The sequence below is a fragment of the Carassius auratus genome, chromosome 43 (genome assembly GCF_003368295.1).
Source record: "Carassius auratus strain Wakin chromosome 43, ASM336829v1, whole genome shotgun sequence".
In the NCBI taxonomy this organism is placed as follows: Eukaryota; Metazoa; Chordata; class Actinopteri; order Cypriniformes; family Cyprinidae; genus Carassius; species Carassius auratus.
Window position 1 is genome coordinate 3,079,088 of NC_039285.1, and position 144,179 is coordinate 3,223,266.

Here is a 144,179-nt window from a genome sequence, read left to right on the forward strand (position 1 = left end):
AGCTGTCTTCCAGGCCCTGGTTAATGACGTGTTGAGAGACATGGTGAATCGCTTTGTCTTCGTGTATCTTGATGATATCTTGATATTCTCCCCATCTCTGCAGGTACACACTCAGCATGTTCGCCAGGTGTTACAACGGCTGCTGGAGAACCAGCTCTATGTTAAGGCGGAGAAGTGCGTCTTCCATGCCCAGTCGGTTCCGTTCCTGGGGTTCGTTGTTTCTGCGGGGGAGATCAAAGCCGACCCCTGTAAGGTAAGGGCCGTTGCCGAGTGGCCAGCTCCTGACTCTCGTAAAGCTCTGCAGCGGTTCCTGGGGTTTGCCAACTTCTATCGGCGGTTCATCCGGAACTTTGGTCAGATTGCTGCACCTTTAACGGCACTCACCTCTCCCAAGGTACCGTTCAAGTGGAATACTGGGGCACAGGAGGCCTTTGATAGATTAAAGTCCCGTTTTATCTCTGCTCCTGTCTTGTCTATTCCAGACCCTGAACGGCAATTCATTGTTGAGGTGGATGCCTCCGATGTCGGAGTGGGCGCGGTCCTATCTCAGCGGTCGCACGAGGATGGAAAGGTGCATCCCTGCGCCTTCTTCTCCCACCGCCTGAGTCCCCCAGAACGGAATTACGACATAGGTAATCGGGAGTTGTTGGCGGTCAGGCTGGCTTTGGGGGAGTGGCGTCACTGGTTGGAGGGCGCGGCTCAGCCCTTCCTGGTCTGGACGGATCACAAGAACCTCGAGTATGTCCGTTCGGCCAGGAGGCTGACCTCTCGACAGGCTCGCTGGGCCCTCTTCTTTGGCCGGTTCAATTTCTCACTGTCTTACAGGCCCGGGTCAAAGAATGTTAAGCCCGATGCTCTTTCTCGTCTCTTCGAGGCTCCTGGGGGAGGGGAGTCAGCAGACACTATCTTGCCCAAAGGGGTGGTGGTGGCATCCCTCTCTTGGGACATCGAGAGACGAGTAGAGGAGGCCCTACTTAAGGGGCCTGTGCCGAAGGGGTGCCCAGCGGGTAATCTGTTTGTTCCCACCAAGTTGCGCTCTGAAGTCATCCAGTGGGGTCACTCATCCAGGCTAGTCTGTCATCCAGGAGTCCGGAGGTCGCTGGCTGCCATCCGTCAGCGATTCTGGTGGCCATCCATGGCCAAGGATGTCAGGCAGTTCGTGGCTGCCTGCTCGGTGTGCGCTCAGAACAAGACTTCCAACGCGCCTCCCGTTGGTCTGCTCCACCCATTGCCCATCCCTTCCCGCCCCTGGTCACATTTGGCCCTTGATTTTGTCACTGGCCTTCCGGAATCCAAGGGTAACACCGTCATTCTTACGGTGGTGGACCGTTTCTCTAAGGCGGCCCATTTCATTCCCCTTCCCAAGCTCCCCTCAGCCAAAGAGACTGCTCAGGTGATGGTTGATCATGTATTCCGGATTCATGGTCTTCCGGTCAACGTGGTCTCTGATAGGGGTCCCCAGTTTGTCTCTCGGTTTTGGAGGGAATTCTGTCGGCAGATCGGGGCCTCTACGAGTCTGTCTTCAGGATTCCATCCCCAGACCAACGGGCAGTCCGAGCGGGCAAACCAGGATTTGGAACGTTCTCTTCGCTGCCTGGCATCCCACAATCCCGGCTCCTGGTGTCAACAGCTGTCCTGGGTAGAATACGCCCATAACTCCCTTCCTGTTTCTGCCACAGGTATGTCCCCATTCCAGTGTTCTGTCGGTTATCAACCTCCCTTGTTTCCCACACAGGAACCCGAGGCTGCGGTCCCGTCTGCTTTGGCCTTTGTCCGACGGTGTCGCCGCACCTGGAAGAGGGCCAAGGCGGCCTTGGCCCAGGCTAATAGGCGGACTAAAGCAGCGGCCGACCGTCACCGAACTCCTGCTCCCCGCTATGTGTGTGGTCAAAGGGTATGGCTCTCTACCAAGGACCTGCCTCTCAAGGTAGCCTCACGCAAGTTGGCACCCAGGTTCATTGGCCCATACCGGATCACGAAGGTCCTGAGTCCGGCGGCGGTGCAGCTCAAGCTCCCTACCACGCTTGGTCGGGTGCACCCTGTTTTCAATGTTTCCAGGGTTAAACCTGTGTTCTATTCCCCTCTTGTTCCATCTGCCCCAACCCCCCCTCCCCCCCGTCTAGTGGATGGCTCCCCGGTCTATACGGTGCGGAGGTTGCTAGATGTCCGACGTAGGGGTCGGGGCTTTCAATATCTTGTGGACTGGGAGGGCTATGGCCCAGAGGAGAGGAGCTGGGTTCCGGCCCGGGACATCTTGGATCGGACACTTGTCGAGGACTTCTACCGGCGACGAGGTGAGCCCCTTCCTGCGGCGCCTGGTGGCGTCCGTCGGAGGGGGGGTACTGTCATGTCCACTGTCTGATCACCCCGTTCTTGTGTGTGTGTGTGTGTGTGTGTGTGTGTGTGTGTGTGTGTTTCTGTATATGTCTGCATTTCGTGCGCACATGGTGTTTTTGTTTTGGTTTTGATCGCTCGTCTTGCACCTATCTTTGGCGTTCCTCCCTCCCCCTCATTATCACAGTTTCCGTTTCTAATGGTTTGACCTCGCTCACCTGAATTCAATGTCTGTTCATCTCTTGCTCTATTTATTCCCGTCTGTCGCGCCTATCGGTGCCAGATCGTTGTTCGGCAACAATCCCCGTGTATCCACTTTGTCTGATCCTGTCAAGCCGTGTTCTGTCGTGCCTCTGTTTGCTGCTATTGGTTTGTTTTGTTTTTCTTTTTCCCCCCTCCCTCATTTCCTAGACCGGGCACCGGCATTTCCCAGAAGAGTTTTTGCACGGTCGCTGGCTCGCTCGTGGCTTCCTCCCCTCTCCGCTATCATCGCGGCCGCGCCGTTGAGCGCCCCCTGCCGGGTGTTTTTGCAAGGACATTTGAAGTCTCTTTTTCTGTTGGACATTTTTCCTAATTTCCCGGCCTGTTTTTGTTCATTGGAGGAAGTTTTTTCTTTTGAGGTTTTTGAATAAATTGGTCCTGCACCGTAACCTGCATCTGTGTCCAGTTGTGTTCCTGACACTCACTTTCAGTGCATGAAAAAAAAAATGCAGGATACTCTTCAGAATTTCACCACATATGAAAGAAACTCCTATAGGTTTAAAACACCATGAGGGTAAACAATAAAAGAGGTTGAATTTTTGGATGAACTATTACTTTAAAGTGGTTATGCACAAGATCCCCATCAGATCTTTTCACCTTAATCTATTGAGCAGATGGCAGGGAGACTCTCAGGGCCCTATTTTGCACCCGCGCAAAGCGCGCTTTTCCCTCCACAGAAGCACGTCGCTAAACTAGTGAATGAACTTGCGCTCCCTGGGCGGTTCAGCGCTCGGAGGCGTGTTCCGGCGCAAACAATCCCTGGTGCTATTTTGCTGTTCCATTAATCAATTGCGCCACTGACCAGAAAAAACCTAGTCTAAAGTCAGTGGCGCGTTGCGCGTTGTTCATTATGCTATTTTAAGGGCGCATGCTTGACCATAATGTATAGCGTGCACAACGCGCATACACTTTGCTCATGTAATCTACACAGATGCAACAGTTATTTTTGCAAATCATAAATTGTTACACTAAAAAAATATTAACACATGAGATGACGGAAATCATTGTGAAATCTTGCTTACAAATTATTCAGGCTAATTGTAGTAATTAAGGATCAGACCTGTTTGCCCGATAGTGGCAAGACATATATGTATATAAGGACATCTGACAAATTTGTTTGTCCGTCAAGAACCAGGAAAAAAAAAATCGATGAAACAATTGTGGCTATTTCCTCCCACGCCTGTTTAACCGACGCTATTTTGGGTGGGTTTCTCCCATCCCCATACAACACAACTTCTCTGTCTTTCACTGCTCTTACAAGAACATCAGTCTCCTCGGCTGTGAACCGCTCCTGGCGTGCGCCTGGTAAATACGCCATAATAATAGCAATCCATAATGGAACTTGCGCACCTGCTTTTAAAGGGAATGTTGGATGACGCTCCGATTGGTTTATTTCACGTTACGCCCAAACCACACCTATGAATAATGAAGCTACTTCAGACCAACCCATTTTAGATTTGCGCCGGGCGCAAGAGCCATTTATCCCGCCGGGAAAATAGCAACAGCGCCGAGACCCGCCCACAAAGTTACTTGCGCTTCGCGCTTTGACACTTGCGTTTCAGATCGTTAAAATAGGGCCCTCAGTGATGAAAGCTGTCAGTATGAGGTTAGGTTTACCTCCAGCTCTGCTGGACTCACTGCATTGTCTTTTGAACTTCTAGTCAAGGGCCTTTAAGCACTGATGGGTTACATTTCCTATGAGCCACAATCAATACTTGTTAAGCAACACTTTCATTTCTTAATTAAATGAGGAGAGAGATATTAATTTTGAAGCATAAGGAGCCTTATGTTGTCTGACATTTTATAGTGATTACCCTATTCCATGTATGCTAGCAGTAAGGTAATTAGACTTCTGTCAGCACAAGATGTTTTTTCTGAGCCAAACCAATACAGCCTTTGAGCAACTACGCCGTTAAACACTTCTGCGTTTCCATGATGGCCCGTTGACACTCTTTCTCGGTTATTTTAGCACTTCTGTTGCTGGTATACTCTTTTGTGGATTTTCACAAAATTTCCACCATCATATGGCATGTGAAAGCACTTTACTTTCTGTATCGACTGTGTTATTCAAGGGAATGTATAGGAGTCAAAGGACACTGATGCGATTTTAAAAAAAAAAATGCCTCATGCCGCTGTGTTTACCTGGTAACCTTGGCGAATGAATAGATGTGTGCAATGCAGATTTGATTGACAGCTCCTACCTACCCAGGCTCGTCTGACCCCTGCAAATGCGCTCCACTATCCTGGTCTTCCTGTATCTTATTTACAATCTAGCCTGGCCTCTAATGAAAGCTTGGCCATGCACTATTCATGGTCCACTCTAAAAGACCCTACTGCACTCTGAATGGCTCAGAGAAATAGAGAGAGAGGCAGATCAGCTCACCATCAGGGTATGATACCTTTTGGCTTTGGGTATCAAACTGGCCACCACTCTCAGGTCAGAGCATGGCCCTAAATCTACGGTTAAGCTTTGCTTGTATAAAGTATTCAGCATGAGGTACTTTTACAGAGCACTCAAAAGACAATAAGCACGGAGGAACATCCGCAGTTTCAATAACAGCAAGGCCATAATGTTATAATGCCATAAAGTCTAAATGCTTCCTTCCTTTTATCTTTTCACAGTTTCTCTTAAGCTTTAATTACAGAGTAATAAAGTGATTAAACCGCCACATCACAAACAACAGAAGTGTCAGGCTTCAAAATATCTTTGTCTCGAGCAGGTGGTGTGCAAATATTGTGTGTCAAAATAAAATAAAAAGAAAAACGCTTGTTATGGCCTTGTAATGACATGGCCAGGAAAAATGCAGGTTTAAAGCCCCATAGACCAGTGGGTTGAATTATATTCCAAAAAGGCAATATATATATATATATATATATATAGGACCATATCCCAGATGCCCTATTTTGATACAAATAACTGCATGCAAGCACTGCCCTCAGAGCTCTTTGTGTTTTACATCACAGGCAGTGTTGAGCACAAGCACTGGGGTACAAAAACAAATTATAGCCCAGTCAAATGGCAACAGGATTGAGCTCAGCCAGCGTCAGAGAAAATACAGTACAACTGGCTCCATGTCAATGTCCGACCTACTCGTATACCACTCTCTGGAGGAACGTATGAATACAGGCAAAGAAAATTAACCATTACGATCTTACAGAATTATTATACATGTATAATAATATTAAAATAGTACTATTATACGTGTGTGTTTATACACATATACTAATATTATAGGGGTAGTCCAGTTGTCAAAAATTACAGTGCAGTCATTGTTTATTCATCCTCGTGTCGTTCCATACCTGTATGCATTTCTTTCTTCTGCAGAACACAAAAGAAACATGGTGCGAAGATGTTGGCAATCAAACAGTTTCAGGTCCTATTTTGATGTCTGTTGTATTTTTTGTCCATACAGAGAAAGTCAATGGGAACCGAAACGGTTTGATTGCCAACAAGCTTCAACATATCTTCTTTTATGTTCAATAGAAACAAGAAAGACAGTTTTAAACAACATGAGGGTGAGTGAATCATGACAGAATTAAAAAAAAAATTGTGGTATCGCTTTACAATTATTATACATGTACTGTATAATAATAGGAGGAATATTAAGAATATTCCATGTTCAATGTAAATTAAGCTCAACTGACAGCAACTGTGGCATAACACCACAAATATTAATCTCAAAATCTGGCTCACAGTGAGGCACTTCACCAAAATACTCATTTTCAGTACTATAGGCAAAAGATGTAAACAATTAATGTGTGATTTTATTGTACAAAAACAAACAAACAAATAAACAACTTTTTTTACTTTACAGCTTAAATAATGAACAAGGTTTAAGGAACATTCCTGCTTTTAAATCTTCAATAAATTGCCCTATTTTCCAATAAATATTCCCTATTTCCATTTTTTGTAGCAATCACCATTATGCCACAAATGCTGTCCACTGAGAAGAATTTATATTAACCTGGAGTATTTCTTTAATACATTTTAATACCAATTTTTTCATCTCAAATTACATTGTATGTTTTCATATATATATATATATATATATATATATACAAATTGTATGAATCATTTATTTGGAAAGCACTGTAGCTTTATTTCTCACTGCCATAAAGGGATAGAGCTGTGCTGTATGGATTTTCTGTAGAGTTCAATTGAGTGAGAAGTTGTTTGGCTTGCAGTATTGACTTTCCCTAAACGCAGGCTAGTCAGGTGCTTCTGCTCATCTCCAAGTATGCCGTCATAAAAAGACCACAGTGCAATAGTGATCTATGGTTGCAGGTCTACGACATTAAGCAAGCAAAAATCCCTCAAGGTAAATTTTTCATTAATAGACAACCGGTCTGTCATGTCTTAAGATTGCTCTGATATTGTTCATGGTAAGGATAGTAATCAATAATTTTAATAAAGCGCTTGAGATTGCCAAGATTCAGATGACGGGGCCATACATGATACATAAAGTTATTAGGGTGGCGACACTGTAGCATTTTGATAATAGAGAAGGATGAACTGACCAAACTAATCTGTGCATGTCAGGAAATGTGTTCATCCCTCAAGCTCAAAATCAATATTAAAAATGCATTCATGCTTTGAAATCATAAAAAGAATATGATAAGCATTTCACTTTCAGTCTGTATCCAGCTGGAAAAAATATGTATAATGCAAGCAGACATAAATAGAATAATTATACAATTATTGAAATATACAAATAAAAAAGTATACATTTAATAAAAAAAATAAAAATTTAAATCAAATGTTTTACAATTATTAAAGCATTTTTTTGCTTAAAAAACTGTTAAAACTATTAAGATTCCTGTCAAATATAAATTATTAATTGGTGTGGCAATTTTCATGTTTTTTAATTTTGTAAAAAAAAAAATTATGTGCATGCATGTCATTTGCCAGTGTGTATGCAATGACAATATATATGGTCTATCATAAAAAAGACTGTAACTATACTGCATATTTAAAAACCATATAGCATTAAGAAATCAACTATAAAAATGGCAAATTCTTTATATGTTCCAGATGCTGGATGCAGACATGAAGGTCACAGAAACTGCTCAGGCGCCAAGGGAAGGAAAGAAATATAATTATAAGCCTTTTTGCAACGATTAACTTTTAGACAGAACCATAGCCTTTGTGGAGTTGAAAATACCAAAAAAAGCAATTTCATCTAGCTCTTGCAGACCACATGCTCCAGCAGAACAACAAAGCCAGATGCAAACAAAAATTCCTCCTACACAGTTAAGTGAAAAATAAGAGGGTGTGACATATTACATGACCGCAGTCTGCTAATAACAAACACAATATGCCACCGTGCTCCCGTTGCTCCCTTACGTTTGTCAGACACTGAGTAACTATGTATCAAATAACATATCAATAAATCTCTTTAAGGTGTGAGGTGGAAGCTATTTGCTTTCCCATCGATAGCTGATTTTACCAGAGGATAACCATTTTTTTTTTACATTTTTTTCTCTCTCAGTGGCCTGGCCTGATATTAAGTCGATATCTGCTGTCAGAGCTTATTTTGGCAACAGAGCCAAGACAGATTATGAATCGGGAGAACAATAACAAGCCTTATGCAATGTTTTATGTAATTTATCTGATGCATGGGCTAAAACAATATATAAAAAAAGGTCTTACTGTATTAATAAAAACAGTAATGATATATAAATAGACCTATATGCAAAAACGTACACGGTCCGTGCTCATGAGAATGTGTGAGACCGTTCACATCACCAATCAGCCAAGATAAAGATCTCCCTCTCAGCAGCATGAAAGAGGAAGTGAAAAGCACTGGAGAGAAAAATCAATGAGAAACCACTCATTGAGGAGGCCACATGTGTGTCACTGTCAATAGGAGTTAATAGGCCTGGGCCCATCTCAGCAGACTGGACCGGCTCAGGCTCACTGCGTCCCCCCTCCATCACCTCACAGTGACAACTTAATACATACTGATAGACTGACTGCTTAATGCAACACCAGCCTTAGCATCTAATAAACAGGCTTGTTTAATAGGCCAGCATTAAGAGAGAATGAACAAAAGACGTTGCATTTTAGATTAAGGGCAACCTCTTGAAAGTGTAAAAGGTGTAAACAAAAGGGTAATTTGATACAGGGGGCTTCTGCACTATGCACATATATGAAAACAAAATTCTGATCAGATCAGAACATGTTGCTTATTGCAGGCTTGCTTGATCAATTTGAATAAGACGTCACAGCCAAGAGTAGGTTGACCTCCAAAGCAACACTGAGCAAGTAGATCTCTGAGCTGCTATTACGAAATCTAAATTTAATGATGTTTTTCCAAACAGAAGATAAATGGTAAAAAATGAGCTTGTTAATTGGGGTCTGCAGGTCACATTGTTTGGTCCAGTTACACACTCTCCCCCTCATTAACACCCATTAAGACCTCATTTAAGGGGATATAATTTTATAATTGATTCTGGTTTAATTAATTTGTAATTAAAGAGGACCTCAGGAGAAGTTGTGCAAATTTTATGGCCCTTTGAAAAATTACATGTAGGGAAAATGAAAGTCCCTGAGTTGTAATATGAATGCATAATTATGCATTGATGGAAAATATGAAATAGGAAGTGTGGAGCAGAAAATAACATCAAATATCTATAAGTACTTTTATTTAAAAAAAAAATATAAACCTAAAACACATGGGTAACAAGTAACATGCATCAAACATTGAACAATATTGTTATAGCATTTCTTGATTTTGGTTAATGTTACCTTATGTGTGTGTGTGTATATATATGGATTTTATTAATAACATTGTGTTATTATGAAAAGTGATTATGAAATCAATAGATAATAATTTATTTACAAATTAACATTAAACAAAATAGTTAACCCCCCAAAAAAAGAGAAAAAGAAAAAGAAAAAAACATTTATCCTCAGGTCATCAAAGATGTAGATGAGATGATTTATTTCATCACCTGCAATAGATCCTCTACAGTGAATGGTTGCCACCATTAAAATCAAATGAATAGTCCAAACAGCTGATAAAAACATCACAATAACCTAGTAAAGTAAAAGGCTGCATGCAATAAAAAAAAATTAAAAATAAACATCATTGATAATCATTTAGACATTTTAACTTCAAACCACTGCTTCTTGCTAAAATAAAATATGCACAAATCAAGCACTGTTTACATAGAAAAACTCTCTAAAACAGCTCAATTATGTCATTGGAATTTGATGTGAGAGGACAACAGGGGATGAACATTTTCTACTGGAGGAAGTGTTATTACGGACTCGAATTTTGGTTAGATGTGACAGTTTACAGTTAAACGCCTTAATGATGGATTTGTTTCTTACGAACAAGCAGCTTTTTGCTTCTCAAGGCATTTATTGTTTGACTGGAGATGTGTGATTTACTTGTGGATTATTGTCATGTTTTTTATCAGACTCTCATTCTGACGGCACCCATTCACTGAAGAGGATCCATTGGTGAGCAAGTGATATAATGTTAAATTTCTCAATAATTGTTCGGTTGAAGAAACAAACTGATCTATTTTTTGAAAGAACTATTCCTTCTATAATAAATGCTGAGAAAGATTGCTGTTCATTAATAGTAAATGATACCAGTTGCATTAACTAAACGTGAACAAATGGAACCTTATTGTAAAGTGTTACAAGTATATGCAGAGCCATCAAAAAGCCAAGTACCGTCTGAACACTTCAGTGAAGGACCTCACTTCCAATGAAGCACAACAAAGCAATTTCTGCAGATGAAAAATCCAACAACAGAAAAAGACATCATATAATGTTAATTATGAACACTTATCCATACAAAAGAACATTCCTTTCCCTTCAGTATGAGTACAGAATGAAAAAAGCTGGTTTAAATCACCAACCGGAAAGCAAGTGTGAACAACACAAGCCAAACATCTGTCGCACTCTCCTTGCTTCAGGTCAGAAACATAAAGAGGAAAGGAGATCTATAGATTTTTAATGGAACACAGAAATGTATAAATAGAGAATGGTAAGTGTGAAGTCCTGGCTCCAATTGACATTTCAATAAGTAGAACACAGCGTTACCGATCCATTCCCAACTTTCCTGAAACAATTATGGAGATGGTACCTTCAGGCCAAGTGTGCTCGGCCTCCCTGGAGCCCCAGTGGCTGAAACGGTAATTGACTAAATTGTAGAACACATTGGAGCCATTTACTGTACAAATGTGCTGAAAATGAATCGTTTAAAAAGAAATGAGGGTGACTCTCAAATTAGCAGGGAAAATGATTGAGATGTGGCTCAGGGAATTAGGAAACATGATTTAGAGGTCTGTAAGAGCCTGTGTGTGTGTGTGTGTGTGTGAGAGAGAGAGAGAGAGAGCGAAGTTAGAGTGGGCCGTTTTGCACACCACACGGGTCTGACTCGTATTTAAACACTTCAGCAGCACACCCACACCCACACACACACACACACACCTGACCTGTGCTTAAGCAATACACCATCATGATAATCATCTAGTCAGCTTACACATGACTGATGCATTCAGAAATGTATTCCAATAGCCTAATCAACTGCTGTCAATGCTGCATTTGAGCCCCGTCTCACAATACTGAATCTTCCTGCATAAAACAGTAATGCATTTGACCTCAATCATAACTGCCAATCACATGACACCTTGTCACGTCTTGCTAATACTTAATTTGTGTGGATAATTTTCACTGAATAGGGAGAGATTGCTAGTGACTAAAAACATTTGAGCAAGGTTTTTTCACCAACTCATGCTCATATTCAGCAACGACAACAAAGGGCAGAGTCACAGATCAAAGGACACAGCCCAAGATTGGTTTCAATGTCAACTGCTGTGAGGTGTTACAAAGTGATCTTAGATACACATTACAGAGTGTACCCATTTCCTAAGAACAATTCCAATAAAGTACACAGTGCGGTAAAGGCGCTGACAGATTTGATTGATTGTCCTGCAGCCACTGTTGATTTTTGCTTGTGTCTTTTTTTTCCGGCTCCCAGCGTTTTTTTTATTTTTATTTCTTAATCATCCCTCACAGTTCTCTGCCAATTAACTGTAGATTTGTGCTCCTTGGTGGCCTGTAGATCTATGTGTAATGATGTGTTTATGATGAGCACTCTGGCATTTCGGACTGCTAGCCAGATGAAACTACATTGTCTCATTATGGTTATCCCTAGGTGGTTCACGGTAAACATAAATGCACATTAATACACATCTAACTAACACATAGTTTCATTCATAGCTATACATATCTAAAACATAAACACAAAGCAGGGATTGATCTGAAAGAGACAGTGTTGCTTTACCTAGCAGTGCCGAGCAGGCCCAGCTTCAGATATGAGATAATGGATCAAGAGATATTCCATGTGGTATTTGGGTAGGGGGTTACATTAACACTACGCTTGCTGAGGAAATTTGTGTTACACGGTATTTGGATGTTATGTCTGAGGCTGAAACTATTGAGGAAGCTACTTTGAAACTTTTGCTTGTCAAGGAATGAGCTAATCATAATAAAATTTTTGAATGAAAAAGTAGTTAGCTGTGCTAAAAGCTACAAATATCAAGCTAACTATATTGGACTTGTTTAAGGGGCTTGGTATACATACTATACAAGAATAGAATGTACAATTTAGAGACAAATTATTATGAATTAGAGATAGATTTTCCTCCATTAAACAGGTAAATGTGTACTATAACAAAAATCCATGTTTTTTTTTAATACATCATCAGTACCACATTGTTAATAATAAATGTAAAAATAAAAAAAGGAAAGGAAACCATGTAACACTGCCATAATTACAGAAGAATTTCTAGAAAATGTGTAGCCAATATGGTGGTGGTGTGTGTGTGTGGGGGGGGGGGGATACTAATATTGTGTTGGACAACGAGGGGCATTCGAGGCATAAAGGTTGAGAACCACTGTTCTAAACAATCCAAAATTTTCAATGCTAAGTATGAGAGAAAACTATCGGCAAACTGATTAATATATAAGCGTTTTTAATTATCCAATGACATAATTCAAAATATTGAGCCAAATTGTATCATTTAAAGAAAAATTCTCAATTAGCATATTAATCTTGAACAGGTAAAGCTATGCAGAACACACACACACACACACACACTCACACACACACAAACCGAGTTTACATAAACAAGTTGAAAACAGTAGTAAGTACATGGGCTTGAAACACTGAATAACTTTTAATTAGTTCAATTAAATGAAGCATCTGAATGAACCGAATTAGTAGAATGAATTAGATTATCCATCATTACATAGAAAGAGAAAAAGGACCATTTAGGGGTGTTTGATTATTCGTTCCGCTGCAACATTAAAAACAGCGATGTACTATGAAAATCATTTGCTACTTTTATTGCTTAGTCCCCAACACTGGTACATAACGTGTCACTCCAGCGTTTAAAATGTTGACCAATTTAAGTCCATCAGTGATGGAGTCGCTCCTGGCTATTTACAGCAATGTTCACGTAATCTTTCTTTAATGGAAAATTTGCTGCTTATCGATCTACACTTTGCAATGCCTGCCAGCCAAACTCCAATTATGACAGCTGTCAAAAGCATTCAAGGGCTCTCCATACACCTGATGTGAAGTCACGGCACACTGTTGACTTACCACCAAGAGTCTTGATCTGTTTTTTTGATGTGCTACTATTAAACTAGTACATATTGGCTTTATCAGAAATCCACCTAGAGTAAAATTTGTGAAGAAAACAAAGTGTGTGTTTGTATGTGTTTCTGCCTTAACTCCAGGCCAGAGCTGTGGTTCGCTGGCCGTGGCTATTAGGTTCTGTGATTTGGTATTCCGATCGTGCTCTCTTTACAGCCCATTTCCTCTCCACACAATAACATAAAAGACCATTTTGGTTCAATATCAAAGACTCCAACCGAATAATCACAAGGGTGAAACTGTAACTATTTTACAGGTACCTCTGGGATATCCCCACACAACAGGGGTGTCAAAATCAGTGCAGAGAAAGTTTCTGCAGGGCAAAGCCTGTTTTGGCATTTGTTCCAACATCTGCCTATAATTGCTTAATTATCCCAATCATTTACTAGCTCTGACATTACCATTTCACCAAATGCTAAATCAAAGCCGAAAGTTGCCCTGTTCTATGCTGCCATGGTGTTAAAACGGATCATGAAACATGCATAGATGATAATGTACATGGATACTTAACAAATTGAGCCAATTAAGGTGGAAGAATAGGTTTGAATGAGAGCAGGGGAGACAGTGCCCCGAAGGAACCCGCTCTGACACCTCTGATATACTGCCGTGACTTTCCCTATTCGGTCATGCAAGCCCCAGGTTATATTTCAGTAGACAAAAGAAATTGCCCTCAGTCTAATGGCTTGGTTAAAATCAACTTAAAAGCAAGCAGCATGTCTTTAAATACAACAGAGAACTTCTTCAGGCCACTCACATGCTCTAAAGGAAAAGACTAAAAAGTTTTCTACAGTACTAATGTGGTTTATTGATGAATGCATGTGATAGATAGAACAATGGAAGGATGGACAGCCAGACGAACGGCCAGACGAACGGCCAGACGGATGGATAGACAGACGGATGGATGGATATACAGACAGACAGACAGACAGACAGAATGATTGAACGACTGATAGACGGACCGATAAATAGATAAATAGATAAATAGATAGATCGATCGATGGATAGATGGATGGACAGACATAGATAGAATGACAAATCTATGAACATATACACAGACAGACAGATAGTCAGATAGATGATAGAAAGAAAGACAGACAGAAAGACAGATGACAGAAAGATGTACAGACAGACGGGCAGGCAGACAGACAGATAGATCATAACTATTGTAAAGACAAGAAAGTGCACAGGTGATACTCATACTGGATATGCAAGAACATAGCTCTGGAAAGGGCCTTGATGCAGAAACAAAAAGTCACTGGAGACCTGAGAAGAAATGAATGATTTGCTTGGGTTGAGAAACAACACCCTCTAAAAATCCAAATCTGTGAAATCACCAGATCCCTTACTCTCCTTCCCCCCCAAAAAAGACATATTGGAGCCCTACGGTTGTGATTTCCTTCTTGCTATAGATGCATAAATAAACATAGAAATAAATACACAGAGGACACAAGCTGTGAGTGGCTGGCCAAGTGGGGCAGCTGTTATTAAAAGGGCTATTTATCACTGTCACCCTGCTCAGGTTTCATCCCTATCTGCCCGCCAGCGTTGTCACTAGGCCGCACAGGAACAATGAGGCTCATCCAAGCAGCCCCAGCCCCACTGTTTGCACCCACTCATACAAACATATACATAGACTCTCTTGACTATACATTCACATGACAAAATTAGGCTTCAATGTAAAATGCAGGCTTCACATGGCTAGTGCGTTGATATGAAATGAACATATGCAATCTATAGCTGCCGTAACACTGCAAACACATTTCAGATCCCCTCCCTTACACAACAGCACTTTTTATTTCATGCTCTAATGACTTATCGATTATGGCAACAATTACCCACTAATCTCTGCAGGTTGTGTTAAGTGAATTCCTCCTTTGTTGGACAATAACTAAACAGGGCTGCTGTATAAACCTCGTTGCCTGAGGGTTCAGGTCTGCATGCTTCCAATCACATCATTACATTTACATATAAGTGATAAATTAGCAGCCGCAAGACTCCAGTCATCAGTTACTTTATCCCTCAAGAAGGACCATGATAGACACAGGTAGCTGCAACTTTCACATTTTTGTTTTTTGAGGAATGTGAAACCAGAGGCATCATATCCCTGGAAACTCTGGGTACACATGCTATTTTTAATTTTTATACATAAAAGAAAAAAAAAAACATGCAACACAAGATCATCTGTATCGTACTGAAAACATTATCACAAATTACTCAGGATCAATAGTTAAACAATTTGAATAAATTGTTTAATAAATAGAATCAAATAAAGGATAAAAATCAAAACATTACTGCACAATGCATTAAAAAAAATATCTCTCTGTTCAAGTTATAATGTCCTGTATAGTCACAGTCATCTGCATCACCTTCATTCTTGAAGCTGCTGGACTGTGTAAAGCTTAATCAAGTGCTTGCTTAACCAACTCAATCCTCCTTAATTCTTATTAATTTAGCATAATAGCAATCCTCTCATCTGGAATTAGCGACAGCCCAGCAGAAACCCTTTGGTCTCTGTGGAGCAGCAAACAGTCCAGCCAGCACATTCATATCCAATTCGATATGTATGTACATACATGTGTGTAGATGAAAATGGTTAAAATTCATAACCCTTGCATAAGACCCCCATCAAGTCTGCTTTATACCTGTATTACATTTTCCTCTTCAATCAGCAGCTTTTGGGTTGAGTGTACGACTCGGACTTCCCATGAGAAGCAGAAAGCCATTACAGAGAGCCAGGGCTCATTTGCAGAAAGATTGGAGATCTAACATCACATCTGAGAAAAAAAAGAAAAAAAAAGAAAGAAAAGAGAATGAGTATCAAAGTGGATATCAGGAATGATTTATTTCACTTTCTTTCCTCCAGGTTTTTTTTTTTTTTTGTAAAGGATTGGTCTTTGCTGGTTGCTCTCTGAAAAGGTGTATTTAAAGTGGATGGCTATTTCATTGAATGCAACTATAAGATATGTTTTGGCTAAACAACAGATTTCTGCTTTAACTAGAAGAATGCATGCATACGGATGCATAAAACACAGAAACTCACACACATACACATTTCTTCAGAGGAATAAAAGTCACAACCTCAGTCTTGACCTTTGGTAGATTCCATTGACCTCCAAACAGAGAGAACATGCCCTTGCAACAACAGATTTGTGAACTTTACAGACTTTCAATAAACATTCAAGAGGTGAATCAGTGTTCACCTTCATGTTGTGTTCCAGATGTTTTTGCCTGGAGAAGTAACCCCCCCCCCCCAAATATGCTAGTTAATGCTATCACATTGGACTAAATCTTAATTGCTTTGTCTTGCACAGAGTATAACATCTTCCCAAAAATGTTGTGATAATTTTTGGCGATTTATCCCTCACCCATTTATACTTGTGGTGTTCTGTTAAAAAAATGAGGAGCCTACAAAAAACTGCATATAAATGTCTCTTTATGCTATATTAGTACCAAATATCTGATTCAATATTTTTATCAATTTGCTTTCTTTCAGTTAGTAAAGGCTTTGTATTTGATTGTACTTCACTGATCTGTGCCTCAGTTTTTGAATGAAAACTGCTAAAATGATGACCAAATAATGCTTATTTTCACTCAAAAACTGAGGTACATTAGCTCAAATCAATGAGCTCTACGACCAGTCGGTTCCAAAACCTGTTCTAATTGAAAGAAAACAAGATGACACGATTTTAAAAGGATGTTTTTTTTGACCAGCATCACCAAATAAGGTGAAGGAATTTCATCACAACAAAAGGGTCAAATGAGTTTAACCTAAATCAAAAACAGAGAAGAGATAGTGGAAGTGGAGTAAACCACAGACACAAGTTTTACAACATTCATGCTTATTTTAAACAAGTCGTATCACCTCAGGTTAGCGTATAAATTCAATAAAATCTACAACAGAATCTGAATGCAGAATCAAAAACAAAGCATTAGTTTAGAATATTGTAATAATGCTTTTCTGAAGAACAGATATAATGTAGCCTGTGGCAACAAGGGCATCGCTGCACACTAGCAGGGGGTAAAAGACAAACTTGGGGCGGGGGGATGGGGCCGTCTGGTTTTTAATGACCCAAAACTTTAAATAATGCATAATATATAATAAAATAGAGAGTTCATTTAACTCTCACAACAATTCATGGAGACTCCATTAGTATCCATTATTCTTAATGTCAACACTGTAAACAGTAAATATGAGCGAGGCATCTTCCAAGCTCCAAGGGAGAAGCAAAAGCGAAGTTGTAATCAGCTCGAAGGAGAACCAAAAACAATGCATTAAGCTAAATGTTCGAAAATATCAAAACAGAAAACATGAATGCAGACAACGCCTTAGAGATACATTTGCAGGGATGTGTCAGTCAGATGATGAGCCATTAGCATAAAGCACGTATTAACACGCATTCATAAATAACATCATCTGCACTGTGCACTTCAAATGAACAACTTTTTTAATGAACTTCTGCATTAATTAATGTTGCATTTATTTATTTAAAAATGAACTAAAGAGCGCTACAGAGACGGCCTTGAGGAATTTTTCAATGTGAATCATGAATCGCTTGACTTAGCGGTTAGTGCCTCGCATGACTGACAGCCACTGGAGCCACCTGCAGCCTGTAGCTGTAGAAATACTGATTGGCACAATGGGCATGCTGCCTTTCAGCTGGCCTTTTCAAGATACAAAATGCAGAGAGTAAAAAAAGTAGGAGAAAGGAAAACAAAATAGAAATATAGCGCCACTTGTCATCCCTTCCAATCTGCTTAGTAATGAGAAGGCTTTCCCCTCTGGGTAAAAAGATCTGCTTTAATAGATTTTTAATAGCTTTTCCCCTCTCTATAAGAACCACTCTAAGCACCCAATAGCATGTGAAAAAAAAACATAAAGTAATTCCAGCCTCAGTGGTGTGAGGTCAGCAATTATAATACACAGAAATCATAAAGGCTTTAACAATTGGACTAAATCCATTTTAATTTTTCTGTCTGATAATGCTATGCTACCATGATGCAATAAGGGAAATCTCTATTAAAATATACTTAGTATTACAGGGCATTAGGGAAGACCAGGAATGGTTGTAGCACGGGGTCAGTTGTGACAACAACAAAACGTGTAAAGTACAGCGAGGAAATCACCATCATCATACTGTAGGTAACTACCTCCTGAACTGGCAGTTGAATATAAAATATAAAAAGGATTTACATGTTTGTTTGTGTTTTAGGTAACATTTCTAATTTAATCAGGTTAATGCATGTAAAATGACATAATGGCATCACCTGAATCAGATTATGTTGTTTAATGTTGCTCTGTGCCTCAAAGACTAAATTCTGCCTTACCAGACCCGCCTGAGCCCATAGTATCAAAGTATACAGTTGCAGTTGCTGTGTAAATGCATTTAAGTCACCTCTGACTACAGTCTGTGTAAAAACACCTAATGCCACTTTAGAAGTGCTTCTGTGCCAGCTTTGCAGCGTTTTTTTTTTTTTTTATTGTTAGCCCATGTTTTTTTTTTTTTTTTTACAATTATTATTTATAATTTGAGGAGTTCAATAGTTGTGCAGTTTAAAATGGAATGTTTAGAATGGAATAGGGTGTGGGAGAAGGAAAGGGACTTCACATGTAGAAATGTAAACTGTCCATGTTTCATGACACCGTTACAACTCAGTTTGTGAAAAAGCACTCTTTGTAATTTACATAGTTTAGATATGAGTTCAAGATTTCAAAATTTTACTTTAAGGCAGATAAACTCTTGAAAGTTTAGATAACTGGTACAAACAAATATGCCTATTGAGATGCAGACATTAAAAAAAGAATAATAAATAAAATATTCCAACTATATATTGTAGGATACTATATATTGTAGTTAACCAACAGAACAATGTTTTTTTGTGTGTTCAGTTATTTCAAACCAAGCAATAAGTAAGTAATAAATATAAGTAAATAAATTATAAATATATTTTGTATATTTATCTACAAGACACATGGTAGTTTCATTAAATGAAATTACACTCTTAGTGATCCTATTCTATATAAAAAAAATCTCTTTCCACACTAAAATGAATTTAATCAGAATTTAGGACTGCAGCCAGTATTGTAATATCATGAGACATGAATGCAATTAATACACTGGCAGATTTGTGACATTCCTGAAGATGTCCTCGTGAGCTATAATTGCTTACCTTGGTTTGTCACCATCATTTAATGACTTTGACAAAAGAAGCTCAATTCCAAACCTGTTTGTCTCAGCACCTCTGTTGACATGAAGATCATGGCGTACCTGAAACAGACGACACAAACTGCAATACAGCCGACATCCCCCTGCTGATAGAGCACCCTGCGAGGCAGAAGAGCCTGTTGGTCTGAGAGCTCAATAATAACCTTCACAGAATTAGCTGCAGGGGTTATTCATACAATAATTGTTTCTGCCAAACCCATACATCTCCATGTCAACCAAAAATTAATGTGATTTTTTTTCTCACTAAATAATAGATTATGCACTATGTAGCTCTGAATTTTGCCCTCTCATATCACAATCAAATCCAGCTTTCACATTTTCATTAGTTACCTAAGATGTAAATAGTGTTTGTATTTAAAGATTTCAACTTGGTCTACTTTATTAGCATGTAATTTAACTTGTTAATACACGAGCTTAATCCTTTGTTGATTAGTACCTTATATTCAAGAGAGGGTAATTTAAACCTCCAATTACAAACACGAGTCTTGATTGCACGGCCCTTAAAACAAGACACTGATCTCTTAACATGGCACTGTTCAATTTTCCGTTACTTTACAGTAGGCAATTTGCTGCTCCGTTATCCTAGACCGTTGACCAATGTGAAGTGATAAGCACCTGCTCAGACTAATGTCGTCTCCTGTGGCTTGGCACCACACTTGCAGGCCTGACCAAAAACAGGAACACCCAATCATGGGCTTGTGTTTCTCAAAGCTCACGTAAGCCCGTCAAAACCACAAAGGCCTGGACTGTCACCACTCTGTGATACTCTACTCCTCCTCCAGGTCTGCTACAGTATCAGTGATGAGGAAAAGGTCAAAGAGTCAATTGGGATTTAAGACATGCTTCCCTGAGCATTCTCCATGCAGCATTTCAACACTCACGCCAACTCACATGAAAAGGAAGAGCCAGCCATTCAGGCTAATAGCGCCGATCAGATTTCGCAGGGTGTCTAAATGATTTCCTTTAAGGCCAATTAGCCCCCTCACCAATTATGTAATATAGGGCCTAACTGCCTGAATATATATTGGGAGTAAGGGGCAGGTATGTGATAAAATCAATGAAACAGTGATATGTAATTTGTTTTCAAATTGGATATAATTTCTTCATAAGGATTATTGGCAATTAATTATAGGCTAAAAGGTTTCTGCACGTTTTCGAATGTAAATGTAAGACTTTTGAGACGTTTAAGGCCTTTAAAGACCTAGAGAAGTGTTTTTTTGCACCACTTCAGACATCCAAAAGATTTTCAATACATTTCACTTTAACTAAAGTATGGAAATAACTTTAACTGTACCTTCTGATCACATTGTATAAAGTGATGTTCTTCCACAGTTGAAAAGACTTTCTAGTGCATATGTCTAAAGATTCTTAAATCAAGATACACTTAGAAGCAAAATGACATAAGTCTTGTTTTCTGAAATACTGATAAAAATAACGTTTATGATTAAAACAAGAACAAATATCGACCAGTGTCGGAAAATAAGTTTTCTTTTTCTTGTTTTAAGTGTAAACTCAGTTTTGTTCAACTTCATACCGTATCTTCATTTTGCATCTCAATGAAATGCATAATGGATGCAACTAATATTTATTTTGGAAAGAGAGAGAGAGAGAGAGAGAGAGACTTTACTTACTGCTCTGATTTAAGACCTTTTTAAGGCCTTATTTTTTAAGACCCACTGAAATCCTATTATATACATGAAATGGCAATATAATGCATAATAGACTTACTTCATAATAGATATAGTCATTAGACAATGGCTCAGTTGAATCAAAATCAACTGAGAAAAAAAAAATCCCTTGGAATTACAGTTTGCAAGACAAAGGGCAAGAGGTCCATTGATTTGCATGTAATACATTAAATTATTACGTTGGTACTACTACCAGAAAATCGAGACCTCTGATAAATGTGCTCAGCAGAAAGCTTTGAGAAGTCTATTGGATCAATATGGTAGTTTGTCAAAGCCAATCTCAGAGGTAATGTGACGAAGCATCCTGCAGAAGAGAGCCAGAGTCAGCAGAGTACATTATCAGAAATCAAAGCATCTGAGAATGACAGGGGGAGGGGGGTTAGGCTGGGTCCTGAGCGAAGGCCACGCTTCCTCTATTGTAATTAAAAACCATTTTATCAGACCTGTCCTCCAAACAATCCCTCTTGCTTCATATTGACAATATGCCAGGCAGGGCGTGAGCTCTAATTTGACTTTAAATAAATGAGCTGAAGGTATTTAAAAATCTGCATTAGCTTTAGGGAAGAAAACAAGTGGCAAAACAAGGAGTTGCAGAGCCTGTAAGCTTCACAATAATGCCTAATGATTATGTAACGCCATAATAATCTGCATACCACGTGTTCATTTAATCAAGCAATTAAAAATATAAAAATAAAGATGTGGTAATGTCAAATTTCAAAATATACTTATAGCAAGTGGATGAGTGACACAATAACCAATCTGATAAATAATAAAAGACATATAACAAGACATATAATAAGGTCGACGCCTTTAGCTTTTTTTTGTTTTATTTTCTTTCGTTTATCTAGTTGGCTATTTATGTAGTTATACTTATTGGGGAAGTCATGGCTTAGTGGTTAGAGAGTTTCACTCCTAACCCTAAGGTTGTGGGTTTGAGTCTCAGGCCAGAAATACCATGACTGAGGTGCCCTTGAACCCCCAGCTGCTCCCCGGGTGCCGTAGCATAACTGGCTGCCCACTGCTATGGCTGTGTGTTCACAGTGTGTGTGTGTTCACTGTTGTGTGTGTGCACTTTGGATGGGTTAAATGCAGAGCATGAATTCTGAGTATGGGTCACCATATTTGGCTGTATGTCATGTCACTTTATTTCCCAATTTCTTTTGTTAAATGCTATTGTTAAATAATGTTAACTAAAAATAATTTATTTTTTAATCAATTTGTAGTTATCAATCTGATATTTTATATAAAATATACAAATAAAATATAAAAGTTATACTGAAAAGAAAACTTCAAAGTAAAAGATAAATTTAAAGATAATTAATCTGTGCGAAAGTGCATTTGTGTATTCTAAGTCACACCTGACCATGAACATAACATTTAAGAGAAAATCGCTAGTAAAGCTAACCAGCCATCATGCTAGGTTAACTTGCAAACTCACCTGATTTATACTATGTTTAAATCAAATGCCAAATTAATGTTTTGATTTAGATTTCACGCCTTATTTAGTGAGTTTTTAGAGAATTTCACATTTTCATTCTCTTAAACTCATTCTTTTCTAACATTCTATCTTCCTGCACCTTGTGTGAATGTGTGAGTGTGTGTGCTTATGTGTTAGATTTATTAGTTTATTTATAGACATAGATTAGTTTGTCTTAGATATATCTAATAAAGCCTTATTCATATTGAAAAGAGAAGTATCTTGTGTTTTGTGCTTACAAGTTAATGTCTTAAACTGCCGATCTTGTTACTGTGCTAATTAATAGTGTTTTTACTATACTTTGGATATTAATATCCAGTGCAGAGTTGATGTTATATGACTCGTTCAATTAATCGCTCGCCATCTCAGTGATCAGTCGTGAAACTGTGATTGTGTTCAAATTCCCTTTAAAATCTTAAATCATTCCCTTTGAGTCAAATTTACCTGTTTCCCTTGCAAAAGATATAAATAAAATGTATGTTTTATGCCTTCATTGGATAAGAAGAAACATTTAAATACACAACACAGAATTTCTGGCTACTTAAAGAAAACAATTTATGAATTGAGTTGTTTCATGCATTCAAAAATTAGACATGCTAAAACACAGAATTTGGTAACAATAAAAAAAAAAAAAAAAAAAAAACATTTCATAAGGCCCTAAACATGTAATTTTTGTTAAACTTGTAATAAATTGATGCGGAAGCGCGCTCTGAGTGAGGTGACATCTCAGTACTTCAAAGGCAGCAGGACGAGGCACTTTACTCCCAAAGGAGCTAGGGAACAGGGACACTTTTAGGAAGGGACTGTGGATTCTGCGTAGAATCTCTGTTATTGCTGAGTAACCCTAAAGTCAGGTGATCTAGACTCTAGTATCTAAAGACATTTCAGGAGCAACTAATGGCGCGTCACTTCATTATTTCATCACAAGAAAAAAAAAAAAATTAAGCAACGTAATTCATTAGCAAAGAACATCAAACCCAACCAAACTGCAGCTGTGCAACATTTAATCAGCGGGTAAATGATGCTGTAAATGTCTGTGATGTGAATCACAAAAATCCGAATCAAGTCCCGCACTCGAAAGAACAGTTTGGTTGTCAGTAAAACTTACCGGAGTGGTTTTCATACCCATTTGAAAAATGTTTACAATACTACTCCAGCGCTTTTACGGAATTACGATTAATGGGTTTGTTTTCTGCAGAAATATAAGAGGAGTTAAATTCAACCTTCACTGGTATGATTAATATCTTCTTTGGGAATAAACAACCAAGCACTTTTTTGTTCCCATTTGCCCTAGATCCTCTAATACTGTATGTACAGTAACGCTACTATAGTTGCTGCTGCTTAGAATCAGCGTGCATTGTAATGTACAGATAAATATCTATTTAAAAACTATCAAAAAATGTATCAATATATTTATGCATTATACAGTGTACAGATTAAGCAACATTCCTCTGTTGCAGTCTCTAGCTATGAAGAGCTAAATGTCACAAATGGCACATGTAACTTAACTGTAATTATCCTGTTTGCATTGTTAGTCTTTCTAGAGAGAAATATTGTACAACATTTTAGATCACTATAACTATGTGACCTGGACAAGGTAATAACAGACAAATCCACTCACACAGATTCATACTGTACATGCGTGTATCTCCTTTTAATGCTAGCCACATTACAGCCATAATTGAAGTCTATATAAATGTTTGGTGACAGCAATTATAACTGAATGTGTAAATGCTTTTGTATGATAGTCTCTAAGTATGTTGATTAATCTGGGGTTGATCTGTAAGTTTTATGAGATGATAACTGTTTGCTTTAGGGTGCAGTAATCTCCTTTTATACCTGAGATGTGGTTTGGTTTTGTATTGTAATGCCCAAGACCTCCTCAATGTCCTTGACAAGGTCCTTATAAAAGCAAACAATAGCAGACATTCAGTCAGTACATGTCTGACTACAGATCCTAACCTCTAGCCACTGAACAGTGAATGAGAATGCCTCTATCAAATTAAGTAACAGTGTGTTGAATGTAGTAATTCAGCAAGTGTCAATGAAACTCCAATTCAGTATCCAACATCTACAGTGTCCTACATTTGAATGACTTCAGCTGCAGATAATTTAGCCAGAGATAAAGCCTTGACGCTTCTAAATGAATACCTTGTGCACTGTATAAGATGTTATGACACAGAACTGAAGATTTATCAAAAAATGTGCACAAGATCATGTGTGTCCTCACCTGAATTTGCCCAAAAGCTCAAATTCACTACTCTTTGCCCCAAGTCTCAGCAAAACTTTGGTATAATGCTGGTAATAATAAACTTTAGTTAAAATACTAACAACAATTTATTTAAAATAGCACATTTAGACAAAACTGCAAAAACAGTTCTGTGCAAACTGAAAGTTTAACCCTTTTTTCCACTGCACCTGTATGGCCCAGTCTATCCATCACTTGCCAACGGTAATATGCAGGCAATTGTTGTACAACTTAATATGAAATTAGACAACCTTGAACATAATGACAGATGAAGTTTTGCAGAGCCTTTTGGAGCAAGTGGTGGAATAGTGAACTGGATGCAACTTCTCTACCAATTGACTGATATAATGTGGATATATTTTTGTTAATTATTTGATGGTCATAGTTCATTCTTTGTCTTTGTGAAGTGACCCTGAGTGTTCGAAAGGAGCTAAAAACATTATAATAAGTAATATGGTGAAACCATTCAGAATCAATGTGATTAATGTCCTACACTTAAAAAAAAAAAAGGTACTAGGGGTATTAATATGTATTAATATGCAATTTTCAAAAGTAGCATTTAGGGGTAGATAAAGGTACTTTTGTATGTGAATGTGAAACATCTGAATAGTATTTTTTTCTATGACTAATGTGAAGTGAAGAACATACCATTAGCTGGTATTTTAAGAGTAGGTTAAGGAAAAACAACATCCGCATACCATACAATTGTTTGTTCCTTGCATATTTGGAGCTGATATTTCCTGATGAATGATTGACAGGTTGCGAGCAAAGGTCAGCAGCGCTCCCTGGAGATCCTCCGAGATTGTTCTGTTAACGACACGCAGAAACAAACGAGCTTACTAATGATCCCCAAGAACCATCATCAGAGAAAAACAAAAAAACAATCACCTTGTTTGGCTGTGGGGCTGTAAGGAGCTTAATGAGAACTCTCAGCCTTAAAGAATGTGCTATTCTTCAGGGAGAAATGAGGACGGAAAGCAGGGCTTCAATGGGAAAGGTATAGGATTTATGTGATGAATGCCTTTTAATTCCACTTGGCAGTATTTTGTGCCCTGACACATTTCGGGTTGAGGTATTCTCTACATAATGTCTAATCAGCTCTTGGGAGTGTGTTCAAGGTCTAGATATATCTCTAATGGAAACGGGGACAGAGGAAGGGAAAACAGAACTGGAGAAAGATAAGGGTAATGCGTCTGCCTGCTTCTTGTGGGAACTCACAGCATGCCAAGGCGTCTTCGATCTCTGCTGTCATGGAGGGCGAACACAGTGCCTGGTCTTGCCTGAAACACGTAAAAAATATATTGAAACACTTGCTCCGCAATCAAAGAAGTCCAGCTGTATTATTGCAAAACAAGCAAACATTTTACCTTGACATCATATACTAAAGAAAGATTGGTCTGAAGAAGTCGAGCGATTGGTCACTGAGGTTTGCTGAGGAGAAAACAAACACACTTAAAGTTAAGCAACAAACTGCATGTAAAACTGTTGCTAAAAATTTGATCAGTACATCTAAATTATAAATTGACCTCTCGGGGACAGACAGTCATGCTAGAAACCAACAGAAGGGTTTCAAAAGCCACGGAGAAACAGGCATTAGTCTCATACTCATAAAAGGCACAGGGGACACAGAGACCTGCATTATAAGGTCATAATACCACTGCAGAAAACAGAAAGGTTTACTTTAGGTAAAAACCCAACAACCCTCACAGACATGGCAGATAAAAGACATGTCTTGAAGAAGAACACCACAAGACTGGATTAGTTAAGAGTGGCAAGACTCACAGGACTCGAAGCGGGCATGAGCCATGTTCTCAGTGACAAATATGAAGCGGAGGGTAAAACCTTTGCACAGTGTGCGAGGCATGAGTAATTCTCTTCTTTGGAACTCTATTTTCAGCTGTCAGACACACTATCCTCAAACAACAATAACAAACTTTTCCTGCAAGGTTTTAATTGTGTTTCTAATATTCTAAGCCTAACTGATGGGCAAAGCCAGAGCTGGGTGATAAGCACATATAAACTAAATGAATGTTTGATAAAATAATACAAGTCGCAGATTAACAAGCGTAAACTCCGGTTTGCCACTAATAAAGGAAGTCTATTGTTTAGTGGCTGGCATCAGGTTGATGAGGTGCTCAGGCATGCATACACATGCATAATGAATATGGTATGCATTATTTATGGGCTGATTATTTAGGCTCATCTATTAAAATGATAATGAATTCAGCTTCCTCTAAACACCAGTCAGGTCGGAAGCGTAATTACAGTGTTTAGTTGTATTTAACCAAAATAAAACAACAAAGCTTAGCTAGATCAATCTTTATGGATGCCTTGATTTATCGGGATAATATTCAGCAGAGGACTTTTATTGCTCTCTGGTCCGGTCTCAGGGAACACATTCAGGATAATGGCAATCTTGAGCTTTAAAGAGCTTAAGGAATCCCAAACAGTTTAGAGAATAAAATTTAAAGTGAAGGTTGAACCAACCTTCTTTTGTTTTCTACTGTGGAACACGAAACTATATAATTATAGCGATGTCCATGCTGTTATTGTCTATGCATTGAAAGTGAATGATGACTATGAATGGTGAAAATTTTCAAGACAAGACTTTCAGTGAATATTGACGTCAGTTTCAGTCTGTGCCTCACTTCTTATGCCTTTAGAACACTTAAAATAAGTTGGACAGACTACTTTTATAGTGATTTCATGATATTTATTTTACATCCCTTGGTCCCCATCTACTTTATTACATTGATTTTATTTACACTTTTAAATTCATTAAAAGTAATAGTAAAGACTTTTATATTGTAACAATAAAATTATATTTCAAATAAATGCAGTTCTTTTGAAAACTCTATTTATCAAAGACGTTTCCCAAAAAGGTTATGCAGCACAACTGTTAATAACACTGATAATCAGCATATCAGAATTATTTTTGAAGGATTATGCGACCCTGATCCTTCACAGGAATCAATTTGTAACAGAAAACTGTCAATTTAAATTGTAATATTTCAAAATATTACTGTTTTACTGTATTTTTTTATTACATAACAATCTTCTTTCAAAAATATATTTTTTAAATCTTACCTATCTCAAACCTTAGGTCGATTTAGAATGCCATGAGTGAGAAAAAATTAGTGAATTTACATTAAGGCGGTTAATGAAGTATTCTAAAGTTTTGAATATGTTTGAACACCATATTTCAAATCCAGTATATAATAACCATGTCTTCTTAATGCTGAAAGAGAAAGTGGATATTTTAATTGAATTTACAGATTCTTACAGCTTTGGTCTTTACTCTAGCATTGCATATGGAAGACTTCACTTCTCTGACTGGAGGAGGAACCTCCAATTTACTGGTGCGACAGTCCAGCATCCCCCTCGTCACCATGGGCATCAGCTGGGTCATGGCCAACTGGTTACTGTAGCCTAGGTCAGGATCAATAGCCCATACCTACAGTAAATACAAACCAGTGCACACAGATATAAGTCAGCAGATACATCACATACATCAAAATAACTATTCACTTATTTTCAGCCAACAAGTAGACAATAACAGAAATTTTAAAACAAATAGAAAGATGGATATTTCAAAACTGTATTCACACAAAAAAAAAACAGAGCTCAACAGACATAGGGTGTGTGTATGACAGAGAGAGAGAGAGAGAGAGAGAGAGAGAGTAACATAATGCATCTAAAGCCCAACTGGAGACTCTCTTCACATCTCTATGGTTAATGGCATCATTATAAGGATATTAAGGGGTCAGACCCAGTCGTGGCCTTATGCTTAAACAGGGCTAATTTTGCCTGATAATAATCTAATAGCTATGCCCTCTCTTCAAAAAGTGGCAAATAAATCACCAGTGAAGGAGTTGTTAATAACTAAGTGGCAGTTGGCTGACTCTCCTGTCGTCCCTATTTGTCAACCTAAACGCTGCTGCCAGGGAATGCAAATGGTGTTCCGGCTGCTGAAATCACTTTATGATCACAGTATCACAGTATACGTTCACATGCTGAAATACAGTGAACCGAATCATCTATTTACACTGGATTTAATCTGCAAACACTGATTCATTTCAGTATATAAAACTATTAAAAATCAGAACAAAGGATTATTTATGTAAAATGCTTGTTTTATTCTGTTGTTTTTACTCTCCCTCAAGCCAGATGTAGAGAGTTTGTTTCTTCATCGGATCAGATGTGGGGAAATTTAACTGTGAATGGGTGATGAAATGAGAGAATCAGTATAATGTTAACATTATACCTTCACTTCTTGCCAAAATTTGAGTCTATAATTCATTATAATGTTTCTTCCAGTGAAATCCCTCCGTATTTTAGCCAGAAGCAACAGTTAACTATTTTCTTGATTTATTTATTATTAAAATATGCAGCTTTTGCTAAAGTCGTGTGGATTACTTATTGATTATTGTTTTGTTTTTAGCAGCTGTTTGGACTCTCATTCTGATGGCACCCATTACCTCCAAAGGATCCATTGGTGAGCAAGTGAAACAAACTTATCTATATCTTGGATGGCCTGAAGGAAAGTACATTTTCAGCAAATTTACATTGTTGGGTGAACTATTCTTTCATTCAAAATTTGACTTTCCCAAAAAATGTAAAGCTCTTTTAAAAACTAAGCAACCAAAAAATAAATTCCTTTAAGAAATAAGCTCTTATAAATGGCAAAGCAAAGACCTTTAAAATAGGACTCCAGGCTTACAGAAGACATCAGTATAGAGAGCTGAATTCACCCAGCATTGCCTTCCGTCCATAGTTAATACCTCTGCTTGTTGGATAGGTGGGACCATTTAGCCAGTCCGTAGAATCAGCCAAGCCTGCTTCATTGTCAACCTTAACAAAGGCGCTTGATATATACGCCCAGATTGTACCTGTCTTTGATAGCTCCTTCACTTTCATTAAAAACTGCAATCTTGCAGCTGAGCCTCCCTTCTCACACAATGTGAAGCAAGCCTGCAAGGACAAACACATGCGACCCACCTCTCCCCCACACATACAAAAAATACTGCTTTTAGCAACAAGTTTGAATGTAAATTGATGTTTAAATAGAGACAGGTTAGCACTAGTTTGGCAGATCTGTCTGCCTCTGTGCAAGGAGAGATGGGACAGTAATGTTTGGATTTTTCCGTCTGAATTCTTTTTGTTGGTTTTAATTGTGTGTGCAGTTTATTCTCTGTAAGACACGCTGAATAAAATTCATCCTGTGCCTCTGTGAATTCACAATATAGAGAATCCTGGTGCTATTCAAACTGAATAATTTATGGATTACTTTCATTTGCAGGAGTAAAATCCATATCAGGAGACTATAGGAGATTCAAGTGTGACATTTTCTATGGAAGAGAACATTTCAGCTCAATGCGTAATTTATATATAAAAAAGCTGCCGTTCTCTGACTTCCAAAGTCAATCATCTATTTTAAAATCACAGCATGCCAACTGAGTCAATGATTAAAACAGCAGCATGTGACCTTCATTTGAAAATATATCAGTTCTATACTATTTCGCAATTTCAGAAGCATAAATAGCATAATGTGCATATGGAGCTGTAAAAATCAACCACTGACTCAATGGGGGCTCTTGCTTTCACTGTGTTAAGTAAATGACATTTCAAGAGCATACACACATGATTACAACACAAACAAAAACATTAGCTCACACCAAAAGGGCTGTCCGTCCCCACAAAGGGCCCTGAAACATTAAGAACAACTGAGAGGAGGTCTTCTATTCGCAGTAGTGACAGATATAGTGAATGTGTTCTGCCACCCTCTAGTGGCAGTGGGAATCACTCAAAGAACAATGTGACAAGACACATTTCTATCTTAAGCCTGCCAGCAGGGATCATTGATAAAAATCACAGTACTCTATTTAATTATGCATCATGTTGCCTAGTTATATAATCACTTCTTTGCTCACTTATCATTTGCACTATGTACAACATTTCCACAGGGGATATTCACATTCCACAACTTAATAAACAGACCTAAATTTAGAAGCACGTTTTGAAAAATAACTAAATCAATATCTAACACAGCAAGCTCAGTGAGGTCAAATCCATACCGTTTTTTCTACATTAGACTCATGTTTATTTTAATGCATCCCCTCCATTTTTCCCTGCAGAGATTTTTCAGTTGTCATGTCCTTTGGCAGAGATGTAAAGCAAACCATGCATGGTCTGAAACACAATGAATGCTAGTTAACCTCCTACTGTTAGGGGTGACTCTGCAACTGTAACATTTTTTTATTTAGGTAACTTTAAAAATTAGCTTCATGAGGTCTTAATTAACTGTTTTCAACCTTATTACATTAGCTAATGCTGTCAAAGAGATTAGAAATAAAATACTCTTTAGTTTAGATAACTGCACATATTCATTTATAAAGTACATAGTCTCTTAAATCTACTCAGTGTACTGTCTTAATGTAGTTTTTGCAGAAATTGAAAAAATAATGGGAAAATCTCACAAATAACCAAGCCAAAAAGAACATCAACAGTAATGTGCAGGTGAAAACACTATAGTGTTCAATCTGTCTTGACAGTGACCAAGAACCCCAACGTCTGAGGAAACGACACTCCAGCCTGACCTCCTGTCTGACACCACTACATATCAAGGGGTGTTGTAAGGTCAGAGGGTAAGGCCTTAAAAGGGGAATTAGTTTATTGACACAATAAGACCTGACAGTTTATTAGATAGCCTTTTGACACATTGACCCCTGGTCATTCTATCATCTGTACAGCTCTTAAGGGTAACCAATAGGAGTGTCCTATTACATCTCAATAAGAGTCCAGAACCAGTAGATTGAACTCTTACACTGCCTATATTCTAAGGTGAGAACAGTGTTACGGACTGTGACAGAAGAGTGCCACATGTCAGAACCCATCTCATTCTCAACAACTTCCTAACATGGCAGGTTCTGTTTGCATAGAGCTGTAAAACAGATCGCTGACATTTAAAGGTCAGTTTGTTTCTTAGAGAGCTTGTTTGATAAAAGATATATAGAGCTGAGTGCTTCCATTGTTCCTGGAGCTTCAAATGTACATTAGCCGCATTTCCACTGTCGGGCCAGTGCGAGCCTGCATTAAAATGACAGATACATGCAAAATCAGCTTCATAGAATGCCCTAAATAAAACTAATATCTCAAATTTAACGCCATAAAGCAATTTGCAACCAGTGTCTGGGGCTGATAAAAAAAAAAAAAACATTAAAAAATATATATTTATAACATAGCACATATAATACATAGTGTCAATACTCTTGATGAGGCAGTAACTGAAGTGTGTCTTAATTTGACATGCCTTACAAAAGCACAGAAGGTGCATGTGTATGGGGGTGGTGGTTGGTGTTGATTGACAGCTCATTGCCAAGGCATCACAGTAGTCTAATAGCTTTAACTGAAGGCAATGGTAACTGCACCTGTCCCCAATAACAACTGACACATGCTGGCAGATAAATACCCATGCAAGCCAATCGATCAGTAGATCAATCGGGGTCTGTTTGCGATCAATACAGCCCTTGTTTCTGTAACTAGAAAACACCATAATGTCTTTGACACTTAATTATGTTGTTAATTGCAATGTTTGACTTTCTGTGAGTGCCTCTTAAAACCTGTTGGTTAGTAAGAGAAAGAATTTCACCTTAAGGACCTCTCAAAGCAGAGAAGAAAGGACAGAGCACTTACGGATTGCACATAAGTGCATAGTTTGTGCTTACAACTGCAGTGAGATGTATAGAAAACAGTTTCTTACTAAGCACAATATAAAAGTGAATAGAATCTTTTTGGTGGGAAACTATTTAAAAAAAGGCCTTTTTTTTACTTAAGCGCATTTAACAACTCAATAGGTCCAGTTTTACAACCTTGAGAAGTGCAGGTTATGCTCTAGAAGATGTAAGGATTAATCCATTTTTGATCTTTTATAAAGTCTTTATCCTTTTCAAGTACATTTATAACGGTAAAAAAAAACTGACACAACTAAGGAAGTCTTAAAACGAGGAGATACTATGTTGTTGATATTCAAGTCATGAAACAGTCATCATCATATTCAAGTACCAGAGGAGCCAGGGTCAATCGCTGCGCAGTGATTTCACCCCCGACACAAGCCATAAAGCACACAATGGTGCGGCAAAAAGTGTAAGGAAACGGCCTTCGTTCCCCAAGAAAGAGCAGGCGCGCTCTGAGAATTTGCCAATGCACTTCACACAAACAGCGGGGAGGGAAGGAAAGCGAGAGGGAATCATTTTTGCCATTCTTTATTTGGACTTAAACTGCGAGCTGTACTGTGAGAGAGGATTCAGGCCTTGCTTGGCTTCCACATAAAGATGAGCTATTTGAAAATAGATAAATAAAGCAGACGTCTCTTGTGTGCTTTGATTGCTGTATGATCTCTACATTAGGAAGAGCGACATTGCAGTCACGAGCATAGTCAAAAGCATACAGTGCCTCCTAAGAGGGATATGGGGCTTTTTAAAAAAAGCTTTCCTTAAAGGGATAGTTCATCAGAAAACAAATATTCTTCCATCTTCTTTTGTTTTTGTTTTTCGTGCAACAAATTCAGTTTTTTTGGACCCCATTAAATAGATTTTTTCTTTTTCTTTTATGAACAAAAACAGAATATTATTATTCTTTTTTTTTATTTATACTTTTGTGTTTTGTGCATTGTTTTTTCTTTTCTTTTCTTTTTTTTGTTATCCCTCTGATATACTTTTCCTATAAATCCGATATTAGAAAAACCAAAAATCCTAAACAAATATGAAGTGATGATACTATACGTAAATCACCGTTTTTAATAGATAGACAATTTGAATAAATATGGGGCTTTCCTTAAAGATATAGTTCACCTGTCTGCCATCCTTAACTCTCTGTTCTAAAAGTAAATTAGATATTTAGAAAAATGCCTAAAGTGTTATTGTTATTTGTCCATACAATAAAAGTCAGTCGGGTCCATTGTTGTTTTGGACACCATTAGCTTTCATTATATGGACAGAGATAGGTGAAACATTGTCTGAAAATAAAGCCTGGTTATAATATGGACATATTTGCGGATTGCTTCCCAAATGCAACATTAACCAAAGGGGAATACAGAAGGTGCTGTTGCATTCAAAATCTAATAAAATAAACGTGGTACAACACATAATCCCACATGCATTGAATAAAATAAGTAGGAGACAATCTGTCTATCTGTTGATGCTATTAGTATAATGCTCCCTTGTGTCTAATGACCCGTGTGCTAGCAGAACGTGCATGTTTGTAATGTGTAAAGTGTAGCGTGTACGAGTCCACCCAGCCGTTGAATAGAGTGAGATCTACATGTCTTTAACCCATCTTTTTTGAATAGCTGTAAGGCTTGCCCTAGGCTGAAACACCCCTCGGGTGTGGGCCTCCCAAACACACTGCAAAGAATCACACAGTCTTTCTTTAAACTGCCTCTAGGTCTGTTTTCACACTTATCTGCGGCTGTTCCTCTATAGGAACACATGGGTTATTCTTTCTCCTGCATTAGAAAAGGCTCTTTATGCAATCAATAATTAAACGTACACACAGTAAACAGGGTAAATAGAGGGGGAGCTGAACATAGGCCTGGGCTTGACAGAGGGAAATTAAAGGATGCATTCTAGTGAAAGACAGCTCCCTAGAGAGGTAAAACATCATTTCAACTTCTATGACTTATAACTAAAGCCAAGCGTAAAACTTAAGTGAAGCCACCGAGCGCTGATAATTGCACTCTGATAATTACAAAATCATTGTAATATTTTTCTCAAAGGATAACAGCCTCTAAGTGCACATTTAAAAAAAAAATGCAAATACATGCCATACATACTAATTTATTGTACTTAAAGAACAAAAGGCAAAATTTAACCCATTATTACCCACTGCAACATTAGACTGATATATGCGTTCTAGAGTATTTCAGCATTTGTCGCTGAATTTATTAGCTTAGAGTAATAAAGATAATGTAACATCAAGCAGATAAATAAAACATATAACACGCAAATATGCAACCGCAAATCATTCAGCAAAATTCAGGCACAAAGGGTGCTGCAGAATGGCAAGACTGCCACTAAAAGAGTTATAACAGATCTGTAGAAAATGACTGACACACTGAAATAACCTCTGTGCTCTTTATTCGGTTAGCAAAGCTTGCCATTGATTAAAAAGGTTGAAGAGGTAGAATAAAGGCGCGGACTGGCTTCCATATGGCCCAGAAGCCCTTAGGGTGCAGGCCAGCTCATCAGGCCCCAGTTCCCTTTCCTCTCACTGGCACCCCAGCTGGTGAAGAGCCCCCCATTTAAAGCTCCTTCACTGCCATCACCATAATGGAGCTTGGCTGGGCCTCAACCGCTTACCTCTGTAATTAACAGCACCAATGCCACCACAATTACAGCCCCAGATTCCTCTCTCGGCCTCAGTGTGAATTAGGGACTGAGCTAATAGCTTGGAGGTAGGACACACGGCCTCCTATTGCCCCCGGGATAGAACCCTACAATAAAAGGCTGCAATAAAAGAAGCAAGGTCTGATTTTGCACACAGCCGTGTTGATTATAACCTTGTAATTAGCTTACATGAGGCTCACGGTGTAATGGCAAAACACAGTATTTAAATCAAGGGCCAGATTGTAAGAATATGATCCAGGAGAGGGTTATGAACACGATTACAGGCGGATAAAACCGATGTGTTTTTAAAGCACACGACAGACTGTTGAATACATCGCATTTAAATTAGAATACAAATGACTCATAATTAATTTCCCATGAATTTGAGTCATAAGCACTCTCTAGACAAATCATGGTGATTGAATCAAAGTTTGGCCTTGGTCAGTAATGACAGGCTTGTCACTGATACAAGGGTGCATTTTGTACAGAACGTGAAGATAAAAACCAGGTAAAGGCGGAAATTAAAATTAACAGGGCTTGTGACTGAAGTGTTGCTGCATTTGCAAAATAAAAGAAACGGCACATTTTATTTCGCATTTAAAAACAAGCCACTTGAAATTTCTGAATTGCTACTGTTGCTCAACAGGCACTTACTAATGCAGACTGTGCATTTGAATGGTGAAACTGCGATTAGGACAAATCAGAACAAATTCTCAACAGATTTATTATTTTTGTTTCATAAGCAAAATCTCTGTCATGTCTTATGCTTTTACAAAATGTTTAATAATATCAACTTAATATTTGGGGTTTTATTAAACAATATGGTATTTTCCACACTGAAAGAAACTTAAACGTAAAATAAGATCCAATATAATGAATGTAGATTATCCTGATAATATAATTAAATTAAACATAATAAAAAAATATATATATTAATTTATTTTCTCAACAACAAAAAAACTGCATAGGTTATTTAAAGTAAATTTATTTAAAACTAAAACAATTGTACCTTTATTTGAGACTGAGACATTCTCCACTCCTGTTGTACCCATGGGTGGCATTTTAGGTGGCAAAAGTCACAATAGGCCATTCCCAGTCCACACACTTCACTATCTTGAAGAGCCATTGCTGGACTTCCATGTGTTCTTTCATTAGCCTGGTCAGAGCTTCATGAAGCTGGAAGACACATGAATTACCTCTAATATTCCATTCTTTTTCTACATCATCAATGTAAGTTTCACATGAGGTATTTAAACAGATGACTGGCACACAGACCTGCTCCAGGGTGTATATATCCCACTTTCCTGGAGGCATGTCGACCCCTGCACTACTGCAGATCCTTCTTCCTCCGGATTTAGTGCTGCACCAAAGGCTCTGTGCCCAAAAGTGAAACTTCGAGCTCATCTGGATCTGCCACAGCCAGGTCATTGATGTGGGTGACACCGCCGATCATGTATGCCTGTTTCCCCTGGATCAAATTCTTGATGCACTGTAGTGTTCTAGGGCTGTACTTCAGGATTGAAGCTAGACACATGTTTCGGGTCTAAAAGAGGACCATAATGCACTGTTGTGAGTTAATGGTCAATCTGATGAGCACAAAAGCTGCAGAATTAATTCTGTATGTTTCATAATAACACAATAAGCTCTAATAAAGAGTATGCATAACAGAAATGTATTTATTATGTATAACCCCCCAAAAAGGTGTGTTTTTGTGTACATAAATAACTGTCCTTTCCACTCCAGCTCTAATGTCTTGTACCCTCCCTTTGTCTATGGGTGTAATTTATGAACGTGAACAAACACATTGGGCCCATTACGTGCAGCCAGTGGGGTCATGACCTCTCCTGTACTCCTACACGTTAAATTGATAAAGGAGAGTCAGGGGAGGGCCATACTGTGTGCTTAGTGATGGGCTCTGTGGGGAAAGCACTAATTACTCCACATCTGTATGTTTGATCCAAACAGAATTGTCCCTTCTGTCATTGGCATGCCATGCTGGCAGCAATGGCTAACAGAGATTTATCCTACTGACACGTCTGGCAGAGTTTACACAGAGAGAGGAATCGAAAAGGAAGAGGCTGCGCATGCCACTCATCCAGGCAGTTAGGCCTACAATAATATAAGAAACAAATTTGCATAGTGTCAAAAAAAAAATCCTTTCAAGACTAGTTTACTTTTGTGTTGTATTTTTCTATTCATGACTTGAACTTTCCACTTGCTCTTTAGGGTTTTAAGGTAACTTTTTTTTTTTTAAGAATCTTTTAAAATAAGTTTGAATTGAATTGACCATCTAACCTTGCATAAATGATGACAAGAGAAAACAAGCACGGCTTGCACCACTTACATTAAAATACTTTATGTAATAAAGTGTTAAAATAATGTGTGCTCTTAAAATTTTGTAAACAAATCCCCCTAACTTCAGACCGATCAGGAGTTCTCATAAATAATAAGTAAATATTACAAATAGTAAATATTTTAAAGAATAAATATTTTAATTAATTATTTAGATTTGTATCATACATTTATATAAAAGCCAATTATTTAATAATAATGGAAACATTTTGCAATTTTAATATCATGAGTAATATTTGTCTGATAAAATATAAGGCTTACATGAAAAAATATATATAATTATTATAATAAATATATAGCAGTATTAGAATCATAGTTTGGGGTCCCTGATATCAAAAAGTCTATATATTGACAATGTTTATGTTTAGTTTTGAACAATATATATATATATATATATATATATATATATATATATATATATATATATATATATATATATATATATATATATATATATATATTATCTTCTCTGCATTTCTCCTCTCCCCTAGCCTTCTTTCTAATCTAACTGTTTAATAATCCTGCATTGTTTATTATGAATATTGTTGCTCTGTGACTAATTGCTTTTGTTATTCTATTGTAAGTGGCTTTGGATAGAAGCTTCTGCTAAATGAGTCAATGTAAAAGTGTACATCCTTTTGCTGAAACCTAATCATTTATGGAAGATCATTAGCAGAGAGTAGTAAATGCAAAGGTCACCTCTGTCGCCCTCTACAGGTGAGAAATAAATCTAATTCTTCAATGAAAATTGTTAACAAATTCATGTGCATCACCAGAAGTTGAGGGGAGAAAAAAAGGTTTGCATATCAACATCTAGGTGTGTGTGTATGTGTGTGTCACCATACTAAAAAAACACTCCAGTGCTTCTGGCATGAGGATGTGTAGTACTGGAGAACATCCTCACCCAGGCGGAGACACATAGATGACTTCGATGTTCTCATCTATATGTAACACATACAATACAGCGCTTGCTTTCATGTGTCTGCTGCCAATCCAATTTGATCATGTGATGATTAAAAACCTCACCTCTGATGTCACACAGTCGGCCCATCTGGGTATTCTGGAGTACATCAAATCCCCTGAGACTGAGGGGATGTTGGGAATATCCTACTGAACAAAACAAAATGATTTGTAATGAGATTTTAAATATTTTAACAACAAATTAATGACTATTTTAAGTCAAGACACTAAGAATCCTCAAAAAGACTACTATAAACTAATCTCTATAATGAAATGATTACATGCATGAAAAGAAAAAGAGTAAGGCAATAAAAACAATAGGGTTCAACTTCTTAATTATCTGAGCTCACACAGGCCTCTCCTCAGACACCCCAGTGCAAAAATCACACTCCATCTGCTGGTGATTATAATTCATACACATCTTCATCTCCAATAGCCAGCACAGGCCTCAATGACAAGTTTTTAGTACCTAAATAAAGTTTCTGCGTTTTCATCAGATGCACCCAAATACATGTATTTTTTTCCCTTTAAATATTACTGTATGTGACCAGAAGCCATCATAACAGAAAAGAATTACCCACTGATGATACTGTATGTGATGATAGTCCTTTTGGCGGAGGTGATGTGTTTCCAGTTGGCTGCCAGACTCTGTGAATCAAAGACAGCAGAGAATAAAAGAGAATAAGAGTGATCGGTGACAGACAGTACCCAGCAGCACATGGATTTATCACGTTGTCGGCCCACCGATGCCAGCAAAAAGGGAGGAAATTATGCTCGTCTTTCTCCCTGGGTCTCATGGAGATAAACCAAGCATAAATCACATTAATTAAATCAGCTAAGTGCATAGTTAGAAACATCTTCCCTCTATTAATTCAATTAGCAGGCTACATGAAGCTTTCTGCCAGGGGAAGATTAAGGCTTAATTAAAAGGATGTGAGTGTTTAAAGGGTGGAAACATACACAAGCTTGTGTCTCCTCTCACAGTGAGTGACGGTGAGGATAAATGAACATGTGGGCACTAATTAAGAGACATGCTTGTTTCATAAAGATATTACAGGAATGACAGAACAGATGAAACATCTGTTCTGAAAAATAGAAACTTAATCTAAACGTGAGATTGTGCTATCACAATCACTCTTTGCATAAGCACCTATGCAATGGAAGTTCAATTCTTTTCACATTATTTTATACAACATTTCATGAGTGAAACCACTGTACTTTCTTATGCCATGGATTCATGATCATTCAAAAGATATGACCAATGAAAGATTGAGACATTTTTGAAAAGCTGCTTGAGCAAAGAAACAATATTGCCAGTTACTTGTCTGTTTTTGCCCCGCCAGTGACAAAAGTTTCAAGAAAAGCCACAGCAGAACCATTGCATGAATCAGTTAAATGATTACTAATTCATAAAGACAGCTGCAAATGAATCAGCAATTCTGAACAGTTAATTTGAATGAATGGTTCTTTGACTTACAAGTATGAACAGTTTTTTTTTTCCTGAAACAATTGTTTCTTTCCTGAATGAACAAAGATTGGTTGAACAAATAATTTAATGACTCACTAATCAAGAAAATCCCTGTGTCCAAGAATCCCTACTTTCCTACTAGACAGTAGATGAAAAACAAAAAGAAAACTGACAGCCTGGAATGCATACAATGAGACAAACAACGAAAAATGAAACAGTTATAGAAATGTTCTTGGAATGTTGCTCAACCAATCAAATTTGAAGACCAGATAAAGACCAGTTAGATAAATGTGTATTTTATTCACCTCTGCCCTGATGCAGTGGTTTTTTAGTTGGCAGAGAGAGACGTTAGGCCTGCAGATTCCTCTTCACATGGCCTAGTTTTTTCATGTTTCAGTAAAGACATAATTTGCGCCGCCCATTTGTGCCGGAGTTGGAGCAGGTAGGCGGTATAAGCAGAGCAATGCCTCCAGCAGGTCTGGATGCACACAGCTGCCGTCTGATGTCCCTCAATGCCTCTCGATGCCATACCTCATCCCTGTTCTCCAGCACTGAGAGCAGCTTCTCCACATGGGTGCCCAGGACCCTGCCGTCTCTCCAGTTGAGCTCCCCACTCTGCACACACACAGCCAGCCTCTCCCCACACACCCACGCCTGTGGCACCGCAAAGTCCTATAGCATCCACTGCAGCTGGTCCAGAGCCTCCACCACTGCACCCCAATACAGACAAGTATTGCTTTTTAAACCTAGAGTAGTCAGGATCGCCCAGGTCAATCTGACCATCGACTACCGTGAAAGGATATTTGCTGATAGCAGCTGGCACTGGAATACTCTAAGAAGAGAAAAATGCATATTATAATTAAGGCAAATGTAATGGGACCAAAAGTGTAGCACTTTAAGTGTAGGTACTAACCCTGAACCTACCCCTAAACCTAACCCTACCCCATGTAGTTACCTTGTGTTACCAGAACTTTCTTAGATAAATACACTGTAAGTACACTATAAGTACATGTTAGTACACGTACTGTACAATAAAGTGCAGCCAGTGTTTAATTACCAACATTCTTCAAAATATCTTTTTTGTGTTCCACAGAAGACAAGAAATTCATACAGATTTGAAACGACGTGCAAATGATGACCAAATTCAAATTTTTGGGTCCCTTTTAAACTATCCCTTTAAAAAATTATTATGGCTCATATTGTTATGTCACCCCCCCCCCCCCCCCCCCCATTTTGTCCTTGAAAGCTGCTTTAGTAACCTAAATAAACAAACAGTAAAATCTGCTAAAAGCGAACAGGAAACTAGTGTAGATGCTTGTATTTTTGGCAACAAGTCATAAATACAAAAGGTGACAGAAGGTGACTATTTCAAATCATTCCCTATATCTGCCCTGAAGCTATTCCTGACACATTTAACATTATGTCGGGGTAAAAGGTCACTATATAGAGCAGTGCACTTTACACAGAAAAATACAGTTTATTTTCAGCTTGTTCTAAAGCTCTCATGACCAGATTGCATATTTAGTATGTGTTCACATTATAAAATAAAACGTATTAGAAACAAGACAGAGCGTCCAAATCATTTAAAATGTTACCTCAGAAAGCTGAAGCCTTTTCTAACTCATCTATCATCAGATAAGAAGTATATACTACAATCAAAGACTGTATAATATACGTAACCGATATATTAAAAGGATAAGAAAAAATAAATATAAATACAGTATATGTAATATTTCTCTAGTTATTTGATTGACATTTTGTAACAGAAGTGAACATTTCTGGCTACATTAATGATATTAATACAAATATATCTGAGACTTAAAATATCACAGACAACATAAAATTATCTGCTGAAAATAAAATGCAATACTCTTATCTACTTGTTTTTTCGGTTGCACTTTATTTTACAGTACGTATACTAACATGTTCTTATAGTGTACTTACAGTGTATTTATCTAAGAAAGTTCTGGTAACACAAGGTAACTACATGGGGTAGGGTTAGGTTTAGGGGTAGGTTCAGGGTTAGTACCTAGTTATTGTAATTACTATAATAAGTACATAGTATGTACATGAGGAACAGGACTGTAAAATAAAGTGCTACCGTTTTTTCCACAGTAATTCAGTTTACTCTTCCTATGTACATGTTGGTATCGAATACAAAACAAATATTGTATCTATTTATAGATACAATAGACTTTTTAACTTTATATGTAGGCTGCAAGTGTGTAATGACATTGAGGAAACAGACTGGCCCGTCTAACTTTGGCCACTGTCCTCTCTCTGGAGCACATGGACAGCTTTGGGCTGGTTTGCAAGGAAGATAGAGGTCAGCTGCTGAGGATGGCAATATTAAGCAGTACATCTGTTTTAACAGTGAAAATAAAAATAAATCTTTCTTGAGCACCAAATTAGCATATTCTAATGATTTCTGAAGGATCATGTTACTTAATGAAGACTTGATTAAGGACTACTGAAAATTGCCAGTACAGAAATAAATGATTAAAATCTATTAAAATAGAAGACAGTTCTTTAAAATTGTTAGAAGAATGTTACTGTTTTTACTTTATTTTTGATCAAATAAATTCAGCCTTGGTCAACATAGTAGACTTTAAGAAACATTAAAAAGTTTTACAAACTCAAAACTCTTGAACAGTAGTGTATATAATGAACAAAGAAATACTGTATTAGTTTTTAGAAGACGTTTATACCTGCATTCATGTCTCTACATTCGGGTGGTGGTTTGGGTTGAAGGTTTTTAGGCAGACCTTCACGCGCTGTAGTTAAACTCCCCAAAGCAGGGCCAGTGATCACCCTTTGAGTCCCAACCTGGAAAAACCAAGCCAAACAAATGTTGTTTTCATTGCATTAATGAACACTATACCATTTCTAACCACTGTGGTTCAACTAAGTTGGAACAGTTATTATAATAGTTATTATATTTATTTTTAAAAGCACACACTTCATACTTTTATTCATAATTTTAGATAAACGTTTACTGTAGCACTGAAATCTCATTTGAATGATTTAAATATGAGTATACTCCTTTTTGATGTGAAAGAGAAACATGGTCACCATTCACTTTCAGTGACAGGGAAAATGAAATTTACATTTTTGGCAGAACTATCCCTTTAACCTTGAACTAAGAAATGGGCTTTTCTTAAAAAGGCAAGAAAACATTGTTAAACAAACATGGAGGAATAACTGAGCCCCAAAGGATAGATCTGTGGTCAAAGGTCAGAGGTATTGAAAGTGACAGAACAAAGGATATCAACCTACTGCCCTGTCTCACTGGGTCAAGAAAGCCACCATTCACACAATACTAGAAAAAGAGAGAGGGGGAACATACTTCGCTCAATAACTTGCTCATGGAGAATGCTATTAGCTTTGGGTCACCGATCTGATTTTTCCCTCCAAACAAAACTTTGTTGTAAAAGGCTGGGAGTCGACTATCCATTAATCAGGCTGGTGGCAGCTTGTAGATGTCAAGAAATATGGTTTCTCTTTCTCTCAGTTCGGTTCGCTGTAGTGAATCACAAGTGCGTGCACATTTGTGAGAGAGAGCACTGTGATGTTGTGTGATTACAACCGACAGATTTTCCGCATTCATTAAAATAAAGCTGGAGCTAAAATACACAGTTAATGACATTGTAAACTGGCCAATAAGCCCCCTTCCCTGAAGCAATCAATCATATGCTGGCAATGCTTTCTGGATATTTTGAGCACGGCCCGGTTTATTTGTCTCGCACCTTCTCTCAAGTGAACAGCTGCTTGAAATCTTCTAGAATTAAATTCCATCAGACCAATGCCTAAAATGCTTGCACCTCCTCATTATCATATAATAGTTCATAAATCAAAAGAAAGTCATGCTCCACATTCCACAATAAAAAGGATGTGTTGCAATAATTAGGATTCTTCGTTGGTAGTCATATAGCGACTAATATAATTCATCATTAATTTTTACAATCATTTTGGTAAAAACAAGCCCCAGAAATCACTCCCAAAGATGCTTCAAAAGACAAAAAGCCCAATAAAAACATGTTATCTACAGACAATTTATAGTCAATTAAAAGCCAGTTGGCTAAATGACAAGATAAACTTTTTTGGTGCAGAAAAATGCAAAGTGTAGGACATGCATTAATGATAGCACACAAAACAGCATCAAAGAACGACTCAGAGAAGGTCATTTCCTCAGTGCCGAAAAACCCATAATTTAGAGCACATTGCAAGTTTGTCAAGTTGTGGGCACATGCCAGACAGAGCCTTTCTGTATACTCTTCTCATCCTGCTGTTCTGGATTCTCCCCTTGATGTTCTCTGGCCTGTCTGTTGTCACACCACAGAGCTTCCTGACAAACCACAAGCACCGGCCAGGTGTTTGGCAGCGGTTTTTGGAGGCAAGCAGCTGTTTAAGTGGTACAAGAGGGCATTTAAAAGAAAAAAAAAAAAACAGTGTGAGCTCCTTCAGACTCAGTGGAGAACTAGCCGACAGCACAGAGGTATAGACGCAGCTGGCAGAGCACCAGGTAAGCTACGGCTGTCTTATTGGCATGCGAGAACAGGTACCAGTGCCTGTCCTGAGACAGCTGTAAAGCAGCAGCCCATACAACTGCAATCAGGCAGTGGCCGTCCTCCGAAGAATGCTGATGTGCCGCAATCTGCGTCTGTCTGCTTTCGGCAGCCAAGTCTCATACCTTCTTCTCAACAACATGACAGCCTCCTCACAAGTGACAGGCAGAGGATGCAGGAGATAATGGAAGAACCCAGCGGAAAGCAGAAGGGGGGAAACAAGAGCACCAAATCAAATGGTGACCTTTAGAAAGATTAATTTGTTTACCAACAGACAGATTTAGCTGTCTCTGCCAAACCAGGCGACCTTCAAATCCACACCTCCTGTTTGAAAGCAAAGTGACCGGAGTCATCTATTATTACATGCCAGTCAAATCATTTCTTTTCATGAGGTTCAGGTGACAGATGCTGGTGTTAAGACAACAGTCAGAGCTGGCCACCATATAATCAACACTATCAATAAGCCTTAATCATAAAAGCTGCTGGTCAATTCTCATGTCATTCCAAACCTGTATGACTTTATTTCTTCTATGGATCATAACAGCAGATATTCTGAGAAATGTCACATATAATTGTTTGGCTAACCAGCATTCTTCAAAATATTTTCTTTGTGTTTTGCAGAACAAATAAAGTCATACAAGTTTGGAACAACATGATGATGAGTCAACGATGTCCCGAATTTTCATTTTTGGGTGAACTGTCCCTTTAATTTACCTTCTTTAATGATAATAAAAGCCTACTGTGTCTTTCAGCAACTCAGACTGGCCCTGGCTCTCTTGTGCAGGTGAGAAAGCTGAATCCCATAATTTTGTTGCACAATCTCCTTGTTCTTTTGGAGAAAGAGGTTATACAGTAGATGCATGATAAATACTGACTTGTGCTGTTGGAGCGACAGATAACAGAAAACAGATTTTTTTTGTCTTAACAAATATTATGAATAAGTGTAAAGATGGAAAAATTTTCCTCTGGTGATGTACTACTAATGTACGCATCTCAGAGGACGTGTATTTGGTCTCATATGGTGGCTGCCTACGAAAATGTTACGAAAATATTTTAGATTTAATATGATTTTACATACTCTAATGGAAATCCTGCTGATGTTTAAGAGGTTATTTGCTTATTTATATCAGTATCAGAGTTTCCTTTTAAATACCATTTTACAAGCTTGGCGGGGCAGGCTTCTTTTCAGACTCTTCTATACAGGGAAGGGTCAAAACCTAATTATAAATAGTTTCAGATAATGGTCTGCATGCCTTTGTGAATCAGGAAACAAATGTTTACAAGCATCATTCTTCCATGATCCACATTTCACATATATGTATTTATTATATTTATATATATAATATAGAGAGAAAGAGAGAGGGGGGGGGGGGGGGAGAGATTGATAGATGATTTATTTAGCAGTTTTTTAAACTCCCCACTGCTTCTATAAATTAAATATTTTATGTAATGCAGATCTCAACTATAAAGAAATATTCAAGTCAGTTTTGTCATAAAGTTTGCTTTAGATAACTTACCTTTATTCCATTTTCTGTCCTGCTGATGGCTGTATCCAAAGACTGAATGTCCATAACAGCACAGTCAGTCGAACAAGATTCTTTATTAATTGTCTTAAATAATCCTACACCTTAAGACACAATCAAAATATTAAATGTAACGTTAATCTGATTTATTTGGTAAAAAATGTCTGACGTCCTTAAAAATAAGGATGAAGTTGGGCATATTTTAAAGTTTTAATTACTTTGTTAAATTTTGTACTATCAGTTACTTTGAAACTACAATAGTTACATTATATCAAACAATTAAAACTTCAACAGTACCTGTCAAGCTTTCTTTTATATTATTTTGCTCTTGAGCACATTATCTGTACTAAAATATGCCCAACTTCATTCTTATTTTTAAGGACGTCTGACATTTTTCTACTAAATAATTCAGATTGCATTTAATATTTTTTTCTAATTGCGCGTTCTCGCTTCCAAGTCTTATGTTTTGTAAACAAAGGTCTGTCCGTAACTATGGCAGCACGACGCGTATGGCAGTACAGTCCCTGCCAGTAAACACAGTCAGCCCAGTATTATTAGCTATTATTACCATTTCATTAATAATCAGGGTGTATCACTGACTGACTAGCGCTATTTCTATAGCTATTCACTAGAAAGCTGAGTGTTTTGCCTAAACGCTTAAACTTGAGATATTCTAAAACACGCGCGCGCGCGCAGCCACGGAAGTAAAATAAGGTTAGAGGTGAAAGGTTTCCTGGAGGTGGTGGACAGCTGTTGCTAACGTGCTAACTTTCATTAGGAGCTGGTTTTAAGTATCCAAAAGCTTAAAATGGCAGATGATCAAGCAGATGAAGTACCTATCCTGCCTTGTATCCTAGTCACAAGCTGTGATCCCGGCTTTAAAGAAGAGGAGCTCATTAGACGTGAGTAAAAGGGGGGAATCTATTCTATACTCATTAGCCTTGCTGCTATGCTAACGTTAGCTGTCAACAAGAAACATTCATCGTGCAGTCTGTTATTTACAGATTAAAATGTGTCAACCGGAATAACGTTTTAATTATTAACTGCATAAAGTATACTGGGCATTGATAAAAGCAACATTTTTTTTTGTAGAGATTGCCAGACTGTCAATTTATGAATCTTAATCTGGCTATTTGCTCATTTAATGTTACATGCAGTGTTTCGTAATAGTGCTTAAAGTGCTTTCTTTACACGTTTGTCTCTTATATTGGTTTTCTGATCGCATCAATTTTAAGTTATTGATAAAACATCATCCAGCTGGACAATAAATGTGAATCGTGGTGCTGTTATTTTTACATGTATTCTTGATCCAGGGATACAATACATAATAAGTGTGAAATATAGCCTAACAATTTGGTACATCCATTTTTAATCCTTATGCATAAAAAAAGTAGTAATTCTTTATAGCTAGTGATTCTTTGTGTCCAGCAGGCGGCAGTGTTGAGCTTCGGTTCATTTACACTTTTTTGGTTTATTTTAGATTTTGTTGTCACTGACAGTGTTTTTATTGATATCAGATACACACTTGACCGTTAACAGTTTTATGTGTTTTATTTCAGAGATCTTGGGCTTAGAATCACTACCTCAAGCTTCCAAAATAGAAGAAAGTGTTTCTTGGTATCCATGGACAATCAATAACAAGTACTACACAGCAAACGTCAGCTTATGTGTTGTTTCAAGTCCATTTGACATGAATACAGAGATTGCCCGGTCTATGCAAGCGTTCATCGTTTACTTTGACAGCAAAACTGTGAGTTTATGATAATTACGATCATTTTACAAATTCGCCATTCAGTGTTTGTGCCTTGATTCAACTCTTTTTGTATTTCAGAAAGACAGCCTTAACATTGTCAACTCCTGGTTATCAGTAGTGGAGGATCTGGCTCCAGAAGTGCTGATCCTAGTGTGTGACCATGCGGGTGACAGTGGTGAGTGTGTGTTTGGTACTACTTTTTCAGTGGTTTGGTTGCAACGCATGCAGTTTTTGGCTAAGTTTGGTGTAAATATGCCGTTGCAGGTGTTAGCAAACAGGAGGCCCAGCAGTGGTGTCTGGCCCACGCATTTGAATTAGTAGAGCTCAACCCTCAAGATCTACCTGATGAAGATGGTGAGAGAGAAAACAAAGTCTAGTCGCAGTTATGTACATTAATAATTTTGATTACAGTCTTTTGTTTATGTTGTGTGCCCCATAGATGACTTCCCAGAGTCCACTGGAGTAAAAAGAATCGTGCAGGCCCTCAATGCCAATGTGTGGTCCAGCGTTGAGATGAAAGATGGTGAGACTGTACTGCCCTAATGCGAAATCTACAATGGCATCCACAACAAATAATATTCACAGTTTCATTCTAAGTTATGTTAATGAACTTTCCCTTTAATTGTCATTTACTCTTCTCAGAACACAATCAGGGATTTGGGCTAATGAGCAGCCTGGTGGCTTCTCATCACAACAACCCACGACCCAGTCAAGAGACACTGGTTAGTCTTTTCTAATTGGCTGCTCTTTAATGTTTGTAGATTAACATTATTTACAGTAGAGTCTTAAACTCATCTCGTTGTAACAGACTATTGTTTTTCTCGTTATAAGGCTTCTCATTCCCCTTCCAACAGTACAGATGAAGGCACTGAGAGGCAGAGAGCAGAGAATAACCAGAATAATGCAGTAGATGCAGCAGTCGGTAAGTGCTTTTTTTTTTTAAGGGCAATATATTTATACTTATTTTGGAGGTAAATTAATATGATAAAATAGGATATTATCACAAAGTGTAATGAGAGCTATTTTTTATATATTTTGAAGGTACTTCTACAGTTCAGTATTTGATGAAATATTTGCTAATCTGTCACAGATCCCATGATTGACTTCGACATACAAGAGTTGGCTAATCTAACATCTGGGGATGCAGATGTGGAGAATTTCAAACGACTCTTTACAAAATTGAAAGAGATGAAAGGTATACGACCTATATATCCATTTTTAATGTCTTTGAAAATACCTTAATGTTCACCAAGGTTGCATTTATTTGATCAGAAATACAGTAAAAACAGTCATATTGTCAAATATCATTGCAGTGTAAATTATTATTAATGTTGAAAGTTGCTGCTTAATATTTTTTGTACCGGTATACATTTTATTTAATGTATCTTTACGGTCACTGTCAATCAACTTTAATTGTTCTTGTCTAATTTATTTTTTCTTTTTTATTATATGAAGATATACAGGTGCATCTCAATAAATTTGAATGTCGTGGAAAAGTTCATTTATTTCAGTAATTCAACTCAAATTGTGAAACAACTGTCAGATCAGCAGTATTCCCCATGATTGTGTAGACTAGTGAACCAAACTGAGAAACCATTTCGAAGGCTCAGGAAACCTTTGCAGGTGTTTTGAGTTGATTATTTGATTGGCATGCCACCATATTCTCATTTGTTGAGATCAAAATCATCACAATTAAAAGAACCAAAGACTTAAACTACTTCAGTCTGTGTGCATTGAATTTATTTAATACACGAGTTTCACAATTTGAGTTGAATTACTGAAATAAAATAACTTTTCCACGACATTCTAATTTGAGATGCACCTGTATACAATACTTTACTGAAACTCAGAACTGGCCAATTTAAGTAAAGCCCTGTTTTTTTTTTTGTTTTTTTTATTCTATTATATTCTTATATTCAGTATGTATGTATATATATATATATATATATATATATATATATATATATATATATATTTTTTTTTTTTACTCCTTTTTATTTGTAGACAAGGCTTCTTCGTTACCACATGAACAGAGGAAAGTACATGCAGAAAAGGTGATATACCTTTAAAATGTTTACACTAATGGTAATACTTTACGATCAAAATTTTGCACTGACAATTGAATTACCCTTAATCAGGTTGCTAAAGCATTCTGGATGGCTATTGGTGGAGACCAGGATGAGATTGACGGCTTGTCATCGGGGGAGGAGAGTTAGGCCCTAGTGACTCTTAACCAGCTTCCACTGCTGATACTCAGCCCACCCTTTGAACCCCAAGTCATTCCAAATCTGCCCAGCCCAGTCCTGTCCCACTCAAATAACATGGAAGAATGTGGGCAAAAAAGCAAGAGATTTTCATGATACTGCTGTTATCATAATATCAGTGTCCAACACCTCAATCAGTACAGAGTCATTATGGGCTTTCAGCCTCAAACGTTGTATTCTCAAGAACCATGGGACAGGTTGCAGGGGGCAAGATAATCTTGTCTGCTCTGTGGTGGTGCAAGTCTGCAGCCACATACAAGGATTAGCTCTTCATCACTTAAAAGAATGATCTGTCAAATCAGTTTTAATGTTCTTTTGTTTTGGAAATACGTTTTGTCAAATTTCTTTGACATGATGAAATGATCCTTTACATACTATAAGAAAAAGTCTGAAATTATGTTCTTAAAACATTTTATTATTAAAACTTACATAAAAGTCAATATGATCATGAATGCAAGATAATGCGAGTGTATGTTACAGAAAAGCAAAAGGGAAATTCAGGGCAAACAAGAACGAAGTACCAGTTTCAGAATATGAATGAAATTACTGACACTATAAGACAAAGAATGTTTCATTTTGCTTCCAAATCAAGAGTGCAAGAAAATAAGCAGTATAGAAGCAATATTCCATACAAATTTCAATAAAATATCAACAGTCCACTGTGTGCTTTGGCCCTGTTGAGTCACAGATGAAGAGCCGGTAAGATTCATAGTAAAATCAGCTTGGGGGAATCAAACACAAGCGTAAGTTGTTCAGTGAAACATCAATATGATTTTCGAAAATCAAGCAGAGATTGTCAGGATCTTTATGATTGGTGATTCAGAGCTTTTTTTCTTGAGACCAGACATCACCCAATAAAAATGAGGAACATGCTTTTGATTGCTGATTTATGTTGTTAAAAGCCAGGCCGTGCACTGAGTTGTTAAATGTCAGTACTAACAAATCAAGGAATCAGAATTACCCCGATGAGCAAAGGGTCCACATAAAAGTCTAGTCATTTACATTATTCTCTTGTGAAATACATTTTTACATAAAAATACAAGCATTCCAAGAGCTGCCAGCAGTACTTGCACTAAATTTTTCTGTAAAAAAAAAAAAAAAACAACTAAACCCCATCAATAACTTCTCCGAAATCACTGACAGTAAAATATTGTAGAATGTAGAGATATGAAATGCTGTTAGTTGTTTCATGAGTTTTGAGAATGGATTGATAGTCCTGAGTTGGAGATATCCCTTTGATGCGCCAATCATACACTGAACAGATTCAACAAAAGGACAATGAAATCAAGCGATTGCTGAAATGAAAAAAAAAAAAAAAATATATATATATATATATATATATATATATCATTATGACATGGTGTGGTCACATGAATGGTTCTGTGAATTTTCACAGGCAAAATCCTGTCATTTCGATAAAACCTGGTGCAGTTCGCTGAAAATCTGATGCTATAAATCATCACTAAATTACTGACAACAGTCAAAATTCTGTAGAAATCTTTATCTTTGAAATGTAGTTTCAAAAGCCCTGGAGCATTTTTTGTTTTATATCTATGTGTAACATGACAGTGAATACCCTAGGGCAGCAGTAAAAATATACTTCCGCGATCTCCATTCTGCTTATAATGCAAAAATACTTAATACAAAAATGTCTTTGCTGAGGAAAATTTGAACAGTTACCATCAAGTTAAAGAAATAAAATGGCAGTATTAGCTACTAGCATTTGTCACTAACAAATTTCCAATGCTATTTTGCAGTTCACACCATCACTTGGTTGTAAAAAAATAAGTGCTTTTCATAATCAAGGCTAAGTACCTCTGTTATAATTCGACACACTCTGTTCCTGTCAGAAGTATACAAACCTGGTTGACTGTGCATGAGACCAACGGCAATCACATTGTATACTGACCTGTCCAGTGCAGTGCAGTTTACTCGAGCAAACCTACACAAACAGCTTCCTGAAGCTCTAGCTTCAGGCTAACACGCTGTAAAAGTTGACAAGACCCCTTCACTGAAGGTGGTGGAAACAAAGCACTCTTTGAGGCCCCCTATGAGGATGTTTATGATTTTAAAGGGGGGGTGAAATGCTATTTCATGCATACTGAGTTTTTTATGCTGTTAAAAAGTTGGATTCCCATGCTAAACATGGACAAAGTTTCAAAAATTAAGTTTCAAAAATATTCCTTCCGGTTTGTCACAAGTTTCGTAAAGTTTTTTTTCGAGTATGGGTCTGTGTGACGTTAGATGGAGCGGAATTTCCTTATATGGGTCCTAAGGGCACTTCTCCCGGAAGAGCGCGCGCTCCCATAGAGCAGAGACATTCACTGATCAGAGCGAGAGCGAAATGTCACAAAAGTAGTGTATTTTTGGTTGCGAGGGCAAGACAACCCTGCACAGATTACCAAAAAAAAAAACATTAAGGGACCAGTGGACGGAGTTTATTTTTACAGAGCATCAACGGAGTTGTGCAAGTGTTTTTGTTTGTTCCCTGCATTTCGAAGATGCTTGTTTTACAAACAAGGCCCAGTTTGACGCCAGATTTGCGTATCGTTTATTTCTTAAGGATAATGCAGTCCCACCGAAAATGGGTCACGATCGTGTGTTGGAACCGCAGGGGGTGAGTAAAACTGCTTCAAATATCTCTGTGTTGTTAACTTCGCTTTCAGTGCGTAAGCACATCAATTAAACCTTGTACACCTTTAAAGAAAAAAAAAGACGACATAAAGTGGAACTTAGTCATTTTCCAAAACCGCTAAGCAAATATATACAGTTTCAATACATACCACATAGAGACGTCCTGCTGTAGTCATTGATGCTGCCGCTCTTGCTCAGTTTCAGCCTCGGGATCTGATTCTGGATCATAAATAAACGGCTGAATCTGACTGTTAGCCATGGTTTGTTTTGGATGATGGGTTTTTCCTCAAGGTAATGTCACAGCTCCCAGACACGCTCAACGCAAACGCCTACTCTCGCTGGTGATTCTTTAGCTCCGCACACACGTCATTTCTCTTATAAATATAATAAAACTAAAGACTTTTTGGAGATATGAAGGATGCAGTACTACTCTATAGGTACTCAAGATTAACAGGAGATTGAGTGAAAACGAGCATTTCACCCCCCCTTTAAGCAATCATATTCCGAGCCTATAATTCGAATACCTTCAGATCAAATTAAATTCATGACACACTTCTTGATCAAAACAAAAACAGACAAAATCATAATTTCATTATCACATTTAAATTCAGAATGAGGAAAGTGCCTCATTTTAAACTCATCACACTGTGGATTATCATCCACTCCTCGAGTGTCATTGTTCAAAGTGCTTCAACTGTACGTGCCTATTTTTGCCCACGGCAAAATATAATGATCTGTAAATGATAAAGTGACACTGAGTAGTCCAGCAGGTGTTTGTCTCCCCCGTTCTTGGTTTTGCTCTGTTTGTTTGCTTGGCTTTCAGCAGCAATAGATGATGTCATTAGAAGGGTATGGTTACATGAAACGGGCTGAGGGTTTGTCCTATGACACACTGGAGCAGCGGAGGTTTGGAGAGCCCATCTGAGTGAGCACCTTGTCCAGCCACTGCAGGGGCCCATTGAGATGCAGCTCTATCCAGCAGGGGGTGCTGGTCACTGTCTGCCGCCTGCAGGAAGGAGAATCTGAGTCACTAATGTGCTTCCATGCCTGCCCAGCATATTTAACTAACTACAGACCAGCCAGGAAGGGCAGCCATTAGCTTTTTTATTACGGTCACAGAAATAAAAAGTGATTAAATGCAATCTGTACATTTGTTTTTTAATACTCAGCACCTATGACTATAAAGCACTTGTGAAAGTGATGCAGTTATGAAGAACAGATTTAGAACATCTGTAAGCAGGTTCTATCTTTGCATAAGTTTAAACTTTAATTGTGTAATTTATTAAAATTGTGAAATATTACAATTTAAAAAACTTTAAGTTTTCTATTTTAATCAATTTGATGCATGATCCTTCAGAAATCCTTCTAATATGCTTATTATCAATGTTGTGCTGATTAATATTGTTGTGGAATCCATGATACAGATGTGATGCGACGGGATGAATTTTCATCAATTAAATGTGTCATTGCTGATCAAAAGTATGTTTCTAGTATATTTCTTTCAAAAAGAAAAAAATTCTTGACCCCAAACTTTTAAATGGTAGAGTATTTATAAGTAATATACAACCGAATATAAGAAAAAGTGTCTTGGCTTACCTGTATTCTGCCCCCCAGCCTTTGACGAAACTCATGCGAATGGTGCACATACGGGTTAGCTGGTAAACAGCCTCAAATCCCTGATTCACTGATTGGGCCAACAGAGCTGCAAACTCCTGATTATTGAAGATCTTCAGATTACAGCCTGAGACAAAGTCAGAAGCAAACTAAGAAGTGCTTCCATGAAACAGAATCAGGAAGTATGACACTAGTACATGCTTGAGTGACTCATAGGATGTACATAGTTGCACATTCATCCAATCAGTATACAAATGGTCTGACTCACCTGGAGGAATCTTACATACTGTGGCGGGGTGCCAGCCATACCGCTGGTTACAGTTCGGACTCTGCACAAAAATAGCACTGTCGCTCAGACACTCAGCAAACACCTCACCGCCGATGTAATACAAACGCACACCTCGGCCTGAAGAAAGTTGTGAGGGTAAACATATTCAGTTCATTTCAGAAAGTCTGATTCCAATACTGTACAGTAGATTTTAAATAAATACTATAAATAAGATCTTAATGTACCGATGTGTCTGCGCGTCAGCTCCACAGCTGCATTGCGGTTGACATTGGACAGCAGGCCCAGGCAGAAGCGCTCTGCGTTAGAGGGATCTGTAAAGCCGTCTACAGTCAGAGACGGTTGCGAGGCATGGAAAGTCTCGCCCACACGCTGATTCAATTCATAGTAGGAAATTGAGCACCAAAATGCTGATTCACAATAAGTTACCGGCTGCAGATCTAACACACACACACACACATAAATGAGCAAGAGAAAGAATCAGTTACAAAACAAGTGCAGAACAAAGAAAGAAAGAACAGGAAAAGCCCTGGACTTTGGATTCTGGTGTAAAATCAGTGTGTAGTTTGTCACATTGTGACAGAATGTGGCCCTTTGAAAACAGCAGGCTGTCCATGTGAAATTGGTTATTTGTTATTTTTACTACAGGGCCTCCTGGTGTCTCTGCAGAGATAGAACAACCCAGTGACAGGATATTATTATTATTATTATTATTACATTAATCTGGGCTGACTGAGAGGACAGAGACAAAGATCCCTTTTATATGAGGTTTCCTCTTGTACAGCTAAGAGTCTTTTTACAACAAAATTTGTTTATTTGTTATACTTAGTAATTAAATAAAACATTTTTTTATCCTACTTAGCATCACTGATTATAAATGGGTTATATTGTATTTTTTCGCTACACATTGCACCACTCACATCCGATGTAGATATGGTGGTAGTGTGACTAGTTGTTCAGACAAGCATCCGAACTAAATGGTTTTGAAAATATAAAAATATATTTTTTTTTTCTGCCAGGCCTTCTCTATCATAGATGGACTCACTTAATGAGGATAGTACAGAATGCTTGTGGCATTCTGCTCATGTGTTTTACTGGCAGTGACTCATCCTAGGGTTTTCTCATGGGCTCACTGAAGCGGACTTCCGTTCACACTAAATCACCTCACACAGGACCAGGCAGGCAGACCAGCGTTCCAGAGGTAATAAATCAGAGATAATCCAACCAGATTAAACTCACAGTGGGATGGAGTACTTACAGAAATCAGACTGACTCTGCAGGGTTTCCATCACAACAAACACTTTTAGTAATGACCGTTTTCACAAAATCTACAGCCACGCATTAAAAACAAAAGGTGCTGACAGGAAAGCCGAAGTTTTCACAAAAGGTGGCAATTTTGAAACATTTTAAACATGAGACATCTTCGACAAGATTTTGTTGAACTTTTAAAGTATAATTCCTATATTAATTTCAGTGTTATTTTATCAATTTGACAACTTTACTAATACTATTTTCCACGTTAGAATTAGACGTCGACCGATAGTTGCACTGATAGTTTACTGCCGGAACTTTCGACTATCAGTAAAAATATTTGATTAATTGTATCAGCAGATAAAGTCCTCCCTAGCTTCTGGTCTCGGTAAAATCCACTATCGGTCAACCTCTAGTTCGAAAAATAGTAAAGAATGAGTAGATGTGTACAAACATTTGGTAATCTATAGCCCTCGGACAATCTGGAATTTTTATGAATGCACTATTTTTATATATTTGGCTGTGAAACATTATGAATAAATGTCTGTTCTTACCTAGGTTGTTGTTTGCAGGAGAGACAGGGTTGGGTGAAAGGTTTGGGGAGCCTAAAAAAAGAATTAGAAATGTATAAACAAATATAATTGGGTATATAATAGAAACAACATGTTTGTGATCTCAGGTCTCTAACCTGTGTCCATGCTGTGGTTCATTTGGTGGTCGCTGGTTTCCCCATCCTCACTCAGGTAACCTGGAGGAGGGGTCTCTGAAACATGAATCAGACCTTTATTATTATGAAACACACAAGACAGTTTTCTCTCCCTGCAGAACACATACTTAAACCTTAAACATTTTTGGTGTGTTGGCCATTTATTTATAGCCTGATGCTGAAACCGTATCAAAGCCAAATCATTTAGATCCAACTAGTGATGGGCGATATTCACAAATTACAAACAATATGACATACAACAGAACAAAGATACAATTTAAAAGTTTTTTGGCTATAGTAGGTTTATTTTTATGTATTAAAATCTATATTTAACATCAAATAACGTTCTGCTCTTTAGTTTCACTCTCAAGTAGTACTGTACTACGCTGAAATATTCGCATACCACAAAATAAACGATATAGCAAAATCTATAATGAATGACACTTTATTCCATCATCACAATATATACTGTCATACCACCCAGCCCTAGATCCAACCCTAGTCACATAATTAAAACCTGAATGAATTAAAACTTTCTTTGTAGTATGTGCTTGTATTTCTGAAGTGTGTCTGTGAACCTGTGTGTGTGCTAGAGTGAGTAATGCCTGAGGTGTTGTATTGAGGGCATGTCTGGGTGAAAGTTCATGTGTGATTTTCGGAGAGAGAACAGAAAACATGTTTTCACCCGGTATATAGTTGCTCGGAGGCTCAATGCCCGCTGGGAATATGGTGTTCTCAGGGATGAAATCATCCAGCGGAAGGAAGTCTGTGGAAATGTCAGCATGCCGAGGAACCAGGACTGGAGGCAAAACTGAACATGCACACAAGGAAAAAAAACTTAGTTTATCTCCCAAAAAATCCTTCAAATAAGTTTTCTTCACAAAACTGCTTATGGAAGAAAACAGTCTTTGAATAACTAGAGGTAAAACACCTGTTAGGCTTACCTGGTGTCTCTACACGCTGGTAGTGGTAAGGGTTCACACACACCTCGTCCTTCTTTGTATGGAAGGCAAACTCACAAAAGTCTACAGCACGCAGCTCGTGGTGGGACTGCAGGTCAGGCCAGCGCCACAGCCGGCAGTAGATCACATGGGGAAGCCCTTTTCTATGAGATACCTGCAGTCGGCCATCCAGAGACCTGTACAAATCGTTCAAGTAGACAATGAAACAACTGGTCAAAAAAAAGTTACCAATCAATGCAAGAACCATCCTACCTTCTTTATAATAAGGCCATTGAAAAAAAAATAGTTGATGATTAATATGTAAATAAAAATTTACATATTAGAACAGTAAACATACAGCATGACAAGGAAAGTCCCATTCAAGAATGAATGACTCTTATTGGCTTCTTAATATTTATAAAGATTCATATTATTGGTTTGAATCAGTTGAGTGATTCATATGCTCATTGAAACACTAAATTGAAGCAAAGTCCAATTCAAAACAACAGCTAGTAAGCATTACTTTTTACTTAGGGCTTATTAGAATCCGTGTAACTAAAAGGGTCTCTAAATTCGGTCCTAGTGTTGTCACGGTACCAACATTTCAGTATTCGGTACCGATACCAGTGAAAATCCACGATTCTCTGTACCAGTTTCGATACCAAAACACAAAAATATGCTACAGTAATTAAAAAAAAAACACACACTTTTTATAACTAAAAATAAAACCAATGCTATTCTTTATACTTACTTACAATTGTGTTTAAAGTTTTTATATGTGTATTATAATTATGAAAAACGGTAAACAAGTTTCACCCAAATTTAATTTGTCTTTTAATTAATTAAATTTAAACACTTTTTATTTTTTGGTAAATAAAGGGGATTTGCTATTAAATTAAATAAATTAAAACTAAAATTAAAAATAAATTAAAAATAAAATTTAAATAAATTAAAACATGGAAGAAATAGTGTGTGATCTATTTCTTAAAAAAATAAGGTTTTCATAATTTTTTTTAACAGTAGTAGCAGTATCACAGACATTCTACTAAATAATAGTAATATTTCTAGCACAATCCCTTTTTTTAATTAACTTATAATTAACTTAAATTTTGACGGGTTGCCGTGAATACCTTTAAATTGACACTGGTTTTACTGAAATCAAATGGTAAAATGCTTGTGAAGTGACTCAGAACAGTTCTGGTGATGTTGTTTATACATTTATGTCCTCATTGAGACGGCAGATGCTGAAACTACTGCACGCGTTTTGCGCTTCAGTCTATGTAGTAAACAAACCCGCACGTCTCTGCCATTCATTCATTCACATAGAGACGCGCAGAACATTCAGGTTTCATATTTCAACCAACCTTTGCGGCTTAACATTTACAGATACTGGTCCATATGGAGATTTGATTTGATTAATTTATGCTAACTTTGACAAATTCCGTGACCATATTAAAATATGGTCACGTATTAAAATGTAAGTTTCATTTTAATGACTGGATTTTGAGATTCCATCCGCGTTTTCTGCTTCACGGAAATCATAGCACTGTATGCGTCAAGAACCGGGTTGACTGGGTACTCAGTACCACCGGTACTTAAAGAAACCTGGTACCGTGACATTTTCACTTTTTTAGTATTGACTTTCTTTTGACAACACTACTCGGTCCTGAAGGGCAGGTGTCCAGCAGAATTTAGCTCCAACCCTAATTAAACACACCTGAACAAGATAATCAAGGTCTTATTAGGCAATAGGCATACTAGAAACTTCCAAGCAGTTGTGTTAAGGCAAGTTGGAGCTAAACTCTGCAGGACACCGGCCCTTCAGGACCAAATTTGGAGACCCCTGGTGTATCTACTAAATCAGCGTAATTACGTTATTGTAAGTAATCGTTAATGGTATTTTTTTGTAGAACAGAACCTGAAACAGATTAATTACATTCCTTATTTCTATACCTAACAGTGGAAAATAAACATTGAGAAATGTTAACAATCATTCTTTTTTATTATTAAATAAAATTGGCATTACAAAACACTGAGTTAATGTTATACAAATATATTAAACTGTAGAATATGTCAATAATAAGTGAAAATGTTACAACCACACTCTTTCTAAAACAATGGAATTAATTTGAAAGCCCAGTAAGTCTTGCCCTGGGAGTCTTTTTATAAGGCTTGCACTAGGTCGATCATTCATTTTGCTGATCTCAAGTTGGGGTATTCAAATGGTGCAAAAGCCTAATTTAGTGGAAAGTGAATTGGGCCTTATTTTTATACGGGGGGAGACGTCACCGGCTGTGAGAAGAAAAAGCCACAGACAAAACATGAATCATCCTCATGCTATTGTGGTCTATGCATAATGACAGCCAGTGCTAACGAATTTCAACGTATTAATTCATTTTCACCCTATATCTGGATTATCCTAATTCTTTAAAAATAAGCTCAGACTCAAGAGGAACAGAGAAAGCGGGTGAGCGAATCTAGAGGAAATACCAGACTTGGGTTCAGAAGGAGGGGAAAGACGGCGAGGCAGTGCAGACACTTTTCCAGTCTGATGTTTACCTATTCATTCAGCTATGCACCAGATGTATGAATACCAGCATTCTGCCCTAGAAATACAGATGACATCCGTATTCGCCAGTCAGAACAAAAAAAATAACACAGAAATTAATGTGCTGCCATATAATATTTTATATAATATGTTTTTTAAATTCAGCTTTAACAAATAGCACTTAAAAGTAGTGGTTGAAAATAAAAGTGCACAATGAATATATCTGTCAAACTCTAGGAATTACAACAAATGCATAACAAAATAAGCATCACAAAAGCAGTCTGAAGCAGACTGAAGCCACATGTTAGGGTGCTTTCACATCTGTAGTTCAGTTCATTTGGTCCGAACCAAGGGCAAACTATTATACATTGTAGCATTTTTCAGCTTTTTTTGGTTTTATTTTCACACCACGCTGATTGCTGTGGTCTGAGCCAGTTGAAATGAACCAATGCAGCCATGTGACAACATCCACATCACTCACTGGCCATGGCATATTTTCTAAACTGCTTTTCACTTGGTCAGGGGAAATTCCAGCAGTCATCATACCAGGGGAACTTGTCTTTCTCCTTACCCGAGCTGCCTGTTTTATTAAGTGCATTCCGCATTTGTATGTACTGCTGCATAACAATGAGAAGATTGCACTGTTCTTATGAGTTTTTGAAGGTTTGGACCTAATATGGTCATTAGGCCAATTTTCTATTAGGCTCCGCACCTCCTCACAACTCCAAGTTTGTCCGAGAGCTCCCATGCTCAAGTGCAAACTGTCAACAAAAACTTCCTCGTCACATAATGCACAGCGCAGCTGACTATGGCAGCTGGTTTAGTTCCAAAATGATCATTACTTTTTGCAGTTGGGTCTGTTCGAGGTCGGATCACGTTCTCACCACAAATTAACCGCTCCAGAGTTCGTTTGAAAGCTTACCCTAAACCACTTTGTACGCTTGTTTGATCCCACTTTTGGTGTGCACTCGAGTGAGATTGCTGCATTCACACCTGCCCAAACGAACCACAACAAAGGGGATAACGAACTCTAGTACGATTCAACCAAACTAAATGAGCCAGGTGTGAAAACATACTTAGTTTTGTGTAAAATTTCAGTCACTACTAGGGATGTCAAATTTCGATTATTTCCATGATCGATCGTCGTTTAAATTAACGATCAATTAATCGATTAATCGTTAACCATAATACTGCAAAATGCGTCTATTGCAGGCACGCAGTCAGCGGTATGACAGGATGTGCAAAAGCCACACACACACACAACGCTTTCTCACTTGAATTAAAGAGGTTTTAGTCTGAATAAAATGCTAGTAGCAGGATTATAAAATGAATAGATGCGATTATGATCATTTGATAAAATGAAGAAAGCGCGCCATGCTTTTGAGGTCATTTTACTTTGTTGACAGTTTCCAATCCCGCACGGAGAACGCTGAACGTGCCTCTTTAAACGGTTTTGTGGTGCTCGTTGTTTTATTTTAAAGCACAATTGTAATGTTTTCAACTGACATTATTGTATAAAATTATCGAAATGTGGAGCGCGTGTGACTGTGCTGCACATAAAGTGAACTACATCGGCGCTGCTGCACCAAAACACAGTTGCTCACATTAATTTGATCCTGCTGGATTCTGTCCTAGAAAATGTCAGATTTTTAAAAATCCGGCATACAGCGCATTAGATCGTGACAGTGCATGCGTGCAGACGAGGATGAGCGAGCGCGGCTTTGGCTAGATTTATTTGGAGGTTATTGATCAGGTCTCATTCGGCACAAATCGAAATGTTTCCATATTCGCAATGTATTTGAATGTTAAACTATTATTTATAATGTAAACTAGGCTTGTACTTAACACGCATTCGCATATAGACGGAAAAGATGATCCTCTTCATATGAGCAAAAACGTGCCCACACTTCTGTTTTAAATCCGTTAATCTTAATTAGCCTATTTAAGTCGGATATATTTCGCATAGCCGATTTAAAAAAAAAAAAAAAAAAAAAAAAACATGAAAACAAATTGTTATTTTTATTTTGGGCCTATTACTTAGTAGGCTATAAAATTTCCTTAAAGCATCCCATTTTGTCCCAGGGCTTAGAACCTGTGCCCTAGTCAGGTCCATGCAGAAACTTGTGAACGATGCTCGGCGTCACCGTTTAGTGACAGCAGTGAATGCTCCAGGAATGTGTCGGTCACAGCGCCTATTAATCGCTGTTTTGAATCCAGCAATTATTTATTTAGAAATGGTAAGATCTGATTATGACAAGTGTGGTATAAAAGCTTTGTTTATTAGAGGAATAATAGGTTAACTGGAAAATGTTAGATCGTGACCATGCTTTTGGACCCCATAGTCTTCATTTACGCGGCTTTGTTCTGGTTTGCCGGTTGGTCACGAATTTCCACAAATTCAGTATATTTAGGCATTGTTTCTTTTCCTAAATCTTCATAGTCTAACCCTCTAATTTCCCAGGTTTATTTTATTATCTTTCGCTTTTAATAACTGTTTTCGCATCTCTTACTGTGGTAAACATGGGAAGGGAAATTAAAGATTTCATGAATTAAGAATTCGTTCGATTTATTAATTTGTTCCCTTATTTCACTTAAATCATGGGTTATTTAGGGAACAAAATTAATGAAACATGGACAATTGCCACATTAATAATTCGTAGGAATGAATTAACAAGTTGTAGGAATGAATAGACTACCTGTCCTGTCACTGTGTCCCGCAGCCCTGCAAAGCGCACGATATAAAACAGTTATCTGATGAAATGATTAGTAACTACATTTCTATTGCATTTAATGTTGAAGAACTTTTATGTTGTTTCTATTTTAATGTACTTTAAAGTTTAAATCACATTAAAAGCCTAATTTGTACATTGTGAATGAATGATGATGCTTTTATATATCGTCACCGTCACTCACAGCCGCTCGCACGTGTTGAGTGCGCATGAGCCGCACGCAGCCCAACATTGAATCGGTTAACCGACCATCGATAGCCTTAATCGATTGCATCTCTTATCGACAATTAATCGATCATCGATTAATCGTTGACATCCCTAGTCACTACAAATCTCGCCCTTGACTGCAGCTTCAAAATATTGCATCTTTCAATGCACCAAATCAGGTTGAATGTCAATGACATCATCAAACTACTGGATTTGAGTGCCATAGAAGAGAAGAGATTTTAACTACCTAAAGAACTATTACTTTAAAGAGGTCATGAACTTTGTAGCGTATCAGACCCGAACCAGACAAATTAAAGATTCAATCAGGACCACGGTTGAAACATGAGGAGCCGAATTCCTCAGAAAGGCAAAAGGATGTTGTGAATCAATTCCTAGTGCCACAAGTCAGAAGCAAGATAACCAACCAACCAACTTTTTCACAGAACAGCTTTCAACATTAACAGCATTAGAACAATTATTGACAAATTCATTTCGGAGAAGAGATTGTCAAATTTGGGGCAAGTAATCAAGATTGATGGTCAAAGAGATGCGCATCCGACCATCAAATGTCAACCCATGAGAGTAAACAAGATCCTTGGATTGACTTCCCCCACCTCACCCCACCTAGCAGAACCACACTGAAATTCCTAAGGGGACCTTTTAACCTCTAGTCTCCATAGAACATCTTTATGTCAGAGAATGGCACAGAAACTGTCTTTTATAGATGGAGATTCACCAAAAAGAACTCAAAAAGACGTATTAATGAATATCAGTCCATTGCTTAACTCCATATTCATTTATATGTAACCCACACATTTGACTACCATGTTTATAATCACTTATTGTGTATGTCTTTTAATAACTATTGGATAGCTTAAGGATTCATATTCATGATTAGTATGTATGTGTTTGAATCTGTCTTGAAACATTCCTGACCATCAGTTATTTGTCAAATGTATCATATTCCTGTTATAGGAATCATGTCCAAAATTATACCCTTTTTACTACGGAGGAGACTATCGCCATTTCCCGCCGATTGGACTGCAAGCAAGATTCCTGAGGTAAGATGTAAGATGAGGCACACAGATGGGAAATCAAAAATTACCTGTATTACAGTGTATGATGTAGCTGTCCATCAGTTTAAACAATGTGCAAAGTAATTAAACCAAAAAGTACACGATGTATAAAGTTATTGGCTTCTGAAGTAAGGAGTCGACTCTGAATCGCTGAAACGAGTCGTTATAGATTTCAAATCTTTTGCCCATCTCTATGTACGTCACTAGGAACACTTTTCATAATAATCTCCGCCTACCGTGTTGGGAGAAACGGAACTCTGACCTGCCCGCTTTTTTTTTGCCCATTTTTACCACAATACCAGAGCAGTACAACAAATCCCTTTTGTTGTGTTCACAACATTTCACTGATGACTGCTTTTCTAATCTCGGTGAGTACAAGGCGGGATTTTCAAAGCGTTTGGCCATAGAAGAGGGTTCATTTCTAACTTTATTTAGACCAACAAGCATCTCCGAATCACAACGCGAAGTATGATTATGAAGTTATGTGTTTGTTTTCTCCCGAGCGTCTTATCCGTATGTGTGCTGTTTGCAGCCTTTCTCTGGGCTGATCTTCATTTACAAACACGTCATTAAAATGAATTGTAACTCCGTGAATACTCAACAAAGAGACATGAGAGAGATATCTATAGAAAGCTTGACATGTCTACTTTAAAACTAAATAAGTGCTGCTAACAGATATTCTGTGATAAAGTAATCCATATGAAAACAACACGATGTCCGTTTTTCACGTCTCCCTTCATTATATCTAATGTGACCACGCCCCCGTGCTGAACACGCTATTCAGATTCAAACTGAAGCGCGCGAGCTTGAATACACACACACAGAAGAAAAAGCAGCGAGACTGTTCAAGTTTTTTATTTTACTGTTTGCTTCACGATGAGAGGAATAAGACATAATTCACCCCAAAAAGATGCTAACGCATTGTTTACCATGAAGTTGTGTGCGGAACAACCAATCAAACCTGACTATGTCAGATGACCAATCAGAACACAGTATGCTATCGAAAGGTGTGGTTTAAGGAAACTGAATCTTTTGAACAGCTTCGCACGAACCGTTTGGGGATCTCTGAGAATTGAGGTAATTTTAAAATGATATGTTGACAAAATGACAATGTTTTTTAACCTCGGATGGATTTAAACCTATTGTACAGGACTTATAAATAGTGATAGGAAGCTTAGAATTTTCATCTTACTGGCTCTTTAAATCTTTTTGCTTACATTTATTAACAAAAGCAATGTTTCCTGCAGCCGTCTTTTTAATACTGCAGGCACATTTTGTGAAATTTTGTGTCCATAACGTTAGCTGAAGCACATAAGTCATGTAACTGTACGTTACAGTAAATCAATCAGCTTTCTATTGTTTAGTGTGGTAAAAACGTGTTGAAAACTGTTTTCAAATAGACAATCTTTTCCCACTTTCACTTAAACTTCCCGAGAGTGAAGAGATCTTTACAAATGACTGAATTTAGTACGCGGAATTTTGCCAAGCATGGTTAATTAGTGTGACCGCACTTCACTTTATTGACTGTCAATAAGAAATGGTGCTAGCAATGCTATTTATTAATTATGTCTAAAGTATTTAAAAGTTGCAGACATGATTAGCAATATGTTATAAGTGAGCCACTGGTGCAGACCAGGTAACGTTAACTTACGATATAAACTTGCTAACATTAACATTACATCAAATATGTGAAGTCTAACATTATACCTGATATCAGCGCACAGGTGGGATAACTACTATAAAAAGGAGATGTCTCAATTATTTTGTCTCAAATAGCTACCCCTTCACTGCAGACAAGCTGAAGGCTAAATCCTCATTTGGAGTCTTTCTGGATCTCATAATCTTTGGACAGAATTTAGGATATGTAAGTATTAAAATTAAATCTGGTATAATTTAGTTTACGGTTCAGCTGAAATGTTTGTATATGTTATTGACAAGCTGTCACTTACAAATATATATTCTTATGTAAAATACTTTTGGCCACAAGTGTAATGATTATGAAGGTGAAGTTATGTCATTTTATCTAATGAGATGAATACAACTGTTTTGGCCTGTGTTGGACATTTCCCTTTTGACTGCTTCAAATTTTACATATTCTGCAGTTCTATGAATGTAATTCTTGAAATTTCATCATAATAAATATTTTGACAATGATTTTTCCATTCATTTTGTCAACCACAAACATTTTGTTTAGGTTTTCATGAATGGTTTTTAATATAATGTATGTAGTGAAGGACAGCACATAATGTGTTAAATTGAAGGACAGCAAATAATGTGTTAAATTTTACGTTTACACACCTTTGTGCAAACATTTCTGACACAATAACTGTGTTAAAATCATCAACACAATGAATGAGTAAAAATGTACACAAAAAATATTGTCCCAGAACTCACCCATTAATTTGTTTAACACAGGTTGTGTCATTTTTAACACATTTTTTCTAAGAGTGTACGCACACTCTCACCCTCCCAGCTTTCTGCAATGGTTTCATCTTCACTTCCTTCCCCTAAAGTGTTAGCATCTTTTAATGCTAACAGTGCTACTGATAACTTTCTGCTCCACTCTTACATCTTGTTTAGACACTGTTTGCCCCTTGTTTTCCAGGCCAGCTCGTACCACCCCTTCCACACCTTGGTTATCTGATGTTCTACGCGAACACCGTTCTAAGCTTAGAGCTGCTGAAAGGGTGTGGCGCAAAACCAAAAATACTACTGACCTTATTGTGTATCAGTCACTCCTCTCTTCCTTCTCTGCTAATGTCTCCACAGCTAATATTACATAATAACTTAACAAAATTAACAATTAATCTAACTCTCGCATGCTTTTTAAAACATTTCCCTCGCTCATTTGTCCTCCTCCTCTCCCTCCTGCTTCATCTCTAATAGCTGACGACTTTGCCACATTTTTCATTAATAATAAAAAAATATCAGTGCACAATTTTCCACACCACAATCCGTCAAGCTCCTATCATCAGCAAACATACACTCATTCACATCCTTCTCTTCACTCTATGAGGCACTCTCTTCTCCAAACAAATCCTTTCTAATCATCCTACTACTTGTCTGCTTGATCCTATTCCATCTTGTCTCCTTCAAGCCATTTCTCCTGCAGTTGTACCTGCACTCACTCACATCATTAACACATCCCTCCACACTGGTGTTTTTCCCTCATCATTTAGACAGGCATGTATAACTCCACTACTTAAGAAACCCACACTCAACTCATCTCTTTTAGAGAACTACAGACCAGTTTCCCTTCTTCCTTTTATTGCAAAAACACTTGAACGAGCTGTGTTCAACCAAGTCTCTGCATTTCTCACACAGAACAACCTCCTTGACATCAACCAATCTGGCTTCAGAAGTGGACATTCAACTGAGACTGCCTTGCTCTCAGTTGTTGAAGCCCTAAGACTGGCAAGAGCGGAATACAAGAGTCTGAGTCTTACCTATCAGATAGGTCCTTCAAATTATCTTGGAGAGGTGAGGTATGCAAGTCACAACATTTAACTAATTGGGTGCCTCAGGGCTCAGTTCTTAGACCACTTCTCTTCTCTGTCCACATGGCATCATTAGGTACTTTCATTCAGAAACATGGCTTTTCATACCATTGCTATGCTGATGACACTCAACTCTACCTCCAATTCCATCTTGATGATCCGACGGTAGCTACTCGCATCTCAGCTTGTCTAACAGACATTTCTTGCTGGATAAAGGACCATCACCTTCAACTAGGGATGTCAAATTTCGATTATTTCCATGATCGATCGTCGTTTAAATTAACGATCAATTAATCGATTAATCATTAACCATAATACTGCAAAATGCATCTATTGCAGGCACGCAGTCAGCGGTATGACAGGATGTGCAAAAGCCACACACAAAACGCTTTCTCACTTGAATTAAAGAGGTTTTAGTCTGAATAAAATGCTAGTAGCAGGATTATAAAATGAATAGATGCGATTATGATCATTTGATAAAATGAAGAGAGCGCGCCATACTTTTGAGGTCATTTTACTTTGTTGACAGTTTCCAATCCCGCACGGAGAACGCTGAACGCGCCTCTTGAAATGGTTTTGTGGTGCTCGTTGTTGTATTTTAAAGCACAATTGCAATGTTTTCAACTGACATTATTGTATTTAAAATAAAATTATCCGAAATGTGGAGCGCGTGTGACTGCGCTGCACATTAAGTGAACTACATCGGCGCTGCTGCACCAAAACACACTGTTGCTCACATTAATTTGATCCTGCTGGATTCTGTCCTAGAAAATGTCAGATTTTTAAAAATCCGGCATACAGCGCATTAGATCGTGACAGTGCATGCGTGCACACGAGGATGAGCGAGCGCGGCTTTGGCTAGATTTATTTGGAGGTTATTGCTCATGTCTCATTCTACACAAATCGAAATGTTTCCATATTCGCAATGTATTTGAATGTTAAACTATTATTTATAATGTAAACTAGGCTTGTACTTAACACGCATTCGCATATAGACGGAAAAGATGATCCTCTTCATATGAGCAAAAACGTCCTTGGAACAGCAGAGAGGACCGGTATACTATGGTCTATTTAAACTGACCAGTGTAACCTTTTAAATGTTTAGTTGACTATTTTATTTTGATAATGAACAGACTGCGATGTAAGTTTGAATCGCTAGAATATACGTGTGCAGCAGGCTCCGGCGCGATCGAAACAGCTGAGACAGAAGAAAAATATATATATTTTCCGCAAAAGTGTTTACTTTCATTTGTGCACACTCACAATAAAAACAGAAGATTTGTGCTCTTGTAAAATAAAGCAAACAAACAGAATGCGTTGTCATCCTTTTTTTTTTTTTTTTTTTTGTGAACTTATGGAGTGCCCACACTTCTGTTTTAAATCCGTTAATCTTGATTATTTAAGTCGGATATATTTTGCATAGCCTATTTAAAAAAAAAAAAAAAAAACATGAAAACAAATTGTTATTTTTATGTTGGGCCTATTACTTAGTAGGCTATAAATTTTCCTTAAAGCATCCCATTTTGTCCCAGGGCTTAGAACCTGTGCCCTAGTCAGGTCCATGCAGAAACTTGTGAACGATGCTCGGCGTCACCGTTTAGTGACAGCAGTGAATGCTCCAGGAATGTGTCGGTCACAGCACCTATTAATCGCTGTTTTGAATCCAGCAATTATTTATTTAGAAATTATAAGATCTGATTATGACAAGTGTGGTATAAAAGCTTTATTTATTAGAGGAATAATAGGTTAACTGGAAAATGTTAGATCGCGACCATGCTTTTGGACCCCATAGTCTTCATTTACGCGGCTTTGTTCTGGTTTGCCGGTTGGTCACGAATTTCCACAAATTCAGTATATTTAGGCATTGTTTCTTTTCCTAAATCTTCATAGTCTAACCCTCTAATTTCCCAGGTTTATTTTATTATCTTTCGCTTTTAATAACTGTTTTTGCATCTCTTACTGTGGTAAACATGGGAAGGGAAATTAAAGATTTCATGAATTAAGAATTCGTTCGATTTATTAATTTGTTCCCTTATTTCACTTAAATCATGGGTTATTTAGGGAACAAAATTAATGAAACATGGACAATTGCCACATTTATAATTCGTAGGAATGAATTAACAAGTTGTAGGAATGAATAGACTACCTGTCCTGTCACTGTGTCCCGCAGCCCTGCAAAGCGCAGCCCTGCAAAGCGCACAATATAAAACAGTTATCTGATGAAAGGATTAGTAACTACATTTCTATTGCTTTTAATGTTGAAGAACTTTTATGTTGTTTCTATTTTAATGTACTTTAAAGTTTAAATCACATTAAAAGCTTAATTTGTACATTGTGAATGAATGATGATGCTTTTATATATCGTCACCGTCACTCACAGCCGCTCGCACGTGTTGAGTGCGCATGAGCCGCATGCAGCCCAACATTGAATCGGTTAACCGACCATCGACAGCCTTAATCGATTGCATCTCTTATCGACAATTAATCGATCATCGATTAATCGTTGACATCCCTACCTTCAACTCAACCTTGCCAAGACAGAACTGTTCGTGGTTCCAGCAAACTCATCATCTTATCACAATTTCACCATCAAGTTAGTCACATAAATCACAATAATAAAAACAGCCAGAAACCTTAGAATTATGATTGATGATCAGCTGACTTTCTCAGACCACATTGCTAAAACTGTCCGGTCCTGCAGATTTTCTTCATTCAACATCAAGAAGATCAGGCCCTTTCTTTCGGAACATGCTGCACAACTCCTTGTTCAAGCTCTTGTTCTGTCCAGGCTGGACTATTGAACGTGGCAGAAAGATAAATTTTTAATGAGCCGAAAAGAATACACATCACACCTCTGTTTATCAATTGCACTGACACTGGCTACCAATAGCTGCTCGCATGAAATTCAAGGCATTGATGTTTGCCTACAAAACCAGCACTGGCTCTGCACCCATTTACCTAAATTTGTTACTTCAGACTCATGTGCCCTCTAGAAGCTTGCATTCTGCAAGTGAAAGTTGCTTGATTGTGCCATCCCAAAGAAGCACAAAGTCACTTTTACGGACTTTAAAATTAAATGTTCCCTCCTGGTGGATTGAGTCCTTAGTAATCTTCAAGAATCAGCTTAACACATTTCTTCCATCTTTATTTGACCCACTAACTTAGCACTCACTATTCTATTTCTATTCTAATAAAAAAAAATAAAAAAAAAATCTAATTCTAACTACCGTATTTTCCGGACTATAAGTCACACTTTTTTTCATAGTTTGGCTGGTCCTGCGACTTATAGTCAGGTGCGACTTATTTATCAAAATTAACTTGACATGAACTGAAATAAATGAACTTCTTCTTGGTTCTAAATAAATGCGACTTATAGTCCAATGTGACTTATATATGTTTTTTTTCTCATCATGACGTATTTTTGGACTGATGTGACTTATACTCAGGTGCGTCTTATAGTCCGAAAAATACGGTTCCTTTCTAACCTTTTTGTATTCTATTTTATTTTTATTTATTTTACAATTATAAAAAAAGACCTCTAACACTAGCTTGCTCTATTCATTTCCTATTCCTATTCCTATTGCCCGTATGACTTTGAACAATTTTGAACATTTTGTTTACTGCAGCCGCAGCCATCATTACCAAGCGCGAACCGTTGACTCTGACAGTGAAAGAGGAGACAAAGCTAACGCACAGGCCATAGTGTGACATCAGTGTAAAAATAGATGACGTCACAGGTTTTTTTTTTTTTAAGAAAGAATGTAGCCTTCATTTGTATGTAGGCCTAGGCAATTTATATATTTACAATACTTAAATATAAAATATAATTAATATTATTTTATTGATTTTATATTAGTTGTTTGAAGAGTAAAAAAAAAAAAATGGTCGGTTTTAACGCAAATGTACAAGTCGGTCGGACTAAAAGAAAAAAAAGAAAAAACAATTGAGTCGGTCCTAAATTGACAGGGTCGGTCGGGTTATGGCAAACAAGAATATTTTTAATGATGGCCTCAGCAAGTGAAAATGTATCTGTGCAAATCTTATAACAGCCTCAAACACACACTGGAGAGCAAAATCAAATAATTTATTAGTTTTATCATTTAGTCGCCCAGAGTAAAATTCAGTCGCATATGCGAGTGATTTACTCACAATGTAGAGGGTTGTCATTTGTAAGTCGCTTTGGAAATATGCGCCTGCTAAATTACTAAATGTAATAAAGAAGTTAAATCCACGATCAGACAAGACACAAAATGCTGTTAACCAGACCCTCTGTGAGTTTTGCAACCTGACAAAGAGAAGACAGACTATCCCACTGTCTGACTCAGTTCAAGGAGACAAAGAAATGTACTTGAGTCTCCTAAAGTCACAGCTCAGCTGAAAACAATACGCACAATTTCAATTCCTTCTGTTCAAGTCAAACTGTAACTCTATTATTATTAGTGGTGAGCCGTTATTGGCGTTAATATGCTGCATTAACGGGAGACTCTTATCTGGCGATAAAAAAAACATTGTCATTAATCTTTTCTCAAAGTTGGGTTGAGAGCTGGGTCTATACTAGGCGAGATATGATGAATAATAACCAATAACCTATTTGAGCAGCAGTGTTTGTTGTCTTCTCTCCTACATTAGGCATCATCATGGGCCCTAAAAAGCCCCTGACCTCACTTCTAACCAGTTTTGCCACTGAATATTTATGCTGTTGACTAATCCATTTAGGGAAATTGTTCCATAATTATCATTGTGCTAAAATACCTAAGAGACAAATCAGAAATTACACAAATAAAATATTCAATTATGTATCGTTATTAATACATTTAGAGATTCCCTATCCCATAATATTAAACTTCGGAGCATACCTTGTTCATAAACACACATACAAACACACATACATATATGCACTAATCTGTCATATAGTCATATCTATCAGCTAATACTAACAATCTCTAATTAAACACATTAAAACCCCTCAGAACAACTTAATTTTTTTTATAAATATTTTTATTCAGTATGAAAATGTGACAAGACTGGAGACATGGCTGCTGAAAATGTACCTTTGCCATCAAAGGAATTTTCCATATTAAAATATATTCAAATAGAAAACTGTTATAATATTCCAGATATGTTTGATCAAATAAGTAAACGTGCTTAAATTAAAATATTTATATAATTAAACATTATTTATCAAGATTAAATATCATCATAAAATGTTAACTTTTTTACATATTTAATGAAGGTGTTTTCTATGTTTTAAACATATACTCACGTAATAGCCCTTTATTACAAGACATTTTCAGTGGTTAGCATGTCTTGCTTCTGTTAGAGGCTCTCACATACATGTGCTCTATCTGAATAAGCGTGTTGAGCAGGAAGTAGTGTAACCTCAGAAACTCAGAGCCTGTGAGCAGATGAACCTGCCCTGGTTCCGTTGCACATATGTAGTCTTCCCTTTTACACCCAGATAACCAGTAATGCAGAGACAATTTCAACAAGAAGAAGAGGGAACAAATCAGTATAGGGAGCATTAGGACCTTATAGAGCATGACATCAAACCAAACTAATGCTGACCTTTTACACTCAACCACAATTTCATCAAAAGGAGTTGCTTGACAGCGCAGTAAAGACAAGAGATGCAGTAAAGAAACATAAACATTAATTTCCTGTGTGAAAGCTCCTTTAAAAGGGGCAGGATGTATGTGGTCAAACTGTAGAATGCCAAAACTCAACAACCCAAGATGCTCAATACTGACAATGTACAGTACATGCTGCCCAAATCACAATTACCAGAACAGAGATAGCAAAGAATACAAGTCAAGTCTAGGGGATGCACTGAAATGGAAATGATTGGCCGAAAGCCGAAGCTGAACAAAATGAAACACTTGGACGAAGGCAGAATACCAAAACACAGTTTTTGGCATTTTTTCCCCCATTTTGGCAATGTTTTTTTCACCACTGCATAAATTAAATAGTCAAAATGTGCTTTAAAAATATTTATTTAAAGCTGTTTTTTTTTTTTAACATTCTAGCAGACATTATACCAATAAAACACAATTTCACTTAAAATTAAGTTAGTAAAGTAATATTTTTGGCCATTTTTGAGACCCCCTTCTTGAATCAGTCAAATCAAATGCAGCCTTCCTGAGCAGAATAGACTTCTTTTAATGCATTAGAAAATATTACAGATCCCAGTCTGAACACTATGTGTGAACGCTATTATAAATGTATTAATAGAGCTGCTGTAAATATTATTATTGCTATAATTGTCTTTTTTATTTCATTTTACAGAACAACAGTGAAATTACAATAATAAAATTTATTAATGATGTTGGAGTTCTTGTTTTTTCTCAGCTTTCATTTTGGCAGAAACCCGCAGGAAGACTTCAGTGCTTCTTTTTGTTGACAACAGCAGATTTATAAATGATTCTCATTACGAATTTGGGAAGACATTTGTTGCACCTATTGCACTGTCACATGACTTGTAAAAATTCATACATTTTACTAAGCAACTGATGAATAACACTAATTCAGTGCTTTGGACTTTGAATCCTGGCGCTACGAGCTCATGCAGCATCGTTTGAATACATGCAATTGTGCATCCCTAGACAAGTCCCAATGTTCAAGAGAGGTACAACAATGATGCATATACTTCTGATACTATCACACGGTGTTGAACACCTGCAACTAGCCAAATGCAGGTCATTTTTGCACAAGTGACTTGTAAAAGCTACACACTTTCGAGTTTTCTCCTTGTTAGCAGTCTCAATACACTCTTAAAAATGGTATCTTAATTGAATTCGAAAACATCTGTAAGTTATTTTTTATTAATATTTTATTATTCATTTCAAATATTTTGGCTAATATTTTTTTATGAAATGGTTCAAAAAAACAAATGCATGCCATCAGAATGAGAGTCTAAACAGCTGATAAAAAACATGACTCCAATCCATCAATTGATGTCTTTTGATGTCAAACTGTGTGTTTGTAATAAATAAATCATTATAAAAACATTATAATTTTTTTTAACTGTTACTTCTAGCTAGTCTTCTATCCACATTATTACTTTCTACAGGGAAGAAGTAATCTCATCTGAATCAGGAGAGAAATATGCACAAATCAAACACTTCATCTAGCAAATAATTTCCAGGTGAACAATTATTTTAATTTTAGACCTTGGAAATTTTTTCAAGGATATTGGGGGGGGGGGGGGGGGTTATATATTGTGCAAGATTTAATATTAAATATTTTCCAAAGTTTAGCAGGTCTGCACTCAGTCACACACACATGTAAACATGTTAGGTTTGGTTCTGATAGCTTTACAACTCAGCACTTAAAGGTGCTGTAGGGAACTTTTGTAAAAAAAAATATTTATTTATTTATTAAACCTGTCATTATGTCCCGACAGTAGAATATGAGACAGATAATCTGTGAAAAAAATCAAGCTCCTCTTGCTCCTCCCAGTGTTCCTATTGCCATTTGCAGAAACTCCATCGCTCCCGGTAAAAAAATAACCAATCAGAGCTGCGGTCCGTAACTTTGTTTGTGTTCAAAATGTAGAAAAATGTATATAATAAGCGAGTACACCATGAATCCATTTTCCAAATCGTGTTTTTGGCTTGTCCTGAATCACTAGGGTGCACCTATAATAAGTGTTTATATTCGGACTATTTTAGATTGCTTCGGGGGTACCGCGGTGGAGTAACCCAGTACCTTTGTGATTCTTCATAGACATAAACAGAGAGAAGTAGTTCCGGCTACGATGTTCTTCCGCAAGATGCAAGCATTTCTGTTTATTAACTGCTAGAGCGTCAAAAGTTACCGACTGCAGCTTTAAAAAAAAAAAAAAATTTTTTAATTGCTCTTATTGGTCGAACTCTTCTTCTTTTGCTGTTTCTTGATTTGAGTACTGTGCGTGGACAGAGGCGTCAGCAGGTTTTTGCATAGTTAAGAGTGACAAATCGTACCAGCGCACTTTGAGGTCCAAATGCGCACCCGCTATGCAAAATACATACAGGTCTGAAAGCAAGCACAGTGAAATGATTATGAAGTTCCTGCTGACCTGTCATAACCTGTGATCTATATATATATATATATATATATATATATATATATATATATATATATATATATATGTGTGTGTGTGTGTGTGTGTGTGTGTGTGTGTGTGTGTGTAACAGCTGGAAGACGAGATAAGATACAAACTGATACATATTTTTCAAAAAATAAATTTTCCACCCATGACTACACAGAAGGTAAGGTATGCACTTACGTGCTGAAGTATGTAACCCCATGCTCAAATGCCGCTTGCTGATATCACAGCTATTTATTAACACTATGTTAGTCACCAGGGGATTCCCACTGAGAGTGACCTGTTTCTCACCCATTTTTCTGTTTAAACAGACCCGTATGGACTGGAAGCATTCTTAGCATGACTTTTTGACATCATTAGTAATGCTGCTGGGCAAATAATAAGATTTTATTTGGACTTTTAACCCTGGTGCCGCAAGCTCATGCAGAGCTGTTTGAATACATGCAATTCGTTGATGTATTAGAAAACACAACGCTTTTCAGTTTATTTAGTTGTTCAAGGACATTTTTTGCGATTTCAGTCATCATACAGTAACCAGCAACAACCCCTTCCACTTCTCATCATGCAATGCAGTACTAAACATCATTAGTAATGCTGCTGGGCAAATAATCAAATTTAATTTTCAATTATTATTTAGACATCAAATTATTATTGTACTGCAAACGTGATCTCAATATGTTTCCTCAATTGTATCTTGCCATTAATGTATCCAAATTATTAAATGTAAATGACCTGTACTCTACTCATAATACTTGATATGATCAAGTAAAATAAGCATATGCTGTAAAAAAAAAAAAAAAAAAAAAAAACCCACAGAGGCTTTGCGTTTTTATTTGTAGGGCTACTTATTCTCCAAATGCTTTTACCAAATTACCAAATGTCTGGAGTACAATTGGATATAACTGCCACAGTGGTTATGATATAACCAGCTTTACTCTCCAACATCACCATCATCTAGGACACAGGGCACATAGACTGATTCAGACAAATTTAATAACACTACCAAGACAGTTTAGGGACAATGCACCTTAGAGGGAACACTAAAAAACACAAAACAAGATGTAATTTACCCAATATCATGCCATCACATCCACTGGTTGCAATTGTTTAGATGCACTTTAACCCAACCACTGCACTGACTAATCGAATAACACTGAATGGTGTTACTCTAACATAAGCACATTACTATCGTATATTTCATAACCTAATAAGGTTTGATCTATAAACTGTAAGTTAGATGAATGCGCAATCCAGCTATCAAAATTAATATTTGTCAAAACAGCCCCAGTCTGCCCCAGATATCAACATACTGTTATATAACAACAGCTTTGCTTGGCACACAGTGGTGTTTGGCATTTTATTCACTTATACGAGCCTGGCCATTTAACTTTATCGCAGCCGTTTTAACTGTCTGTCTGTAATGAATATAACTTAGATAGGTGAATTTTATGGTCAACCATATAAGCTTTCAAAACCAACTCAACAGTTAAAAGAAACGAGTATTTTTCACCATGTCAGCTGTAATCATAGTCCGGCAAGCTGACATACCGAGACTGTTAAACACGTAACGTAAACTTGATATTATAATATTAAGAACCAACACATGTTTTTCTTCTCCAAATAACTGACGGTAGGACAATTGATACGACACTGAAAATCAACAATGCAAAGCAATAATGGCTTTAGCAAGCTAACGTTAGTCAACGTATGCGCGCACTTAACTGTAACATTAACTGTCAAAAAAAATGGGTGGTTAACTGACTAATAAAACCAAATAAACAGCTGTTAGAGTATTAAATAACACATTAGCAATTTAACCAGTGGTAGAAAAGCTTGTTAGAATGAGAATATCTGCTGGCTTTCGCTAGTTAGCAGCGTTAGCTTCACGGTTCTTGGTTGTAAATGTGTGTGTCTCAAAAAACTAGTGTGCAGTCTACCTAGACACCCTGTTTAGAAACCGAGTTTGCCTTCAGAACACGCATTTGATGCCCAAAACGCCATCCAGGTAGGCAGCCCACTGTGTTTTGAGACACGTCCTACAGCATGTACCTCGGTATAGTGAGGCATTTGGTGTTGATATTCTGGGTGGTGATGGCTTTCTCCAACTCCTCCAACTGTCCTGTCTTCTTCAGCTTCTTCACCAGACTCTTCACTGCCTTCTCACACCATTTCTCCTCCTGTCCGTTCTGCTCGCCCTTTTTCCAGCCCAGCAGTCTCTTCACAATCGGAGGAGTGAAAGGCAAAATAGACATCTTTGGTAAATCAACAGCAACTCGAAAAAAAAAAAATTCCTTATCAATGTCCTGTGCTTTTAAAGACGTAGCGTCGAAGGACTTTATTAAATGCCCAGATCAAAAAGAAAAAGTTGTTTTTTAATGCCCATTAGAGGCACATTGCCGGACGTTGCTCAGCTCTTCAGGTCTGTGGAAAGTCAACAGTAGAGATGAAATCCAGCTAGACGCAGCGCTGTCTGGACCCTCCCCTCCTCCTACTCCCTAGTTTAGACTTTAGATAACTGTATAAAATCATTCATATCATGTGTGTTCCTAATATTCATTAATCCATTCAATAACTCATTAAACAAAATAAGATATAATACTTTTAAGTGCCCGTTAATATATATATATATATATATATATATATATATATTAACTATATATATATATATATATATATATATATATATATATATATAACTACGACTAAAAAAAATATATATCTTACAATTCATCCTATGTTTCCTATCATATTTAGCTATTTAGAAAAACAAGATACATTTTCGTGTGAACGCATTGTCAACATTGTTTTTAACATTTATTTATTTGGATATATATGATTTATTTGGAAGATATAATCATTTTTACTGTCCGTTTAACATTTACTTTTTTATATATTTTATCATATTAGTATTGTCAGTTTTAACATCATATGACAATTATTAGCATTAATATTATCTCTAAAGTCTGAACTAAAGAGTAGAATTATTAGCATTGTATATAATTGTCTTATATAAAGGTTTAGTGTTTGATGAAAAATTATTCTTCAAACATGCCAATACTAAACAATGATATTCTAGCTTGGATTTTATTGATCTTCATTGTGTGTTGATTTTATTTAATTTCAGTTTGTTTTGTTTAAACTAAGTTTATTCATGTTGTTTTATTTAAAAGTTGAGTGTTTGATGAAAAAGTATTCTTCAAACATGCCTAACACTAAACAATGATATTCTAGCTTGGATTTTATTGATCTTCTTTATCGATCTTTATTGATCTTCGTGTTGATTTTATTTAATTTCAGTTTGCTTTGTTATGTTTATGTATCTGGTTTTATTTAAGCAACATGCCTCACATTTGATTTCATTTCATGAACGTTCAATAAACCTGCTTTTTTGAGTTGTATCACATATCAAACTGACTGACTCAGAGGATGCTGAAAAGCTAGCAGAATGTTTTGAGATACACAGCATTATTTGGACCTCAAGCCCTGGCTGAAATAGTGTACAATGATGGTTCTAGACTCCAGACGGGGGTGGGAGGGTGCAGGGGCTGAGACAGCAGCCATCCTGTGAGTACTTGCATACATATCAGGCCTGTTGAGGCTTGCCCACTGCAAGCAAACACTGGGAATATCCCAAATCAGTTCATGCTCATTCAGGAGAAAGTTGTCAATTCAAGCCAGCTCTAGGGAGTACGAGGGCTCTGGGATCATAGAAATCCATCTGTCAGACACTCTTCACAATGAAACATTATTCAAGACATTTGACATATCACATCTACAATTGACTCTATTGCCCAAAACGGATAACAAATATAATATGACATATTTGATCACAATCCCTACTTAAATAACACCTGTTCCAAATAAACCAAATCTCAAGACTGCCTCATCACCCGGTGAAATAAAAAGTGTTCTGACTCATTTCTAAAGTGTAATGTCCTATGAGAGCGACATGCGACCTGACATAGCAAAGAGAAACGGTTGGTTGGCTGCCCCAGCATGTGAAGTGTCCACACATTCCCTTTTTTTTTTTACAACCCACAATGTAAGGTCCTAAAATAGAGGACCCCTGTCAGGCTAACCCTTTGATCCCTCCAATAAAAGTGATTTAATTTCACCTTGAATGCATGGTGTGGAAATCGTTAAGGTGACTGGGGTGTGCGTATTTTGATCTGTTTGTGGGCTGTTATTCATATGTACTGAATACCCCCCCTTCCTCCCTCCCTGGACAGATTTGTGTTTATGATATAAATAACTCTACCCAAAGGCCCATACTGATAGTCCCCTTTTCCTATAATCTATTTTTGTCTTACCATCAATGGGTGCATGTAATAATTTCACAATGGGTTCTGGTACGGTTTACATTTTCAAGCAGGCCTTCTCTAAGGGAATCTCTGAAGTCAAATTAATCTCAGTTTTTCACAAGTAGAAACAAAACGTAGACAATATGATTATTAATAAGATATTAATGTGAATAAATCATTAGTGACATCGACTGTGTAATGTTATATCCAATTTTATCCAATTTTACACCTTCAGAAGAAGCAATCTCTACAGCTACATTTTGGGTGGCTTAGGTGGTGAGTACATTTTCAGCAAATTTTCATTTTTGGATGAACTATTCCCTTTGACCTGACATAACAAATCCTACACAACTGTTCCAAAGTTTACTGTAGGTAAGGTCTTTAGTCTGTAATTTATTTGAACAAAAATACACAAAAACAAAAATATGGTGTAATATTATTACAATTTAAAATAACTGTTTTCTCATTTTATGTATATCAAAATGTCATTAATTTCTATGATGGGAAAAAGCTGAATTCTCAGCAGTCATTACTCAAGTCTTCTGTGTCACATAATCAGAAATCATTCTAACATGCTGACTTGGTGCTCAAGAAACATTTCTTGTTATTATCAATACTGAAAACATATTTTTGTGGAAACCATTATGCACAAAACAGGTAGTGTTTTTAAACTGCATCTGATCTTGGTAACATCAAGTTCATGTGTTTTTGGGGAGCGTGTGCTGCCATGTGCTGTCTGCTTCGGCCCACACAAGCCCAGCACCTGTTTCCACCCCAGGGACTTCACCGGGACAGCTGGTGTGGAGCGTGGACAGAGTGTCAGTGTGCGTGTGTGTGTCTGTGTGTGTGAGATGGAAGCAGATGGGATTAGGCCGAGCATGATGGGAAAGCAGCAGAAGTCTCATGTCCATGGCAAGAGTGAAAGATAGCTGTGGACAAAAGGCAGAGTGGATGGCCGAATGAGTAATGACCGCAGACAATCCGATGGATAACAATGGCACTGTGCCGGACTGGGTACATGGGAAGCAGTCTGGGTTTGAGGGGGAGTGGGAGGATCAGCTGGACTTTACACCATGGTGTGAAAAGGAGGGGGCAAAGGATTATGGGGCTTTTGTGTAATCACAATAAAACTTAATAACACTGATGGTAACCTAAAAGAGATTGTGTGCTTTACTGCGAACGTTTAGATTAGAGGCTTTCATGTGATTGCCATCTGTAGATCTATTTATCTTAGAAACTAGAAGCCTATCCTGTTTAAAATACACCAGAGAAATGTGTAGCATATGTTGTGTTTTCTGGGTAAATACTGTAGGATATATAGGTTTTAATTACATAAATCCTGGACTGGTAAGGAGGGTGCCATCTCAAGCTTCTAACTTCAGATATGCATCAGTCGACCCCAAACAAAAATCTGGGTCAGCATCACAATCCCTCACAACCCCCTGTTCCATATCATTCTCCCCTGACCTCATAATAAACCTTTCAGACACACTCCTTCATTATACACACTCCCCTTCCCTGTATTTTACCAAATATATTTACGTCCTCAAAGATAAGGACTAAAATTTCTGCTGTCGGAGTGTGCATTATAGCATTATACTCAATGGTAATCTGAACCAATTTATTACTTATTTTATTTATTTATTACTTATTTTATTTATTACTTATTTTATAAGATTTTTTTTCCCTGCAACAAAATTTACCATTGTAGGCATAAGAGACTTTTAAAATAAAACAAATTATTTCATGGTGTTTTTACATATTGTGATTTATCAAAAGCCTTGGAAATGTTACCTAATTGAAAAAAAAAGAATGCATCACATACATAAAAATTAAGAGCTGGAAACGAGGAGAATTTAAGGGGAACTTCATTATAAAAAGCATTTGCACCTTGAGGAATAACATCCTGTGCAAACTAAAGCAAAGCTAATGAAGAGCTTTACTTTTAAAAATAGCAATATATCGTCACCTAGTGGTCAATTAAAATATAGATTTTTTTTTTCTTCAACAAGACTGCCTTGCCCCCCATTATTGCAAAAGCCCATCTTTCTGACGATGGTTTGTCATAGGCACTTCCAGAATTTTATGATTTTCTGAACATAAGGTTCTAGGGGGTTAATGTAGTTTCAGGAGGATTGCAAGGTACAGAGGTGCCAGATTATATATTTTATATACCCAAAATAAAATCTTATATTTAACTCTGAAATGGACAGATTATATATTGTTGTAACTCTAAACTGGACAATTGATATTGTTTTTTTTTAATATAATCATTTAATTATACACTATTGTACAAAAGTTTGGGGTCAGTAAGATTTTTTTTTTTCCATTTTTTGACAGTAGATTTCTATTCATCAAGTATGCATTAAATTGATCAATATATTTATAATGTTTTAATATATATATATATATATATATATATATATATATATATATATATATATATATATATATATGTTTAAACTTTCTACTTCTCAAAAGAATCCTGAAAAAGTTTATCATGATTTTCACATAAATGTTAAGCATATTAACCACTGATAATATTAATCATTGTTTCTTGAGCACCAGATCAGCATATTACAATGATTTGTGAAGTATCATATGATATTAAAGACTAAAAATTCAGCTTTGCCATCATAGGAATAAATAATTACATTAAACTTTCATACATTAAAGTAGAAAAGTTCATTTTAATTTGCAATTATTATTTACATTTTTTTTACTGTATTTTTGATAGAGTACATGCTGCCTTGGTAAACATAAGACACTTCTTTAGAAAACATAAAAAAAAATCAAATCTTACCAACCCCATCCAAAATCTTAGTGACAACTTTTGAATAGTATAAAATTCTATCTGAAACATTAAAAAAAATAATAAATTGTGACTAATCAAACTTTAAGATTATAAACAAACTAAAATTAGGAATATAAATGTCCATATAACACTCCACATAGGCCTGCATATGCTGCATGTTTTAAACAAAAGCACTATGACTCTATACACCATGCATTTCTTGATGCATTTAACAGATTATTAACCCACCACCAACCAATCGACAGATTCCAGACCAGAGCAATCATTAGTTGAATATAATCATTAACTAAAAGCCTACTGACAGCTCAGCCTTCTATTTCCTTTGATTACGATCCGAATACTATTTCCAGTCACACTAGTAGGAGGAAAATGTACCCTATAGCTAAGCAACCCATGATCTACTTTCACAGAGTGTTTCTAAAGCTCATGCTCTGAACCTCATTTAATTCATGCCAGCCAGTGTGACTCTCTCTGGGGACATTTTAAATCGAACACCACTATTCAGATGTTAATTGTCAATGATCATGTCTATCCATCTCCAGAACTGGCCCTTTCACACTGTAATATCCCAGGAGATGCAGTCAGAAGGTAAGGATTTGTCTAAAAGCATGCATCAGCTTTCGCCTTATGGTAAATGAGCGCATGACAGTGAATTACCTTCAGGCAAGACAAGAGACTTATGGGTATCAGTGACATTTACCATTGCTAAGCTTTCATAAAATGAAGTAAGACACGTATACTGACATATATACACAAAATTACCCAACAAACCTAATCATTGTGAAATTACTTTTAGTGCAATCAACCCCCTACCCCCTTATCACCCCATGCTAGGAGCCACTGTTTCCATATGCATGAAATTGCCAACGTTAAAGTGGGTTATGAAATGGGGGTAATGCTGTGGATAATTCCACTGCACACCCATGGTTTTTTTCCTCTATTAAACTAGGGCCTGTCTCCTTACTGAAGTGGCTGTGCCTTACAGCAAGACGCTTGTAAATTGCCATTTACGGATAATTAAGCATTCCTCATGAACATTAAAACATGCTTATTTTGGAGGGGCAGTGGCTAGGGATGTCTCCTCATGTGGTGACTAATGTCTCTGGGGTACTAGGAGCTTCTTCACGGCTCATAGTTGCCTGAGGGCTGTAATAATAATAAAAAATTCCCCATAACAACACGGATTGTGTAATTGCATGGCCTGCTTTTGACTTGCTATTCTATTATTGGCAAATAGCCTGTCATCATAGATTTAGATTTTACTCTAAATGGCAAAGCAAATCTAAACCATTTTTTTTCCCCTTTAAGATAAATTCTACTTTTAGTTATAGAAAGAGCAACTTTCTAAATGGTAATGTTGGGGCAAATAAGCCTAATAAAAATAAAAACAACAACAACCCCTTGAGCAATCACTACACTTTTACCCTCTTGTTTTATGTCTTTTGTAAGTTATTTTTTTCTATATTGCTGGCTTGGCAGCAATGCATCTATAATCATTTATATATATATATATATATATATATATATATATATATATATATATATATATATATATATATATATATATATATATATACAGCCTCATTTTAGCACTTAATTATTATACAAAAGAGCCACAAATGCATTGTTTCCCAAAAACAACACTGAATTGTGTTGAACCTGATTTTGACTAACTATTCAATTATTGGCGAATAGCCTGTCATCACAGGTTTAGATCTGACTAAACCATTATTTTGCTTTAAGACAAATAAATGGTAATGTCGGTGCATATAAAAAATGTTATAGAAGAAACAAAAATTGTTAAACAATCCCTTAAGCAATCACTACACTTTTACCCTCTCGTTTTATGTCTTCCATTAGCTTTTTTCTACATCACTGGCTTGGAGAGATATTCTGTTGCAGCAGTGCATCAATAATCATTATTTTCAAAAAATGTATTGATATGTAAATTGGCCAGCCACATTATAGAACTTGATTACTTAAAAAAAAAAAAAGAGCCACAAATGCATTATTCCCCAAATCTGATTGATTTCTTAAGCTTCAGGCAATGTTATGAAATACTATAGCAATAAAAAGAAGCTATTTTATGGTTTAATAAACACAATTGATGTAAATTGCTTTGCATTATTCTATTGCATTTTGCAACGTTTTTCTGTGTCTATAATGTATACCAGACTAATTATTCCTTGCTGGTAGTAATGGGTTTAATCTAGTCACTGAATCAATAATATCTTCTCTTTGGTTAACTGAGAAGTTATTTACAAAGCTAGTAGCTTTGAAAATATAGATTATCTAAGCTTATTTAATTTTTGCATGTACTTTCTTCTTTCAGTGCTGCCTGAGGAGCCACTCTTGAAGTCATTAATTGACTTTTTATGAACGCATTTGTTCCTCTTCCCTGCTGAAAGGGAGGGCGATGACCTTTTGGTTCTCAGCCCACCACCGTTATCCCCTTTACGCCGTTTTACGGGCGGTTTGCTGTTGCCTTCATCTCTCTCCTCTGGCAGAGCAATGAGCAGTCAATGGTATTTCCTGACATGATATGTGCCTGCGAGCGTGTAGTTACATGAGAGCCTGTGTGTGTGAGAGCAAATGTGTTTGCATGTAGAGGTCAGAGGCTGAACTATGGTGCCTGGAGGAAAGCAGCTCGAGGTTGAGTGCACTTTAACTGGTTATTGCAACTCTGCTGTTTATTTTAGCAAGAGGCCTGTAAAACTCGGCTGCTTTGGACTATGATGTATGTGGATATAGCGATATGGTGTTAGATCTTGCGACGGGGGAGAAGCTGAGGAGGAGAAATGGGTTTTCCTCTGCATTATCTTTCATTCGCCATTTCTAACTCTTTTCCTGTTTGTTAGATTTAGCATAAAAGTTACAGAGAGCCTGTGTGTGAGCTTGTTCTGTCTCATTACACACAGACTGCATAGCTGTGATGGCTGTATGCTCTCGGCTCCATATGTAAACCATTTCCCCCCTTCCCAAAAGCCTGGCCTCATTAGTGCAGCCTTTATGACACGGCTCGACCTAAATGCCACAGATTTTTCCATTCCCGTTCCCGACCAAAATACACACCTGCAAACCAAAAACGCACAATGCTTAGCAAGACAGAGGCAAGAAATTAACATAAACATTGTGCAGGGACAACATGAACAGTCAATATTGTTTTCAATATATGTAAAGTTTTTCACATTTTATTATTTAAATATATTTAATAAAATAATATGCATACATATACATCTGTCTGTCTGTCTGTCTGTCTATTAATTGTTTTATATAAAATATAACATTTTACATTGTTTATTTTCTAAAATGCTGCATTAGTTGTAAATGAAAAATTAATTAATTAAATAATGATTCATTAATAACTTATTTGATTAATTTATTCCTTAATTTAACTATTTATTATTATATGTAGAAAGCATGACAGTTATTTTTAAGGATTCTTTGATTAAATCAAAATTCAAAAGAACATTAATTATTTAAAATATAATAAAAAAATATATACATTATAAATTTATACGGTCAATTTTGATCAATTGAATGCTTAATAAAAGTACTATTTTCTTTTGAAAACATTGCTGCCGGTAAAAAAAAAAACTCGAAACCACTGATCTATAGAGTACAAAGTCACCTATTCAATAGAAACTACAATGTAGTAAAAATATTTTTGTCCAAAACTACCAGAAGGTGGGGATGAAATCTTCTTTAAAAGTTAATTTCCGAGCAGGATCTATGAGCACAAACTTTCCTTCAAAAGAGGGAGCTATGGTACTCTGGTAATGCTGTCAGTAACGAAACATCCCCGATGTGATGTGTGTTAGCTACTAACTCAAAATAATCACACAAGCGCCACCTCAGCACTCTTTACTGTTCTGAATTTTCTAGACATCAGTATAATGGAAAATCACTTGTTTTGTTTTATGGGTATAACTTGTTTAAGTATTCCACTAGTTTCATTTGAACAAGGAGATGACATCTCAGTGCTTGTTTTTCCTCTCTGAGAGTGAGACTCAAACTGAATGTAGACCATTTTGGGAGGCTTATGCACTTTCTTCCTCCAACCACCCTTGAACTCCACACATATGTTTCTGATAGACCTTAGTACTCCTACTCAGCCTCTCATTCAGAAAGAAAAGGGGGAGAGGGAAGGGGAGGTGGAGGGAGAGAAAAAAGTTTCCACTGAAACACTAAACAGTTTATTTTCTCTCCGTCGTTCTCTGGGGCATGCTTTAAAGTCTGCTCAATCACACGCTGATGTGCTCTCTCGGTCACACCGAGAAACAAACCAGTGATTTAACTCTCCTCAAGGTCTCTCCATTCACATTTTGTTCTTTATTTTCACTTATGCAGCTGAGCTCAGAAACTACATTTTCATCTGCAGCACATTTCATACATGGGTTTTCATGCATGGTCACACTTGACTAAATTTATGTTTCTCATGATATTAAAATATTAAGATCTACAGTTCAAATGCTTGGAACTAATTTACAGAGTATACACTGAGTACAGGTATAAATGTAAAATATACATTTTAGTTATATTTTTTCATAAAAAAACATATATATTATTTCCCAGTTAATTGTATTCTATTTAATTTTATTGTTTTCTTTTTTTTCAATTTAAAATCACAAATAACTAAATATATGTAGAGTATAAGATATATATAGAGAGTGTATAATATATATTATACCTTACATAGTATCTTATACTCTACAAACATTTGTCATTTTATTTTTGTCATTTACCAAATAGCAAAATAAATAAATAAATAAATAAAAATACACTGATGAAATTTGATGTTACATCTCTTAAAGTTTCAAGGGTTATTAGATAGAGATATAATAATCTTATGTTATATAAATTCATACCTTTTCTCAATGTACTTGTAGAGTATACTATATATAACATTTTCAGATTTTTTTTTTTTTTTTACAAACAATTTGAATATGAGTCATTTAAAAGGATAATTACAAAATATGATAATATTTCCCTAAGAGTGCTAAATTTGATGATTTTGCCAATATCAGTTCTCAGGAGGATACACACACACACACACACACACACACACACATATATATATATATATATATATATATATATATATATATATATATATATATATATATATATATATATATATATATATATATAGTACAGACCAAAAGTGTGGACACACCTTCTCATTCTAAGAGTTTTCTTTATTTTCATTTCAATTTTAGATTCTCACTGAAGGCATCAAAACTATGAATTAACACATGTGGAATTATATATGGAATTATATACATAACAAAAAAGTGTGAAACAAATGAAAATATGTCATATTCTAGGTTCTTCAAAGTAGCCACCTTTTGCTTTGATTACTGCTTTGCACACTCTTGGCATTCTCTTGATGAGCTTCAAGACGTAGTCACCTGAAATGGTCTTCCAACAGTCTTGAAGGAGTTCCCCGAGAGATGCTTAGCACTTGTTGGCCCTTTTGCCTTCTGTCTGTGGTCCAGCTCACCCCTAAACCATCTCGATTGGGTTCAGGTCCGGTGACTGTGGAGGCCAGGTCATCTGGCGCAGCACCCCATCACTCTCCTTCTTGGTCAAATAGCCCTTGATGCCTTCAGTGTGAATCTACAATTTTCATAGTCATGAAAATAAAGAAAACTCTTTGAATGAGAAGGTGTGTCCAAACTTTTGGTCTGTTCTGTTGTACTGTATATATATCCTCCTGAGAACCATAATATATATATATATATATATATATATATATATATATATATATATATATATATATATATATAGAGAGAGAGAGAGAGAGAGAGAGAGAGAGAGAGAGAGAGAGAGAGAGAGAGAGAGAGAGAGAGAGAGGTATATGGACAATATCAGTAATATCTAAAGACCAAGGAGAAGGTGTTTTTATGATCAAACCTCCAAACATTTGCTATCCCTGAATGTGCTCTGTACAGGACACTCAGACATAAAACTGTGGCATGTAGGGTCTCAAAAAATTCACTAAAATATAATGTATGCTGAAGAGGACAAAAGTCTATATCCCAGGAGAATATATATTTATACAATAATTGTTTCTGGTTCTTGAATCTGATTGGCTGAGAGGAGTGCAATTGAGCAGAAGAATGAATGCTGTATCAGATGCAGGAAATCACAATCGCTCAGTCCATCTCTCTCTCATAATACTCTACATAATACAGTAATACAATAAGCTTTCAATGAAGCAGCTCGTCATTCCTTCATTACTAGTTCTAAAGTGATGTTTTTGAATTAGTAACAGAGGCTTTAGCTCAGCTGTTATACTGTCAGACTGTGCTTTGAATCCGGGAGCAGATGGGAATAGTTCTGCACAACTATTTCCTTGTTGTTGTTTCTTATATATTTACTTACTTCTGTCACTGAACTGTTCTAAATGAAATATCACACTTGTAGACGTGCGATATGGCTAAATATCGGCACATTGTGATACCTATATGAAGAATAAATAAATTCACTGGCAAAGGCAACTATCAAAACTCTTGATTTTACAAGATGTGTGGCATCAGATATTTTACCAATGTGTTATATACTGATGAAACATGCAGTCAGAGAAGCTGAATGGTTTCAAACATAAATGTGCCAGGAGCTGCAGCACTCGCATGCTTACACCACACATGCCGCCAGTCCTGCTAGTATCTCATACATAGAGTAATCCTTCATGCTTAATTTCCCTTTATCCTCTATAAATCACTATTAGACCTGTGCAGACAGATAGGGAAGTGTAAACACCTGTTGTGGTGTGTGTCAGTATTCAGATGGGCAGGAGAGGTGCATATGTGTGTAAGCTGGGTGTGCAGGATGGGTTAAAAGGGAGTTGGGGTGGCAGATGGGTAAAATTAAAACCAGCCGATACATCTTTGCTAGCAGCCTCAGCTGGAATAACTCTCTCTAAAAAGTTACTCTTTCTGTCCTGAATGTGAGCAAAAAACCAGAAGGCCAAGTTCTGTCTATATACTTCAGCTCCTTAATAGTGTGGCTCAGGAGCCATGCTGATTTTACTGAAATTTGAGCTGTCACTGGCGTTCTGTGGGTTTCCATAGCTTGTCTCATATGGCTCAGATTACGGTAAACATTATTTTGGTCAAAAAAGAAGTTGCATTTGATCTAAAAAGGAGCTGAAGTGAAAAAGTGCTTTCATGATAACTGGCTCTAGCTTTCACAGATGTTCTGGTCCTATTTTGTGGTCATTGTAAATCACATAAATCTTCTTATAATCATTATTTGTTTTTATTTCATAATAAAATTTAAAGGGATACTCCAACCCAAAATGAATATTTTGCCATTAATCACTTACTCCAATGTCATTCCAAACCCGTAAAAGCTTCGTTCATCTTCGGAACACAATTTAAGATATTTTGGATGAAAACAAGGAGGCTTATGACTTCTGTCTTGTCTCTTCTGTGATTTGTATTGTAAAAAGCGCTATACAAATAAACTTGAATTGAACTGAATAAAGCCACACTCAGTACATGACCCTAGAAGGCAGAGACTTGACCTTGAATATGTTTCTGAGAGACTAAATTGACCCTACATAGTACCTCATTGTGTACAAGAGAGTGAAATGTGACTCTAAAAGAAGTGTGTCTAAATTTTCTCTAATAATGCAATGAAAAGAAAATAACTTTTAAAGATAATTTGAATGCTCACTTGATCCAAAAGATGCATTTACAGAACCTGCCCGTTTAATGAACACATCAGCAACATCTGTTCAGTGACCCAAATTGACATATTTCAGGACAGGTAAATTTGAAAGTATCATTATTTTTTAAATTTGTCTTAAAACCCAAAACTCATTGCCAGTTCCTCATGAGTTTAATTTAAAAGTATCGGTTTTCCCGTTGCATAAAAATACCATTAACCAGTCATTCAAAAACAAAACAGAAATAAAAAACAGCACTGTTTCACAAAAATGTCTGTCTAGCATCAGAATAACTGAGGGAGATAGTGGGGACTTGTTGACGCTGCTCGGTCATTCACTAGTGCCACTGCTCAATGATCCAAAACATAATAAATCTAACATTTCAAATATGCTAAATGCGTAGCTGTTTATGTCATTGTGTACTAGTATGTGTGTGTGTTTGCGGCTGTGTATGTCTGTGTTATGGCCCGCAGGCTGGTTTAGCTGACCTCAGTGAAAGCGAGCCTCATGACAGAAGGTCTGGCATTGTCTCTGTGCCCAGGCTGCTGTGGAGCCAGCCGGTCTGCCGGCCGCCAGCTTTGCTTGCTTATAACTGCTGAGAACATTCGATCCCCTTGGGGAGGCCAGGGAGGGAGAGAGAGAGAGAGAAGAGGACTCTACAGCACATTACATTTCTTCTTCAGACATTATCTCTTCTCTTTAGAAAAGCAACATGCATTATCCACAGCGAAAGCCATGTATGTGTGCATGTGTGGATTTATTTATCTATCAGAGCAGGGAGAGAATTCAGAGGGAGTGGAAGTGACTTGTAAGAATTATGTCGTGAAATAGTGGAAGAGAGTACATAGAAAGGGAAATATGGAGATAAGCACATATATCTTTACAAAAAATGTGAGAAATGTTTTAAATAGAGAAGTAGAGAAATTTTTACCATTTGTCATTACATGCCAAGTTGCTATGCTTTTACAATTATGTCACTCAATTCAATAATTCTGTTTTATGTACATATTTTCTTTAAGGTATTAAGTATTATTTACTATAATTTCTTGTATGTAATTTCAAAAGTTATGTAATTTTTTGATGTTAAATCAAAAATGTATTGTTAAATTGCAATACATTACTTCACATTGCTAAAATGTTCACAAACAAAATAGTTGCTATCAAATCCTATTTGTAGTTTATAACTTCTTGACCAGTTTGGCATAGTAACTTAATTTCAACCAATAGTGTGAGTTTAGGGTGGGACTACTTGTTAGTCAACCAATGGAAACCCTATTTAAAGAAAAACAAGGTTTTTTGGAGAACACTTGCTGTAGCTGTTATGGCTCAGTCTCAGTTACGCAGCTCAGTTATAGAATGCCCAATTGTGGCCTGACAGTGAAGGAAAAATACATTGCTATTAATTTGTAGCTAGATGTGAGCAAAGACATGCTGAAAGGTTTTTCTTCATCATAAACTGCACCTACAAGTTGGGAATTTCATGACTATATTCTGATTCCAGGTTAATATATTCTAATATATTATCAAGTATTCAAGTTTGGGTAGGAGCTTTCTGTTTATCTGACCAATGGAAGACAGTATGAGTTTTTTTCATTTTAATTTAAGTCATGCCACAGGAATTACACACTTTAACACCATAAATTGGATCCCACATTACATACTGTCAGTGTGAATCTCATCTTTAGTTGAAGGGTTCTCTCCAAGAGCCTCGTTCAGTTACACTAATTCAACTATCACAGGACAGACGAGTAGCTCCAGACTCTGACAGAAACCAATGAGCTCTAATCGTGAACAGACGCCCCTGTTAGAGCATGAAGCACTCCACACTCACTTTTGCTACTCAGTGTGCAGTTGTCAGCAACTGAGGCACTTCCAGGATGGTAAAGAGCACATCTTTCATCCAGCCTCAGACCTCATAAAAAAATACCTTCTTAAGACCTACATGAATGAAAGTATCAACAAAAACAGTGAAAGAGCAGAAATGGAAAAAAAAATTCAATTTTGTACTTGCAATTACATAACCTTTGGGAAGAGATACGTTTTTTCTGCTGTATTTTCCAGAAATAGTAAGTGCACTCATTCATGTTTGGTATAAGGTTGCTATACTGGGGAGTGGTGGTGATGAGAGGAAAGTAAGTATACTGAGAGACCTCTAGGTTCTTCTGTGGGAAAGGACAGCTGAAGTAGTGCCATTTTTTTGAGCGCATGGAAAACGCTTCAGCCAAGTGGTGAATAGAGACACATCATGTCCTTCAGTATGGGACCGGAGGGGAGAGAGGTTGGAAAGACAGATGAGAAGGAAGTGGGAAGTACAAGGGAAAAGAGACACAACGTTACCTAACATGAACTCAGCCAAATGTGGATGATAAACAAGGCACCACAGCTTATTTCAAGTGTCTATTTGTTTAGCGTTTCTACTATCTTTGTAAGTGCTGTGTATGGAAAAAGAAGTGCAGAACTGTGGAAATGTTATGCTACCGAGTAAATGAACAGTAGATGCTAATTTAGGAAGACGTATGGGATACAAGAGCTCCTTGTTAAGTATTTTGGCTTTTAAAGGTGAGGGTTTTTCCATATCTATTCAAGGTTTTCCCATTTTTGTAACCAGCCAGATCAGGAGAGAATATCAAATGAAATCTGTCATGTGTGCGGCACTGCCAGGGTAAGCCTTTATTGTAAGAACATGATTCCAATGTCAGACATGGCCCCAAACAGAGACGCACATCTTGGGTATCAGCTGGCCAGCAGCCCCCTAAAACTCTGGCCTGCTTCCCGTTCATGCTCAGTCATTTATAATGCCTTTGGATCTATAGTGCACACCAGAGGTCAGTGCAGGGCTCAGTGACTGATGTCTACTATCCATATCAAAGCCTTGGAAAAACACACAAGCACTTGATCAACTTGGGCTAGTTTACAGTGTAGCTTTACTTCTAGAACCTATAATGTTACAAATACTTTTTTTAAGATACAAAATCAAAATCGAGCCTATTTACTCCCTTAACACATTTCTGGTCTTATTGCAAATGATACATCAGTGAACATTATTTTAATTCCCATAATTTATTCACCGTCAAATCATTAAAAACCTGTATTCATTTGTCTGTTCTGTTGAACACAAAAAGATACTATGGAAGTCAATGTCTACCATCATCTGTTTGGTTACTAACATTCTTCGAAATATTTTCCTTTGTGTTCAAAAGAAGAAATAAACAACATGAGGGTGTGTAAATGATAACAAAATGTACATTCTTGGGTGAACTACAGACCGATTCACAGACATTTAAATTCTGATTCAAACATTTATGAATCTTTTTGGATTACTCAATAAAAAACTGCTTCAACAAGAACCCAAATAGACCTACTCCCTATTATATAACAGTAGACAAAACGTACCATAATTTCCTACTTTCAGCAAGATCCTAAAGTGCATATCCAATGAACACATTTCTATCCCATGATGACACAGCTGATGCTGGCAGGTCATATGACAATAACAACAAACAAAATATCTTAACAGTGAAAAGGGATGTACTTATTCAGAAGAACCTCAGAACTCTAGAGCATGAAATTTTGGATACTGCCATTGTTCATTTATATCTGACAAAACCATATTTGGATACAAAATGTTCCCGCTAAATTATTTTATAGCATTTTAGTTGCAGGCTGGGCTTTGTAGCAAATATATACTTTAATGTGAAACTTTTAAAAGGTTTGAGGTAGAAATTAAAGTGCTGGTAAATTAAACCGGTTTGAATTGAACTTAGAATTTCTTAGAACCATTGTGAAATACAGCTGACGTGACATGAGATCGTACATTTTAATTACAGACAATAAATAATACATTGGAGGAGCAGCTACTCCGAACATGTTTTTGGGATTAAGGTAAACCTTTTATTCAGTTCCTCACCACACAGATGCCGCACAACCCGAGGAGCTTTGAAGAAGTGAGGACATTGCTTTCTCTCCCTTTTGTGTCTGTAGTACACAAAAACGTCCAATGTCATACCCTGAGTTTTGTTTAGCGGTTGTGCAATGTACATAACAATACAAACCACATCCTCGGACAACGCCTGGCAGTTGAACAGCCTTTTAGTTTTCAGCTACACAGGTCTCATTTAATCAGTCGTACTCAAGTATGCTTTTCATCTCTGATATGCCAGGGCACAGTTTAATGGCTGTAAAAAACCCTCCTCTTCATCCAAACGCCTTTGGGAGAGTAGAGCTATTTTCATGCTATTTGGAGTCATGGTCTTGTAAATAACAAAGTGCTGGGGTGGTTTAAGAAAAAGGACACCTTTGTTACCCATCTCTTGTCTGCCCCGACAAAGTGAAATTAAGTTATTTAGTTACAAACCTGTGCCTGAACCAGACAGAGAGAGAAAAATCTCTTTTGTGCTCCACAGACGAACCTCTCTCTATCCTGGTTGCTTTTTTTCCTTGCATCTCCCTTTCACGCCGAACAAGGGTTGACAAGCTCTTGCCATCCCTGGCTGGTTCTAGAAAGATCCAACAAAAGCCCCCTTGTTCCTGACTTACTCCTGTCAGACAGTGCACTTTGATATTAAAAACTCTGGAGTGTGGGAGGGAGAGTGGAGAGTGACGGAGGGAGTGAAAAGATGAAAAGGATGAAAACAAACTCCTACTGTCTCCTAAGCTGGTGTCTGTAGGTGTAACCCCATAATGGACTCACAAATATTTGTTCAGTCAAAACTAAATAAAAATGGCTCTTTGACATTTTATAAGTGAGCTTAGTCAGCTGCGACTTGCCTGTCCCTCTGCTCCGTCTCCTCAAAGCAAACACATTCTGAAACCTGCAACACTGATGCCATTTACACTCACAGTATCCACCAGGAACTTTACCGCGTATCACATCCTGACATTAAATGGTTGGCACCAAAATTCTTCCAGCGTTGTAGCTGTGTAAATGAGGTGGCCTGACGCCACACCCACTGTATCTGTTGTTGGCTCCTCCCGTTACAATGGGCACTAAACAACATTTTTTTTTTTTTTGCAGAGCATTTTATAGGTATGTTTTTAAAAAGGCAAGTAAAGCTAATATGGTTTACACAGTAAAAACACATCTAGAATCACGCATTGTGAGAATCTGAGAATACTTTGGGGAACACCTCTAGCGTGATAGCTCTGAATCACGTGTGTAATCAGTCCTATGGATGGGCGAGACGTCATAAGCAGGTGACGTCAGAGACTAGAAAGCATAAAAGCATGAGCGGCAAAGCCGGCATTTAGCTTCAAAGGATGAAGCAAGCATCGGGCATGGATGCCGGAAGTGTGGAAATGCGACTTAGAGTCTCATTCCCTCGAAGAACCAGGGTTAGATACGAAACCTTACACATTCCTCTTCAGGATCTCGAGCTGCATCGGAGAACACTTTGGGGAACGAGATGCCCATGCTGGCAGACTTACAAATCTCTAGTGCTAGTGTGGGAAACTGCACAGCTAGGATGAGAGAACAGAGGAGCCTGGAGTGGCTCGTAAACCTACACTGTAAAATCTTACAAAGGTCAAGGGCATGGATCACCCTGCACCATCGCAGATGTCATGTATAGAGACAACTGCTAGGAAGGCCTTAGAGGCCGTCACACTTCTAGTGGAGTGGGCCTTGACCCCCAGTGGAGAAGGGAGGCCAGAGGACTCATACACAAGAGAAATAGCATCTACTATCCACTGGCTGAGGGTTTGTTTAGTACAAGGAAGTGCTCTCTTAGGGGGACCATAACAAACAAATAACTGGTCCACCCTCTACACTTCTCTACAGGGCAGCTCTGTGGACGTATGTGTCCAATGCTCACACTGAACACATACAATTAAGCTTATTCTGGTCTGGCTCCCTGAAGGGAGGAGGACTGAAGGCCAGAGTAACACAGGCCGTGGTGTAGAAGAGGGAACTTTAGGGACATACCCCACACAAGGGTTAAGAAAGCTTTTGCCTGATCGGGCGCAGAGTCTATATCGGACAGGGCCACAGAAAGGGCCTGTAGGTCCCCAACTCTCTTGAGAGAAGATAATTCCAGTCAGCCTTAATAGAGAGAAGGCGATCTGAGATCTCCTCAATAGGCTTGAAGGGCACCCTACAGAGAGCTTCTAACATGACAGCCATGTTCCATGTAGGGACACGAGAACATACTGGAGGCCTCAGCCTCAGCACACCGCGGATGTACCGTGTAACAAGGGGGTGTCTGTCCACTGACTGGCCACCAAGAGCGCCATGGTAGGACGCAATGGCCGCGACGTAGACCTTCAGGTTGGAGTGGATCAACCCTGTGGAGAAACGGGCCTGCAGGAACTCCAGCACTGTACCAATCGGGCAAGTAACTGGGTTGAGCTGGCGGTCTCCGCACCAAGAAGTGAAAAGTTTCCACCTCAAGGCGTACAGTTTCCTCTTTGAGGGAGCTCTGGATTGGAGGATGGTCTCAACAACCTCAGTTGAGAGACTGGAAGCTACGAGTCGTGCCCCCTCAAAGGCCACACCCATAACTTCCACAGCTCCGGTCAGGGATGGACTATAGTGCCCTCCGCCTGTGAGAGGAGATCCCTCCTGATGGGAATCTCCCAAGGAGAGCCGTCTAGAAGGGAAATCAGGTCAAAGAATCATTCTTGTCCCAGCCAGAACAGGGCTACGAACAGCAGCCAGACAACGTCCCGGCTCATTCTCTCCAGAACTCCCGGGAGCAGAGCAATCGGTGGAAAGGCGTACAGACGAAGCCTCGGCCACGTCTGTACCATGGCGTCCAGCCCCAGTGGAGCTGGATGAGTCAGAGAGAATCAGAGGGGACAGTGCAATGTCACTTGAGTCGCAAACAGGTCCACCTGATCCTGGGCAAAAACTCTCCAAATCTGCTTCACCACCTCGGTGTGAAGCCATCATTCCCTGGGCCTCTGTCCCTGCCTCGACTGGATGTCTGCTCCCATATTCATATGCCCAGGAATGTGAACTGCTCTGAGCGAGAGGAATTCTTCCTGGGCCAACACAAGTATCTGCTATGCTAGTTTGTATAAATAACGTGACTGCAGAACTACTTGGTGGTTGATGTAAGAGACCACCACTGTGTTGTCGGTGCACACCAACACATGGTGACCTCTTAGGTCTGGGAAAAAAGTGCACGACACGGCCAGCATCTCCAGGCAATTGATGTGCCATGTCAGATGGCGACCACTCCACAGAGCGCGGGCAGGTTGGCAACTCATGACCGCACCCCAGCTGGTGAGGGACGTGTCAATCGCTAGCATCATGCTGTGACAAGGACCTCCCAGCACCGGGCCCTGTGACAAGAACCAAGGCTTCCTCCACATGTCCAAGGCACGTAGGCAGTGCCGCGTGACCTTGATCATGCGAAGTGGGTTTCCCCTCAGTGAGAACCCCTTGGTCTTGAGCCACCACTGTAGGGGTCTCATGTACAGCAGGCCAATAGGTATCATGTTGGACGCAGCTGCCATCAGACCCAGCAGTTTTTGGAATTGCTTGACAGTGAGTGACCGGCCTTCTCTCTCTCTCGTGACTGTGGTGAGGATCAACTCAATCCGAACAGGTGACATGCGTGCCTGCATCGTGGTCGAATCCCACACAACACCCAGATAAGTGGTTCTCTGTCCTGGAGAAAGCACACTTTATTGGCGTTAAGCCCTAACCCCAACTCTTTCATATGGGCGAGAATGACCCTGCTCTGATTGAGCTAAAATCAACCAATCGTCGATATAGTTTAGTGTATGCCCTGAAGTCGTGGCGGAGCCAGGGCTGCATCCACACTCTTTTTGACAGTGCGGGGTGAGAGTGCAAGGCCAAAGGGAAGTACTCAATATTGGTATGCTTTGCCCCCAAAATCAAACCTCAGAAACTTCCTGTGTACAACCCGGGGCATCACCTTGTAACCACACTCATTCATCCCCACTACTTTGCCGTAGTGATCAGAAATGGGGATGAAGAGGCAGGCCAAGAATGGCTTTTCCCACGATTTACACACCTCGGTTTGTAAAGCGGGATAAAAAGGCAGGCTTCGGCACAGAGGTGGCGGCTTAGTTTGCAGAAAATGCTCATCCAGTTTGCTCTTCTGCGGTTCAGCTTTTTTTCTCGGCGGGCCAATCGATGTTTAAATTGGCCACAGCACGAGTAACCTTTTCATACTGGGGCGATCGATGGGGCGAATCCTCAGCGACATTCACCACATCAACCTCCTCGAAGTAAGAAATATGAAACGCTGAGCTCACTCCCCGGTGAGAAGTAGTGCCGGAGCGCTTTCGATCCCTGAAAGCGGGTGCTGGATCTGGCAGGTGAGAAAGAAGATAGGGACTCGCCCGTCTCCATTCCCTCTGCCAAATCCAACTTCGAACCTCACGAGCAAGGTAAAGAGAGCCGCTCGCAATACGGGCAGTCGGCCGCCTCGACTCCCAGGCAAAGAACGCAAAACTGTGTGTATCCTCGCCCGAGATATAGCGAGGACAGGGAGGAACACACAGTCTGAAACGCTGCTTGCCTTCACCCATTTTGTGTTTGGTCTTGGAGGGTGCTTTTGGCATACTTTTTGGGGATGACAAACAACACTAAATAAAACCCACAAACGTAAATGTTAAACAGTACACACACACACACAGAGCGCTTGTTGAAGACAGAAGGCTAAATGCCTAAATTCGCCGCTCTTGCTTTTATGCTTCCTGGTCTCTGACATCACCCGCCTATGACGTCTCGCCCATCCATTGGACTGATTACACATGTGATTCAGAGCTGTCATGCTAGAGGCAGTCCCCAAAGCATTCTCTGACGAAGCTCGAGTTCCTGAAGAGGAACCTAACAATAATACTGATATGATACTACTACTTCTACAAATTCTACTAGCCTACTAATAAAAAATAGATAATAGTAATAGATAATGTTAATTATTATGATAAAATACTATTACTAATAATTCTACTACTAATAACAATAAGTTGCTGGGTTTAAGAATATTAATCATGTTGACTGCATTCGCTGGAACTGATTTGCTGAAATTAAAACAGGGATGATAATTGGTGTGCATCAGCCAATGAGATTGTTGTTTGCACATTAGTTCTATCCACTACCAGAGAAATCAGCAGTATCTTATGGTTGTTCTTAAAAGCTAAAACAAATTCCAAATGAACTTTGTTTGAGAGGAAAAGACAACATAGAATATTGTTATTTTTTATTTTTATTTTTTATTGGTATGTTAGTCTTTTAATATCTCTTTCTCTGCATGCGTGTGTGTGAGAGAGAGTCCTCGTGTGCCTTCACACTAGAGTTTACGCTACATCATGTACAGGTGTCCTGTGCATCCATTGAGATGAACTACTAGACATCACAAAACGCTTGGCGGAGAGTGAAATACTGAAGTGCTCATTCAGTGTTCAGCGACTGAAAATATATCTGTGCTAAACTTATACTTAGCCTCCAACTCACACACTGGCAAGTAAAATCGAAGAATCTATTAGGCAATGGCTAACGGATTGACATCATTTAGTCGACCAGGGTGAAGATTTAGTCACATTTTATTCGCATTGTGAAGGGTTGCTCATATTCTATGTTCTAGACACGTTATAGATGTTGGACTAAACTACCTGTTGCATGGTTGGCTGGCTGTGTGAACAGCAGAGAAGCGTGTAAGCAAGACAGGCTGCACACTTTCCAACAGCAGCAGCAAGCCTGAGCTTGCAGGTCTCTCAGGAAGAATGCTCTCTCTTCTCAGGCGACTGCTATTATACTGACTCTAGAGAAGCCTCTGGGCAGTTATTACTGCATTTATATTAATAACCTTGCTTCATTTTGTTCATACAAGCAGAAGAAAACACAGACATAAGGGGAATGCCGACAGGGATGAAATGTATGCAAGTAATAAGATAAAAAGGAAATTCCTAGGAAACAGCATAGGCTTTAAAAATGCATTGCTCTTATTGTGTTTATTTTAAACATTATATTTGTATTTTATTTTATTTATTTTCTAATGTCAACCTCCACATAAGTCCACCTCAATTACATTAAAGACATTTATAATGTTACAAAAGATTTCTATTTCATATAAGTGCAGTTCTTTTGAATTTTCTATTCATCAAAGAATCCTGGAAAAACATATCACAGTTTCCACCAACGTTAATAATAATCAGAAAGTTTGAGTTTGAGCACCAAATCAACATATAAGAATGAATTCTGAAAGATCACGTGACACAGAAGACTGAATTAATGGCTTCTTAAAATTCAGATTTGCCAATCAAAATGTATTACAACATAAAGTTTATTTTAAATTGTAATAATATTTGTCAATATTACTGTTACAATTTTGCCATAATGTTATCAGATAACTTCTGTTTACACTGTTATTTTTACCATGATACTGCACTGGCAAGCACAATGTTGTGTGGGTTTCAGTAAATGCGTCTGTACACGCCGCATATTGAGCCCTGAGGTTAAACCTGCTCTCTCGTACCTGTAGGGTCATTCCTAATAGGGATTCTTGGCCTTGTTAATGACTGTTTGAACATTGTCAGAGTTGTCATCCCTGACAGACTGCCGCCACTCATACCCATCACCACAGGTTAGGGGAAGGGCGCTTACATAAATCTCCCCTCAGGAATCCTTGAGAACTGGGCCAGGAACATCTCACGTTCCTGTGACACAACTCTTTTCTTTTTTGACATTTGCAGGAAGTTAAATGGTATACATTCTACAGACATCAGTCCGTCTGTGAGAGTGTGTGCTAGGTTTGGAAACTAAACCGCCATGGAAAGGGCCAGATGGAAACACTTCGCTGCTCCCTCTCACTTTAAGCAGACCTGCAAAGCTTACCAATGACATATAATATATTCCTCCAATAACTTGCCTTAACAACTTCAAGGTCTCCATCAGGCCAAGACCTGATTACAAACTCCAGACATTTGAAATTCATGTAATGCAATTATCATATGGCCAATTTTCAAAATGAAACTAACAGGAAAGCCACTGTCAGTAAATGCAGCACACATGAAAAACCTTCACTTGTCAACCTTGCATTTCTTTCCCCCCACCCCCTTACCTTTCCCTCTTTTTCTATCTCAATCACTTGTGCCCCTTTCTGTCCCCCAAAACCTCAGGTCTTTACTCCAAGTCGCTGACAGAAGTTAGCATTCATAGTCAATCAGTTTGGGCCTTAACGGGGCAGAGCTGACAGACAGGTCCAGATTAAGGCCTTAAACAGCCTCCAGTAGGATGGCACAAGACAAGCAAAGCAGCCAGGAGCTCCGGCAGTCTCAAAAGCTCAAGACTGAGTCAAACAAAAGAGTGAGGAATGCGAGCGGGGGCTTGGGTTACACAGTGGCTCAGGAGTAAGACAGGTTATTAACACAGGGTGCTGCTAGGGCCTTTTAAAACTTTTGTTCAAGTTTGGGGGCCCTGGGTTCCTCCCCTGAAGATACGGATGGGTAAAGGTATACAAAAAGAAGGATGAGCACACATCATATATTTCTGCTCTTTACTTTTGTTAAATAATGCACCTGAACAGGCATTAATCATGTCAGGGCATTTAAATTTTTTTAGAGGGTGAGAAAAATAGTGAAGCGATTTTGTTCTTTTGCTATATACTACAATGCTGTATAAATTTGAATTTAAGCAATCATACATGCAAGTGTATTGTTGTTGCAAATATCAGAAACCATATTGTGTAACTTACATTTTAAACACAATTTTGTTATTACGTCCTCTGTTCAGGTTCTCGAAAATATTTCCAAATGAACTCACGGTAGCGATGCTTTATTTCTAAAAGAATCTGTGTTTTTTTTAAACAAATTATTTAGGTAAATGGTTCATTGACTCTTAATACACAGTCACTTGCTGCTTGCACCCACTGGTGTAATGATTACAATCACCATCACCAGTGCAGCCTATCTAGAAACAATTAATTACTAAAAACTACTGCTCATTCCCTGCCAGTAAACATGAACTCACCATCACTCGTTTCAATCCTGAATTAATCAGTTTTTAAACAAATCAATTGAGTCAGTGATTCAATGACTTGCTCTAGAAGAGTCACTTTTAGGTGTGTCCCAAATGACGCACTATGCACACTATATAGTTTGCTTCTAAACTTTCCAGTGTATGAATTTTATAAGGTTATTTTGTCATTCAACATTGGAGTCTGATAGCCCCTCTCCTCTACTGATTAGTTAAAGCTTTAATAGTTGGGTGCATGAAGTATCCAACATTCCACGCCTTTATTATAATTGTTTGGTTAATAAAGGACATCATTCAGGTATTTATAGTGCAATTGTTCTTTTTTAAATTTTCTGTCACGGTAGGAAATCCATTGTTTCCTCCGTGTCATGTTTTGTGTTTGTATTTGTACTCTCGTAGTCTCCATGTGCTCGTTTGGTTAATTGTTGTCACCTGTATGTTGATTGTCTCGCTCCAGCTGAGCCTCATCTCCACTCTGCTATAAACACTCACCTCTCTCTCTGTCTGCCGTCAGATCCTCTCTCATGTTTCCGTGTCCTAGTTGGATTTCCGTCTTCCGTGTTCGTGTGCTGGATTGGGTTCGTGTTGTCGTCCTCGTGTCAGTGTTCCGGTCTGTTCCTGGTTTCAACCATTGACCACCTTCACCTGCACCATCGACTTCACCATCCAGCTCTTCTCACGCCACCGTAGACCTTCCTTGCCATTGCCAACATTCTGGACTCTCTTTCTAATAAACATCATCTGATTGCCTGCAATTGCTTCCTCCTCTTTTACCTGTCGTTACATTTTCAGTATGAACACACTAATCACACAAATTAGGACGCATCATTTTCAGTCCCTGAATTAATTAGTAGTTTGAATGAATCAGTTTATTGAATGATTCATGGATGGTGTTTCAATGGAACCTGCAAAACTGGAAGAAAAATAAAACACCAAAAAAATTCCCCACCACTAATTCACGAACAGACAGTATGTCTGGAACACACAAACAAACGTAAGCACAGTGGTATAAACAATAAAAAGTGCCAGTGCTGTTGTGCTAAATATTGGCCAACAAAATTTGAGTTTTTGAACAAACTGTTAAATAATAGGCTAATGATTATATTGAACTCTTTCGTTTTTTTTAAGAATGCAAAATATGTCAAGTACAGCAAGCCTGTTTGCTCCATCTAAAGAACATAACAGAGAATCAGCTGCTTTGGATGTTTGATAAACAAAAATGTCATTTGCTGTACATTTAGTTCCCTTTTCCATGTTCTTCTGTGTGTAGAACTCAGAAAATAGTAAAATAAACAGCATTGTTGCCTTAATCAAAGCCACAGAGTGGAACGGCCTGGTCCTGCTCTCTCTCTCTCTCTCTCTCTCTCTCTCTCTCTCTCTCTCTCTCTTTCTCTCTCTTTCAATTACACACATACACACAGCAGTCCAGTAGGCACCAGCAGCACTTAAAGCCACTCCCGTGGTTTCTCTTACTGGATTCCTCAGAGTTTTAAGGGCACAAGCTTTTCCGCAAATTATACTAAAAGAGCAGTGCTCTTTCTTTCTCTTCTTTTCTGTTCTCTCTTTCCGTTTTCTTCCTTAATTTAGTCCCTTGAATGCAATTGTTTATGACTTTCATTCTGCCAGATACATGTGGTAGTGAGCCTGTTACTTACAGTAATGAAATCAGCTTGAGACTGTACATGTCTTCAGATGCTCACCACAGAATCTGGGAACACAATTGCATTATTATCTATAAATGCTTCCCCGTGAAATTGAAAACCAAACTTTCAGTTTCCTGCCCCGAAGTGTCTTTATAGCATTGATCGTTTATCAAACAGAAAAGTAATTGAAGACTTTTTATAAAAATGCAAAAGATGGGTGTGGCCACTGTGACTCAGATATCAGAATGATTGAAGAGGGCGTCCAACATCTGGAAAGTCCATGTGTGGGGGTTGGTCCCTGGGGCTCTCTGGACATTTACAGCCCAATTACAGTGGCTGCCTCTGGGCTCCTCTCTCTCATTACCCCTCTCCACAGCACTCCTCTGGAGCTTGGCCCTCGTACCAGCTTCATTCTCTCCCACAGAAATGTCAAAGTCTTCTGCACAAAAAAGCCCTCCACAGACTAATGCCGGGTAATTCGCCTCTTACAATAATGTAATTATATGCTGTATGTCATATCTGGAATGAGTGTGCATCTGTGGATTTATATTTATGAAAACGAATACTGTGTGTGTGTGTGTGTGTGTGTGTGTGTATGTGTCTCAGAGTATTGAAATGCAGTTGTTTATCAAAAGTATGTGCACAAATGAACACACAGATACACACATTCACAAATGCACACAGGTATTTAAGTTTGGAAACAGGCAGTAGTGTGTGCCCCTGGAATGTGTAACCTGACCTCTAAGCTGAAGCTGAATCTATTCACTCATCTTTTTTCTTCAGAGAAGGACTCAAAAAAGCCTCTTTTCCCTTCTACACACACACACACACTTTGTTTTTGTGAAAAGTGGGGACATCCTCTAGGCGTAATGGTTTTTATACTGTAAAAACTGTATATTCTATGGCCCTACACCAACCCTACACCAAACCCTAACCCTCACAGGAAACTTTGTGCATTTTTACTTTCTCAAAAAAAAAAACTCATTCTATATGATTTATAAGTGTTTTGAAAAATGGGGACATGGCTTATGTCCTCATAAGTCACCCTCATCTTGTAATACCTGTGTCATACCCATGTCATTATACAGAGTTGTGGCCTGATATGTGACAAAAACAAGAGCACACACACACACACACACACACATGCACGCTCTTTCTGGAGTGAAGCTGCAAATAGCAGAGCTGAAAACCACAATAAGAATATTATTTAGAGTCGGGAGGCATTTTCTCATGGGCAATTCTGCATGAGATACAGCCTGAGATAAAGACATGAATGAGAACTACAACGCTGCTCTGTCTAATTCCCCTAGCAAGAAACACTTCAGATGTTTGGCAGCAGCAAACGGGGCTCTGTGATTGATTAGCTGGAGTAGAGAAAGAGGGAGGTATTCACAGAACATCTCTGATCTCCTCCACTTTGCTGAAGTGTTCTTGAAGTTCTCCAGATTCTCAGAGAATGAAGATAGGAATCTTAAGGATATTCAGTGCATGATCTCACACATGCACAAACACACTACTGCAGCATTCTCACACCTCGCGCAACACAAATTATTTGCAGACTTTTATGAGTGAAACACAATCTCACAATCACTAATCTACCATAACTGTGTCAATAACCCAGTGAAATGTCGAACAACTGCACCACATTTGCAAAAGGATTGCATTGCAAAGCGGCCGCAGAGAACAGAGCATTCTGCATATAACCAGCAAAAACAGGCGACGTGGACACCTATTCTCCCAAGAGGAGGAAACCCGACACAGGCTTGCCCAGGAGCCCCGGCCCACAGAACCACCGCCACACTGGGCCAAACCTCAGGCTGGAATCTTGGAAAGGCAAGCCAGTGTGACTGCATTTCCTGAGTCCACCCTATTTAAACTCACAATATGGAACATATTAGGAGGGAGAAGAGAGGGAGAGAAAGAAAGAAAGAGAGAGGTGGTTAGCATTGTACATATTCTGTTTAATAGTCCCCCTTGGAAAAAAATAAATAAATAAAACTGTCTCTCTTACTGCTGATGGGACAGGCTAGTAGAGCAGCATAAAAGTAAAGCTGCTCCTTTACCCCATTTTAAAAGTAGCATTACACTGGTTAAAATCACAGAATGCTATGCCTTGTAAAAACAAATGGGACATGAGGGAATGTTGTGGCAAATATACACAGCAGAAAAGGGTATCAAAGAATGACTTCACCAGAGTTTTGACACGGTCTTAGTTTTGAGTGATTTACATTCATTTTTGTTGCATTGTCTGTTCCCACAATCCACAAATTTAGAACCAGTCATAAACTCCAAAACCTACCGAGTTGTTAAGCTTTCTCGTTCAAAGTTGAATGCTAAGTCTTCATCATAACAGTCATGAAACCTCATAAAAAGCAGGCCTATTCTGTACCCGAAATCAAATAATGTGAAGCTGTCCCTTTCCTATAACCTTGCTTCATGATCAAAAAAACATTCTATATACTGTAGTAGTTGTAGCATGTCCGAATTTCATACAACATTCTTTGTCACTGTCATGTGACCTACAGTGTCAGTTGTCTCACTTAACTGTCATTCACAATAACTCTCTTGTGGCCTATTAAAGTGTCCATCTGATGCACACGGATGAAAATCTCACTAGAAGTAACCAAACCTGTATGAGGGAAGCCACTGACTTAACAAAAAATGCTATGGAAGTCAATAGCTTTTGCCAACTGTTCGGTTGCCAATGTTCTTCAAAATACCTTATTTTGTGTTTAATAAAAGTAAGAAACTCATATAGGTTTGGAACAACTTGAAGGTGAGTGATTTTTTTTCTATATTTGGGTGAACTATCCCTTTAAGCTGAGTTTTCTACTGTATAAATTAAATGTTATGAATGATGGGTGCAGAAATCTGTGGGCAGATCTTGTGGAGGCATACATGTATCTGGAACCTCTACAAAAAATAGCACCACAGGAGACACTAATGATTTTAATACAGAGCATAAGATGAACAAGGCAATAGCTTTATAAGTATAAATATACATAGCACGCACAAATTTGGGGCGAAATTCTATTATTATTTTAACTTCATTTTATGGATGCTTTTCTCTGTTAAATAAATTCTATTATTTTATAATAACATTTATTGGAACTGCATTCTGAACAATTCTGAACAACATACTAATTTTACTATTTCTGCCATATAAGGACAATATGCTAAAAACATTCATAGTACAGTGCATAATCCAGTACTCCTCTTTTGTTTTCAGTAAAACTGTCGCAATGCATTCTGGGATATCATATTTGGTATAAAGAAGGCAAAAAGCATGATAATTAAGGTGCCTGCATTTTTTGGAACAGCTTTTACTTTAATGTGTTTCTGGTCTCCAGCATTCACATGGCCCATGTATTAATGTAACCGCCCTTCAAAGTAAAGCATAACTATAACTATGAAGTTAGTAGTAATCATTTTTATTATATGAGAATAGGAAGTCCAAACCTTTGGAGTACATGTACAAAGTACATTGATAATGACACAGAGGAACAATATTGTTACCGAATGAATGGGCCTTTAGTCAAAAATAAATAATATTTCATATTACTCATATTACTACGTCATATTATTATTGATACTTTATAATACTGTATGCACTAAAATGTGCATAAACCTGCGAATGAGTGAACTAGTTGGTCTGAGGTATATTAGAGAGTATCCATATGAAAACCCTTTCTTTAAAACAAAAGGACTTACAAAGTAATTAGTCTGATTCCATTTTAATGGAGCCTGGTAGGGGTTAACTGAAAAAGGAATGCCTTTCTCATTCTTCTGAAAAAGGGGGGTCTTGGCCAGGTTTCAGGGGTAGGGACACAGCCTTCTGTCATGGCTAAATGCTGCTGAAAAGGAAGATTGTAGTGGAGTCAGGCGCAGTGTCTCTGTGTTAAAAGAGATGGAAAACATACTAATGTGCTCCATTTTCAAACTGAACCTGAAGACAATGAGTCAGTCTGTAAAGTGCAAAAAATAAAACCTAGAGTAGTTTACAAAGCCAGCCCATTGTATCAGTGCATGCGCTAACAAGGAAGCCCTTTAAAGGAAATTTTCTCAATGAAATGCAGTGACTATAAATTATCAAAGGTCTTTAACGTTGGTGAACAGCCAAACTGAAACGGCAAAACTAAACAAGATCTATTGTGTATTTTTTACCTTAAGAGAGCTTTGAGTGAGGTGAAGGCTCTGAAGATGTACCAGATGATTTATGCTATCAGAAACTTGCCAAGGCTGAGTGCATGGAAGGGACTGAGAGTGCATTTGTATTTATTGCATGTTCGACTCAAAACTCTCTGTATGTGTGTGTGTGTGTGTAGAGGGTGTGCGATGGCATTCTTTTAAGCTCTGTGGAAACTCACTAAAATAAATCCCGTGTGTACGTCAGTGAGGCCCCGTTAACCCTGCAATTATAGAGAGGAGGGAGGAAGCAACAAAAGAACATTGCTGCTGTAATGCTGTCAAAAGCATCTTGCTTTCAGCACACGCATTTCACCTCTTGGAGGGAACTCTGCAAGGTCACTTTGATCTACAACTGAGCTAACACTGTCATAATATTGCCCAATGTACTTTTAAACAACACTTCTTGCATAACCTTTTGTTCTCGTAAGTCTGAGAACGTAGATAAGCAAGACTCAGAGAGAACAACATGACAGGAAGATGGTATTTTTTATCATGCTCCATTATCTGGGGTGTGAATGATGCACCTCAGCCACACCAAGGCATGTTAATCCAATCTTACGTTTCAGAAAGGGAGGGAACATCTCCGGCATTGTCTTCTCTAATACTCTGAGTGTGGTCTCATCTCCTGCTCTGTACATCCCCGAATAATCAAGCTCAAAAGCGTGTGCATGCATGTCTTTCTAACTGTTGTCAGGTGAAGTTCTGTAATTAGAGCACACTAAGCCAAGGTGAGAAGACTTCCGCAGGTCTCGCTCATGAGAGAGAGCAGGCAGGAAGTCTTCCAGGCGCTCCATGTAATCTTCCTCTCTCGCCCGCCTTCAAATGTGCTATTACTCCAGTGTGTTTGTGCCAGCGCCAGATGTGCCGGGCTGGATCAGGTCATCAACTGCAGCAGCGGCTACTGTGCAGTACGTTAATCAGGCAGCTGCTTTACTAACTGCTCCTCCACTCCCTGTCCATCAGAGCTAAACATGGAGTTTAAGCAGCAACAAAATTTGGTTACTAGTTTGTGCAGTGCAATTCTGTTGAACCATTGTAATGGAAGTAAAATAAGGAGAAGTAAATGCATGAGGCTTTTCTGTTAAGCTTATGTTTTATCATGGAGTGAGTGATTCACAGGATGTGGCAGCATGCAATAAAATGGCAGTTGAATGCATTCCAGTGCTGAACCATCAAACTTCTGATAACAGCCGAGGGAATTACCTGGGAGTGGTGTAAAGGTGATTTTTACAAGAATAATCCTGATGTCTCAATGTTGTTGAAATATCATACCACATCTGGAATTCTTTTAACACATTATGCATTTTGATCTAGTAAAAATCAAGGGAAAAGTGACTTTCTGTCATCATTAATTCTCTCACATTTTGTTCAAAACCAATTACTTTTTTCTTTAGCCGAGCATAACATATGTTTTATTCTTTAATAAAATACTCATATGTTTGACATCAAAAAGTTGATATTTACAGGAAACATAAACAAGACCTTAATGAAGTCAATTAAGACTTAAAAAAGTAATAGCAACTTTTTTTTATTTTTATGGTTTACATGTAAAGAAAAATCACTTTTGTGATAGATGGCACAGGACAAGGTGAGTCAGTGATTTTGGAATAAGCTTCAACAAAAAACAGACATTGTTGCATCCAAATGCTGAAGATTATAACTTTAGTTATAATTTCTGGATAATTTGTGACAAAAACAAGTAAATTTTAGTGTTTAGCAGTAATTAGCTTGTATGCAACAGGGGAGCAGATTCAAGGAGGGAAAGCATCTTGAGCTTTGTTGAACTCATTATGGGTTTGGCAAGAAGCACGTCATATTCACAAACCCTCCTATTTGCTTAAAAAAGTAGTCAGATGCAAACTCGGGACACTTAACAGCAAGCACGAACATTCAAATACATTTTTTTTTTTACTTTTGGAATTATTTAAGTGTAGAATCTGGCTGCTAAAGACCCCATGGTAACTAAATCAGAGTTCTTGTGGCTTTTAGTCTATGTGTGGTGGTTTAGTGCACTCCTAAACACTGACAAAATCCACTTTTAGCATGTCTACACAATTTAAACAGTCTTTTTCATTTGGGAAACTGGGTCTTTGTCAAAAGAGTAGAATAAGAAAAGAATATTTAATTGCTCAGAGGTTGTACATTCAAAGCTCAGGTAATGTTTTTTTTTTTAAGATCTGTTATGTTTTTTGTTTTTTTTTTCAATTGCTAACATCCCTTTGTCCAATCTGTAGTGTAAATCCAATGTTCCAAACTTTAAATATAGTGTAAGGCCTCTACTTCTGCAACAACTGAATCAATAAGGGAGAAGGAGAGGTAGGGGGAGAGGAGTAAGAATGTGTGGTGCAGTTCATAGGAGAGTAACCCTTATGAAACAAAAATATATTGCAATATATTGGAAAATATAATGTAATATATTAGGCATATATTCTTATATATATTTATTTTTTCCAATATATTGCAATATATTGAAAGTGGCAATCATTTGTATATTTTGCAATATATTATATAATATATGTATCATCAATATATTATTAAATGTATTCAAATATATAAAATATTAGAAAATAAAAAGGGAAAATAATATATTACAATATATCACAATATATTTTAAGAAATATATTGGTAAATATATTTTGCTTTCGTATGGGAAGAGCCACCATCACAGCACATGTGATAAATTATGGTCTGTCACTGAGAGAGGCAGGTGAAAGAGACCAGATTAATCTCAGATGAACAACTGTTGCTTCCATTATCCAAATTTTTCGACAAACCAACAGGTAAGAAATGCATTTCACGAGGGCCATAAATGCAGCTGTATTGTACCGCAATAACCGCTGGCGACCAGCAGCTACAAATACAAATATGTACAATTTTTGCTCTTCTAAAGGACACAATGACTTTCTTTGCCCGGGCAGAAGAAAGCTGCTTAATGAAGACCAAGATCATGCAATTGTAAGAAAATTCAGGCCAGGGATGTACAGGACAACCTGGTATTCCAGAATGTGGAAAACCTCAGCCTGGCTACCATCGCTCGAACTCTGAACAAATTCAGAATTTGAATGAAACCGCTGTACACAGTTCCCTTTGAAAGAAACCGTGAGCGGGTCAAGGGACTTCAACACCAATAGGTCCAGGTGCCTATACAGTATATCTGATTCTAGAGTGACTTTTACACTCTTCTACACTTTCTTTCACTATTGTCTATTGTAAATATACCCACATAGTGAAAAGAATTAAACATCATGTGTTTGATTTCTTTCAGACAGTTATGGAGTTGGAGGCTAATCAGACACCACATTAATTCATTTATGTAGATAAGGCAGGATTCAACCTGGCAAAAACTTGCAGAGGAGGAAGAAACCTAATTGGAAACAGTGCCACAGCTGACGTGCCAAGTCAGAGTGCAGCAAATATCACAATGCGTGCTGCAATGTCAAGTGCTGGTTTGGTACTGAAGAAAAGCAAGATTTGTCCCTAGAAAACAGAGAATCTTTTTTTGTTTTTAGATGACCTCCACCAACAACTGCTGCCAGAAGCAGAAAGGGAACAAGTGGGAGGAAACATGAAGACATATGTGATTTGCATGGGACAATGTAGCATTCCACCATTCACATGCAATCACTATTTGGTTTGCAGCCCATCTAATATTTATTTCCCTTTTTTCCCTTCGTACTCTCCTTTCCTCAATCCCATTCAGGAATTTTTTTTTCTGTCTGGAGGTGGAAAGTCTATAATCTTCGACCACATGATCAAATGTCCCTCCTGGATGCAATGGAGGCTGGCTGCAGAAACATCTCAGCTGAGGACTGCCAGGGGTGGATAAGGCATGCTAAGCATTTCTATCCAAGATGCATAGCAAAAGACAATATAAGGTGTGATGTTGACGAGAACAAATGCTGAAGATCGTATAGATTAGAACTGTACTTTTTTTCTTCAGCAAAGGGCTGTATGTTTTTTTTTTTTTTTTTTTTTTTTATGATCATTGACCGTACTTTCATTTTACTGCAGCATTCCTGTCACTTTTCTTTTGCATTCCATAAAGTACTGATTACTCCTTCACTGTGTTGTACAATTACAGTACAATCTAAAATGATTGACTGAATTATTCAGCTGACTGAATTATTATAATTTTTTAAATGGATCTCATATTACATGTTCTATACAGGTCAAACTGGGCCATAAAAAGTGATGCAGTTTTTGTAATGCAATTACTTGGTATCATTTTTACAGTCTATGCACTATGATTGGCGATATTTTCCTATTGGATTGAAAAACAGTGCTAATGTTTTGACCGAATGACTCGATTTTGAATCGGGTTCGCTGTGTTTTGATATAGCATATGTAGGAAAAAGACATTTGGCGTTTTGAAATGTTGAATTTGTATTTATTTAACAAATTGTGGTTTTCGTCAAAAAATTTACTATTTGGCTAATTGTGTGATGTAGGTGTGTTGCTGTGTTAAAAGTTTAGAAAAAGCACTTTAAGTATTGGTATAGCTTGAATGCACTGTAAGTTGCTTTGGATAAAAGTGTCTGCTAAATGCATAAATTTAATTTAATTTAATTTAAATGCTTGTTAGCAATTAAAAATTTTTTTTAATTGTTTTTGATCAGTTTATCTAAAAATCTTTTGTAGAAATTAAATAGACATAAATGAGATAATTGATGAGTTTGATGAGAAATATTCATGTTGAAATCTAACATGAAATTGCAGACTGAAACTTCTTTTCTCAAATGCTAGAGGAAACATGAAATTGCCAGGGTCTTTTTCTCAGTAGAAAGAAAAAGCAGGACAATTAAACATATCCATTAAAGAGACACAAGAGTCTCAATTAAAGAAGAAGGAGAAGGGACATTCTAGAGAACTTTTGCGAGGCACAAAGTCCACTGAACTGTACATTAACAGGGCAAACAAAATGGCTTACTTAGCCCTCAGCAGCTCATAGCAGCTTAAGACATCTTTAGCAGTGAGAATGTTCTGAAACCCTGTTAATCAATTCCATCCCTGAGGTAGCGGCACACTCACAAAACTGCTTACATGGCTTTTCTGTTTATCCGCCTCCTTTTTCTTTCTCCCCCCATCCGTCCCTCTCTTCCTCACTCCGTGCTGGAGTTGCTGAGGAGCAGGGTGTGTTCCCAGGCCTGGTAGCTCTCGCTATTTCTATGGGCCTCACCCAGGCCAGGTCTAATTAGGCCCCCTTTTGTACCCGCTGAGGTGCCTTGTGTAATCTGTGTACAATGTGTCTCAGGCTCTAGCCCTGCCCAGTATAATAGTCTGCCAGTTCCTCCACGAGTGGTGATCCGGGTCCTCTTCCCATAAAGCATACACAAAGGAGCAGGATAATGGCCCCCAGTTGCAGTTAGAGGAGCCACTCCTCTGGGCCGTTTGAACTCGGCACGGGGCTGGCGGCAGACAGCACATAGGGAGAAAGAGCTTTTCTCTCTGTGTGAGATGGCAAAGCCGTTTCTGCAATACCTGCAGTGTTGCGCATCTCTTCGTTTACGACACTACAAAATTTACAGTCCACAATCTCATCGCGTTGTTCGCCTGCGTGGTCCAGATTGTTGCTGTTTTATCAAACTGGCTTTTGGCAGGTTAGTCCACAGCCCCCTCCTTCACTCCCCCAGTGACATTGACAACCAACACCCACAATTAGAAAGGAAGCCAGCCCTACCACATCCACCTTGGATGTAGTTTACTGGCCTGTACATAGTTTCTTTAAAGGTCTTGGTTTTGCCATGGGCATTCATGGAGATATATCAATGCACTGGGATGGGAGCCACCACCTCCTCTCCTCGCAGAAGAAAGAAGCGCAGCTGGTCCCATAAACCACTGACCACGGCCGCTGTGGAGGCTAGGAGCTGCAGGGACAGAGCAGAGAGGAAGCCATGCTTGAGGATACATCATCTTCTCTTCAGAAAAACTCCTCCTCTCTCTTCAACACCGGCCAGCAAGGCTCTCAAGGACCTCAAGGAACTCTGGCTGTAACCTCCTCTCAACCAACGTGTAGATGTGAGCTTGGCTCTGGAACGAAAGGGGAGATTGGCGCCTGAAATAACTTTGCACCACCAAAACCACCTCCCTCGGTTTCAAAATGTTAATTCCAGAAGTTTTAACAATTTTTAGAATGATGCCAAGAGTCCCGGTTTGAAAACTCAGTTTTCAGTAGAATGGATTTCTTTTCACCTCCACAGACCACAGTGATGGTTTGTTTCAACAGCAGGTTGTGCGCAACACCACATTCTAACCAGGCACAAAGTTCCCAGTGAGAAGCAGCATTACAACATTACATTAGCCAGCCAATCAGAGAGATTTTTAAAGTTTAATGTACCGTTATGTAGAATAGGATTTTTGACCTGATTTCATGGTGGACAGGGCCTCCAAGAATAATGCTGATAAAAAAAGTTGCATCTGGTTAGGACACTATGTAAAATACAATTGCGGGTTGCAATGATAAAACACAAAGCCTTATATCAGATGAAGATGATAGTTTACACTCTTTAAAATAAAGGCTAATTATTGGCATCTATGGTTCCATAAAGAACCTTTAAAATCCAATGAACCTTTTCACTGCACAAAAGGTTCTTATATAGTGGAAATGGTTCTTTAGATGTTTAAAAATGATAATTTTTATATTCAGTAAAAGCTTATTTTAACTATGAAAACCCCCTTTTGGAACCTTATTTTTCCCATTCACATGATCTCATTCACATTATCTTCTCTTTCATGTAAAAATAAGCATTTAGAATAATTTGAAAAAAAAATGTAAGTGAGAGACAGAAAGCACAACAATATTATGCGAATACTTTATTATCAATGTGTGAATGGTGTTAGCTTTTCATCTGGATATTAATAGTATATGAAAACTATACACCAAAACCTGGCTCTTCCTATTTTTGCTTTATAAATTTTCAAATTGGTATTGAAAGATTCTTTATATATATATATATATATATATATATATATATATATATATATATATATATATATATATATATATATATATATATATAAATAAGCCAAAGTGCATTTCCCGTTTTTTTCCTCTTGTCCATGTACACATTGCACCATACATAAATAATTACATCGTAAAAATGACTCCAGTATTTACAAGTATAATATATATTTCTTATAATATATAAAACTTTATATTAAATCTAAGTAGATGATATTTGGGATAGTCTGTGGAGTCCAAAAGTCTCTCAACACAATTGAGTCCATGTGTGTATGTGTTATCTGTGGTTGTTGAGGAGGATTTCGAGCCAGCATGGGCAGGAAGTGATGAACTGGCGGGAGTAACAAGGGCCCCAGCCCTTGGCGAAGCTGATGCGCACACTGTTCGGGTCATACGGTCCGTCTAGCAGCTCGGACTCTGCCCCCTGCCTGAGCATGGACGAGCGTTCGTAGTCGAACACTTTGATGGAGTAGCCGGGCATTACCTTGCGCACCACCAAACTACGGCTCCCCGGTACGTCCAGGGTAGGTGAGTTGACAAAGATGGGGTGCTGGCTGCGGTTGTAGGCCCAGACTCCATCTGGCTCTTTGCTGAGGAGCAAGCCAAAGCCGATCTTGCCGCGTGTCCGCTGCACGGTGCTGCTGCGCTGGTCCAGGCTCAGCTGGCCGAGGCAGAAGCCTGTGCCTTGAGGTAGGTCATAAAAAATGCTGACAGCGGGCTGGTACACCGTGTAGAGGCGGCCCACCCGTGTCCGATGCTCCCAGTATGCCACGTTACACCAATGACTCTGCTTGGGGGCGTCAGGTGACAGACTGGCATCTGAAACGAGAAAAGAGAATGGGTCAGTCATAAGATTTTCCCATTATATTGCAATGCAAACAAACTGAAAACATTTGCTGGTTAGAAAGATGCCTGGACAAGGAATATTATGTGGAGTTGAATGCTGTACTGCTATGTGCTGCCTCAAGAGGGCACTACTTCAAAACTTAATTCATTAGTTATTTATTTGTATACTGAATGCAAAAGAAAGCCTGAAGGTGGAAAATTGTAAAAAAAAAAATTAAACAAATTATTATATGACATAAAGAAATACTTTAGTATACCTGCAATGCACACATACAGAACAATAAAACACTCTCTGATTCACCTCATTTAATTCACCTTCCTGTCTTGGGAGTCTGTCTGCGGACTTCATTCAGTGCCAAACCCTAAGTGAGTTACAACTCCCTCAATACGTGTCTATCTCAGCCGCACACATTCTTAAGTGTTTCCAAGCACAATGCGCCATGCATTGTGTGCATTTCTGCCTGCTCTTTCTTGAACCGGGGAGAAAGTATTTGTGGAAAGGGTATATGGAAAAGCTATGAGCTCATATCCGGCGACAAGTCCCTCCCCCGTCTCTATTCTCCTCCACATTCCTGTGTGTGTGGTGGTGGGGGTGGGGGGGGGGTGATGGTGGTGATGGCTTGGGTGGAGAGGGAGCTTCCCCTCCCTGCAGCTCCCACTTTGGGCCTCGGGACAGCTTTCAGCTCCCTGACAACTTAGCACAAGCTTGTGACCCCCTGACCCCTCAGGCTTCATGCTATCAGCTCAGATTAACTTGCACATTGAGTAATGCCATTATTTTGCTCCTGAGAGTCTATTGACAGGGAGATTTTAAGGGCCAGGTCTATAGTCCCTGTTCATTTTTTGCAGTGGTCAAACTTTCAGGGTCGAACAAATGCCCAGTCAATCCAAAAAATGAAACTTTTAGAATCATCTACTCACCCTCATGTCATTCTATGCCTGTATGCTGTACGTTTTTGGGTGATTAAGAATCTTTATTAACCTTTTCTTCATTCAGCAACAGTTCGCAGTGACCAAGGCTGTCATGCTCCATTCAGGACTTGTGCACTATATTTCCAGTCTTCTGAAGCCATACAATATTAGCAATGTACGGAAATTTTGACAAACGTAAAAATTAGATTTTTTCAGTTTCGGCTGAAATAGTTTTGAAGGGGCATAAGGATCATTCATCATTAGTAATCACTTCTTCAATAATGCATTTTGTTTGTCAGAATCTACTTCATGCACACAATGTGGATAAGCCACAATGGGTAAACTTGACCATTACCAATGCTATAGCAGCAAGTAAAATGTGTTCAGATGAAAAATCGAGATGTGGTGCATTGCAAAAAAAAACTTGACTGGCTTTAACTAATTTAACTACTTAAACCTTATTTATTAGTTGTCAACATCAATAATATTACTCATCAATTACATGATGTTACTGGTTCTTGCCTGGTGTCCAAATGCCATAGTGCCACACGAACAAACCCAGAAACACACTTAAAAACACTTCTCATTTCTGAAACAGCCCCTTGCGCTGGGCCCCAGCATGTTAACATTACAGAATTCCTTACATCCTCTTTGAGCTTGCAAGGTGGTTTTCTGCCTGAATGGTCTAATTAAACCATTGCACTGGCTGTTTTGATCTAAAAACACTTCATGGAGAATAAAGTGAATACATCATAATAATAGTGAAGATTGTGTCTTGCAGATTTTTCTCCATAAAGCATCAATGTAAAGCCAGTAGCTCTATGTTAGGTCAACAGAAAGGATACAGGAAGACATGCTTCCAGTAATGCCGCATAATGAGGGCTGAATTTGAACTTATACCTAAATCAAGGAGATGCAAAAAAAATGAAACAATGCGGCAGGAAGTTTCACATGGCTGTTTAACATAGAAGTGCTGTGATATGATTAATGCCCCCGTTTCAATGCGAGTGAAAGGGAGAGAGACACAGAAAGTGGGTGGTTGAGTCTGCGCTGCCTGTTCTGTGGGCTTAAACAGAGGTGCAAAGATTAAAGGTTAATAATCTATTTAATGTTTAGCTTGGGAGCGAACAATGCTCAGCCCAGAGACCGGCCCTTTTCCTGAGGGTGTTGTGCATGTGTGTTCATGTGTTTTAAGTATATTAGAGCTGAAGAGAACATCAGCCAATGTTTTTGTTTGAGCGAGGAGTGTGTGTTTTGGCTGTTCTTGCCTGAGCTGTGCCGTGTGAGTGTGAGTGTGTGTCAGTGGGAAAGGAGACGGGGAAGGAAGAGAACAAATCGGGCAAACTCATTAGAATCTTAGAACTCAAAACCAGCCAGTGCCATCTCTTTGTTTTTCAGATGTACTCTTCTGTTACACTCCCTGTTGAAAAATAGACCTGGTAGACCTCCCTGGACCGACAACAAATCACCTACCAGTGTTCAAACCAGCTTAAGATATTCAAGCTGTTTTTTGGAATATGAAATATTGAATATATATATATATATATATATATATATATATATATATATATATATATATATATATATATATATATATATATATATATATATATATATATATATATATAATTATTATTATTATTATTATTATTTTAAACTAAAACTAAACTTATTTCTAAAAAGAAATTTTTTTAACCCTACTGGAAAACTAGGAACTGATAGCTTACATTTACATATATTATATATATTGCATTTCATTTTCACACGTTATATAAATGACAAAATATAGATATATGTATATATTTTAAACTATTTATTGCATTGAGTTTAACATTTTATTTTTACTCCAATGGCAAATTTAGGTGTACATACAAATATTTACTTAATCTCTTGCATACAATGAATGAATAAGTACAGTATATATAATTAAATTTATGTATATAAAGTTGACATTTAAGTAATTTAGCTATTTTATTATTTATTATCGTACACATTTTCTTCAGTAAAAATATAATATTGAAAATATCCAACCAACTAGAAACTATCTTCCAAAACAGCTGCCATGACTGAAGTTGAATTTTGCTTGCTAAATATTCATATTACACAATATCTGTCATCTCTGCATCATTCTGTGCTTCAACAGGTCATTTATCTTCACACTTCAACTCAAAAAAACGAATTGGCCCTTGACAGAACGTTAAATGATTGCACCGCATGGCAGTGTGTTTGTTTGCGTGTGCGTGCATGTGTTCAGGTATAGGGGCTGGAAAATGCACATCAGCAAGCGCACAACAAGCAGGATACAGAGTTCCTGTCTCCCCCTTCCCTGGAGGCCTCACTCATGAGTCAGTGAAGAGCCTCTGACAAGCCGCCAGAGCTGGAAATACAGTCTTAGTCAGACCTGGACAGACAGACAGACGGACGGCACCGAGGCTCTAATCACAGCCAATGATGGTACTTTCGTATAATAAACCTCATTTAGGCTATCAGCTGTAGCGAGTTGGTGTTAGTTCAAAGACGGTGGAAATCTACACTCATGTACCTTAATGACTCAGCAACAGTTTAGTTAACAACACTTAAGCGCTGTGGGCCCATCACTTTGAGTACAGATAATAACATCAGACTAAATGCCTCCGAATTCTTCCGTCTTTCTCTCTCTTTCGACGCACCAGGACACACTTCACGAGGGGTGGAAGACAAAAGCTGGGAGCAATTATGCCTCTCTGCATTCATTTAACCTCAGCACCTTTCAACAGCTCGATTTGCCCATTAGAAAGGTAGAGTATGTTATTATTGTTATTATATTCTCAAAGCTGTCTCCGGCAGTGTCAATCTCTTTGGAGACGCACGCTGTCGGAGGCTTCGAGGTGACGGCGATGTCAGACCCCTTCACAAGCTCAGCTGGGACGACTGGAAAACACACAGATCCACAAACACGCTGTTGTGCGCTGTAACACATGAAAACCACAGGGTTGAAAACAATCAAATACATTCTGTGCACAGCCCATAGGTGCAAAATTTGATGAAAACCCACCAGTTGCTTGAGGAAAAGATTATATTAGAGTAGTAAATCGCTTAAAGGAAAGCAAACATGGCCAGCTGAGATCAAACACCAGCGAGGGCCTTGTTGACTTACAAAGCAAGAGCTTAAGGAGGCCAAGAGACTAAAGGTTACTTTGTCAGAAGGCTAAAGTCTTTTATTTAGTCCCCATTCTGTTTTCAAACAAATGCCAGCCCTTTTTACAAAGCTTGAAATGAACAAAACACGCACACACGCTCGGCTAGACAGCCACAAAGGTATTTCCTTTGAAATTCAGAGCTTGGACATAATACTCTGGTGGACGTGCTGCTCGATCAGTAAGGTAAACATGCAATTCACAGTCTGTTCCCAGGCCAGACGGTCTCATTCACATCAAAGAACAAAAACAGTCTATGTTGGACTGGGCGGAATTGTGATATATATACAGTGTGCGGACATCAGTGGGCAGGACTGTTTTTGCATTATTTACACGTGCAACGAAGAAACGTGGAGTAATGGGAAAAATACAGAGTGGGATGTGCCCCAAACAAGTCAAGACGAGGAATAACGTGTAATTAAGGGGTGTCGTTAGGCACAATTGTTTGGTTGTTTACGGTTGCCAAGCAACTGTGCAAGGATTCAACTGATGTGCAGTCACAGTCATGTGTACATTAACTATTTTACAATGCTTTAAATATGGTGAAATATAGTTATTATCTTTTTAGTTTTACTGTTTTGAGTACTATTTTTAAATTCTGAACCCAAGTGTCCAGAGCTAGTTTTGGATTGATGCCAGATTTTTTTATATATATTGACAAAAATGAGATGAAGTTAATTTAAATTGTAAAGTTATAGGATTATTTTGTTTCATGTTTGGGGTCGATTTATTAAAGACATTTTTTTATATATTACAGAAATTAATACTTTTCAGAAACTTTTATTCTGCAAGGATGCGTTTAATTGATCAAAAGTAAAAAAATATTTATAATGTTGAATGATTTCTGAAGGTTCATGTGACACTGAAGACTGGAGCTTTGCCGTCGAGGGAATAATTGACATTTCAAAATATATTAACATAAAAAATTGTTATTTTATATTGCAATATTATTTCACAATATTTTTTATCAAATAAATGCAGCCTCGGTGAGCATAAGAGACTTCTTTTCAAAATTATAAATATATTAAATGATTAAATGTGCACCTGTTTAAACACCTGTTTATAGCAGGTGCTTAGTGATTAAGAAATAAAGTGCGTTAAACTGTTTAATGTATTTATCCCATTGTGTTTAGGCAGTGCATTATAAGCAAAGACAACAGGAATGGTATAAAATGAATTATGCATGAAAAAATGTGGACCAAACGTTTTACATCATATTGTATTTCAAACAACGTCTCGCGTTACATTTTTGCAGATGCACAGGAGCGAGATTGCATGTAAGGTGGAGTGACTAAAAGAAAAAGTGATTTGGTGAATCTGAACACACACACACACACACCCCATCTTCCACACCAAAAAAAAAAGAAAAAAAAGAAAAGTGAGTTGAGTTGAGTTGAGGTAATTAACTCTGAGTACACAAAAGGGGGGGGTTGATTTCAATGCCAATACTACGTGATTAACCACTAATGCTTTTAAAAGCACCATGCAGGGAGGAGAAAAGGCAAGAAAAGAACCGCCTCGGGGTAAACACACGTCCATAGAGCTCTGGGCAGATCCAGAGCAAGTGAAAGATCGAGAGGAAAAACAGCAGCTTGTCATCTGTTCCCACCAAACTACAGGCCCACATCCCTGTCTTTTTCATCCCCTCTAATCCAGGGAATTCTGAAAAGATGAACTCATTCCTCCACAGCACTCCTGCCAGACCCTTTAACCAGAGAGGGAAAGAGACGAGAGAGAGAGAGAGTGAGGGACACTGTTGCTTTGGAAATAATGTGATCCTAACATTCATGGCAGTGAAGCTTTCTTGAATTGAACTGAACTGAGAATGAGTGAGAGAGAGAGAGAGAGATGGAGAGGGAGGGAATGGAGGGGGAGTCTGAGTCTCTTATCCTGTGCCAAGGATTAGATTCCCTCCAGCTATTAGACTGTACCACTGTGCTGACAGGCGGAGGGGGAGAAAGACAGAGGGTGTTTATGTGAGCAGGAGAAACAGAACGAGAGAGCACAGTGAAGTTTTATGGTGGACAGAATTCATCTTTTGACGCCACTCCTGACAGGCCTGGGCATTCTTCTTCTCACTTGGGTCAGAGAGGGAAGCTGGAATTACGGTTGCCTGGACTGAGGGAAAAAGTGAAACATAACAAACAATACCGCCGTACTTCCCTCCCTCCGGCCTCTCTTTGGTACAGCTCTGATTTTTTAGACAACTATCACTACAGGGGGACTTACAACACACTAACGGGCCACATTTAGGCTGGCGTCTGTACTATCTCTGCCATCAAAGACTGCTTTATCAGCCAGACGCACTAACTGGGGCGGCACTCTCACACAGATGGGTTTCTTTCTCTTTGACCCGCTCTCCTTTTCTTCCCTTTACTTCATTAATTTTTTAATTTTTTGTAAGTTTTTACAGTTTTCTAAGGCTCCTTATTTCCATTGCTGGGCTATTAAGGCAGCAAAAGTGAAATCAATGGAATCATGCTAAGAGAATAACTCTATACCATTTCTGTAAGAGGGAACTATTGGATTAAAAACACCAGGAAAACATGGGAGTTTTCTGGCTGCTTTAAAGTCACCTATATGCTAGTGTTAATTTCACTTTAAGCAGATATACATATTTAAAATACACTCTTCTTTCTTTCAGGAAAACAGAAACAGAAATGCTGACTGCACTATATCAAATTTAGCCCAATTGAATGTTTTTTAGAATAAGAAGCCAAGAAGCAAATCATTGTTCATGCCTGAGACATGACTAAAGCCAACTGGCTAACTTGAGCTAATATGAATATGGCTAATATATATATATAATCATTCCACAACACTAATATATAAATACACACACACACAATCATATATTTTCATCTGTAATATGGTGCAATGCTCAACTCCAAAAAACCACACTGCAAATAAACAACTGTGACACAACAGGTCTAGACATAAATGAAATGCTGTAAACATAATTTTTCATGATTAGTTAATTGCAGCAACCACAATTATATTAATTATTTAATAACTTGTGCAGCCCTATATTTAAGCCAAAAATGGGTTATGCACTCTTTCATAAAAATGCAGATAAACAGAATTCACAGGCAAAATTTACAAAGTGCATGCAGATTGCACTGCAAATAGCAAGCGTGTATTTTAAACCCTTCACTATGGCTCAATAGTGTTAATGACGACTTGGTCAAATGTGCGTAAGATTCACACCTCAGACCCATATAAAGCACAGCTTAGCTAGTCAGATTCACTGACGACTGCTGCTGCCCTGCCTCTCAGGATTCCTTAACACTCACTAGTGTTGACATTTCAACACATGGGCCATCTGAGTCCAGAGTATGCGGTCTCCCCAGGTCAGATCTCTAAGCCTCTGCCATGATTTCCACAGCTGAGTCAAACGGTGAGAAGACCCACAGATTTGTGTACTGATCTCCACGGGTGAGACTTAGCCAGAAGGACTAGGGGATCCAAATTGAATTCCTTTACCATGAGAACAGACAGGCCAGTGTGAAGGACAAAATCCCAGAAATACAGACCATCTACTGCTTGATCGCAACATCACACTGTTTCTGCTTCTATATGGGAATGTGGGATAGAATATTTGTTCGTGTTTGAGAATGAATGTTTAGCACTTTCAAGGTGCAAATAGCAGATTAAAAGTGATTCTGCACAGTATTTAAAGTAACACAGTTGAAACTGCTGAGGTTTACCGTTTTGCAACTTTTCCTTTTCCATCAGTCTTCGTACATGATGAAACTATAGAAGTGAAGAGTCTAGTTTTAAAAAGGAATATAGAAACTCTTTGGTCATTTTTGAGCGAGATGCTAATGGTCTAATCAGATTCAATGATCTATGCTAAGCTAAACTAAAAGTGCTACCGCCAGACCCGGAGATCGACTGAATGGATTCGAAAACGATAAAACTCAACTGTTTAACTCTAAGGGAATTGGAAAATGAACAAAAAAGTGGAGTGCTCCTTTAAGAAGTCATGAAATTGTTCATTACTTATGCCAGAAAGATCTGATAAACTATGAAACCCTTTCACTAAGTACATATCTGTCATTTAGTCAACACTTTTATCCAAAGCAAATTACAGTTAACTTATTATGGGGACATTCCAAAATCTTGAAGTTAAAATCGTAGAAAGTTTACACCACTCTGTAAAAATCAACTCAAACAAATCAAACAATACTACTCTGCCTATATTTTCACTGGATGAACCACAATAAATAAATATCTAAATATTTCTAATATTTGATTTTTTTATTTTTATTATTATTACTTATTTATTTCAACAGTAGCTCAAAAGAATACAACTAACAGAGTTAAAACCAATCCCAATTTTGATGGAAAGCACTGGCACACAATTATTTATGATCAGTCAGTCTCACATTTTGAAATGTATTTGAAGACATATTCAAAACAGCAGAATTCACAACAATGCCAATAGAGACAACCAAATGAGTATGTTGCAAGACAAATGCATGATCAATGAACATAACATACTGATCCCCAGCAGTGATCCAATAGGGCATATGAAAATCACAATCCCATTTTTTCAAGACTTTTTTCCACTGCTTCCAGTGCCATCCTTATAGTTATTCAAGGAATAAAGATAAAAAGGGACATCTATTATTCAAGCGATTATGATCTGTTAAGTGTAACTTATCAGAAATCCAGACTTTGATCGCTGCAAATATTGCTGTCATAAAAGATATTAGCCTCACATTAATGGGAAATGGCCTCTGGTAGCTGAATGTTACACAGCAGGTACGGTTTCAGAGCAGGAAGCCAGGCCAGTGGTTGAGACAGTTCTTGATCTTTAATTTGAAGGTTAATTTAAGGCGAAAGCTGTGTATTTGGATACAGCTCATCTGCAAGGTGATGGACACGTACTCAGCTCAGATGATGGCATACTATTGATCGGTCCAATGGATCATAAACACTCAAGTGAATGCATCCTGACAGCCATGTCTTCGCCTTCTGTTTCAGTCACAAAAGCTTGAAGTCATGGAAGTGCTGGGTAGCTACACAGCTGCTTTCTAACACAAAGCAAATTGTTTATGTTCCCCCATTAAAAATGCACTAGCAAGCACTTCTGTCAGCATCGATGAAAGGACAGTGTAATGCTCTAATACAGCAATATTAAATTAACAGGTTTTAATGTAAGTTACCTAAATATATTAAGAGTTTTACAAATATAAAATGAGTATTGGTGTTTATCACTATGTGCTGTTTCATAAGTGCATATAAATAAAATGTAAATTATTTAATTAGTCATTCCTGCGTTATTTTTTTTATTTTTTTGAAAAACAATATTTTTTATTAGAATTCACATTTTTAAAAGGATTATTTTAGAACAGCTTGTTAGGTAGGAAAGAGACGAAGCAAGAGAGACAAAGACACAGAAAGACTGAAATAGACAAGGACCATTGACATAACCTTGAGGCACACCAGTACCATATACTTTAATAAACACCCCCCTACCCCCCCTCCGAGACATGTTTACCTCAAAATACCACTAAAATCCATTATATACCCCACAATAAGCAGAACTGAATAGGCTTGTTTGCTGTGGGTTTTCCAAGTCCTCAATAAGGGTCACTGAGGTATGGCATGAACTCCCCATTGAGGACTGTAATTGAATTTAGAAATAGAGACCAAACTCTGGACACAGAGCAAATATGTTCAGTTAGAGCAGATCAACTTAGTGTTCCTCTTGCTCTCCGGTGCTTACAAATCCCGTTTTGTGTCTCTGAGGGAGTCTTTTATTCCATGCTTAGATTGACCAACAGGGCAAACTAAAACAGGTACAGTCTGCTTTGTCATACCACTAATCACATCAGAGAATGTGCTGTGGCTAAGTGAGTGAAAGAGTGAGTGATTGCAGTTTGATCGCCAGGCCTGTCTTTCTTGCCATATCTCTATCTCTCTTTCCTTATCTGTTTTGCAGTCATTAGCGTGAGGATCAAGGGCTCTTAAATGTTAAGAAAAACAGACAGCTTATTCTTTAGTCACTAGAATAAGCAGACTATTTTGCAATACCTGGGTACTACTTGGTGAGATATTTTTTAAGTGTTGAAGAGTCCAAAATTAATTAGATGTCTGCCAAAAGCAACTGAATTGAGATTGTTTTTTATTTTTTAGATAAGAGTCGTTTAACTTCTGTGAGTGCCATACTTGTTATTCTGAATAATATTTCCATAATTTTGAGCAGAAAACACAAGGGGGGAAAAACTCTCCTCACAGAGTTCTGTAAAAATCAGAAAATATGCCAGTGCCAATATAAGTTAGCCTGACAAGTGTGCACTGCCTTCAACACCTTTGATTGTGGCACCCATTTCTAAAAACAAGAGAACATCATCACTGCTTGGCCAAACTTGTGGAAGAAAAAAGAAAAAAAAAGAAAGAAACAAAATTGAGAAATGACACATTAAAATGTAAAAAATAAAAAATGCTTTGTGACAAATGTATCCAGTGTGAGAATAACATTATGTCAGAATTTTTTTCACACCTAGATGTACACAAAACTGAAAGAAGTAATTCCCCTGAAAATCAAAAAAAAAGGGAAAAAAGAAAAAAAAGAATGATGGTGAGTAAACCTGAGTGAATTAAACATTTAAAGACTAGTGCTCCATTATCCCCCACATATTTTGTCTGTTTCTTCATGCACGCTCTGTGTCTCTCTCTTAATGAAGGTTAACTTGGGGATGTTGGACTCCATGGGCCCCTGCAGTTAATCCACACAGTGCATTCTGCAGGCCAGAGGAATGCGTTGGCTCTCCCAGTTTTAAAAATACTGACTGCCATAGGTCCCTACACAACTGTCAATGTTCCTCTGGGGAGGAAGGGGGAAAACATTCTTCACTTTATTTTAGCTGGGCAATCAAACCACTGGCCTAAATCACTGCTTGTCCATTCTGGTGCCAGGCGCAGGAATTTATTATTACCGAGGATCCTAAACTGGTCAGGAAATAAAAAAGGCTTTTGCATCTACTGCCACCTTTTTTCCCGGCTACACTCTGGGCACAGGCCAGCTGAGACCAAAAGCAAAAGCTTTTACGGTGATGGTCACTGAACGGAGTATTGTTCCCCCTTCCGCAGCCTTGAGAGGAGGCTTGCTAAAACACTAAACTAACAGTTGGACATTCCATACATTTTTAATGGCATGGCTGCCTCTTTATTTGTTTCCCTAACCCCGTGGCCTGGACTGAATGAATGGCTCTATTGGAGGAGGCAGGCAGGCGCAGCGGCGTGTTGGGTGGAGGGAGAAGAGAGATGGACTGCCCCAGCCTTCCCAGTGCACATTGCAGGACTCAGTAACTCACTCATTACTGGTGGGGGTGGGCTCAGAGAGGAAATTATTACCTGCACAAATGGTCTCCATTTTTATGCAAACTATACTCTCTTTTGAAATGGACAGGCACATTGACATATATTGGATGATAAATAAGCATGCTTTATTTCACAGTGAAAATAAAATTAAATATGAATGCATTCTGGTGCTTTCAGTTGATGTCTAAATTCACATTTGAACAACAGAATATGCCTGGCTGAAATTAAAGTCACACTCAAAAGAAAGAGCTCTTATCATACTGCCGATAGTGACTCAAGCAGTCATTCTTGATTTGGTGAAATGCATGACTGATATCACAAAAATACAGCAAATACATTCTCTGGAGAAACAACATCTCTGCTTTTCCAAAATGCTTCACATCTTGAAATATTTACATCAGTCAAACAATGTGGTGAAAAACAAAATCTAATGGAATTCAATATCCCTAAAATCCAAGTCCAATTCCTCAGTGAGATGACCAAGATGTCTACGCTCACACAAATAAACCTACTGACAAAAACAAAAACATGATACAGTCTCAGCGAGACGTAAACAAATATGCATACTGTATTTTTTTCTGAATCTATTGTGAGCTACAACAGAGGTGGGTGACTAATTCAGCGATGTGCTCTTGGCTGATGAGCATTTGTTTGCTTTGTTTATGTGTGTTATGTAAAGGGAAGAGGAAGTCAATCATTCAGGACAGGAACACACGCTCAAGGAAAGCTATATGGTATAGACATGACGGCACGGTACTGCCTGTGTTATATTTACATGCTGTGCATCTCTCTGCAAAAAAAAAAAAAAAAAAAAACACGAAACACAACTTGAATTCAAATTAATGCCATACAGACAGACATATACAAATGGACATCCTAACCTATCACCTCCGGCCCGCTGGGCTTCTCTTCAACATTCCTCAGCTTCCCCCGGCCGTCAAAGGGGTAGTTGAGCAGCCCCTGTGCTACAAAACCCAGGCAAGTTTTTTAAAACAGGATGTTTGGCTGAGGCCTCCTTCCCCTCAAATAAACAATCCGCAGAACCTTAATTTTTGGAGGCAGGGTGGAAGTACTCCAGTCACATTATTTCCACATCCCGTATCCTGGAGCACTTGGGGCCCTGGGGGAGTGTTGGGCAGGCTCTGGGGCTGCGGTGGAAACCTGAGGCCCCGTGCCAGGCAATGGGAATAAGGGAGAGGGAGAAAAAAGATAAAATGAGGGAAAGAGCAAGAGAGGGATAGATACTGAGGCTCAGTGAAGTGAAGGAATATGAGGGGGAGGGCAAATTGGGTGGCCCATGCACTGTCCACACCACTGTGGCTCATTTTCCACTGGCATAGCAACACTGTTACAGATACATGACAGCATGTGCGTGTGTGGGACTGTTCTGTCTTTTTGTAATATTGACTGGCATGGGTTTTTAGGAAAGAGAGTGGAAAAGAATAGCTCAAATTGAAACCGTCCCAATGCTGAGCTGTTAGACTCTTAAAGTTATATAACTCATCATTCGTAGTTGTGCTGTACATGCCATAATACAGCTGATGTCACCCCTATAAACCTAGTTTACCTCAGTGACGGACAAAATACAGTGTAGTTAAAGTCTTCACATTGCATACTAAATATACCAAATGTCTGTGATCTTTCTCATGATCACTGGTTTAAAGGAAAAATGTTGCCCTAATTGATTCACCCGCATGTCATGAACATGATGGGAAGATTAAATCAATGTTATTTTAATATTATTTAGATACTTTTACAGTTATACTTTTTTTTTTTATTATCTTTTATATTTTCATTTTAAGTGAACTTTTTAGGAATTCAGAATTATTATTGTTTTGTTTTTGTTTTTACCTAAAATGTTTTATTTAGTTGCTAACGCAGCATTTCTAATTTTGGTTTAGTTTTAGTTTAAGTAATGACAACACCAGTTTGAACATGCAAAAGTAAAAAAAAAAAAAGGTAATAGTTTTTTGCCAATTTTTCTGGTATGATGCCATGATGCTTTTTTGGAGCTTGACTGTTCCTGGTCACTACTTCTTCTCATTGTATAAAAAAGATCAGCAGATTTGTTTTGTTCTTCTAAGTAATACATTTTTGGCATGATATGAGGGTAAATAAAAGATGGCAGATTTAAGAATTGACAACGAAAATAATTTGAAACTCTAGATATTTTCAAAAGTCTAGATATTTTCAGGCATGTGCGAGCCAGCTAATAAATTGAAGGGAAGACATCACATGCCTTTTTAAGGCTGTTCAAAATCTATGGATGCAATCAAATCAGTGGTAATCAGCACACCGTCACATGCTTTGATTACTTTGTTTAATTGTTGGCCAACCAGATGCCCTTTTCATACATTGTAGAAATTAGGTCAGATCAGACCTAGACAGACTGGCATGTGTGTACTGCTGCCAGTATATATGAAAAAAAAAAGTCTGTTTGTGATTTTCTGATAGGGAGAGTATGTGATTATGCATGTATCAGACTATCAGACTATCAAAACACTGGCCTGTAAGACGGCAGTTTTATGAAAACAAAGACAAGAAGCTTTAGTATCAGTACTGGGATCAACCAGCGGCTCCTTGTGCAAGCAATGCTACCTGTTTAGATCAGTTCGGATTCAGTACCTTTCATACTTCATGACGCATACCCTTTTTCCACAGAAACTGTGCAGATCAGTAGATCTCTGAATTTTCCCACATTTCCATTTGAGCTGAGAATCAATGATAACTGAATATGTTTCTACATAACCAACTCACAATCCAATTTAGCACATTGTAGTGTTTGTTTATTATTATTTTTTAATATATAACATATTATAAACATTTCATATTTCAATTTACATACAAAGTATTTAAATTACTTCAGATGGGTAAAGATAAATGTCTTGGAATTAGTCCAGTGAATGAGCATCTTGCCACATATTCAGATAATAATGGGATTGATCTAGTTTCTCACCATCAAATTTTGTGTTTTTAGTCGTTCTTAAATTTAAAACTGGAGACATTGGAGATTGGAGACATTATCCCACACCCTGGCTTCTGATGTTACGGGTATACTGTTTAAAACAACCAGCTTTAATGGGCTAAGCGGAGCTAGAATAGATCCAGAATGGACACCAACACCAGTTACCAACACTAACACTCTGTTGATGGAAAAAGGGGTTTGGTTAACAGTCAAATACTGATTTGTTTGGTAAAGTTGAATGAGACTGTCACTGCATTCCATTTTTAAGACATACAGCACCGATAGGCCACACATAGGGATGCCAGCCTGGCTGTGGTCTACTCCCCCAAAACAGAGAGGCCAGTGTAAATATCACAAAGCACCAGGAATGAACCCAGAGTAAAATTACAGACTACCAAACCATTCTTCTATACCTGACTGAACCTTTCCTCCGCCTCAGGCCAAAACAGCACTTGATGAACCTAACTGAACAGCCATCTGACCGCCTTTCCTACATTCTCAAGGAAAATAAACGCAACATACAAAACACAATGGCACCACAGGGTTCCTCAGTGGGACGTGGAGTCTCTCTCGCAGTGATGACACAACTACAGTAAGTTCTCACTGTGATTGTCTCAGTGTTAGAACCCACACGCGTGAAAACACATTGGATTTGCTTCCTTTTCCTCATATGGTGACAAATTCCAGGGGGCTTACCAGGGTGCATCTCTCAGCTGTAACACATCTATGGCTGGTCAGAGAATGATTTATAAACAGCCACTGTTTTCTGCAGCGCTGCCGGCTTTCCATTCCACATCTGTCAGATCCCTCATCATAAAGACTAATAATCACTGGAAAAACAATTCTACTGCTCTGAAGCAGGGACGTGCGTCATTCAGAATCCAATTGAGATCTTTAAATTCCAATTCAACTGCTGAATTACTATTAAAGTAGAGTTTAAATGTATTGAAATGGATATGGATATTAAATGAAACAACTTGCTTGTAAGATAGATAGATAGATAGATAGATATGCTTGTGAACCCAAAGATCACAAAAACCCCAATACAGAGAGCAAACACAAACTCACATGCATCCAGTTATAAGGGAAGCAATGAGACCTACTTCAAAGAACATAATTCTGATCCCCACACGGTCACAACAAGGAGCGGGGAAACAGGTGGGCTGCATTACAAACCAGTCACAGCTACAGAATGTGAGTGGAACCACACGCGCACACACAGTTTTTACAGACACACATGTAGCACATCACGACCACATGTTTCGACGGCCAGGCTTTGAAAACATAGTGAACTCTTAATCAATAGCTGTGTGCTGACACAGTGTAGACATAAACTGACAAACACATTTGCTTTTAAACGAGAAACTGCGGTTGAAACGCCAAATTATAGACATCCAGATAAAAACAACACAAACAGACATGTACCCAAACACGGGAGCGCAGACATCTCAGACACCAACACAAACACATAGAAATGCAAATATTCAGATAAATATTCCAGGGCTTGCAAAAAAATGAAAAATAAATAAATAAAAAAAACATGCAAAAATGATAAAATACATGCAGAAAACCTAACAGAAACTCAAAAAAGATTTGAGCTGAAAATCCTAACGCAGTGTGCTTCAAACAAACTCAGTGAGGCTGCAAGACGTTAAAGATCTATTACATGAATAGCCTCAGATCTCGAGCGTCCACCGACTGTCTTTCAAACCAAGCAGCCAATTTCTCTAAAATCTCTCCCTTGGGCGGCAAGGAGTTTTCATAAGACTCATTGAGATGTGTTCTGTTACTATTGTCAAACAGAGTGGATGAGTGTTCAGAACAGGAGTTACACTCGTCCAGGGGGCTGCAATCTGCTCCGCTCCCACATTTGGTCCCCCGGCTTCACTTTCAAGAGCTTTACCAGTTCCTGCATGTGGGTGGGGTGGGATAAGGAACTCGGGGTGGGTGGATGGCCATGTGTATGAATGCTTTTAGATTTTAGATCCGTTTCCTTTCTTTCTTTACAGGTAGCATAAAGGAAAGGGATGAAATTCCATAGGTGGCCCACTCCAAATCTACATACCTTATGTTTGGTGATTTGGAGAGGGACACCTATGGAATTTTAACAATTTCAGCTACAGGCATTTGGAGAATTGTCAGTTCAATGCTTCACACCAATAAGCCGTACTGAAAAAGACCTACATATGATGTGTTTTGGATGCTTAAAGGGACAGTTCACCCAAAAATGAAAATTATGTCATTAATGACTCACACTCATGCCGTTCCAAGCCCGTAAGCCCTCCGTTCATCTTTTTCATAATTTTCATTTTTTGGTGAACTAACCCTTTAACTTGTAAGATTTCCTTGTATGGAGACACTGTATTCAAATTCTTAAATTTTCATATTTAAAATCTCATTTTTTATTATTCTAAGTGAATTTAGGCATCACAACCTTATAATGTATGAATGATTAATATTTATTTCCTAAAGACATTGAAGAGTGTAAACAGTACAACTGATTTAGCCATCATAATATTATAATGTGTGTAAAAAAAAAAAAGTTTTTATTACAATTATGAACCTACAGGCAAGTCATGGTTCACACGAACCCAATCCAGAGAAAAAAATCTAAGCAAGCATTTGAAACATCATTTGTTTGCACAAGGAGTGTCGCCAGCCTGTGAAGTGGTGGTGACAGGGTGCATGAAGCCATAAGCTCAGGTAGCTCCTTCTGGGAAAGGGGGTGGTTTGACCCTCTCTCTTTGAATGCTATTTCTAGCGCTGCAAAAAAAGGCCTTAGCCTTTTTGTCTCTGCGGCCATGATCCTACGCATGCATGGTCTGGTTCCAGTTTTATGAGAGAAGCATGTTGATTTCATTCCATAAGAGGGGAGTGTTTAATCTCAAATCATGACACAAGACTGTTTCTCCTCTTTTCTCTCAGTGTGGCCCTTTCACAGCAACGGAAAAAAGCCTACTCCGGTCAAGATAAAGCTGTAAAAGCTGATATGTGCGTTTGTATGTGCGTGTTCCGATATGCGCTATTGTGTGCAAAGCGTATAACGTGACTCGGTGTGGTCGAGTGTGTGTATCCCTGCGAGCTTGGATCTTATTACAGTTTGATCCCACTCAAATATTTCTGAAAGAAAACAGAGGAGGGGAGGCAGGCTCTATGGCCAGCCAACACGGCCCACTGAACCTCTGCTGGGCTCACAATGAGAGCTTTATCTCGACCGCACTCTCTCCACTCCTAATGGCCTTTAATGAGGAGGAGCAAAGACCAACATAAAAACCAAATTACCTGCAAAGTTTGCTCGTTTATTCAAACACACTCCATAGGAACCTGCAGAACTTAGGACAGCGGAAGGTATGCCTTGCTGTTTACTTTGCATTTTAGACTTTTACTGAGCACTTAACCCCTTCCTGGCCCTTCAAACGCATGCAAAACTATGTCACTGGAATATTCCTGCCAAACTTTGAGATTTGTCTGACGACTAAAATGGAAAACAGCTTCTGCATGCTCAATGCTCTCTTTTGCAAAAACAGGGGAAAATGTAAATATCTGGTGCAAGGTCACCATCACAAGCATTTGTTTGAACAAAGATGTTACCACATGAGCTCTCCGGGACTGGAAATAACAGCAACAAGACTGACAATGGTATCACAGGCCATGCTGACACAAAGATTTAAAACAGAGCAGAACATTTCAGAGCAGAAATATTTAAAATGAGAAAATTCACCTGAGAATTCCCCTTGGGTGACATTAGGCGAGCTGGCAGCCTCTGTTTCAGTGTAAGACAGTGTGGAATCTGACAGATCTGAGGAGATAAAGGATGTCATCTGGTTAGAGTTCGTTAGTTAGTTACATTGATTACACTGATTTCTGAAGGACCATATGACACTGAAAATTCACCTTTGCCATCAAAGGAAATAAAAAAAATTAAATAATAATACTTTTCATCAGATAAATGCAGCCTTGGTGAGCATAAGAGATTTAATTCTAAATAAATAAATCTTACCGACCCCAAACATTATTTATTTATTTTTTATTTATTTGTTTACATATAAATATTATTGGTTCTGGTATCAACAGCTGATATGTTGATATTGAGCCAATTTTAGAAATAAATAAATGAGTTATCAGGCTGAGTTGCAAACCACCAAAGCATCAGTTCCAGACAGTACCCAACTCTCCACCCCACCTACTGTCAACAATGTGACCGATGTTGAGCTACGGTACTGAGAGGATATCCCAGCCCAGTGCCAGGCCCCAGCAACCCTCACAACAGACAGGGCCAAGCCTAGGCCGGCTCCAGATTGGCATGCTGAAAATGGGCCTGCCGGATACTGGCTGCAGCCTCAACTGGCTCTCAGTTGGTCACTGTGCCTAATTGCCACCATTAAAATTCTTCACGTTGTTCTACTTTTTTTGCTTCCCCTTTGGCTCTCCGTAAAGCCAGAGATTCAACCAGTGGGTGCCAACTGATGGCACTGACTTATTTTGGCCAGGTTATTTTTTTACACAGATTATTTTATTAAATTTGTCAGTAAATGATCACTCATCATCTGTTCCCTCAGAATGTGCATGTACATTATCATATTTACATTGACATTATTAAGCAATTAGCGCATGTCTTTGAAACTTACCCAGTGGCTTGTGTTCTTCGCTGGGGGAAAGTCTTGAGTATGGAGGAGGGGGTGACTCTAAAAAAGAACAGCAATATTATTACAATTGGAATAGAAAAACATGGGGAAATGAAATATAGATACATTGCTTTATCTGGACAGACTAGGTTGGGTCTGTGGCTCACAAAAAAAGCAATATGTTAATGACAAAACACAATGTAGTCGATATGTACTGTGGGTATAGAAAAGAGTCACCCTCCTTTGAAATAATCACATTTTGTTGCTTTGCAGCCTGAAATGAAGACAGACACAATTTTTGTTTATCCAGCTGTATTTACTCAGTGCAACTTATAACATCCAAGTGAAAGATATAATACCAATATGTCATTAAAACAAATAATAATAAAAAAACAATCACTGAGTTGGAAAAAGGATCAACCTCCTCATAAATGACTAGTAACCTTAACCTCAATCAGATCACTTTCTCAATGGCATACAAAGCTGTTTGACTTTCAGCTGTAATCATTTTTATTAGCTCAGCATGAAAATAACTTTCCTGCAGTATTTCAGTCCTTGGTAGTGCAACTGAAGCAAACAATCAACTACGGGTGAAATAGGCACTGTCAAAAGATCTCTGGGATAAAGTTTTGGACAGGCACAAGTCAGAGGATGGATACAAAAACTGTCAAAAGCTTTATCAGTGCCTAGAAGCACAGTGAAGTCTATGATGGATGAAAGAGACAGGAGGACAATGGTCAAAGAGGCTCCCTAGAGGCCTACAGCAACTCTGAAGCAGTTGCAGGAATTTATGACAGAGTGGTCATTGTGTGCATGTAACAACAATATCACAAATTCTCCACAAATTTAGCTTGTATGGGAGGGTAGGAAGAAAAAAGCCACTCCTCCAGAAAGGCCATATGCAGTCGCGACCAAAACAAAATGCACCTTGAAGATACTGAGGCAAATGAGACCAACGCCAACACCAAATGATAGAAATCCAATACAGCTAAACATCCAAATAACAGAATTCCTACAGTAAAGCATGGAGGTGGTAATATTCTCTGCAGCAGGGACTGGAGCACTTGTCAGGATAGAAGGGAAAATGGATGGGACAGATAAATATGCTGCAAATTTAACTGAACTTCAGCAGTTCTGCAAAGTAGAACTGGCAAGTTTTGCAAAGTCTAGATGTGTAAAGTTAGAGACATATCTAAACAGACTAAAGGCTGTAATTAAAGGGGTCATATTATGCTTTTTTTAAGATCATTATTTTGTGTATTTGTTATAACAGAATATGTTGACATGCTTTTATGTTCAAAAACACATTATTTTTAAAATACTGTACGTTATTGTAGATCCTCTATGCCCTGCCTCACTCAAACGCAACGTTTTTTTCAAAGTCCCTCCTTCCGACACAAGCGCATTCTGCTCTGATTGGCTAACTGACCCAGTGCATAGTGATTGGCCAAACACCAAGCACTCGTCAGAAATGTAACTCCCCTTTCCATAATCGTAATCTTCATCTTTCAAAATAAATGTAAAGACAGTTAATACATTTCCTTAGTTTTACCATCAGTTCAAGCCCGAAAGGGGAACAGATTCGCGTGAAAGACACAAGTGATAAAGCTTGTATGCGTTTGCTGTACCCAAGCCATGGACTGACTCCACTGTGTGACCCTGTCTCTCTCTCTCTCTCTCTCTCTCTCTTTCTCTATCTCTCTCTCTCTCACTTCACACACACAACCACACACATGCAACACGCAAAACTCTGCATTTGTATATTCAACAGCAAATTCTTAAACTAATAACAAAACATACTTACAGTAGCTAATTCAGAAGCGCCAGATTGTCATAGCAAAATCAGAATTACCGCCTCTCTTAGGTTCACAAAATGGTCATCCATAAAATGCATTGCTGTTCTGTTGTAAGTAATCGTAAAGATTCCTAAATGTCTCTACTTTTGGAAGGCCAAATAAAGTTTTGCTTTCTCCTATATACACAGATCACCTGCCTGACATGGCTGCTTCAACATTAACTGTAGTTACTGAAATCACTCCTTCTTTCTTTGCGTGAACAATTGGGCGGCATTACACAAATATTTCCACATAGTGACGTAGACGTGTGGAATGTTTGAACGTGCCGTTTTGGGGGGGGGGGGGGGGCAGAGTAATAAATTTGATAGAGAATATCTCGGGATTTGAGACTTTAGTCTTTGCAACTTTACAGATCTTCATGTATCAAGAGTTTGTAACACTTCAAAGAGAAAGGAAAAATTCAAATCGCATCATATGACCCCTTTAAAGCAATTTTTTTCCCTTTTTTTTCAATAGGTTGCAATGAGTAAATACAACTGCATAAAATTTCAGGCTGCAAAGCAACAAAATTTGATTATTTCAAAGGGGGGATGATTCTTTTCTATGCACACTGTAATATCTTAACTACAGCACTGTAGAAAATGTATGTATACTGTAGGTCCTTATGGTATCTGTTACACAGAACTGAACAGAAAGTTCCCAATTACTGCAAAATTCTAATGCCAGCCATTTACATAGTTCTACACTTTTACTTCTTGCAGATTCAGTTCTTGCAGATTCAGTTGTATAATATTTTTACTGATTATATACTGATCTGAGATATCAATGAGACCGTACTTCTCCTAGTTCTGGTTGACAAATTTTTCCATGTTTGAGACCATTACAGAGTGAATTATTATTATTATTTTTTTTCTCTCAAAATCATTGTAAAAAAAAAAGGTTCCATCTTGGTCTGGTTATTTGCTATACAGGCATGTTAGCTCAACATGTTGTGACAAATATTTGAGTTTAAAAACCAAAATCTAAAATAATAGCAGCTCACTTTAATACTTACATTTTCTATTGAGTTTGTAAGCTAACAAAACACCAAATACCTTTTTTAAATAGTAGATAAAAACTCCTTGGATTAAAAACAATTAGCATTGATTTTTTGGTAAGCATATGTCATGAAAATATTTTAAACATCCACATAAACAATAATAGTGAGTTTAACATATTTATTTTAAATAAATTGTTATATATATATACACAAACATTTTATTTGTTATCAATCAAAAAATCTAGTCTAGTACAAAATTAAAATTTCGAGGACATAAATGAAAAAAGTCTTGGGACAAGTAATGACCTCGCCTTTTGCTCGTGGGGGGGGGGGGGGTGTAAAAGCATAACGTGGACTGTCTCTTTAAGAGTGGCGGCAGTAATTGCCAGGATCCTAAACTCAGTCACTCAGATACACAGAGAGTCAGTCTGGCGCCAGTTGTATGCAAACTGTATATTACCGCCACTCCTTCACCTAAATAGCATGAGGGGTCCTCCTTAGGAAAGAAAAATCGACTTTTAAAGCGCAACTTGAAACTGATATCATTTCAAAGCTATAAAGTCTGGCAAAAAGGAAGCGCGTTTTGTCATAGTAGGCTAAATACTAAAATAATGGCATCTTAATTTATAGCTACAACAAAACTAAACAAAAGTAGGCTATCGCTAAACACTGATAAACAAATCCATTAGTGAAAGAAAGTTTCATTGTAAGCCCTTTATACACTGAAATGTTTGCTCAAAGAGTTTTGCGTGATTATGCGCTCAAACTAGGCAAGCTCTCGAGATTAGGTTTTCTCGCTTTAATGTCGTTGGTTAAAATTAACCTTGAAAAAAAAACGTCAAAACCATTGATTGGAGATTGAAGATTGAGAGGGCTCTGTTGTTCAATAGAATGAAAAAAAAAAACATCTTCATGGCATGGAGATACGCTTGAGCGCCTGTGAGCTATGTGTGTCTCTACAGAGATCAGAGGGGAGAGAGAGGGGCTGCTGTCTCCCTCAAGCGTCTCTGCTCTGAGAAACTCCAATAAAACTCCGAGCAAAGAGTGTAATTGTTAGTTTGAAGCCTTTGATTTAAAGTTATCTCTTAATATGCGAGGATTTATAATGGAAAAACTGATGTATAGGTTGCCAAGTGCCCCAGGTCGCCAGTGTCCTCCTCACATAGCATATGAATGCTAGGAATTCTAATCGTAACGTTAGTCCATCAATCTGTGGAATTTTAACGAGTTAATGTGCTCGTTTGAGTTGTTCGTGACTAAATATATCACAATAACATCCGAAATTTAGAAACGAAGTATTGGCGATTATGAGACATTACGTGAGAGAAAAGAAGCCAGCGGATGGCTATTATTACTAATGATTTGACTAAGGAAAAGATCGGAATGAAAACGTAACCTATTTGCTTTCTTTAAAAAAGCTTGTAGCCTACTTATTTTAGATCTTTAAGGCCACACAGCCAGTGTCTCCATAAAGTCAGACTCCAATTAATTTATCTAAATCAAATAAATATAACTGTCCTAATCATATTTCGATTTGAGACAATCATTTGGAGAATAACCCATGTAGCCATCCCAGCAGATAATTAATAGGCTAAACTAAGCATAATTTGACCAAGGTCACACGTTGTCTATTGCCAATTCAGAAACCTGCATTAACATTTTTTTTAAAACGTGTATATGCAATTTTTGTGTTTGTATTTTACTTAAAGTTTCCTTGATAATAGGGTAACAACTGTAATGGCAAATTATGAAGTAGGCCTAGTAGAAAATAAAAACAGAACAGTATAAAGAGCTGTTGTGCAAATCGCTATTCTTTAAGTCACTTATATAATTAGGCCTACTTAAGATATTTAAAGCAATTAAGCATTTTTTGCTTACATTTTACGAAGAACTGTATTTATTTTCCCACTTGAGTTGGCTATCAATTGGAAATTATTCTTTGCTAGGCTATTGCACACATTTTATCAATGGGTATATAGTAGCCTAACCTATACCGATATCAATCACTGTAACAACAGAGCTTCAGTGCATCTGTTAGGGGAACCCTGAGGAAAGCCCTTCGCCATAGAAGCAGGTTGAAAGTGAAGCCTAACGATGAGAAAATCTAGTCAGTTTAGGTTTTAGACACATCAGTCAATGTTTGCTTACCTGGCCCACAGAGTCGGCTATAATGATATGGATTGCAGCACACTACCGGACCGTCCTGAGCTCCGAAACTCTTGCACTCACAGAGCGCTTTAAGCTGGGCCGTGTGCTGCAGGTCTGACCACCGGTAAAGCTTACAGATGAACAGCTGTGGAGGAGCCATGTGGCCGCCTAAACGCAACTCGGCCCGCGATACCATCACACAGTCGCTCGGCATCCCTCCTTTGGACTCCACGGCTTCCAACAAAGTATCCAAGGTTTTCTCCTTTAGCCTTTTTAATAGCGAATAGGTGGCGGTCTTGAGCTCCTGCTCCATGACGGAGCGAGGTTTCGTGTCCTGACTCTCAAGTGGACCGGGGTCCCGAGAAGAACCAATGTTCCTCAGCACGAACTGACATGAGCCTGGCTCCGGACTTGTAGATCCAGAATGATGGTCCCGATCTTTAAATAAACAGCAAGTGACTGTTCTGCTATCGCTGTCCTGCACAGACCGAGGGCTTCCCACCCTACACACCGTACCCCCATCTTGGTCCAAAACGCCCCCTGAGGTGCCACCACCGCTGCTTGCAGTGGGACTCCTCGTGCACATTTCCCCATAGTCCACGCCAGGCGAACCGCTCGGGGTCATCGGTCTGAACTCCGTCTTGGGAATTTTCTCTGGGTTGGAGCCAAGCAGATCGTCTCGAGACCCCTCGCCGCTCTTGCCATATCCATCGCCCCCCTCTTTATCTGGAATCAAACGGCTTCTCCAGAGTCGCCGCACAAGACCTGAGCGTTTCGTCCTGAACATACGACAACTTGGAACTCTAGATGAGTTATTTACGTTCAGATCGTAACGATTTGAAACTATTTCTGAGCTCGTGCAACATTAATGTTGGCCGAATGCCGTGCAGCGCGTGCACAGCCGAGCACCGTATATTGGTGGCAAACCCACATTAGTATTGAAGGCACAATGTTATATTGCATTAAAAAAAACATCAAGCAACCGTGAGGCTAAATAGAAACGTATTCATTTTTGAAGAACGCTGTCAAGTAGCCTTACATGTGAACAATGTTTGGAAAGTGGAGCTACAGTGCGATACGTTTTAGTTTTTAAATGCACTACGGGTTTGCACTAGCAAAAGACATTTGTGGCCAAAAATCCTATGCAAAAAGATACACCAGTCGCACAATGTTTTCGGACTTTGAAATATTCAAATCCACTTTTCAACAGAGGGTCTGGTGACATGAATGAAGCTGCTCCTCGGCGAATAAAATCCACAGACAATTCCTCACAGAATTCACCATTCCGGTTGTATTCCAGCGCACTCTCTTTTTTTTGTGATCCCAAAATATCCTTGTGCGCGTACTGGGGTCAGAAAAGCAACAATCCGTGGACTTATAGTATGTTCCTGGTTCCGTTCAGACCTGGTCAGACTGCAACTCAGATCTCTCTCTCTTTCTCCGTTTCTCTCCCCTTTTCCTTTTTTTCTTCTTCCCCTGTCACACACACATACGCACACACACAGGGCCCCCGAGGAGAGCGATGGAGCCATTGGCTGACTACCATCATGTGCTAGTCTAGACACTTTGGCGGCTCTGAGCTGCACTGATTGTTGCGCAAACAAGGTTTCAAGTTTCTTAACTCTTAAAGGCGTAACATCCATCTATTTCTTTTCTCATCATATATCCTAACTAAGATGACTGTTTATTCTAAGCAGAGGAAGAACTGCGAGTAAATTAGAACGAATGTAAAAATCCGAAAATTATTTAACAATCATTTGCAAGAAGATGTCAGTTCAGCTTTACTCTGGTCATAATTTTATTCCTAGTTTTATGGGTTTTCGAGAGTCTACAACGTACTTTAATTACTTACTATTGTTTCTTTATTTTCTATTTTATCTTTTAGGCTACAAAAGATAGGCTTTATCTAATAAGTTATATGCATAATAACTTTTAACAGCAACTGCATTGCATACTATAACAAACCATTCAAAGTCTTAAAAGGTGCTCTCAAAGTTTTTTTATATTTAATGGTTTCTTATGTCTTGCAAATGTAGCACACGTTTTGGACTTTATACTGACACCTATCGGTCTGGATGCATTCATTTTTTTTGTTATTTTTATTATTGCTACACATGAAAAATAGATTACTCAGAAACAAGATTACCTTTGAACAGAGAGACTTCACGGAATGGTGACTATTGCACATTTGCACTCATCTTGCTATATTTTGTATTTTTTATTGTTATGATTTTTTTTTTTAAAGATTAATTTAGTTTGAATTTGAATTAATTTAATTCTACTCCATGTAGAATAAAACAGTTTTTATGATGTGTATTAACTTCATGATTGATCATATTTTTCAAAAGTGCTATTCATTTTATTTCTCTTCATTTTATTAAATTTATTTATATTATATGTACTTAAGAACTGCTCTACTTATTATCTAAATATTTAATGTCTGTCTTAAGTAACTGCCAGGTTCCTTGTAACAGCACCTGTTCTAATACATCCATATTAAAATCTGAAATAGTTTTTGTTATTGTGATGCAGAGTGTGCACTACCTGCACATGAGGAATTTTCAGTAGATGAGGAAGTTTGCAAATTCCATATAATGACCTCATGAGCTGCAAACTGCTCTCATTCGTGTGTGAAATCCAGCAATGGGTCATACATAGACTGGTAAATGCAGCCCCTTAAAAAATAAATAAAAAAATAAAATAAAAAAAATTACTTAAACTTAGTAATATAGCATCCTATGTAGCCTGAGATGTAATACATTCATGCAAACACAATAATCCTTATTCTTTGACCTTTCAGTTCGATCAATATTTAATTTCAGTGTAAGTTATAATTTACATGAAATAGCCCCTGCCACCCCCCCCCCCCCCCCCCCCAAAAAAAAAATTAAGTAAATCCTAAACATATATGTCCAAATGTAAAGTACTTTGCTTGACCTATAGGCCTTTATTAAGTTAAAATCATAACTTTCCCTTGTCATTTTGTTCACTCATGCACATAAAGGGTTAAAGACTTTGGCTGGAGTAGATCAGGCGGGGCTATATCTCTCAATGTATTAACTTTCTCAAAGTAGCAAAGGTTCAGCAATAAACACTGCCGATTGGTCCCCCAACATTTATGACATGCCCCCGGAGACAGAGATTGGATGGAAGAGCAAGAAAAACACAAATAGACACGCCTACTGTTGTTACAATTGACAGTGAATGAAATAAATTTCGAGGCAGCTTGCCAGAAAGCAGAGCACAGCATTTGACACGCTTATTCGGCAAGAAGCTATGTAAATACAGTCTTAACAATGGACTTGTGCTGACAGCCTTATTTATCAAATGATCAAGAGGATGTGATATTAAACTGTGTGGGAGGAGATCCAATCCAAACCATACAATAAGGACTCCAAGCATCCCAAAATGAAAAATATTTGCCTACATAAGAACTATTTCAAGTAAGGCATATTAAAGCATGCAAAAGATAAAATTGATTCTCATTCAAACTGAAACTGATAATAAAACTAAAGTAATTAACTATTTTTTTAATGCTCATAATGAAATCAACTATATTCTACATGTAAAATAAGCAAAAAAAAAAGAAAAAAAGTAAACTTAAAATGATTGGTTATTAAAAAAACTGGGACCGTCAAAATAGAGTTTCAGTGTATTAAAGTTATACATCACATGTCACTTGTTTATATCAGCATACAGATTGATAAACATTCATTATAAAAGTGTAAATTGCAATATCTTTCTTGATTTGAATATATGGTAAATAATGTGGCACTTATATTTATTATAATTTAAAAATAGTGAAAATGATATGCATGTCAGTGTGACTAATGGACTTTTGGGTTGCTTGCTGATCAATTTTGATGATGTATTATTTGTTCAGAAAGAGTTTTCTTTATGCCCATGACTTGCTATAACTTTTGAAATGTGCAAGTATATGTGTTGACTTAACAGTAATATAAATATTTTAATGTAACAATTGTCATTTTCTTTACATTGAAATTAACATTTCATGCAGTGTAGATTTACAGCTCAGACAATACATATACTTGTATATTTA

The 144,179-nt window shown here is 38.0% G+C and overlaps 3 protein-coding genes, 1 long non-coding RNA gene and 1 pseudogene across 5 annotated transcripts; 2 read left to right on the forward strand and 3 right to left on the reverse strand.

Moving 5' to 3' along the window:
* Positions 1 to 25,522: 25,522 nt before the first annotated feature.
* Positions 25,523 to 46,450, reverse strand: LOC113061212 (IQ motif-containing protein H-like; annotated as a pseudogene).
* Positions 46,451 to 46,839: 389 nt separating this feature from the next.
* LOC113061446 (alpha- and gamma-adaptin-binding protein p34-like) lies at positions 46,840 to 51,054 on the forward strand. The gene is made up of 10 exons (XM_026230567.1): positions 46,840 to 47,066; positions 47,724 to 47,914; positions 47,996 to 48,092; positions 48,182 to 48,271; positions 48,357 to 48,440; positions 48,560 to 48,639; positions 48,749 to 48,839; positions 49,008 to 49,112; positions 49,922 to 49,971; positions 50,056 to 51,054. The coding sequence occupies exons 1-10, from the start codon at positions 46,973 to 46,975 to the stop codon at positions 50,131 to 50,133; spliced, it is 960 nt and encodes a 319-aa protein (XP_026086352.1). The 5' UTR covers positions 46,840 to 46,972; the 3' UTR covers positions 50,134 to 51,054.
* Positions 51,055 to 53,399: 2,345 nt separating this feature from the next.
* LOC113061447 (mothers against decapentaplegic homolog 3-like) lies at positions 53,400 to 78,218 on the reverse strand. Of its 2 annotated transcripts, none has more exons than XM_026230569.1 (9): positions 77,803 to 78,218; positions 57,617 to 57,810; positions 57,358 to 57,483; positions 56,655 to 56,729; positions 56,521 to 56,571; positions 54,943 to 55,029; positions 54,698 to 54,835; positions 54,412 to 54,556; positions 53,400 to 53,821 (listed from the first exon to the last, which is right to left on the reverse strand). In XM_026230569.1, the coding sequence occupies exons 1-9, from the start codon at positions 78,003 to 78,005 to the stop codon at positions 53,698 to 53,700; spliced, it is 1,143 nt and encodes a 380-aa protein (XP_026086354.1). In that variant the 5' UTR covers positions 78,006 to 78,218; the 3' UTR covers positions 53,400 to 53,697. The 2 variants fall into 2 exon arrangements, with proteins under 2 accessions (XP_026086354.1, XP_026086353.1); XM_026230568.1 differs by having other exon boundaries at positions 54,943 to 55,155.
* Positions 59,285 to 66,327, forward strand: LOC113061448 (uncharacterized). The gene is made up of 3 exons (XR_003278371.1): positions 59,285 to 59,492; positions 64,073 to 64,158; positions 65,950 to 66,327. It is a non-coding gene; the product is annotated as an uncharacterized LOC113061448 (long non-coding RNA).
* A 37,110-nt stretch (positions 78,219 to 115,328) lies between the features above and the next one.
* On the reverse strand, positions 115,329 to 141,627 carry LOC113061449 (mothers against decapentaplegic homolog 6-like). The gene is made up of 4 exons (XM_026230570.1): positions 140,120 to 141,627; positions 135,140 to 135,196; positions 134,233 to 134,310; positions 115,329 to 116,099 (listed from the first exon to the last, which is right to left on the reverse strand). Exons 1-4 carry the CDS (start codon positions 140,904 to 140,906, stop codon positions 115,558 to 115,560), a joined length of 1,464 nt encoding a protein of 487 aa, XP_026086355.1. The 5' UTR covers positions 140,907 to 141,627; the 3' UTR covers positions 115,329 to 115,557.
* Between the last annotated feature and the right edge of the window lie 2,552 nt (positions 141,628 to 144,179).

What these genes read in the sequence shown, in the direction of transcription:
- LOC113061446 (XM_026230567.1), top strand. Translation starts at nt 46,973, where the DNA reads ATGGCAGATGATCAAGCAGATGAAGTACCTATCCTGCCTTGTATCCTA. An exon ending in TTTACTTTGACAGCAAAACT is followed by an intron (nt 47,915 to 47,995) that starts GTGAGTTTATGA and finishes TTTGTATTTCAG; the next exon opens with AAAGACAGCCTTAACATTGT. An exon ending in GGAAAGTACATGCAGAAAAG is followed by an intron (nt 49,972 to 50,055) that starts GTGATATACCTT and finishes ACCCTTAATCAG; the next exon opens with GTTGCTAAAGCATTCTGGAT.
- LOC113061447 (XM_026230568.1), bottom strand. Translation starts at nt 78,005, where the DNA reads ATGTCTATTTTGCCTTTCACTCCTCCGATTGTGAAGAGACTGCTGGGC. An exon ending in TCCGAGCAACTATATACCGG is followed by an intron (nt 56,730 to 57,357) that starts GTGAAAACATGT and finishes TTCATGTTTCAG; the next exon opens with AGACCCCTCCTCCAGGTTAC. An exon ending in AGTATGTAAGATTCCTCCAG is followed by an intron (nt 54,557 to 54,697) that starts GTGAGTCAGACC and finishes ACTTTGTCTCAG; the next exon opens with GCTGTAATCTGAAGATCTTC.
- LOC113061449 (XM_026230570.1), bottom strand. Translation starts at nt 140,906, where the DNA reads ATGTTCAGGACGAAACGCTCAGGTCTTGTGCGGCGACTCTGGAGAAGC. An exon ending in CGAAGAACACAAGCCACTGG is followed by an intron (nt 134,311 to 135,139) that starts GTAAGTTTCAAA and finishes TTATCTCCTCAG; the next exon opens with ATCTGTCAGATTCCACACTG. An exon ending in CACCCAAGGGGAATTCTCAG is followed by an intron (nt 116,100 to 134,232) that starts GTGAATTTTCTC and finishes TTCTCGTTTCAG; the next exon opens with ATGCCAGTCTGTCACCTGAC.